The 142498-nt window shown below is 52.4% G+C and overlaps 1 protein-coding gene across 7 annotated transcripts; it reads right to left on the bottom strand.

Moving 5' to 3' along the window:
• Positions 1 to 40094: 40094 nt before the first annotated feature.
• Positions 40095 to 126315, bottom strand: MGAT5B (alpha-1,6-mannosylglycoprotein 6-beta-N-acetylglucosaminyltransferase B). 7 transcript variants are annotated; one of them, XM_054256531.2, is made up of 17 exons: positions 125626 to 126315; positions 121859 to 121971; positions 111518 to 111665; positions 89823 to 89938; positions 89132 to 89205; positions 88099 to 88269; positions 87189 to 87353; positions 86308 to 86477; positions 64990 to 65121; positions 63387 to 63520; positions 57834 to 57964; positions 52630 to 52785; positions 50313 to 50459; positions 50010 to 50126; positions 44143 to 44217; positions 42271 to 42527; positions 40095 to 41807 (listed from the first exon to the last, which is right to left on the bottom strand). In XM_054256531.2, exons 1-17 carry the CDS (start codon positions 125691 to 125693, stop codon positions 41609 to 41611), a joined length of 2373 nt encoding a protein of 790 aa, XP_054112506.1. In that variant the 5' UTR covers positions 125694 to 126315; the 3' UTR covers positions 40095 to 41608. The 7 variants fall into 7 exon arrangements, with proteins under 7 accessions (XP_054112506.1, XP_054112503.1, XP_054112505.1 ...); XM_054256528.2 differs by having other exon boundaries at positions 57834 to 58093; positions 125626 to 126130; XM_054256530.2 differs by lacking the exon at positions 125626 to 126315 and adding an exon at positions 124798 to 124942 and having other exon boundaries at positions 57834 to 58093.
• Between the last annotated feature and the right edge of the window lie 16183 nt (positions 126316 to 142498).

Here is a 142498-nt window from a genome sequence, read left to right as displayed (position 1 = left end):
CCCACATGCTTCTACCAAGTAGCCAGTTGTTCCCTGGACCTGAGGGCTTAAGGGATAGCAAAGCCCCACAGAAGCACAAATAAAGTCCCCCGCGGTACTGCCTGGAGCGCTGGGGCATTTGGCTGGGCCACAGCTCACTGGAACTTCCCAGGGATTTTTCTCCTGCCTGGATTCCAGACACTCTTCCCAGCCCTGAGCACAGAGAAAAATTGAAAATGAGATTTACCAAGAAAGGCTAGAGGAGAAAGCTGATTTGCATTATAATGATTTCTTCTTTTTGCTACAGCTAAAATTTCCCTTTTAAATAGCAAGCACCCCTGGGGGCAGTGGAAATGGAATTCAGCTTACAAATTCATGGCTCACACTCCTATTTTAGGGACCCCTTTACTGCACTGGGTAAAGCCAACCTGGCCTCTGAAGATCATATTGTGGAAGGGAGGGTGGAAGAGGAAGCCGCTTGCATGTTACCCATCAGACAGCGACTCTGAGGCAGCGCCTGTAGGAAGAGGGACATCCTTCTTCCCAGGTCTCCTAAACCCTTGTGATTTTGGCTATTAGAGTAACAGATAAATATTTTTTCAGGAGATTCTATTTGTGTTCATGCGATTGTATTCTTTTTAATAAAGGATTGTTGCTCAACGCCTAAGAGAAAGTGACCATGTTTACGGCTGTTTTGGTGACGCTCCTGGGATGCACTGTGGTGGTCTCAGTCGTGGTGGCGGGAGGGGGAGTTCTAGTTATTAGGAGGAATCTTGTGTCTGCAGAGGAACCAGGAAAGCTGAAGCCCCAGGCTGGGGTGGCTGCAGTGAGGCGGGCCATGCGGTGCAGACCTGACTCTTACCATCTTTTTCTTTTTTCTTTTCTTTTTTGTTTTGAGACGGAGTCTCACTCTGTTGCCCAGGCTGGAGTACAATGGCACGATCCTGGCTCACTGCCACCTCCACCTCCTGGGTTCAAGCGATTCTCCTGCCTCAGCCTCCCGAGTAGCTGGGATTACAGGCACACACCACCACGTCTGGCTCATTTTGGCATTTTTAGCAGAGACGGGGTTTTGCCATGTTGGCCAGGCTGGGCTTGAACTCCTGACCTCAGATGATCTTCCCACCTCAGCCTCCCAAAGTGCTAGGATTATAATTTTCTGAGCCAAAAAATTATGGCCCTGGATTCCCTCCTTCACCTTGAGAATGCATTTAGGTAAAAAAGATGACAAGAGGCTGGGCTACCGCAGTTTTACCTAAATGCATTCTCAAGGTGAAGGAGGGAAGCCAGGGCTATACTTTTTGGCTCCCGTAGTTTTTCCTTTAGCTTTCTTTTTCCCTGCCTTCCCCAAGAGGAACTGGACTTCTCTTCATAGCTGCTGCAGCAGGAATTAAGTCATTCCTCTACACCTGGGGATCCCAGTTGCTATTGCCCCTCAATATGCCCTTGAGGGCTCAGATGCTCTCCTCCAGCTACCTGGTCACTGCAGGGACCCGCTCTCCTCACCGGTACCTACCCTACCGACTGTGGCAGGGTGGGCTTCGGGCCTCTTTCTCTACCTCTACAGGAAAGTCTTGGCTATTTGCAAAAGCTTGCCTGTGGCTTCTTTAACAAGAGGTGGGGCAGATGCTTGAGCCCAGGAGTTCAAGTTTGAGGCTGCAGTGGACCCAGATCCCAGCACTACCCTGCATCCTGGGTGTGACGGATTGGGACCCTGTCTAAAACAAAACAAAACAAAACAGCAATAACAAAAAACAAGAAACTGTTAAAGAAAAAAACCTTTTCTGGCATTTGAGCTGTGAGCGCATGTCAAAGTTGAGCACACACCCAAGTTAAGAATCCTCTCTGGAGAGGGTGGGGGTCCTAGGCCATCTGAGAGTGTGGTGCGGACACGGCTGAGCTCAGGCCGGAGCTGTCACTCCTAATTTGGGCTGGGTCTTTGAGCTGATGTGGGCGGGAGTTTGTCTCTGAGGCTTTTGAGACACAGGGCTGAGTGAGAGTGTGACATGAGGTGGGGGCCAGCAAGTGAGGAGTGGCAGCCACCCCAGGCAGCATCTCCAGGCAGCGCCTGTGGCCTGTGGGCACCCACATGTGTGTATGCTCAGGCACCCACCCAACCTGTGAGCATGAGCGCCACAGCCCACACACACGTCCCCTGTGGAGGCTACGTGGAGGAGCACACTCACATCGTTGTGTGCACTATGCCACATGTTCTAGGGACAATGGGCAGACTGTTTCGATGGAGTCCCACCTGGTGTGTCTTCTCAGCAGCCCCTGGGTGCCCACAACAGAGATGCAGGCCAAGCCCTTCACCCCAGCCCTGCCTCCCTCCATCATTCTTCATCAGAGAGTGGCCCCACATGGACTCCTGCAGGCTGACCGGCGGGTCAGTTTACGGGGCCTTAAGTGCTGATTCCTGTGAGTGTCTGTCGGCCGGCTCAGGGGCTCTGCCATTCTTGTGGCAGCAGGGGTGGGGTCTGCCCTCCCAGCCAGGAGGGTGCATTAAGAAGACTCATGGGCTCGAGGTGGCCATGTGCCCCTGGAGCTACAGTCCCTGGGAAGAGAAGCTGGCAGACTAGACACTCTCCTCAGCCTGCTGGGGAAGGGTTATCACAGGGTCTTCTGTGCAAAGGAATTAGAGGTCCTAGAGTCCTCCAAGCTGTGGTCAGTGGATAGAAAAGTGCAGAATAAAAGCTGCCTGTGAACTCCGTCCCAGGGTGTGGATGAAGCAGTCCCAACACACTCTTTGTTCCTCGTCGAGACTCAGGGTAAGGGACGGGGATGTATCTGAACCTGGGGCCCCAGACAGAATCTCAAAGCCCAGCTTCTGATGCCCAGAGGTGGAGACCAGATAGGCAGCCCTTCCTTGCCTCAGAATTCTGCCCTAACAGAGCTCGTATTTATCTGGGGACGCTCAGTGCCAACAACAATAATAATGCCTGTCTGCTGGGGAGTCCAGCAAAGGAGCTGTCACTGGCTCCTTGGGGCAGGTTCAGGAGCAGATCAATGTGTGTGGCTTCCCCAGGGAAGCCTCCAACCCTTTGTCCCCTGCCAAGGGTCCTGGAAGGCTTTGGGGCAGGATTGCTGTCAGCCACTGGGCTCCCAGGAAGCTCTCTGGCCTGCAGCCTACAACAGGCTGGGCAAGTATCGGAGGGAGCCCAGGCTCTGATAACCTCTCAGGCTGGCAGCAAGCAGTCGGGGGCAGGGGACCTTGTGATACACTGCAGATGGAGGAGTGCCTCAGTAGCGGGGCCTGGAAGTGTCCCTGGGACTTGCAGCAGCCCTTGAGCTGGATTCTCAGAGTTGTTTGAGGTTCCACATCGCCTTCCCTCCTCTCTTCTAGGGGCTTGGGCCAGAGGAGGGGACAGTAAAGGGCTCTGCCTGCTGGGGGCCAAGCAGAATGGAAGGTCTAGTCCAGTGACCACAGGAGACACTGTGACCAGGAGCGTCCCTGCACCCAAGCCCTGCTTGGGCCCCACACTGGAGAGGGCCCTATCTGACTAGGCCTCACCTTAAGGGCAAGGGTCTGGGGGCCACAAAGGCCCTACAGCCTTTCCTATACTCAGATGGAATTGTTTTCTAGGAACTTTGTTGACATTTTTTGTGGTTGTTGTTGTCTTTGAGACAGAGTCTCACTCTGTCACCCAGGCTGGAGCGCAGTGGCTCGATCTCAGCTCACTGCAACCTCTGCCTCCTGGGTCCAAACAATTCTCCTGCCTCAGCCTCCCAAGTAGCTGGAACCACAGGCACTCACCACCACTCCCGGCTAATTTTTCCATTTTTAGTAAAGATGTGGTCTCACCGTATTGGACAGGCTGGTCTCGAACTCCTGACCTCAGCTGATCTACCCACCTCAGCCTTCCAAAGTGCTGGAATTGCAGGTGTGAATCACTGCGCCCTGCCATTTTTTTTTTAAACTGTGGTAAAAAACACTTAACATAAAATCACCATCTTACCCATTTTTAAGCATCCTCTTCAGTAGCGTTAAGTACACTCACGTTGTGATGCAGCCTGGCTCCAGGACCCTTTATCTTGCAAAACCGAAACTCTGTCCCCATTAAATAACTCCCCATCCTTTTCCCTCCAGCTCCTGGCAACCACCATTCTACTTTTTGTCTCTGATTTTGACTGCTCTAAGTGTCTCATATAAGTGGAATCACACAGTATTTGTCCTTTTGTGACTAGCTTAATTTATTTAGCATAATGTCTTCAAGGATCACTAGTGTTATAGCATGTATCAAAAGTTCCTTCCTTGGGGCTGGGCATGGTGGCTCACACCTGTAATCCCAGCACTTGGGGAGGCCAAGGCAGGTGGATGGATCACTTGAAGTCAGGAGTTTTACTGACCAACATGGTAAAACCCTGTCTCTACTAAAAATACAAAAATTAGATGGGTGTGGTGGCGCATGCCTGTAATCCCAGCTACTCGGGAGGCTGAGGCATGAGAATCAGGCTTGGGAGGCAGAGATTGCAGTGAGCCAAGATAGTACCATTGTACTCCAGCCTGGGTGACAGAGGGAAACCGTCTCAAGAAAAAAAAAATTCCTTCTTTGGCCAGGCTCAGTGGCTCATGCCTATAATCCCAGCACTTGGGGAGGCTGAGGTGGGAAGATTGCTTATCTCTACAAATAATAAAAAAATATTAGCAGGGTGTGGTGGCTCATACCTGTTGTCCTTGCTACTCAGGAGGCTGAGGTGGGAGGATCTCTTGAGCCTAGGAGGATGAGGCTGTAGTGAGCCATGATGGTGCCACTGCACTCCAGCCTGGGTGACAAACTGTCTCAAACTGTCTGTTTGAGACAAACAGATCAAAACTGTCTCAAAAAAAAAATTCCAGACTGGGTGCAGTGACTCACGTCTAATCCCAGCACTTTGGAATGCTGAGGTGGGCAGATCACCTGAGGTCAGGAGTTCAAGACCAGCCTGGCCAACGTGATGAAACCCCACCTTTACTAAAAATACAAAAATTAGCTGGGTGTGGTGGCATGCACTTGTAATCCCAGCTTCTTGAGAGACTGAGGCAAGAGAATCGCTTGAATCGGGGAGGCGGAGGGAGGTTGCAGCAAGCTGAGATAGTGCTACTGCACTCTCAGCCTGGACAATAGAGTGAACTCTGCCTCAAAGAAAAATTCCTTTCTTTGTGAGGCTGAATATTTCGTTGCATGGATGAGCCGCATCTTGTTTATCCATTCATCCATAGATAGATGCTTGGATTTCTTCCTCCAGGCTGGAGTGCAGTGGCACAATCTCAGCTCACTGCAACCTCTGCCTCCCGGATTCAAGCAATTCTCCCGCTTCACCCCCCTGAGTAGCTGGGGTTGCAAGCATGCACCACCACACCTGGGTAATTTTTGCATTTGTTTTTCAGTAGAGATGGGGTTTTGCCATGTTGGCCAGGCTGGTCTCCAGCTCTTGACCTCAAGTGATCTGCCCGCTTCGGCCTCCCAAAGCACTGAGATTACAGATGCGATCCACTGTACCCATCCAGGAACTTTCATTTGGTAATATTTTCACACTCATTTTTAAAAGTTGGAAGAACAGTACCAAAAAAACTCCTGTGTATCATTTACCCAGACTCATTTTTTAAAAAATAAATTTTAATTTTTAGTAATTTTAGATTTGCTGAAAGTGCGAAGTAATTACCGTTCCCATCTCCATTTCACTCAGCTTCCCCTGACTTTAACATCCTACCTAACCAGGGTGCACTCATTTGTCAGAACTAAGAAATGGGCATTTGTTCCAGGCTATGAACTAAACTACAGACTTGATTAGAACCTCGCCAGTTTCTCCTCCGTGGTCTTTCTCCTGCTGCAGGATCTGACCAGGGCCCCACGCTGCCTCTAGTCAGACGCCAGTCAGAATTGGTGAGATGACAAAACCAGCTGGGCCCGAAACGCCTTCAAATGTTCAAGTTCAAGGTGAAATCTCTCCCAGTTGCCAGGAGGTGTGAGCAGGGCTCTAAGGACGATTAGAGATTGGAAAGGAGGCTGCAGAGAGGTGATGTGAGCACCTTGACCGCCTGAAGGGAAGACTTGGCCCAGGGCCTCTACAAACCCCATAGCTGGCAGGATCTGCGGGAGGCATGCATGGCTCAAGGGTCCAGGTGGGGAGCTACACCTGAGCAGCCTCTTCCAGACTGGAGGAGAAGGGAGGAAGGCAGCAGGTGCAGGGCTGGGGCGATGGGCAGGAAGCCGAGGGAAGCAAGCCTGGAAGCCTCCGCTCTTCCCCAGGAAGCAGGTTCCTCCGTCATCTGCTAAGAGGAAGGGGAGCGGGGTGGGATTTGGGAGCCTTGCTGTGGCCAAGCAGCACTGAGAATGCCCCAGAGTGTGGGGCAGGCATGTGGCTGCCTCCAGGGAGGTGCGCTCCAGGGGCTCTGCAGACTAAAGTGACACAAGGAGGTGGCCACAGGCTGACACAGGGCAGGGTGGACAGGCAGCTAGGACTGAGGGTACAAGGAGTGGCAGTTAAGTGAGCAGTCCTCAAAACTGCAAACCCCTGCTTCTCTGATCCCCAGTATCCCGGGCTGTGGGTTTCTTTTTCCATAGCACCTTCACACTACTTATCATGCGTGCCCTATGTCTACTGTCCACTCTCTGCTTCCCCTGCCAGAATGTAAGCTCCTTGAGGGCAGGATCCTTCTCGGACATGTCCACTTCTGCATCTCCAGAATAGCGCCTGGCAGAGGAGCAGCTGTTTGTGGATGCTGATCCAAGAAGGCTGTGCTCCTCGGCCCGGTGATCCCAGGGAGTCAGCCTCGGGCCTCTCTCTGTAGATTCGGAGTCTCCCAGGACAGGGAACAGATGCTCACATTACACCAAGCTGCCCTTCGCCATCCTCCCTCCCACCCTTCAGCTGTCTCTCTGTCAAGCATGAGCCACAATTCCCCAAATTTGCTAGCAAATGGTGGATTATTCCCTCTAGTACCTCCCTACTGAGCCCAGGAGAGACTGTGAGGTCTAAAGCTGTTTCTATGGCAATGGGATCAGGGATCAGGAATTTGATGCTACAGGAGCTGGTTAAGAGGCGGCTGCCACCCTGCTCCTGGCCAGGGTCTTGTCTGAATTGGGTGTGGGTAGAGTAGTATTGTCACAAGACTGCGTCATGATATGGAAACCATCCAGACATCGATGGACCTTTATTCCAAATTCATCACCTTCTTTACTTCTCTAAGCCTCAGTTTCCACATCCCTAGAATGGGATTAAAAGGCTGTTTTAGCAGTCACTGGGAAAGCTGCTGTAAGGTACCGAGCACGGCCTGGGCAGAGCAGGGCTCGTGGATGTCAAACTGCCTGGCAGTGAGAGCCCTGCCGGGGCAGGGGCAGGGGGTAGGTGACACGTGGGCAGGCTGTGGGCCCATGCCACTCAGGGCATGGGAGACCAGGGCTGGTGGGAGAGCAGCCTTTGGTTGTGGGCAGCTTCCCCATTTCTCTTTCTGAATTCTCTGCCCAGTCTGCCAGCTGGCAAGCCCCTCTCCCAGCTCCGGAACACTTTCTTTTCCCAATCTCATCCCCGCAGCTAAATTTCAAGGAGACACTTTGTGCTCATTCAAACGCTCCTCCCCCCTCAGCCTCCCAAAGTGCTAGGATTACAGGCGTGAGCCACCACATCTGGCCAGGGATCCATTCTTCTAGGGGCCGGCTCTCAGCTGGAGAAAATGCATGTGGGGGCTGGTTAAGGCACCTCGCTCCCTGCTAGGGTGATCCCTAAATGGCATGGTTTTAATCCATTAGAGTGGTACGTGTCCCCAGATGGCTCCAAAGGGTGACTCAGGCCTGGGGTGCCAGCTCCTGGACAGGCTCCAGCAGCAGACTTCTACACAGCTAGAGTCTAGCCCGTGGGCTCAGCTGGCCAGATTCACAAATGTGAGTAAGATGAGCCTAATAGGGCTGTCTTCCCAGCCCTATCAAGTGGTGTGATTAGCCACAGAAAAGATGAGTACTTGGTAGGGTGTGGTGGCTCACGCCTGCAATCCCAGCACTTTGGGAGGCCAAGGTGGATGGATCAGCTGAGGTCAAGAGTTTGAGACCAGCCTGGTCAACATGGTGAAACCCTGTCTTTGCTAAAAAATACAAAAATTCACTGGGTATGGTGGTGTGCACGCCTGTGATCCCAGCTACTTGGGAGGCTGAGGCAGGAGAATTGCTTGAACCCGGGAGGTGGAGGTTGCAGTGAGCTGAGATCATGCCACAGCACTCCAGCTTGGACGACATAGCAAGACTCCATCTCAAAAAAAAACTGTGAGTACTAGAAAGGCCTGGAGAAACCACTAAACCCTGGCTGCACACATCCAGCTACAGGCCATGTAGGTGATGGCAGTGGGGGGGAGGAACCACAGGGCATGGTGGAGCCTGTGGCAACTGGAGAGCGTGTGACCCTTCTCAATGGGGCAGCCACTACCCAGTTCCCATGGGCTGTTACCATGTGGGCATGTGACCCTTGTAGATGGATGATTTGCTCACAATTCTTCTTCCCTCCCTACCTTGACCATGGCTTCTTAGGAGAGGCATGAACTTCCCCACCCAAGAGATGTCAGCCTCAGCTGACTGGCTTCAGCCAATGAGATATGAGTGTCTGGGATGTGTGCACAGGCATTAAATGCCCGCCTGGTAAGCCTTTGATCACAGTGAGGCACACCTGTCCTAGGCAGCCTCTGCCCATCTGGCCTGCTGTCCCCTTGCCCAGAAGTTCTGTCCCCTTCTGTCCACCTAAAAGAGGGGAAATTAGATGGTTCAGGGTGCCTCGGTTTGGGGTCTGGCTGAAGCCCCCAATCCTAGCTGGGCAATCCTGGGCAAGTTACTTAACCTCTCTGAGCCCTAGTATCCTCATCTGTAAAATGGGGCGGGTGAGAGAACCTACTGTGTCTCAGGGGATCCATTGGGGAAATCCGTGCAAACTGACCATCAGGTGTCAACAACCGTTACATCTCTGGACGCCTGTCCCATCCTTACTCCTTGTTCAGTTCCCCTACTGTGTTCCACTCAGTACTCTGACAAATAATCATTGAGTTTCTGTGTGCTGGGTGTCATAGCCATACAAATTCTGTCCAGGACTGAAGGACTTAGAACCCCAGCTGCTGAAGGTGCGCTGACACTCACTGTCAAGTGTCAGCCCCTTCGGGGACTGCTTCAACTGAGACAGCTGCCTTTCTGGACAATGTCCCCTTCCCAGGATGGTCCCTCATCAAGGACTGCCCAAAGCAGGGATATGGAGTCCCGGCCCTCTCCTCCCAGCTCAGGATAGCCCAGAAGGGCTACATCTTCAGAACGCCCTGCATGGGCCACCGAGGCCTCTGCTGAGGTTGCATTGCAGCTCAGCTTCTCCGTAGGCCCCATCTGCTCTTTTCCACCCCTCCCATAGCCACGACCCCTAAGAATGCTCCCTAATCAGCCTTGTGACGTGGGTCTCCCGCTCAGTCGATGGGCATTTGAGTTGTTTCCAGCTTTGGGTGATTATGGACAAAGGCTGCTATAAACATTCTCACACAGGTCTCTGTGTGAACACAGGTTTTCACTGTTCATAGATAAATAACTGAGGGAGATGTACTAGTCAGTCCTCACGCTACTATAAGGAACTACCCGAGACTGGGTAATTTCTAAAGATAAGAGGTTTAATTGGCTCGCAGTTCCACAGGCTACACAGGAAGCATGGCGGCATCAGCTTCTGGGAGGCCTCAGGGAGCTTAGGGAGCTTTTACTCGTGGTGGAGGGCAGAGGGGGAGCAGGTGTCTTACGTGGCAGGAACAGGATGGAGACAGAGAATGGGAGGTGCCACACACTTTACACAACCAGATCTCACTATCACAGGAACAGCACCCAGGGGGATGGTGCTAACCCACACATGAGAATCCAGCCCCAGCATCCAACTACCTCCAACACGGGATTACAATTCGACAGGAGATTTGGGTGGGGACACAGATCCAAACCATATCAGGTGGGACTGCTGAGTTGGATGGTAAATATAGGCTTAACCTCATAAGAAACTCAGTCAGGTGCAATGGCTCATGCCTATAATCCCAGCACTTTGGGAAGCCAGGGTAGGTGGATCACCTGAGGTTGGGAGTTTGAGACCAGCCTGGCTAACATGGTGAAACCCGATCTCTACTAAAAAAAACAAAAATTCATTTTTAAAGTATGGCTTTAAAAATCTCATAATGTTTTAAGATATAATTGTGTTGGGCTGCATTCAAAGCCATCCTGGGCCGCGTGTGTCGTGTGGGCCACAGGTTGGACAAGCTTGTGTTTCAGGTCTATTTTCACATTACCCATCTTCCTTTGAGTGCAGAAGGCTGACTCCGAGATGGAGATTAGCATGCAACAGGCTTACAGGGAGTGCTCTTGGACCAACAGCTGTGGAAGAGAAAGGAAAGAAGCAGAACTGAGCAAAAAGAGTTGAGCTGGCACTACAGTCTCAACAGAGGCCTCAGCCTACCCTACAGGCATTCTGAAAAATCAGATGACCCTTCTGAGCTGCTCAGGTTGGAGTGAGAAGGCCAGGCCTCTGGACCCTGCATCAGTCAGTCGGTCTAGTCCGAGCAGAGCCAACGAGAGCAGCAAAGGACTAACAAAGCTCCAGGTTCTGCAGAGTTTGAGGGAGAAGCCCCAGGCTCTTCCCAAAGGGATTCTCCTACTAGCATTCAAGGTCACATAATCTATGGACTCCAGACAACTGGCACCACGTATTCGCACCTAGCAAGGCTGAAACCACAAATGTTTTCTCTCCGCTGTGCTTGCTTTCTGTACCCTTCCTCCAGGTGATTTAACTGGCAAGGCCCATGTGGGAATGCTGCTTCTCTTAGGCTAAATTTTGGAGAGGGAGAGGGATAACAGGTGTTTCAGGATGATGAGTTATCCTGAAAACCCTCCCTCTCAACCACACCTAAAACTGCAGGTAAAACATTTTAAACACTCTTTGACATACAAAGGTGAACTCATGAGAAAGTGAAGGAATTCCTCAGAGGCCCCAGTGAACAAGGAGCACAAATCCATGGGGCTGTCTCAGAGACTCATTAGAACTTTGGGGAAGCGTGACATTGGAGACATTTGAAATTGGTTTATCATGGAAACCAAATCCGGTTCTAGTGAAAGGCAGCTTGGACTCTAATGGCTAAAGAAGGAACACAGCTGTTTGGAACTTGTTACTTTGGGAATTCCATTTCCATAAGGAGAGGACGATTTTGTTTGGCATTCTAATTCTTGGTGGAAACTTGGTCAGGGGAAGGTGTTTGTATCCACACTTTGGATACTGGGTATCTGGGCTTTCTGAGCTCATGCTGTGCGGTGTAAACCCTTCCTTACTGACCTAAGTGCCCATATTAGTCTGATCTCATGCTGCTGATAAAGACATACCCAAGACTGGGCAATTTACAAAAGAAAGAGGTTTAATGAACTCACAGTTCCATGTGGCTGGAGAAGCCTCACAATCATGGCGGAAGGCAAAGGAGGAGCAAAGGCTATCTTACATGGATGGCAGTGGGCAAAGAGAGAGCTTGTGCAGGAAAACTCCCATTTTTAAAACCATCAGATCTCATGAGACTCATTCACTATAAGGAGAACAATGTAGGAAAGACCCACCCCCATGATTCAATTATTTCCCACCAGGTCCCTCCCACAACATGTGGGAATTATGGGAGCTACAAGATGAGATTTGGGCAGATACACAGAGCCAAACCATATCAATCTGCCCCAGCCCCTTCCAAATCTCATGTCTCCACATTTCAAGACCAATTATGCATTCCCAAAAGTCCCCCAAAGTCTTAACCCATTTCAGCATTAACTCAAAAGTCCACAGTCCAAAGTCTCATCTGAGACAAGGCAAGTCCCTTCCGCTTATGAGCCTGTAACATCAAAAGCAACTTAGTTACTTCCTCGATACAACAGGAGTACAGGCATTGGGTAAATACAGTCATTCCAAATGGGAGAAATTGGCCAAAACAAAGGGGCTACAGGGCCCATGTAAGTTCAAAATCCAGTGGGGCAGTCAAATATTAAAATGCCAAAATAATCTCCTTTGACTCCTTGTCTGACATCCAGGTCATGCTGATGCAAGAGGTAGGTTCCATGGTCTTTGGCAGCTCTGCCCCTGTGGCTTTGCAGGGTACAGCCTCCTTCCTGGCTGCCTTCACGGGCTGGTGTTGAACTGTCTGCAGCTTTTCCAGGTGCATGGTGCAAGCTCTCAGTGGATCTACAATTCTAGGGCGTGGAGGACAGTGGCCTGCTTCTCCCAGCTCCACTAAGCAGTACCCCAGTAGGGGCTCTGTGTGGGGGCTCCGACCCCACATTTTCCTTCTGCACTTCCCTAGCATAGGTTCTCACAAGGGCCCCATCCCTCAGCAGGCTTCTGCCTGGACATCTAGGTGTTTCCACACATCCTCTGAAATCTAGGCAGAGGTTCCCAAACCCCAGTTCTTGACTTCTGTGCACCCCCAGGCTCAACACAACATGGAAGCTGCTGAGACCTGGGGCTTGCACCCTCTGAATCCACAGACCGAGCTGTACCTTGACTCCTTTCAGCCATGACTGGAGCAGCTGGGACACAATGCATCAATTCTCTAGGCTGCACACAGCATGGGGACCCTGGGCCCAGCCCATGAAACCACTTTTTCCCCCAGGCTTCCAGGCCTGTGGTGGGAGGTTCTGCTGTGAAGACCTCTGACATGCCCTGGAGACATTTCCCCCATTGTCTTAAGGATTAACATTCAGTTCCTCCTTACTTATGCAAATTTCTGCAGCCAGCTTGAATTTCTCCTCAGAAAATGAGATTTTCTATCGCATTGTCAGGCTTCAAATGTTCTGAACTTTTATGGTCTTCTTCCCTTACAAAACTGAACGGCTATAACAGCACCCAAGTCACCTCTTGAATGCTTTGCTGCTTAGAAATTTCTTCTGCCAGACACCCTAAATCATCTCTCTCAGATTCAAAGTTCCACAGATCTCTAGGGCAGGGGAAAAATGCTGCTAGTCTCTTTGCTAAAACATAACAAGAGTCACCTTTGCTCCAGTTCCCAACAAGTTCCTCATCACCATCCGAGACCACCTCAGCCTGGATGTTATTGTCCATATTACTATCAGCATTTTGGTCAAAGCCATTCAACAAGTCTCTGGGAAGTTCCCAATTTTCTCACATTTTCCCATCTTTTCCTGAGCCCTCCAAACTGTTCCAACCTCTGCCTATTACCCAGTTCCAAAGTAGCTTCCACATTTTCAAGCATCTACAGCAGTGCCCCACTCTACTGGTACCAATTTACTGTATTAGTCTGTTCTCATGCTGCTGATGAAGACATACACAAGACTGGGCAATTTACAAAAGAAAGAGGTTTAGTGGACTCACAGTTCCATGTGGCTGGAGAAGCCTCACAGTCATGGCGGAAGGCAAAGGAGGAGCAAAGACACATCTTACACAGATGGCAGCAGGCAAAGAGAGAGCTGTGCAGGGAAACTCCTGTTTTTAAAACCACCAGATCTCATGAGACTCATTTACTATCATGAGAACAGCACAGAAAAGACCTGCCCCCATAATTCAATTATCTCCTACCAGGTCCCTCCCACAACACGTGGGAATTGTAGGAGCTACAAGATGAGATTTGAGTAGGGATACAGAGCCATATCAGTTTCCAAAACAACTCAATATAATTTGAGATGGAAATAGCCTTGAGTGCAGGAATTACTCCATGCTTTGTCTGTCACTGGAGAGCAGGAGCTTCAAGAAGTCTTTTTGTTTTTCGTTTGTTTAAAATGGGAGTCTCACTAGCTTGCCCAGGCTGGACTCAAACTCCTGGGCTCACTTCTACTTCAGCCTCCCAAATAGCTGAGACTACAGGCATGAGCCACCACACCTGGTTCAAGAGGACTTTGAAGGGTCTTCTCATTGGTCCTAACAAGACACGCAGGTGTGAGGGCAATTACTGGGGAAACAGTCATATGGAAGTAAGGGCAGGGCTTTCTTAATATTTAATTATTACACTCCCTGGAACGAGTGGCTATAACTTGAAGTGGCCATAGGTTTGGCTGTTGATATGGTTTGGATATTTTGTTCCCTCCAAATCTCATGTCAAAATGTGACCTCCAATATTGGAAGTGGGGCCTAGAGGGAGGTATCTGGGTCAAGGCAGTGGATCCTTCATGAATGGTCTGGTGCACTCCCTGCAGTAATGAGTGGTAACGAGTTCACCAAGGGCTGGTTGTTTAAAGGAGCCTGGCTCCTCTCTCTCCTCTCTCTCTCTCTCTCTCTCTCTCTCTCTCTCTATCTCTCCCTCCCCTACTCTCTCCATGTGATGCATCTGCTACCCTTTTGCCTTCCACCATGACTGGAAGCTTCCGGAGGCCTCACCAGAAGCAGATGCTGGCACCACACTTCCTGTACAGCCTGCAGAACTGTGAGCCAAATAATCTCCTTTCTTTATAAATCACCCAGTATCAGGTATTCCTTTACAGCAATGAAAACAGACTAATATAGTTGTTAAGGCCAACAGAATGAAAACAGAGAATAGGATGGAGAGAAAATCTTCATTCCCTCCTCTCAGCCTCTTAGTCAGCATTCAGGGCTGTTGTGTCCTGAACTGTTCCCCCAAAACTCATATGCTGAAGCCCCAACTCCCTCTCCCCTTCCATGTGACTATATCTGGAGATAGAGTCTTTAATGAGGTCATAAGGGTGAGGCCCTCATAGGACTGGGGCTTTATAAGAAGAGGAGATTCTCTGTTTCTCTCTCTCCTTCTGCCATGGGAGGACACAGCAAGAAGGTGGCCTTCTGTAAGCCATAGAGAGAGCTCTCACCAGAACCCACACATGCTGGCACCCTGATCTCTGACTTCTAGCCTCCAGAATATCATGAGAGAATACATTTCTTTTGTGTAAATTATATGTACACTCCATTTATATAATTTGGTTATGACAGCCCAAGTTCAGCCAACTAATACGAGGACATTGATGAAACACACTATTCAGCACAGAGAACCTGGAGGAAAATGATATACTCTTCAAGCCTCTGTTTCTTCTCTGGTGACCTCCATGCCCTGGGACGGAAGGGCTGAACCAGGGCCTCCCAAGTTGCCATCTTGCTCCTTCTTGTCCTTCAAAGCTTACCTAACTGCAGCTTTATTACAGCCCAATTCTCTACAGGGAGCCAGCCAGAGGGTAGTAAAATCCCAAAATCTGTGTTTGTTTTGATTTTGTTTGCTTTTTTTTCAGGCTTTATGAAGATAACATATGCCCATGGTAAAAATCAAACAGTACAGAGATCTTATAATAAAAAGCAACAGTCTCCTGTCTTATCCTTCCTTCCTTCCCTGGTTCACCCTCTGGAGGTATTTTCATCTAAGGTATCCACTTCTGGTTGCTCTCTTTGTGGTGGTTATCTTGAAACTCTAGATAATGTACAAATATTACTATTTCTTGATTTTTTTTAACTTTAACCAAAAGCCACTGGATTCCCAGTGTGAAACATGAAGATACAGCTCTCTTCCTTCTCTTCTCCCTCTGCCTCTCCTAGTTTGACATTTGTTGTTGTTATTTGGGTTCCATTGTGCACTTTTCAACTCTAGTAGATGAATCTCTTTCGTGTGGCATCGACTTTTGACAGTATCTCTTTCTGAGGCATCTCTTTTCCCAGCAATGGTTTCCACTCCTGACAACCATTTTGATTTTTACATTGTCAGAGTTCTTCACACTTATCATCTGTCCCTGAACTTCAATCAGATCTTCTCTGTGTTATCCATAGCTTGATTCTAAAAGTTGAAAAGAATAACTTGTTTGTATCTGTGTGTCCATGCAAATATTTGTTGCTGTTGAATCAAGCAATATACTGAAATATATACTTTGCGTCCAGTGTCCAACCTTGGATCACTCATGGATTATTTCTAATACCAAAGTCCAATAGATTCTCTTTTCTCACAGTGAATCAATAGCTTACAATCATGTCACATTTAATGTTTTGAGTTGGGTCATCATTTTCTCATGTGACTGTTTGTTTTTCCTGGAGTTTCTAATTGCCTTTTTTTTTTTTTTTTTGTATTGTGTACTTTAATCATATCTCCATCATACTCTTAATTCTATGGCACTCCTCTCTCCCCAGGAAACCTCCCTCTTAGAATATACTCCTCTTGCTACAATTTTCACTGGTTGGTCTCTAGGCCTAGGGTTATGGGATCTTTTGGGTGTCAATTTTCTTCCCAGAAACGTCTGTGGCCAGTGGCACCTTTGCCTGAGTTTTTGTCCTGTGTCCAGGAAGAAAGAGGTATACAGACAAGTGAAGGGTGAGCAAGACGAAGAGGAGCTTTATTCAGTGTTACGACAGTTCAATAAGACCCACAGCAGGTAGGTGCTCTCTTTAGGCAGGTTTTCCCATCTCAGCTCTCAGCAGAGAGGAGGTCCTGGAAAGGGGGGCTCCCCTCTGCAGGCAGGTCACTGGGATGTCTCTGTAGGTCTCTGAAGCTCTCAACAGAGAGGGTAGCTCCTTTCTGCAGCCGGTCGTTCCATCATCTGTGCAGCTCTGGCTGACCTTGGGGCTTTTATGGGCCACAGAGGTGGGGAAGTGAATGAGTAGCCATGGGTGGATCCAGAAAAGGCACCAGTTCCCAATTCACTCAGTGGGACTGGCAGCCTAGCCCCCAGCCTTCCAGACCTCCCTGGCTAGAAGGTGGTGTCTCACCAGGGACCTGCCCACTTCTGCTGAGAGTATGCCTCCTGCTGCTGTTCATGGCACCTGGGCTCAGCCCAACTTTGCTCTGAGATCGGAGCAGGCACCAACAGCAGAAAGAAGCCAGATAGTGGGGACAGGCACTTCTAAGCCTGCGAGGGCACGAGGGGCCTTCCTGGGACCCCAAGACTGCAGGGATGCCTGAGTCTGCAGCACACTGCGGCACCCGGGAGAGCAGGGCTCCTGCCTGCTCCTGGCCCCCCAAGAGTACAAGGAAGCTCTGCTCTGCAGCCACAACTTAGGTGGCTGCAACCCCACCCAGGAGCGCAGGACTCCTGCCTGCTCTGTGGAGCATGCAGCCCTGGCCATACCTCCCTGCTGCAGCCGGTGTGATGGCAGCACCAGGCCATCTGCAGCAGCTGCTGCCATCACTAGGGTCACCAATTACCTTGGTTTTGCCCAGGACAGCAAGGTTCCCCAGGAGACAAGACTTTGTCTTAGTTTTAGTTTTAGTACTGAAACTAAAAAGTCAGCCAACCGGGATGAGCTGGTCACCCTGTCTAGACCTGAGATCAAACCTCAGAACTTCCCTTGACTCTCTTCTAGGTTGGATTCAGTTTTCTGGATCTTCCTCTTTCTTTGTTTATTCCCTAATTTCTCTGGGGAACATTATCAAGCAACTTTTAAAGAAAGGATGTGTTTGTATATGTATACCAAATCATCACGTTGTACACCTTAAATATGTACATTTCTATTTGTCAATGGTACTTCAATAAAGCTGGCGAAACATTTTTTTTTCTTTTTTTTTTCTGAGACGGAGTTTTGCTCTTGTTGCCCGAGGTGCAGCGCAATGGTGCAATCTCGGCTCACTGCAACCTCCACCTCCCAAGTTCAAGCGATTCTCCTGTCTCGGCCTCCTGAATAGCTGGGATTACAGGCACATGGCACCACGCCTGGCTAATTCTGTACTTTTTGTAGAGATGGGGTTTCATCATGTTGGTCAGGCTGGTCTCGAACTCCCAACCTCAGGTAATCCACCTGCCTTGGCCTCCCAAAGGGCTGGGATTAGAGGTGTGAGCCACAGCACCCGGCCGGGAAAAATCTTTAAGTGGTCATGTTGAAGATAATCTGTGTCCTTCCATGTTTGACACGTCTTTATTCTGCCATAAGGTTTTTGGTAGATAATGTAGCTAGATATATAATTCCAGGTTGAAAATAATTTCCCTTCTAACATGAAGCCGTACTGCATCCATTCCCTTCCAGCACCCCGTGTTACTGGCAGGCAATGTGGCCCTAGTCTGCTCTCCTTTGTACAGAGCCCGCATCTCTTTTTCCGAGGTTCCCCAGCTGTTTCCTTTAGCTTTTGCATGTTGAGATTGCGTGTTTTCCAGTCCTCCTACTGAACTTCTCATTTCAGCAAGCATATTTGCTCATCTCAAGAGCTCTTTGATGGTTCTCTGGGTATTTTCTAAGAAAACTGAGCTCTCTTATAGATGCTATTTATTCTGCAGTTCTCCCTGAATATATTCATTAGAGGGTTTAAATGCTATCTTCTGTTCAGGAATTATTTCTGTTTCCTCTGGGCCAGTGTTATTGTTCCTTTCCTGCTTTTTCTCCTTCACACGGATGGTCTTCTTCAAATGACTGGGGATCCTTCCGGGCTCATTCATGTGTAAGAGGGAAGGACGGGGTGGCAGGTTGGTGTTTCCTCTGCCGTGGAGTAAATCGGCCTCCCCATTCCCTCCTGTGTAGGCTGGGGTGGGGGCCTCTAGGTGGGATGGGCAGGGATTTTCTGTGGGGCATCAATATCTTCACAGGTGCACAGTCATATTTGGCAGCCTTGCAGTTCAGAGGCCTTAGCTTCCCCAGCAGTTGAACTCCTTTGGCGAGGTGCCTTCTAGGGTGTTGCTGAGTGACACGCACAGAGGCTGGGAGAGGGTGAGCCGCTACTTATGCAGGTGTTTCATAAACAGACCGTCAGTGATGCCCCGTCCTCAGGAAACACGTTTTGCTGTACAGACTCTCTTGCCCCTGAGCCCCAAGTCCTGGGGGCTGTGTCTGTGGCTGGACACTGCCTCTTCTCTCTGCAGTTCTGTCCTGAGCTGCGGCACCCTCCCCACCTGTGTAGCAGGCAACACCTTCCGTGCACTGTCTCCCAGGAATCGGTGACTCCCCCACCCCTGTCTCAGTGTTGTGGGTTTATTCCTTTTAGTCTCTTACATTTGCATTTTGGGGCCAGGGTGCAGAGGGGAGCTTGGAAGATACTCATATGCACAACCTTCAAAATGGAAGCTTCGCCGGGCACAGCAGTTCACACCTATAATCCCAGCACTTTGGGAGACCGAGGCCGGTGGATCATGAGGTCAAGAGATTGAGACCATCCTGGCCAACATGGTGAAACCCCGACTCTACTAAAAATACAAAAATTAGCTAGGTGTGGTGGCACGCACCTGTAATCCCAGCTACTCGGAGGCTGAGGCAGGAGAATCACTTGGACCCGGGAGGCAGAGGTTGCAGTGAGCCAAGATTGCGCCACTGCACCCCACGCCAGGTGACAGAGCTAGACTCCGTCTGGGAAAAAAAAAAAAAAAAAAAAAAGGAAGCTTCATCTCTAGATTGAATTGGGGCTTGCCATGAAATAGAGGCTCCCATAACACAAATAAAATTGGACATTCATGGATGCTTGTAACACGTGAGGCTCTGTAGTTCACATGCTTTACCTCATTTACTTCTCGTAGTTTTTATCCCCATTTTACAACTTAAAACCTCAGGTAAAAAGTGGAGGCAGGATTCTAACCCCCACCCACTCAAAGTGAAATTAGCCAAGTACCTGCCAAGCAGCTGGGGAAATGTTTCCATGGGGTGGCTTCCAGAATTTCCACCCACATTTATGTTACAGGAAGATTGCACACACCAGGTTTCCTACAGGAGGCTCCCCCAAGAGAGGCAGCCTTGGGAGCCCTCTGACCCAGCCTGGGCAGGCAGGGGGCTGCATCCTGCCCCTTCCTCTCTTCCTTGTCATTAATGGACCTCAGCTAGAGCCTGGCCTTGGGGCCACCTCCTGCTCTGACAGCTACAGGGAGGAGGAGGGAGATGAGACTTCCTTCAAGCTAAGCCTAAGGCAGAGCTGTTCCAGGCATTCCTCCCCCTGGGCTGCAGGTAGCAGGAATGAATACAGGGTGGGTCACAGGAGAATTAAAACATTCCAGGCAGAAGTTTTGTCAGAGGCATTGGAACAAGAGCAATTCCATCTTGAATAGGGGCTTGGTAAAAACAGGCTGAGACCTACTGGATATAGTCACAGGATGAAACAGGAGGTCGGCACAAGATACAGGTCATAAAGACCTTGCTCATAAAACAGGTCACAGTAAAGAAGCCAGCCAAAACCCACCAAAGCCACGATGGCAACAAGAGTGACCTCTGGCCATCCTCACTGCTACGCTCCCACCAGCACCATGACAGTTTACAAACACATGGCAACATCGGAAGTCACCCTGTATGGCCTAAAAAGGGGAGGCATGAATAATCCACCCCTTGTTTAACATATATAATCAAGAAATAACCATAAAAATGGGCGGGGCTGCTCTGCCTCCAGAGTAACCATTCTATTATTCCTTTACTTTCACAATAAACTTGCTTTCACTTTACAGACTCACCCTGAATTCTTTCTTGCCTGAGAACCTTCTCTTGGAGTCTAGGTTGGGACCCTTTGCTATAACAGTTTCACATGACTAAAGGTTATAGGCTGATAAAACCCTGAAAACCAGGGTGTGGACCAAGCTGCCTGAGACCAACTGGACCCAACAGAGTGCTGGATTTGACCCAGGCTCCACCTAGGACCTTATTATACACTCATTAACATCCTAAATCACACACCCGCCAGCGACAGGACAGTTCCAAGACCACCCATATTTGGTGTAAAAATTAGTGGCACCACAATTCTGAGGAATGCCCACCTTTTTCCAGAAATTGTCATGAATATCCCACCCGTTGGTTAAATAAACCCATAAAGATGAAACCGCAAACCCCACTGTGCGATCCTCTCTTGAGAACGCTGAATTCCCCTTTCTTGAATGTGTACTTTTCACTTTGCAATATATCTCCATGCTTTCAGTATTTCCTGACTCATCCTTGAATTCCTTCTCAAGATGCTGTCAAGACCTGGGTCGAGGCATTCGGGGACCTCCCCCAGCCCATCAATATCATGAAGAGTATTTGAAGTGACAGCCACTTCGTACTTAAGGCCTACCATGGTCAAATATATCAGCTCCAATTCTCCATAACCCTTAAAGAGAGGGACTTTCATCCCCATTCTTCTGATAAGAAAACTGAGGCTCAGTGGTTAAGGAACTTGCCCAAACCACCCAGCTGGTCAGCAGCAGAGCCAGACTTTAACTGGGTCTGAAACATGCTCATGGCAGCGTGCCCTAGAGACAGCGATAAAATTTCCATTTCCGCTACAGTCTGGCATGGCCCTAAGGGACAGCCAGGCCCCAAAGGCTGGGCTCTGGCTCAAGAGGCCCCTAGCCAAGGCACTCCTAACGCCACTGGGTTGCCACCCTTGGGAATTTTCAAGGGTAACCTTGGGCACTACCCCCTTCAGACCCCCTGTCTGGGAAAAACAGCCACCCGATTGTTGGTCAAGACTCTGGATTAATCCTTCACCAGCCTGGCCCGAGCTGGCCACTTGACCCAGAGCTGTACTGCAGCCAGGGATGCGTCCTTGTGGCCAGCAGGGCTTCCTTCAGCATTACCAATTGACAACTGGCTCACAGAGCTGACAGCCTGGTCGATGCAGCTGCAGAGAATGTGGGGGATGGTGGTAAAAAAAAAAAAAAAACTTGGGGAGTCCAGAGAAGGGGGATGAGAATGACAGGAAAGGAACAGGATGTAAGGTCCAACTTTTAAGGATAATTGCCACAAAGATTGGAGATTGTAGAGAAAACATTTGGAGAAGCATCAAACCCAATGTCTCCCCTTTCCCAGAAGAAGTCAGCATCAGAGATCAAGAAGGTAGGGAGGGGGTCTTGGTGCAGTGGCGGGGGGTGGGGGGGGCAGACACCAGGAGGGCCTGGAAGGGGGCAGTAGGTCCTGGGTGGGGGGGCGGGGGCTGCCCAGAGCCATTAGGTGGAGTGGCTGGAACCCTAGAGGAGCTCCCGCTGCCTGCTAGGCTCTCAGCAGGCTCAGCTCTCGCAATTGGCCTTAAGACTCCGGATGGAGATGCACAGTCTCCCCCTTACCGATGAGTCTCACTCCACTTTATGAGCCTTGGGGCAAGAAATTTCTATTTTCACCACCAAGGGTTGGTGTTGAGCTTCAGATCCTGCCCTCTGGGGACCCCTCTCCTCCTTCCCGACTTGGGAGCAGGAGAAGGCAAGCAAGGCTGGGGCGGGTGCGCAGCCGAGGGTCCCCAGGCCGAGCTCCTCATGTATAAAACAGGGGGGCTTTTCCTCCGCAGCTCATTAGAACCTCTGGGCGGAAAGACTGGCCCCGTCATTTCCCTTGCAAATGAAGCTCCCGCTCCGCCGCCTTTTCCACTTTAATACCTCATCAACCCAGCAGGCGACCCGGAGCCCGCTGCTTGACTCCGCCCGTCGCCGGGCAGCTGTTTGGCACATTTCAATTAGCGCGACGCGTCCCTGGTAAACAGCCGAGGCCGGCTGCGGGCACCTGCAGACCCTGACCCCCGACGCCGCCCCGAGACCCTGAAGACGCGGCTGCGACCCCACCGGTAATTAGGAGGTTTTCAAGGCCGGTGTCCCCCAAGCCCAGACCAGCTGGAGAGCTCAGCCCCGCGGTCCCGCCGCGGTCTCCACCGCCAACCTCTCAGAAGTCAGGGAATCCGCTGTCAGGGTGTAAGTGGGGCTGGGGGCCTCGGGAGAGGAAGGGTGGTGTTTGGGGAGTCCTGGCCAGTTCTTAAGGCGTCTAGATGGCTACGGGCCACGCCTGCCGGCAGAGCTCAGCTCCAGATAAACCCAGAGAAGGAAAGCCGCTCACCCTCTGGGTGCCTCAAAGTCTTTCTATCTGTAACAAGCTAATGAAATTATGTACCTGGTAGGGAATTAGGAGCAAATTAGACGATCTGGGTATAGCCACAGTATCTGGAAATGAGAAAGTGCTAATTAGCGGCCAGGTGCGATGGCTCACGCCTGTAATTCCAGAACGTCGGGAGTCCGAGGTGGGCAGATCACCTTAGGTCAGGAGTTCAAGACCAGCCTGACCAACATGGCGAAACCCCGTCTCTGCTAAAAATACAAAATGAGCCTGACCTGGTGATGCTTACCTGTAGTCCCAACTATTCGGGAGGCTGAGGCAGGAGAATCACTTGAACCCGGGAGGCAGAGGTTGCGGTGAGCTGAGATCGCGCCATTGCACTCCAGCCTGGGCGACAAGAGCGAAATTCTCTCTCAAAAAACAAAAACAGAAAGAAAGTGCTCAACAGATGCTAGCCACGATTTCTGTTAATATTCTATCACACTGCTTTGCCCTGTGTAGACATCAAACCCACCACACTGTGTACAGTGATCCTGCTGTAGAAACAGCCACTTACTAACTGTGAGAGTGTGGATTGATTACTTAACCTCTCTGTGCTGCAGTTCTTGACTGTAAATAATGTATCTATTTTGTCTGGTGGGGTGACTCATGCCTGTAATCCCAGCACTTTGGGAGGCAAAGGCAGGAGGGTCACTTGAGGCCAGGAGTTTGAGAGCAGCCTGGGCAATATAGCAAGATCCCGACTCTACAAAAAGTAAAAAAAAAAAAAATTAGCTGGGCCTAGTAGTGCACACCTGTAGTCCCAGCTGCTCAGGAGGCTGAAATGGTGGTGGTGGGGGTGGTCACTTGAGCTCCTAAACCTCCTTGTTGAGGCTGCAGTGAGCTGTGATTGGGCTACTGTACTCCAGCCAGGGCAACAGAGTGAGATCCTGTCTTTAAAAATAAATAGGCCGGGTGTGGTAGCTCACGCCTATAATCCCAGCACTTTGGGTGGCCGAGGCGGGTGGATCACGAGGTCAAGAGATCGAGACCATCCTGGTCAACAAGGTGAAACCCTGTCTCTACTAAAAATACAAAAATTAGCTGGGCATGGTGGTGCGTGTCTGTAGTCCCAGCTACTCTGGAGGCTGAAGTAGGAGAATTGCTTGAACCCAGAAGGCAGAGGTTGTGGTGAGCCGAGATAGTGCCATTGCACTCCAGTCTGGGTAACAACAGTGAAACTCCGTCTCGAAAATAAATACATACATACATACATAAAGTACCCATTTTGTGGGGTTACTTGGGGGACTGGCAGATAACAGAGCTCAAGTGCTCCTCAGGGACTTTGAACCAGAGCGCTGCATCCAAATCCTCACCCCACCCCACCTAGCTGTGTGACCTTGGGCAAACAACTTAATGTCTCTGTTCTTCCTCTTAGCTTGAGGGTGTATAGTAGTTCTCACCATAGAGTATAAGGCATTGCTAGAGAATAACTTCTATAAAGGAATATCATGGCTCGATCAAACATAACAAACAAATGTCCATGCTTCTATTTAACTCATTAATTCATGAGGGAGCCTGCAAGATGCTACAACCAAGTTCAAAAAAGAATTCAAGGAACATATATAAGTAGGCAGTCAGGAATGAGGAAATGGATTGACAGATACAACACTGGCCACGAGGCAGGAATCAATTGCATCCCATCACAGCCTCCTCCTTGGCACTGAGCTTGGGTTCGGGGACTCCTTGCCAGGGCTGCTGAGGCCAGAGCTCCTGGGGTCATCATGGCCTCTGCAGCCATCCCTTTCGAGGACCTGTCACCTTGTAGGGAGCCTCCTAGGACTGGGACACAGGTTCCCCCACCTTCCGAATCATCTGCCCTCAAAGCTCCAATCCTCTTCCTTTCTGAGGAAGTGACATTTAGTGACACTGTCTCCCATTCTCCAAGCCTCAGAGCTGTCCCACGCTCAGACTTTTATCTTCTGGGCTCAAAGCCTCCACCCTCCTAGCCCTTAGGGGTGGACCAAAAAGAGAGAGAAAGAGAAAGTGCTCTGAATTCACATTCTTTTATGGTGAGGACAAATGACACGTAACCATGCAGGGACATTATCCTGTCCCAAATGGCCACCACCATTGTAAAATGTTGCTTTGCCTCTGTTCAGAGGGGGGCTTCTTAGTTCACCCAGGAGGGAGAGACCCTCGGAATGCTGCCAGTCATCTTCTCAGGCAAGCCTTTCCTGTCCTCACCTCCCACCTCTTCCCAGCAGCCCGGCTCCACATGGCCAGAACTCCCGGGCTTAGCTCAGGTCCTCCAGGTGTGGTCTGTCCCCCTGCAATGGCCCAGGAGCTCCCTGAGGGCAGGGCTGGGTCTTCATCTCTCCACTGTCTGGCCTCATCCTAGCAGGGATGGAATTCAACACATGCCCCAGCCCCAGTACCCCAAATGAATGAGCAAACACCGAGTCTTGGTTCCTGCAGCAGGCTCGTGCCTTCGCCCGGGGGGAAAGCTCCCAGATGAGCAGGGCTGGGCAGAGGGGCAGCACCCTTGGCCTCTGGCTCATCCCACTCCACTCCACTCCACGCCACACCACTCCATGCCACTCTCCTCTCCTGGGTCCACCCCACCCCTGCTGATGAGAGAGACTCCTTGGAGATTCCTCTTGAATTTTCATTAATTCCTATTGAATAATTAAAACCAGGAAATTAATACTTTCATCCTAAATCTGAATTGCAGTGTGTGTTTTTCATAATTATAATTCCACTGGAGCATTAAACATTCAAGTGAGCCATCCCTCTCAAGGGGCAGAGGGGACGAAGGGCTATGTCCTGGGGGCTTAAATCCAGGGTTTGGCTCAGGATACGTACGCAGTAATTACTTTTTAATGGATGGATGGATACATGGGTGGGTGGAAACAAAGACCTTTTTAGGACCCAGAAACTGCTACTTCGAAGCATGGTGATTTGATATGAGGTGGCCTCAAGGTCTCTCTGGCCGCCCCTCAGTCCTCTGTCTCTCTCAGAGCATAGAATGAAGCTATTCTCTGAAGATCCCTTATCAACCCAGAAACCAGACCTGTCAGAGAAGAATGCAATTGCCTTCCCCGATTATTATTATTATTACTATTGAGACAGAGTCTCACTCTGTCGCCCAAGCTGGACTGCAGTGGCTCAATCTTGGCTCACTGCAACCTCCTCCTCCTGGGTTCAAGCAATTCTCCTGCCTCAGCCTCCCAAGTAGCTGGGATTGCCCGCTGCCGTGCCTGGCTAATTTTTGTATTTTTAGTAGAGATGGGGTTTCACCATATTGGCCAGGCTGGTCTTGAACTCCTGACCTCGTGATCCAGCTGCCTCAGCCACTCAAAGTGCTGAGATTATAGGCATGAGCCACTTCACCCAGACTCTTTTTCTTTCTTTCTTTCTTTCTTTTTTTTATTTTTTGAGACACAATCTCACTCTGTTGCCTATAGGCTGGAGTGCAGTAGCATGATCTCAGCTCACTGCAACCTCTGCCTCCCAGGTTCTAGCAATTCTCCTGCCTCAGCTTCCCGAGTAGCTGGGATTACAGGCACATGCCACCACACCCAGCTTTTTTTGTGTGTATTTTTAGTAGAGATGGGGTTTCACCGTGTTGGTCGGGCTGGTCTCAAACACCTAACCTCAAATGATCTGCCTGCCTTGGCCTCCCAAAGTGCTGGGATTACAGGGGTGTGCCACCACACCTAGCTAATTTTATTTTTTTTTAAAGTAGAGATGGGATTTCACCATGTCGCCAGGCTGGTCTCAATCTCCTGACCTCAAGCAATCTGCCCGCCTTGGCCTCCCAAGTGCTGGGATTACAGGTGTGAGCCACCATGCCTGGCCTTTGCTTTTTCTGTATTCCTACCCAGTGTCAGGCCACCTCACGTCCTGGTATTGTGTGCCCTGCATCCAGTCTTGCCCGAAAGGTGGGATTCCTCAAACATGGCATCTGTTCCGGGCCTGAAACAGGTATGGTCTGCAGCCTACAGCCTGGCCTCTTGGGACGGCCAGGAGGTTGCTCTCATAGGTGTGGATACCCTTCCAATCCTGATTACTGCCTCTCTTGCTCCTGGCAGGAATTGGGGTTCCACCGTGTCACCCTCATGGAGCTTTCATTTTCCTTATTTGGGATACAAAGGGATAAGTGTCCCCTGATTTTAGGAAAGTTCAAGAGCCAGGGAGCAGGATTTCCCAGCAAGGGACGTGGAGCCAGGCACCTGCTGATGGCAGTCTGCCTCTGGGAGGGGTCCACACACTTTTCCCCCAGAAGGAGGGAAGGACTCAATCATTATCCAGAGTCAACAGTGAGTTGGAGGCAACAGTGGTCCCTAAGAGAGTCTCCACAGGAAGAGGGTAAAGCTGACTCAGCCAGGGCAGCAGGGAGAGAACCTGGTGGGAGGAAGATGGGAAGTGAGTGGGATACGGCCTCTAAGGGGAAACTGCCTCCCTGGCCCACCCTGGGGAGAGGTGGGAGATGCGGAGGGAGGGCTCTCCAGACTCCACCTGCTCTTGTGTAAGTCGGGATGCCCAGGCTTTACAGGACAGTGCTCCCACTGGACCAATCAGAAGCCCCCAGCAGCCTCGCCCCTCACCACCAGCCATCTACATGCCTCTCCACGGTGGGGCCCTCCCCATAAACACTGAGCTCTTTGAGGATAAGGATGGATATGTTTACCACTGTCCCTCGAGGGTAGGGTCGAGTCCAGGGCCACCCACAGAGCTGCAGTTCAGCAACTCTTAGAGAGAACAGCTCTGATCCCCAGTCTCCCCTTCCTGCTCTGCTCCACCCACTCATTCCTCCTTCCTCCATCTTGCACCTGCCTCACGGCCTTTGCGCACACTGCTCCCTCTGCCTGGATGCTCGTCCCTTTAGTGCACTCCCTCATTTCCTGCCCAAATATCATCTCTGTGAGATCTCCCTGGAAACCCAGAAATACCTTCTCACCTTCCACACTCCCTCGCCCTCTTGCTGTAATTTTCTCTACAGCATGTATTAAATATTTGCTTGTCTGTCTGCTGCCAACTGCACTGTAAGCTCCCTGAGAGCAGGTGCTTTCTTTCATGCACAGCTGTATCCCCTGAATGGTGCTTGCACGCAGCGGGTTCTCAATAAACACTTGATGAATGAATAAATGAATGGATGGATCACCATCCCTGGCCAGGGAAGGAGCATAGGGCATTGGGCCTAACAGGGGAACCTGTTTCCTTTAGACTCAGCTGGCAAGCAGGGGCCAAGTGGCCTGAGTTTGGCACCAGGGGTTTCATCCTTTCCCTCTGTAGCAAATGGTCACCTGCTTCCAGGTCCTCCTGTCCCCTCCCTGCTGGTGGCCATGGCAGCACCAGCCCTCCCAAATGGAAGGCCCACTCTGATCTTGGGGACCGAACTCCTCCGGGTCCTCCCCAGGCTTTCCGGCTGTACCCTCACCCTCAGGAAGAACCTCCCCTCCTCCTCCCATCTCAGGCCCCATTTGCAAAGTTCGAATCAGAGAGAGGCCCAGACTGCAATGGGCAACCGAGCCAGTTTTCCGTTTCAAATCAAAGTTTCAAAGATGCCACTTTTAATTATGCTTGAGTGCAATGTGCCCTAAGGCCTTTTGTGGTAAATGGCTTTCAATAAACCCAGTTTATTCATTAATTATTATTAATTATTTTATTAAGCAGTGGCAAGGGGAGGCAGGGCCCAGCTCAGACAGCAAGTCGCACGTTGACTCTGATGAGCTGCCTGGGCTGGGCTGGGGCACAGGAGCATTCTGGACAGAGGAGGGGGCAAAGCAGGGGGAGGGTCTGGAAGGAGCCAAGGGCACCAGACAAAAATAACTCCTTCCACCAGGTGGCACTTCACCTTCGAGAAGTTCCTTCACTGGATAATGAAGACTTTTGTCTTCAGCGAAGTAGGGAAGAGAAGAGAATTACCATTACCACCAGCCAAGGCACAAAACACTTTCAGTCAGTGGTGAACTGGTGACTGGATCTCCAGAAAAAAAAAAAATCATCTAACATTTCTCTCTTTTTTTTTTTTTGAGACAGGGTCTCGCTCTGTCACTCAGGCTGGAGTGCAGTGGCGTGATCATGGCTCATTGCAACCTCCACCTCAGCCCCCCAAGTACCTGGGACTACAGGTGCACGCCACCATACCTGCCTAATTTTTGTATTTTTATGTAGAGGGGATGTAGAGATGGGGTTTCTCTATGTTGCCCAAGCTGACCTTGAACTTCTGAACTCAACTGATCCTCCCACCTTGGTCTCCCAAAGTGCTGGGATTACAGATATGAGCCACTGCACCTGGCCTACCATTTCATTTTTTACGGTTCTGTAATATTCCACTGTTGGGGCATACAGGTCCCTTAACTTATCAGTCCCTTACTACTGAGCATTATTGGGGCCATTTCCATTATTCTAAACAAGTGTGATGAACAGCCTTCTGCACAGCTATCAACCCATATCCTCATTCACTTACCTAGGTGACATTTCCAAAGGTGAAATCACCTGCTCAAAGGACATGTGTTTTTAAGGCTTTGATGCACATTACTTAATTAACAACATCAGGAAGAATGGTGATAATTTATACCCCAAGGCCAGCGCTTTGGGAGGCCAAGGTGGGTGGATCACTTGAGGTCAGGAGTTGGAGACCAGCCTGGCCAACACGGTGAAACCCCATCTCTATTAAAAATACAAAAATTAGCGAGTATGGTGGTGGGTGCCTGTAATTCCAACTACTAGGGAGGCTGAGGCAGGAGAATCTCTTGAACCCAGAAGGCAGAGGCTACAGTGAGCCAAGATTGCACCACTGTACTACAGCCTGGGCAACAGAGCAAGACTTAGTCTTAAAAAAAAAAAATTATACTCCAAGGATAGATATTTATAGGGGATCACACTGATTTTTATAATCAAAGTCTAGAACAAAGCAAAATGCAAATAAATCAAAAGTCCTGAATTTTAGTCCTTGCCAATTTCCATGGTGTAATCCTCCCACCATGCCCAGTTTCAACACTAACAATTTAACAACTGGCCTGCAGAATTCCTAAAAATCTAACAACCATCTCTGGGAGCTCATGGGGGCTGAGCCCAGCACCTCAGTGTGTGTGATGGGATCTACTCCTTCTCTGAAAGGAGGTCATGGTGGTAATTTTATCTGTCACCCTGACTGGGCCACGGGGTGCTCAGGTATTGGTCAAACATTCTGGGTGTTTCTGAGAGTATTTCTGGGTGAGATTAACATTTGAAGGCCTGGTGCGGTGGCTCATGGCTGCAATCCCAGCACTTTGTGGGGGCCGAGGCAGCCAGAAGGCTTTGAGCTCAGGAGTTTGAGACCAGCCTGGGCAACACGATGAAACCCCATCTCTACTAAAAATACAAAAATTAGGCAGACATGGAGGTGCATACCTGTAGTCCAATCTACCTGGGAGGCTGAGGTGGGAGGATCACCTGAGCCTGGGAAGTTGAGGCTGCAGTAAGCTGTGCTCAGACCGGTGCCCTCCAGCCTGGGTGACAGATTACCTGATCAAAGGACATGTGTTTTTAAGGCTTTGATGCAGAAAGAGTGAGGCAGGAGAGTCAGGGTCAAAGGGATGAGACACAGGAAGGACTCGATGGGCTATAAAGATGGCTCTAAAGATGCAGGAAGGGGCCAAGAACCAGGGAGTACAGGCAGCCTCTAGGAAACAGAAGAGCAAGAAAATGTATTCTCCCCTACAGCCTCCGGGAGGGACGCAGGCAGCCCTGCTGACACACTGATTTTAGCCCAGTGAGGGCCGTTCCGGACTCTGCTGTTCAGGACTGTAAGATATATTGTTTAATTTTAGCCACTAAATTTATGGCCGCTTGTTTCCAAAACAGTGGTATTGTCCCCATTTAACCAGGCAATGGAACAAAATTTCAGAGCTGTAAACTCTGAGTCATAGCTAGTGATGGGGACTCAAAACAGGGTTTGACCCCGGGCTGTCCGACTCCATTAGCCATGTTCTTTGTCCTTCCCCAGGAGAGAAGCCACTCTACATGAAAGCACCTCTGGGAGGGTTAACAACGTCATTCTATTTCAGGCACAGGAACTGCGGAGCCTTTCTCTATGAAACACCAGAAAAACAAAGAAACCGCTCTGTCACCCCAGCACTTTGGGAAGCCAAGGCAGTGGATCACTTGAGGTCAGGAGTTCAAGACCAGCCTGGCCAACATGGTGAAACCCTGTCTCTACTAAAAATACAAAAAAATAGCTAGGAATGGTGGTGCATGCCTGTAACCCCAGCTATTTGAGAGGCTGAGGCAGGAGAATGGCTTGAACTCGGGAGGTGGAGATTGCAGTGAGTCAGGATTGCATCACTGCACTCCAGCCTGGTGACAGAGAGACTCAGTAGGAAAGGAGAGGAGAGGGGAGAGGGGAGAAGGGGAGAAGAAGGGGGGAGGGAGAGAGGGAGGAAAAGGGGGAGGAGGGGGAGGGGAAGGGAAGGGACCACCACAAAAACCATATCCAGCTGAAGGCAGGGCTGAGTTTGCAGGAAGGAGGGGAAGCCCAAGGAACCCAGTGCAGCAGGACGCTGGAAACTGGCTGGTGGCCACGGAAGTGTGGCCCACGCAGGCTGAGGCTCCCTGACTCTGGGGTCTGGGGCTTGGACTTTGACTCTTCCATGGAAACGAGGTGTGGCCTCGGGGATGGACATGCAGAATCGAGATCCCTGCATAAAGCCAGGCCCCTCAGGACTTTGGCCTCTGTGGAGGGACAGAGCAAAATGCCCATCCCCAGCATGGGGAGATGGGGAGGGTGGTCTGTCACTGTGGAAGAAGGGAGATCAGAGATATTAGCAGAGTGGTCTCCAGAACTGATGAAAACCAGGCACCATCAGATTCAGAAGCCCCACTGAGTCCCCAGCAGACACTGGCCCTGGACATGGGGGCTTAGGACACAGTCACCAGACAGGAGACTGTACCCTCCGGGCCTGGTGCCTCACCCAGCACTGCTGCAGGGGGAATGTTTGCTGAATGGATGGTGATGGGGTGAGGGAAAAGAGATGGGAAAGTGAGGGTGTCTAAATCCAGCTTGAGACAAGACCGAGGAATTCCCAATCTCCACCCACCTTCCACCTCTACCAGGGCCACAGGACAGGGTGGACACCGGCATGGGGCTGGGGGAGCCACGGGGTCCAGGGGTATCTCCTGTGGGCCCAAGGAGCCCTCCCACAGCTAAGCCCCTAGCCTGAAACTCTCCCAGCACTCTGAAAGTCCAATCCCACCCAGCCCTGGGCTGCTCCACAGGGCCCCAGACTGGAGAAGACCCCCCAAAAGGGTCTCTAAAGAAGAGGCGGCTGGTGGTCAGGCCTGGGCAGCCAGGGCCAGCTGTGGGAGCTGAGAGTTGATGGGGAGAACGTGCTCTGTTGGCTTCATGCCCCAACATCAAGGGGAACCAGCTGCACCGTTCCCCTGAATCACAGTCTCTTGAGCCCAATATTCAAATCTATGCAGACGTTGGAGCCTGGACATTTTTAGCAGAAACTCAGAGGGAGATGATCTCAGGCTGACTCGGAGCGGGAGGGGCTGGTCCCAGAGGAGCACAGAACCCACCTGAAAAGTCGGGGTTGGGGACCACCCCCTTACCCTGCTGTAATTGCCTGGATTCTGCACCCCAGGTGCCCTGAAGGTCTGCGTTGTGGGTGTTTATTTGGGGCAAGGGGACTGATCTTTTTTCTTTGAGGCTTTTCTTTTTTTAGCAAACACTTTACTTTTCTGTGAAATGATAACTCGGGCTGCACGCTGGAGCCAGCGACCTAGCCGGGGAGCTGTTTGACTCCTGACTCAGGATGCATGGCCCAGCCTCTGCTATTATCTTGAAAGGTGGCAGAAGTCTGACCCCTTCTGAATGCGTTTCCTGTGGCTGTTAGAAAGTTACCACAAGCTGCAGCTTAAACCCACAGAAGCTATTTTCTCACAGTTCTGGGGGCCGGAAGTCCGACATCAGGGTGCCAGTGGGGCGTGCTCCCTCTGAAGGCGCTGGAGAAGGGCCCTTCTTTGCCCTCCCAGCTTCTGGCGGTCACCAGCAGTCCTTAGTGTGTGTTGGGCAGCTGCATGGCTCTGACCTCTGCCTCTGTCTTCACAGGGATTTCCTCCCTGTGTGTCTGTGTCTCTGGTCCTCTCCTCATAAGGACACCTGTCATTGGACTTAGGGCCCATGCTGACCCAGTGTGACCCCTTCTCAAATTGATGAGCATCTGCAAACACCCTGTTTCCAGGTGAAGTCCTACTCACAGGCACCAGGGGTGCCTTCAGTACATCTTTGGGGGTAAACATAACCCACAGCATCTTCTTTTTCTTTCTTTTTTTTTTTTTTGAGACAGAGTCTCGCACTGTCGCCCAGTCTGGAGTGCCGTGGCGTGATCTCAGCTCATTACAACCTCCACCTCCTGGGTTCAAGGGATTCTCCTGCCTCAGCCTTCAGAGTAGCTGGAATTACAGGCACACACCACCACACCTGGCTAATTTTTTGTATTTTTAGTAGAGACAGGGTTTCTCCATGTTGGCCAGGCTGGTCTCAAACTCCCAGCCTCAGGTGATCTGTCTGCCTCGGCCTCCCAAAGTGCTGGGATTACAGGTGTGAGCCACCTCGCCCAGCCTACCCACAGCATCTTCTATGTTATTCTACCCAAGGACAGCCACTCCCAGAAGCTGCAGTGAGGAGAAGGCCTCCCACGTTTGGGGTTTCCTATCTTGGGTGGCAGCAGGCTGGGAGCCGAGGCCCACTTGAGTCTTACTGTGCCTTCCTGCCAGGAGGGCGGCAGTTCCTGGCCCCTGGAGACAGCGAGGCTCCTGAGAGCAGCTGAGTGTCCCAAAGTCATCAACACCCACCTCTTCTCAGGGGCAGCAACTGGAGGCTCACCTACCTTGCCCCTTTACTCCTCAAAACACCTGTGACCCAGGACAATGCCCCTTATTTTACAGAGGAGGAAGCGGAAGTGCAAACTAAGAGGAAGTCTCACAGCGGCAGGTGGGGTGCTGGGGGCCGGCTCGGCCAGGAACTCGGTGCTCTTGCAAGAACCCTGACAGGGCTTTGATCCTGTCTTCCCGTCCAAGCCCGGCTTGTCGGGATGGGGCGGCGGGGACTGCGCCTGCACAGCCACGGAGGAGCAGGGCAGCCTCTCCCAGCACAGTCCTGAAAGGAGGACTCCCCATTTGAAGGGAATATGTCGATTCCCTTTTAGAGAGCACTAGAGAGGACATGGTGGAACCAGTGTGGCAGAAAGGGGTGAGTAAACCTCTTTTATGAGACCCCAAATTGCCCCAGGCTCTTTCCCCCTGGAGATCAGATCTTCCCCAGGGGAGGGTGTGAGAAGGTGGAAAGTGGGGTTAGGGAACACATGGGGTTTCTGGGATCCCCCTTTTTTTTAGATGGAGTTTCGCCCTTGTTGCCCAGGCTGAAGTACAATGGTAAGATCTCGGCTCACGACAACCTCCGCCTCCTGGATTTAAGTGATTCTCCTGCCTTAGCCTCCCCAGTAGCTGGGATTACAGGCATGTGCCACCACACTCAGCTAATTTTTGTATTTTTAGTAAAGATGGGGTTTCTCCATGTTGGTCAGACTGGTCTCAAACTCCTGACCTCAAGTGATCTGCCTACCTTGGCCTCCCAAAGTGCTGGGATTACAGGTGTGAGCCATTTTACCTGGCCCTGCCTAGATATTTTGGTTTTGGGTTTAATTGGCTCCTCAGCTGAGTCCACGGGCTGAGGAGCTTCATCACACCTGTTTCCTCACCTGTGAGTGGGGAGGGGTGCTCATCTGGCAGGGCAGTGGCAAGGCCAGCCGTGCCTGCCCTTCCATCTACGGTTCAGGGCTGGACCAGGGCTGAAGGAGGCATGGCCAGCTTTGGAGGAAGGCCTGGGAGTTGCAGCTCTGCCTGGCACTGACATCTGGTTGCATCTGGGCTGCAAATTCTTTCTAATCCTCAACTTCTCTCACCCTGCTGCCAGCCAGCCTGCCCCTCTAGCTTCATTTAAAAGTTCAGGCCCGGCGCAGTGGCTCATGCCTATAATCCCAGCACTTTAGGAGGCTGAGGTGGGTGAATCACAAGATCTGGAGTTCAAGACCAGCCTGACCAATATGGTGAAACCCCATCTCTACTAAAAATACAAAACGTAGCCAGGCGTGGTGGTGTGCCCCTGTAATCCCAACTACTCAGGAGGCTGAGACAGGAGAATCACTTGAATCCAGGAGGCGCAGGTTGTAGTGCACTGAGATTGCACTACTGTACTCCAGCCTGGGTGACAGAGCGAGACTCCAACTCAAAAAAAAAAAAAAGTTCAGACTGGATTCAAAAGTAGGCTGATACATAAAGACCTATTAAAACTCAACAGTAAGAAAACAACTCAATTAAAAAATGGGCAAAAGACCTGAACAGACACTTCACCAAAGACAATATACAGATGGCAAATAAATATATATGTCACATCATATGTCATGAGGGAAATGCAAATTAAAACAGCAATGATATACCGCTGCACATCTATCAGAATGGCCCAAATCCAAAACACCACCAGCTGCAAGTGCTGGTGAGACCGCAGAGCAGCAGGGATTCTCATTCAGGGCTGGTAATTCAAAATGCTACAGCCAACAGCTTGGCAGCTTCTTACAAAGCTAAATATACTTTTACCATATGATCCAGCAATCATACTCCTTGGCATTTACCTGAATCAGCTGGAAACTGTGTCCAGGAACTTCAGGGTAGCGGAACATGTGGAGGTTCCTGGAAGGTGGTCATCCAGGGAGGGCACAGAAGTTCTGTGTCCCCTCCTCCGTACCTCGCCCTGTGCATTTCTTCATCTGTATCCTTAGCAAAGACCTTTACAATAAATGGGTAAACCTTGGTATGCCCACGTGACTAAGCACTGGCCAATGGAGCATGATCAGAAGCGGTACAAGATGACTCTCTCTCTCCTTTTTCTCTTTCATTGGATGGAACGAGGCCTTAGAACGGAGCCATCTTGGGCCAGATGAGGGCACCCATCCTGAAATGCTGGAAAACCAAGATGCATCTTTGGCAGATTATATTTTCCAAAGATAGAGGCCACACTATGTCCCATTCCACAAGCACTTCTTCTGTGACTTTGACACTCCTCCTGTTGAGAGGTGGCATCTATGTCCCCTCCCCATGAGCTGTAGCAGGAGGGCCTTTGTGACTCTCTTGACCAATAGAGTATGCCAGCCTTGACAGTGTGTGGCTGCCAAGGCCAGTTTTTTTAAAAAAATGCCTTTCACTTCCACCTTGTTCCCTGGGATCCACTCTTGGAACCTAGCCGCCGTGCTGGGAGGAAGCACAACCAGGCCTTGGAAAGGCCCACATGGAGGGGAACCACAGTCCCTAGCCCAAATACCCTGCTGAGCTCCCAGCTGACAGACAGCACCAACTTACCAGCCACGAGTGAGCTTTCCTGGAAGTGATTCTACAGCCTCTGGGCGAGCCACGTCAGCTGATGCCACATGAAGCGGAGATGAACTACCTCCACCAAGCCCTGCCCAAATTGCGGCTCTTCGAGCAAAACAAATGACTGTGATTGTTAGAAGCAAAAAAGAAAATGGATTCCACTCAAAAACTTGGCTGTGAACGTTTAGAACAGCTTTATTCATAACTGCCAAAACTTGGAGGCGACCAAGATGTCCTTTGGTAGGTGAATTTGTAAACAAACTGTGATACATCCAGACAATGGAATATTATTCAGTGCTAAATAGAAATGAGGCATCAAGCCATGAGATGCGGAGGAATCTCAGATGCATGTTACCAGGGAAAAGGAGCCAATCGGAGAGCCTACAAACTTAAAGCTCCAACTCCGCGATGATCTGGAAAAGGTAAAACTATGAAGACAGTCATAAGATCAGTGGTTTTCCAGGGTGAGGAGGGAGGGATGTTTAGGAGGAGCACAGAGGACTTTTTGGGCAATGGAACCACTCTATGGTGCGGTAATAGTGGATACATCTTATTAAAGATTTGTGAAAACATGTAGAATACACGGCGCCAGGAGGGAACCCTAATGTGAACTGTGTTTGGCTGACGACACGTCAGTGTAGGCTCATGGATTGGAACACACGGCCCACTCTGGTAGGGGATGTGGATGACTGGGCGGCTGGCCTGTGGATGTGGGTGAGGTGGCACACGGGAAATCTCCGTATCTTCCACCCAACGTTGCTATGAACGTAAAACTGCTCACAAAATAGTCTGTTTGTTTGTGTGTTTTTGAAGACAGGGTATGACTCTTTCACTCGGGCTAGAGTGCAGTGGTGTGGTATCATGGCTCACTGCAGCCTGGGACTCCTGGGCACCTCAGCCTCCCGAGTAGCTGGGACCACAGGCACCTGCCACCACACTCTGCTAATTTTAAAATAATTTTTGTAGGCTGGGCGTGGTAGCTCACACCTGTAATCCCAGCACTTTGGGAGGCCAAAGCAGGTGTATCACCTAAGGTCGGGAGTTTGAAACCAGGCTGGTCAACATGGTAAAACCCTGTCTCTACTAAAAATACAAAAATTAGCCAGGCGTGGTAGTAGGTGCCTGTAATTCTAGCTACTTGGGAAGCTGAGACAGGAGAATCACTTGAACCCGGGAGGCAGAGGTTGCAGTGAGCTGAGATCATACCACTGCACTGCAGCCTGGGCAACAGAGTAAGACTCCATCTCAAAAAATAGAAATAATTTGTGTAGAGATGGGATCTTGCCATGTTGCTTGAACTCCTGGGCTTAAGTGATCCTTTTACCTCAGATTCTCCCACCTTGGCCCACCAAAAACATTGAGACAACCAGTGTGAGGCACCACACCTGGCCTTTTTTACTTTTTTTAAACTAGTTTCAGTTTCTGAAGGAAGGCCTTGGCCAGGTTTCTGAGCCCCACCCACCCTCCTGCTGCACAAGACCATGGAAAATGCCTCGTTCAGCTATTTCTCAGCCTCTTTTAAGCAGCACAGCAGAGAGGGACTGAGATCAGAGCTCTGGCCGGGCGTGGTGGCGCATGTCTGAAATCCCAGCTACTCGGGAGGCTGAGGCAGGAGAATCGCTTGAACCCAGGAGGCGGAGGTTGCAGTGAGCTGAGATCGCACCACTGCACTCTAGCCTGGGAGGACAGAGCAAGACCCAGTCTCGGGGTAGGGGGAAGGAAAAAAAACGGAGATCTAGGCTCTTCCTCCAGCTACACGATATGGATCAGGCCCCTGGACTCTTCCGGCCTCCATCTGTAAAATGAAGGAACAGGAGGAATTCTGATGGCCTGTGCCTTTGATCTCTGTGAGCAGATTTGGTTTTATAAGGTCTCTCATCTGGCATGACATGCTGGAACAGAAGAAAATGGCCACAGTCACTGTTACCTGTGAACGTAATCAATTAAAAACTGGTACCGTGTTATTGGTACTCTCATGTTTGAAATACCTGCTAGTATCTGCTTGGTCTAGACCAGCTGTTCTCAAAGTGTGGGCCCAGGCCCCCCCGTAGCAGCAGCAGCACCTGAAGTTGTTGTTTTTTCCTTTTTTTACGAGATGAGGTCTATGTTACCCAGGCTGGTCTACACCTCAAGCCTCGGCCTCCTAAATGCTGGGATTACAGCTGTGAGCCACCATTTCTGGTGTTTTTTTTTGAGACAAGGTCTTGCTCTGTTGCCCAGGCTGCAGGGCAATGGCATAATTATGGCTCACTGCAGCCTCAAACTCCTAGGTTCAAGCCATCCTCTCCCCTCAGGCTCCCACCAACCTTGGCTCTCTTTTCTTTTCTTTTCTTAAGACAGAGTCTTGCACTGTTGCCTGGGCTGGAGTGCAATGGCATGATCTCGGCTCACCAAAATCTCTGTCTCCCAGGTTCAAGCAATTCTCCTATCTCAGCATCCCGAGTAGCTTGGGATTACAGGCATGCGCCACCATGCCCAGCTAATTTTGCATTTTTAGTAGAGATGGGATTTCTCCACGTTAGTCAGGGTGGTTTTGAATTCCCTACCTCAGGTGATCTGCCCACCTTGGCCTTCCAAACTGCTGGGATCACAGGCATGAGCCACCGGGCCCGGCCTCTTTTTCTTTTGTAGAGACAAGGTCTCATCATGCTGCCCAGACTGGTCTCAAACTCCTGGGCTCAAGCAATCCTCCTGCCCACCTGGAGCTTATTAAAGACTCAAATCCCAGGGCCCAACCCCAGACCTGCTGAATCAGGAACTCTAGGGGTGGGGCCCAGCAACCTGCGTTTTAGTAAGCTCACGAATCAGGTGATTCTGATGCATGCCAAAATTTGAGAACCACTGTCCTGGAAAAGGGTGTGTTAAGCTTGTCGCTGCTGACGCTTCAGGCCAGATCATCCTGATCTGGCCCGGGGCGGGGGGGGGCTGTCCTGTGCACTGGAGGATGCTGCCAGACTCCTCGGACCCTACCCCAATGGCATGCCACCCGTGCCTCAAGTCACGATGATCCAACACAACACAGTGCCAGCTGTCCTCCAGGGAACAAAACTGTCCAGCAGAGAACCCCTGGCTGGAAGGAAAGCCCTGATTTTGCAGTGACTGAAGTACAGGATCACATAAAACCTGGAGCACAGACGGTGCAGGCACAGTCATCATGCCAGGCTGTCACTCTGGCCAGTCATCTGCTCCTCACTGCAACTTGAAAATGATCCCTCCGACTTTTTTTTCTTTTTTCAAGACGAAGTCTCACTCTGTCACCAGGCTGGAGTGCAGTAGGTGATCTCGGCTCACTGCAACCTCTGCCTCCTGGGTTCAAGCCATTCTCCAGCCTCAGCCTCCTGGGTAGCTGTAATCACAGGTGCCCACCACCACACCCAGCTAATTTTTTTGTATTTTTAGTAGAGACGAGGTTTCACCGTGTTAGCCAGGATGGTCTCAATCTCTTGACCTCATGATCTGCCTGCCTTGGCCTCCCAAAATGCTGGGATTACAGGTGTGAGCCTTTGTGCCTGGCTGTGATCCCCATTTTATAGCAAATCCCACCTCCCTGCTTACAAGCTGTGTGACCTTGGGCAAGTTATTTGAACTCTCTGTGCCTCTCGATGTAAAATGGAAAGATTCATATAATAGTACTTACCTGCTAGGGCAGCTGAGTGCATGAAATGACTACTGAAGCAAGCGACAAACTCAGCCCAGTGCCCGAGGTGGTAAACACTGGCTCATTTTCTCATTATCTGGCTCAGGCTCTTATCAAAATGGATTTGTGTTCCCTGACCCCACACTGCCACTGTCACAGCCAGCTGGAGGCGGGCAGAGACCAGCCCAACGTGGACATGACTGAGTATGCCACTGCTTGTCAGGGTGCCTGCAGTCACAGCTTGGGAACAGCCAGGAGATGACCCTGGGTCTCTGCCACCAGCAGGGACTTCTTTTGGGTGGCTTGAAGTAGACAGCACCCAGCTCTGCAGACCTGAGCACCCCGTGTGCCCCACATGACATGGAGCAGAACCTGGAGACATCAGCTATCTGCCCCTCCACCCTGGGTGAGCTCTGGATGCCGCAGGAAAAGAGAACCAGCATAGTTCCTCTTCTGCATCTCACATCCCAATAAAATATTTATTATTTCAAGAAATAAATCTTTAAAAAAAGAGAAAAAAAGAGTGTCTCTATTGCTTTCCCCCACAGGTCAGTCCTTGGGAACCAATGAGTTTCTTGCCATCGTGGTTTCTGCGGCTGCAGGGGCCAGCCAGGTCTGGAGGGGACTCCTGTGGGAAGTGTCCAGCCTGGCCCCTCCACCAACTCTCAGCGTCCTGGGGCTGCCTCCTGGGAAGGGTGGAGGAGCAGGCCTAGGTTGGTGGGTGGGGTTGCTGGGAGAGGGAGCAGGATTATAAAACTGGGTGGTGGCAGTGTTCTGAAGGCCTGACCCGCTGAGGCAGTCGGGGCTCTGGGCGGGGGGAGAGGGGAAGGGGGCGTCCTGTGGCAGGCATGCCACTCAGGGAAGGACGGCTGGATCTCAAGGCGGTTTGAGGCTGGAGGTAGGGACAAGGACTTGACATGGGTGGGGTTGAGGGCTGCCTGGGTAAGTGGACAGGGCAACTGGAAACTAGGCATGGAGTGCCATGGGGCTGAGGCTCCATCCCAAGCCCCTGTCTGCAAAAGATGCTGGGGGGTAAGGAGTCAGTATCTGTGGGAGTGCCTGGTGCACAAAGGCCACCCCCGGGCAGGGGTCCCAGAGCCTGTTCTCTGAGCCTGGGGTGGAAACCTCCCCTTGGAGGGGGCAGGGCTTGAGGCTTTGGAACAAATCCACCATCTGGAGTGGCAGGTCATGCCAGGATGGGTTTTGGGAGAAGCCCGGAGTGAAAAGGGTTGGAACAAGCAGGAGAAAGAAACAACTCAACCAGGGCCTAGGTGGTCCCTGCAGCCCAAACTGTGGTCCCCAAGTGTAGCGGGAAGGTGGTGGGATCGGGAAACCGAGAGGAAAGGGGCTAAGGGGAGGCACGAACAGGGCCCCTTGGCTTAGCCTTCCACCCACCCTCTGCCCCTGCATCCACAACCCAAATGCCAGCGGGCCCTGTGTTCCTGGCTCCCCTCACAGGAGGAGGGTAAGCCCCCAATTCCCCTGCCGGGAGCAGGTACCATCCAGGCCCATGGGGAGGGGCCCTCCTTGAACCCTTCAGGGACCATGGGGCAGCCTGGTCCCTGCTACCCTCTCTTGCAGGTCTAGAAGCCCCATCCTGGGCCCAAGAATGACTGGCCCCCTTCATCTGGCCCAGATCCAGCCTTGCACAAAGCAAGGGGCCTTGACCACCTGCTCCTGGGCCCTGCAGACTCTCCGAGCAGCCCGACATCTGCTTGGCCTTGATGCTGCCATGAATTCCCAGGAGAGAACCAGGAGCCTGCCTGGGAGGTCCCAGGGGCTCGGTGTGCCGCCGCCTCCTATTCCTCTGCACGGCTCTCCTCTGGACACTTCCAGGCGAAGGAAGTAAGCTCCAGCCTGGGGGAGCTGCGAGGAGGACAAGCAGCCGGAGCCCAGGACCTGCTGGTACTCTCTCCTGTGTCAGGGGAGAGCCAGCCGTGGGTGCCAGGCAGGGCGGCAGAGGTGGCCTCACAGACAGCCCTGGCACAAGGCCACCTGGCCTTTGCGGAAGTCACGGCAGGGGCAGAGCCGGCGGTACTTGGTGTTGGAGCCGGCACAGCTGAAGAGCAGGGGCTCCTTCTGCAGATAGCACTCCTGGCCAGGCTGGGCGAAGGCCGGGTACAGGTGGTTCATCTCCGACTCGGTGCTGTCACAGGGCACCTGCAATCTGGCATGCATAGCACCATCACTCAGCATTGGTTGCTTGGGCTGAAGGGCTGGGCCAGGGTAGGGGTTCCCCACAGCCCAGCACTGCCTGCTCCCCTTCTCTGGCCCATCCCCATCCCAGAATGGATAAGGAAATGTGTTACAGCTCCCTACTGTTACACCCAGGACAGCTTTCATGGTTTGGGCTAGACAACGCCCAAACAGGCTGGGTAGGGGGCTGAGTGGGTGAAGGAGAGCAGGGACTGAAAGGAGCCTCTCCTCTAGTTTAAGGCTTGGCCAAGAGTGGGGCAGCAGTGACCTGGATGTTGGCCTGGAGGGTCCCTTCTGGGTCCTTCCTGACTCGTTGGAAAGCATTAAATCCCCCACCGCTGAAAGGGCTGAGGGCCAGTTCTGGGTATGAGAGCTCATGGTGAGCCTGCTGGGCCAGCAAGGATGGGGGCTGGGGGGTGGGGGCCCATACTCACTTGAGGAAGGCGTCCTGGCTGTTGAGGAAGGGGAAGAAGGAGGGCTCGCAGATCAGCCCGTGGTCCAGGCAGGTGTCGGTGCACGCCCTCCCAGGCACAGCCAGCCAGGCCCGCAGGGAGTTCACGGGGGGCCAGGCCCCCAGGGTCAAGCTGGCATTCTGAGCCCATTCGAGGTGGGTGGCATTTGGGGCCAGGACAAAAGGGCTCTGCGGGGCATGGGCCCCTGGTTGGGCAGGGCCTGGAGATGTGCAGAAGTCCTGCAAGGAGGGGGGAGCAGCGTTAGGTAGGGAAATGCCAGCCAGGTACACCCGGGGGACACCTGAAGGTGTGGCCCTGCCAGTACAAGCCACAGTACCAGCCACCACTAATGGGCACTTACTGAATACCAGGTAGCTTTACCTGCATTATTTTATTGACTTCCAATGGACACTTGTGTCTCCAGGTCACTTACAGGGAGAATGGAAGCTGAGAGGTCACGGCGCCTGCCCAAGGCTTTGGGGTTGGACAACAGAACAGGACTTGGATTCAGGGCTCTCTGCATCCTGTCTGCCCTGGAGCTGTCCTGATGCTCAAGTCAAGCTCTGGTTTCTACCCTGGGGCCTGCGAGCCCTGCCCACCGTGGGGACAGGGACCCAGGCTGGCTGTGAGCCCCTCCCTCCAGGGGCTGGAGGGCCCCACGGATGCTTTTCTGAGCTTCCTGCAGGATGCCGCCACAGATGTCTGGATACAGTCCTGGGTTCTGGCCACAGTCCTGGACCCTCACCCCGTCACCTCAGCATGCCCTCCCTTCTAGGGGACTCAGTATTCCCATCTCTAAAGGGACAAGGGAGAACTAGACTCTCTCAGCCCCTAATACTGGTGGGACCAAGGACAAGATGGAGAGGCCACACGCCCACGGAAATTTTTTTTTCTTTTTTTTTCTTTTGAGATGGACTCTCACTCTGTCACCCAAGCTGGAGTGTAATGGCACAATCTTGGCTCACTGCAACCACCACCTCTCGGGTTCAAGAGATTCTCCTGCCTCAGCCTCCCAAGTAGCTGGGACTATAGGCATGTGCCACCATGCCCAGCTAATGTGTGGGGTGTGTGTGTGTGTATGTGTATATGTGTGTGTGTGTGTATGTGTGTGTGTGTATGTAGCCACCACGCCCAGCCTATTTGTGGAAATTTCTAATGGCCATACAGCCACCTGCCTGAGGGCCCTGAGCCCAAGGCCCACTCCAAGCATCACCCTGGAGACCCAGAGCCTGCAGAGCCATGCTGTCTGGGATATCTGCAGCCCTCGTGGTGGCTTAGATCCACTGGCACGCAGCAGGGGCCAAAGTAGGGCACGCCCTCCTCCTCACCCACGACTTCCAAGCACTCTGCGCACCGTGGGAGGAGAAGGGAGTGTCCTCCTGGGACAGCTGCCTGCCTGGACGCTCCTTTGGGGGCTGGGGGTGGCCGAGCTTTTGACATAGTGGGGCTCTCTGCTTTCTCAGGGCAGAGATCTTCACCTCCCATTTTAGTCTCACTGTCATCCTTAGCGGGTGGGAGGGGGATCTTCACTTCCCATTCAGTTACTAAATCCCAATCAGTTACCAGACTTTGGAACCACTGTTTTCTAAGAATGGAAGTCTTTGTGTTTCTGAGTGCCTTGGAGTTGGGCTCTAGAGCTGGGCCCAGGGCAGGGGCGCTTAACACGCCCACCCTCGGTCAGGCCTGCCTGTCTCCAGCCCTGAGGGAACTCTGGGAAAAGAGCCTGGACAGGCTGGAGTAGGGAGCAGGGAGCTGGATGGTCTCAGGGTGCAGGGCCCTGAGCAGATCATGAAGCTCGCTCAGCCCCCTCCTCTGGTCTGAGGGATCTGGGGCAAAGACAGAGGGCTCACCGACCTGGTGCTGGATGTAGGCGTGGATCCGCTCCAGCATCCCCTCGCAGGTGTACTCGTAAGGTAGGTAGGGGTCTACCTGTGGGAGGGACGAAGACACATAGGGTGGGAGGAGGCCCAGCTGCCAGGGGCCCTGCCACACTTAGCACTGGGGGTGCAGGTCTGGTGGGCTCTCACATTCTGTACCATGCCTAGGGAGCCAACCACCCCGTCCACCTGGCCCTTCCACCCAGCTCAGAGTCCCTGGTTACCCGGCATGCCCTCCAGAGGCCCTCAGGGACTTAGGCTCAGGACCCATGAGGCCCAGCCTCATCCCTCCCCTCTCCCTCCCAGGTCGTGGTCCCAACGCCACTGAGCATAAAGCTCATCGCTCTGTCCCCTCCTGGGCTATGAAACCTCCTCTTCCCACAGCCCACCCACCCTCTTAGGCATCACCTACTCCAGGGAGCTGTCCCTGAGCCCCACCCCACTCCTGTTACAGACCCATTTCCCTTGATGGCTCCAGCACCCCACACTTCCCGCAGCACAGAATGGCAGCTGTGTTACCATCTCCTGTTCATTCCTCATCTCTCTCATGAACTCATCAACCACCTGAGAATGGGGACTATGGCTTGTTCACATTGTATCCCCAGTGCCTGGCATAGTGCCTGGCATACAGTAGATGCTCAGGAAATAGCCATGAATGAAAAGGCACCCCAGCTCTGCCTGTATCCTGCCCAAGACATGCAACATTCACGCAGAGGAACACAGGAGCATCTCCCAGTCGGCGACAATTAGGGTACTTTTGTAAAGCACCCTGCCCCTACCAGGCACAAACCTCCGAACGGAGGCCACAGGCTGTCAGCTAAATATCTAATAGTTGGCTGGGCGTGGTGGCTCATGCCTGTAATCCCAGCACTTTGGGAGGCGGAGGTGGACGGATCACCTGAGGTCAGGAGTTCCAGACCAGCCTGGCCAACATGGTAAAACCTTGTTTCTACTAAAAATACAAAAAAATTAGCTAGGCATGGTGGCAGGTGCCTGTAATCCCAGCTACTTGGGAGGCTGAGGCAGGAGAATCGGTGGATCCTGGGAGGTGGAGGTTGCGGGGGGCCAAGACCGCGCCACTGGACTCCAGCCTGGCAACAGAGTGAGACTCTGTCTCAAAAATAAATAAATACATAAATATCTAATAGTCACACAGCAACCTGCCCTGTGGGCAGATGCATGGAGTAGCTGGGGTCCAGGAAGCCAGGGGAATGGAGAGAAGAGGTGATGGAGGAGTAAGGGAGCACCCCCGCCTCCTCCCCACTTCTTAACCATTCCCTTCTTGTTCCATTAACTTTCTCAGGCCCAGTGCGGGGCCACTGTAGAGGAAACCACTGACCTGGACGAGCAGCGGCAGCAGTGAGGATCCGGGGAGGAGCCATCTCAGACTCAGAGAAAGGTCTGTTTCAGCCTTCAACCTCCCCACCCAGCACACCTGGTGGCACCTGCCTTGGCCCCACCCACCTCCTAGCAACAACAGTGCTTTCCGGTCTTTAGCCAGCCGGTAAAATCTAACTGTTTGGCTCAAGCCTGCAACCACCTCCTTTCTTCCTCATCAGAGCTGGGTAGTATGAGAAGGTCCAATTGCACCACACTTGGTCCTGCTTCCAGCGTACCCACTTCTTAGACCTGTCCTGGGGCCTCTGGCCAAGGGGACATCCTGACACTCAAGGGTCCCAGGGAAGCAGCCACCACTGATACCCTTGAAGTCGGACCTTCCCCCAGCACTGACTTCCCCCGGCACTCTGCATGGATACTCTTCACGCTGGGGCAACTTCGAAGTCCCAGAGAATCCGCAGTTCCCATCCTCTGCACAGCCCTGTCCTGACCTGCCCTCGTTCCCAAGATGATAGCCCAAGCAGCCCCTGGCTGCTGCCCCAGCTGGTTCCCCAGACACTCATGACAAAGTCCCGAAAGCCTCTGAGCCCCACACGCCCCTGGGGGTCTTGCAGGGACAAGGCTTCACTCCCAAGGTTATAAATAAAACTCCCCAGAGAAGAGCTTTCCCCTCTGAACACCGCCTCCCCACTCCGTGACAGCAAATCTCTGAGTTATTCTCACTCCTGTGTCTAAAGCCCTCAACACAAGGTAATTCAAAGGTCCCCGTGTGAAGTGAACACTCACAGCCAGGGATGACGTTCTGCCTGCCACGAATCTCCTGCCTGAGGAACCAGCATGCCTGGCCTGGAAATTACCCCCATTAGGTCTAATTACAGGTGTGCGCCCTAATCAGTCTTGACAGAGTGACAGGTGCTGGTCCTGCCTGGGAACTGCTGGCCTGCGGGAGTGACAGCAGGGAAGCATTGGCATCACCTTGAATGGCCTTGCTCTGGACCCAGAGATGCCCACAGGCAAACCTGGGGAGATGCAGAGACCCAGACGGGGGGCCGAGCCCTTGTTTTCCTCGCTGTCAGGTCGGGGCCGGCTGGGCTGTGTCTTAGGCCTCCCTCTTCTCACCTCCTCTCCTCACCTCCTCTTCTCATCTCTTACTCCCCCTCCTGGCCTCTCCTCCCTCCCTCGCCCTGTAAAAGGCCATGTGACTTGCAGAACATGCCACTCCCCCTGATGGTGGCCCTCATTTGCTATCAACCTTCACCAGCTGTCCCTAAATCTGTTTTCTAAAATAGAAATATTAGGCTGGTGGCTCATGCTTGTAATCACAGCACTTTTGGAGGTTGAGGTAGAAGGATTGCTTGTGCCCAGGAGTTCAAGACCAGCCTGAGCAACAAAATGAGATGCCCCCCTCCATCTCTATTCAAATAATATAAAAAGAAAATTAAAATAAATAATAAAATAGGATTATTAGAATTACTCAGAGTTCTTGTTTAAAATGATTCCCAGGTGAAGCTGGGTCCTGTTAAATGGGAAGGGGCGGGATGGGCTGGAAAATCTGCATTTAAGCTCCTCCCCCAGCTGATTCTTGGGCACAATAATTTTTTTTTGAGACGAAGTCCTGCTCTGTTGCCAGGCTGGAGTGCAGTGGTGCCACCTGGCTCACTGCAACCTCCAACTTCCTGGTTCAAGTGATTCTCCTGCCTCAGTCTCCCAAGTAGCTGGGATTACAGGCGCCTGCCACCAAGCCCAGCTCATTTTTGTATTTTTAGTAGAGAGAGGGTTTCACCATGTTGGCCAGGATGGTCTCAAACTCCTGACCTCGTGATCCACCTGCCTCAGCCTCCCAAAGTGCTAGGATTATAGGCATGAGCCACCATGCCCAGCCTGGGCACATGAATGTTTCTGAGCTGCTGTGAGCTAAGAAGGGATAACTATTATGAGGAGGGGCGGGCCCACAGAAGGGAGGGGCCTGAGGGCAGAGGGCCCTCAGCTGGTTTGAGGCCCAGCACAAGTCTCAGCTGGTCGGATTGGCAATACCTTGGTTCCTTAATCCTTTTGTAATTGTTATTTTTTAATTAACTCATTAACAAAATTAAATAGATGTTCATGTAAAAAGAAAAAAAATCAAACAGGAAAGCAGTGTAAAGGACGTGTCCTCCTACCCCAGACACTCGGTCCTTCCCCCGTTACCAATTTCTTGTGCGTCCAACCAGAAATCCTGGAGACTAACCCAGCACCTTCACACACACAGCCCTCCCCCGACCCTGGTTTCTGGTCCTCTGCGGGGAACCACAGGCTGGAATTATCCACAGGGTGGAGTGTCTCACTCATTCAATGTGTCCTGGAGGTTGGGTCAAACCCTGCTCCCCACACTGGAAAAGTCCATGCAGTCTCCCTCCCCAGCCCCTCTGCAGGAGAAGCCTTGGGGGACTGCTTTGCAAGGCAGGAAGAGGGAGGAGAGCAGAGGGAGGTGGGTGGAGAAGTGGAGAGGAGCCAGAGGAGACCATGGGGTGGGAGGAGCTCCCTTCCCTAGCTGTGTGCCTTGCTGCCAGCATCCCCATGCAGTGGGCTGGGAGTGGTCAGTTTCCAGCAGTGAAATTAATCAGTTAACCCCCTTCACTCTTCTTTTCTATGCATTGAGGCCCCTAAGGCCTCCTTCCTGGCATTGGTGCTTCTAGCCCAATTTAAGCCTGTAAACTGGCACCAAACACCTGGCCCTCTTCTTAGGGCGTGGCCAGGGGGCCAAGTTCCTATTTGGTTTTCGTTTTGGTTTTTTTAAAATTTTTTGAGACAGTGTCTCAATCTGTTCCAGGCTGGAGTGCGGTGGCACCATCTTGGCTCACTGTAACCTTCGACTCCTGGGTTCAAGCGATTCTCCTGCCTTAGCCTCCTGAGTAGTTGGGATCACAGGCCAACCACACCTGGCTATTTTTTTTATTATTATTTTTATTTTTAGTAGAGATGGGGTTTCGCCAAGTTGGCCAGGCTTGTCTCGAACTCCCAGCCTCAAGTGATCCGCCCACTTCAGCCTCCCAAAGTGCGGGGATTACAGGTGTGAGCCATTGTGCCTGGCCTCTATTTGTTTTTGCTCTACAAGGTCTTGCCAGAACTGAAGCCACCAGCTCAGGACAGGGACAACACTGGGTTGAGAGCTGGCAAGGGAGCTTTTTATCCCCCACCCTCCCCGCTCTGTCTAGGCCGCTGCTTTGCTAGGACCCAGGATTACCAGGTCACACAGCCTCTCCCTGCATGCAGCGGGGATGTCGGCACCCCACCCCCAGTCACCTGTGACTCCACCTCAGGGCTCTCTGGCCTGCTGAGCCCATCTGTGTACAGGACAAAAGTGTCAGGAATTGGCATCCCAGGCGCTGCCCTCAGCCACAGACAGATGGGAGAAGGATACCTACCCTAGCCTTCTTCTGCTCATTCAGGACAACTCTGGAATGTGACCCACCTCATCTCCCAGAGGCCCCGTGGTGACAAGCTCCAGATGCCACCTGCTGATACACACCCTGACTCACCTGGCACCTCAGTGCCTGCTTCCTGGGGTTGCTTCCCAAATAAACTACTGCTGAAATCCCTGTTTTCATGATACTTCCTGGAGGAATCCAATCTCAGGCAGTCCATGGCCTTGAGAAACCTGCCGTGTTGGCCAGGCTGGCCTCAAACTCCTGGCCTCAAACGATCCGCCTGCCTTGGCCTCCAAAAGTGCTGAATTACCGGCATGAGCCACTACACTCGGCCTGCAGTGATTGTTTTTGCTCAGCCTGTTACCTGAACTACAGTAAGAAGGAGATTCGGGAGGACCACAGTGAGAGGAACATCGTTCACCAGGTTGGAACCTCCCCAGAGTGAAGCAACCAGCCAAGCACAAGGAACGATCAAAAGCCACAAAGGTGCCCGCCATGGAGATAAGCATCAGGCACAGCCCCTCCTCCTCTCACCCAGCCCACACAGGTGCCCCTACACACGCCAGCACCCACGCCCACTACTCAAAACATTGCCCCAGGGCAGCACCATCAGCACCACCCCTGTCCTAGAAAGGCAGGAACTTAGTCCCACCCGGACTTGCTGAGTCAGAACCTGCATTTAACAGATGGTCTGTGTGCGCATTATATTTTGAAATGTGCTGTGGGAAGGCTACAAACCCACACCTGCAGCAGTGTTTTAAGAACCTCCGCACATTCATCGCAAAAACATTCCCTTAGCACCTGGCCCTCAAAAGTGCTCCATAAACAGTTTGAGATCCAGGGCTGCCATGGAAGGTTGTGCAGGTTGCTCACTGCACAAAGGCATTCCCCACTCATCACACCTGAGTAGATACATGGGGGCCCCCATTCCACTCTCTAATCCACATACCCTGGCTCAGGGCTATGTCTGACCAGGGAAGGGATGGACAGGTTCACCAACCCCGGCCTGAATTCACCCAGAGGGGCACCGTTTTCTAATCAGAGTGAAGACAAACAGTGTGGGCTAGAGGTGGTCCTGACTGTATGTGGCTGCTCTCACCTGAGTTGTCATGATGGCCTTGATGGCTGCTTCAAACTCCTCTGAGTTGTTGTAGTCGACTGTCCACACGTGGGGCTTGCCGATGAAGTTCTCCGCATAGGGATGCTGTGAGAACACCTGGCCAGGGCAGAGACCGCATGCAGCTGCCCCCTGCGCCCGCCAACGGGGCAAAGACAAAGGAAGGTGCCCCATCCAACTGTCCCCTCTCTCCCTTTGCCCTACATCTCATCTACCTCTTCCAGGACCTGCTGGGGTCTCTGTCCCAGCCCCTCCTGATCGGGGACCACGGTGCTTTCCACTCACCTCTCTGGAGGTGGGCTTGCCTCGGAAGAACTCGTGGTTGAGGGAGCTGTGGGGCGGGCTGAAGCGGGACTGCAGGAAGATGCAGCCATTGGCAATGGCCTCCAGCGGGGCGGGGCCCTCGTAGGGGAAGCCAAACCCGATGAAGAGCTGCAGAGTCAAGGGGCACAGTGATCAGGGAGGGCTGGGCTGCCACAACCCAGGAGCCCCAGGATGCCGGGACAAGGTTAGGCTTTGGGATATTCACAGGAGGCAGCTGGGCCAGAAAAGCCAGCCCAGGTCATCTTGTGCCACGGGCAAGTACTTCCCCTCTCTGGGCCTCAGCTTCCCCATTTGTGAAACAAGGGGGTCCAATTAAGTGTTATCAATGGTCTCTTCTTGCTCTGTCAGGCTATGATTTATGATTCTGAAGGTGGGGAAGAGAAGAGTAAGGGTCTCAAGCCAAGAAAGCTCCAGGCTCGTACCTGTAAGAGACCTCCAAGAACCTTCACTCATCCCCAAAACATTTATTCAGCGCCTAACCTGTGCGAGGCGGTTCACAATAGCAAGGACATGGAACCAACAGAGGTGCCCGTCACGGGTGGATTGGATAAAGAAACTATGGCACATCAACACCATAAAATCCTATGCAGATATAAAAACGAACAGAACCATGTCCCTTTCAGCAACGTGGCTACAGCTGGAGGCCGATGTCCTCAGTGAATTAAAGCAGGAACAGAAACCAAATACTGCATATTTTCACTTAAAAGTGGGAGCTAAACATTGGCTACTCATGGGCATAAAGATGGCAACAGTAGACCCTGGGGACCACTGCAGTGGGAGGAGGGAGGGACAAAGACTGAAGAGCTAACTGTTGGGTGCTATGCTCACTACCTGGGTGACCAGAGCCTTCATATCCCAAACCTGAGCATTATGCAACAGACCCAGTAACACGCCTGCCTGCGTATGTACCCCTTGAACCGAAAATAAAAGTTGAATTTTTTAAAATTTTTCTTTCCTTTTTTTTTTTGAGACAAAGTCTCACTCTGTCGCCCAGGCTGGAGTGAGGTGGTGCAATCTCAGCTCCCTGCAACCTCCGCCTCCGGGGATTCAAGCAATTTTCCTGCCTCAGCCTCCCGAGTAGCTACGACTATAGGCACCCACCACGGCACCCAGCTAATTTTTGCATTTTAGTAGAGACCAGGCCTCCATGTTGACCAGGCTGGTCTCGAACTCCTGACCTCAGGTGATTCACCCACCTTGGCCTCCCAAAGTGCTGGGATTACAGGTGTGAACCACCTTGCCCAGCCAAAATTACTATTTTTTTTCAAGTAACTTATGCTAGGAGTGCACAGGGCTGGCCTGGAAGGCAGTTAATAAATGACTCTGAATCCAGGGCTGTTCTGTGAGGTTGTTCAGGTTATTCACTGCATGTGAGCATCTCCACTGCCCCCAACACACACAGACACACAGACACACACACACACACACACACACACACACACATGCAAGATCCCTTGGGAAAGAAGCTATGAGGCGATCAAGAGAGGGCCTGGGGCCAGGTGCAGTGGCTCAGGTCTGTACTCCCAACACTTTGAGAGGCCGAGGTGGTAGGGTCGCTTGAGCCCAGGAGCTCAACACTAGCCTGGGCAGAGTAGGAAGACACCATCTCTACAAAAAAGTTAAAAACTAGCCAGGTGTGGCGGTGTATGCCAATGGCTCCAGCTGAGGGGACTGCGTGAGCCTAGGAGTACAAGGTTGCAGTGAGCCCTGATTGCACCACTGCATTCCAGCGTGGGTGAAACAGCAAGACCCTGTCTCATAAAAAAGAGGGTGGGGGGTGCCTAGAAGCTGGCTGGAGACTCTCCAGGGCCCAGTCAGGGTTTTGCCCACTGTGCCAATTGCTGCTCCAGGAGGCCCATGAAGTAGTCACTCAGGAATAGCGGCTCAAGGGCACTCTAGCCAGGACCCCTTTCTCCACCCACCCAATCACCCTGGCTCAGTGTCTCCAAAAGCTAGGCCTGACCCAGGAGTCCATTTGGCTGGACTGGTACTGCAAGGGGGTGGGTGGGAGCCCAACTCCACTTCCCCCACCCCTGAGCCATGGCTCTGCTGCTCTGCTGGGCCTGCCCAGGCCCCCTTCTCTATAGGGCCTCTGTTGCCTGGTGGGCACCCTCATCTCTGCCCCTGGGCTCTGGCCAGATGTGGGGCTCAGGGCAGCAGAGCATGCTGGGGTATGTCCACATGTGGAAGGGGCCTGAGTGGGGGTGGCAGGCATGGGTGGTGACCTCAGTGTCTGCAGGCAGCATGTGTGAGAACGGTGCGGAGGATGGGAGCTCACCTTGGCCTTGCGCAGCAGCTGCTGAAATTCGGGCTGCGGTAAGAGGCCGTGGTTCTTCACGAAGGCTGGCACCTCGGGGGGCCGCTGGCTCTCGTAGTACACGGTGCCATGAATCTCCATGTATTTGTTCAAGATGCCCAGGAACTTCTCCTTCCCCTAGAAAAAGAAGAGGGGAAGATGGGAGCCTCATGCGAACCACAGGAGGCAAAGTCAGTGGAGGAGACGCCTTGGTCTGGAAGTCAAAAGATGTGGGCCCAGTCTCAGGTTGGCCCTTAACTGGCTATGGGACCCTGGAAAAGGCCCCTCCCCTCTCTGGCTCTCAAAATCTGTGAGTTGCAGAGATCAGACTAGAGCAGAGGCTTCCAGATTACTTTTAGCCACAAAACTTTTTTCTTTCCAAAGGAACCCTATGGAGACCAATACTTAAATGGATTCACGTGGGGCCACTTGGCCTCCCGTGAACCCCTGATGACCTCCAAGCTCCAGAGAGGAGCTGTGGAGCTCTCTGTAGTCCAGATCATTCACCCTTCTCTCTCACACATACATCCTATCCATCCATCCATCCACCCACCATCCATTCATCCATCTGCCTATCACTCCATTTGTCCACCCACCCATCCATCCATTCACCCATCCATCCCTCTCACACATCCCTCCACTCACCCATTCATTCATCCATTCATCCATCTACCCATCATCTACCATCCATCCATTCACCCATCCATCCTTCTCACACATCCCTCCACTCACCCATCATCTACCCATCCATCCATTCACCCACCTATCCCTCTCATACATCCCTCCACCCATCCATTCACCCACCTATCCCTCTCATACATCCCTCCACCCATCCATTCACCCATCCATTCATCCATCTGCCCATCAGCTACCCATCCATCCATTCACCCATCTATCCCTCTCACACATCCCTCCATTCACCCACTCAAGCATTCATTCATCCATCTACCCATCATCTGCTCACCCATCCATTCACCCATCTATACCTCTCACACATCCCTCCACTCACCCATTCACCCATCCATTCATCCATCTACCCATTCATATACTTTATCTCCATCCCTTCTTTCATCAAAGGTGGGGGACCTCTGATGGAAGCTCCATATTTGGGATTAGAACTCAGGGGAATTCTACCCTGGAAAAGAGGAGGAAACAGAACTAGACCAGTCCTTACAGGGGTTAAATCCATTTTGTCTCAATCACTATATGGATTAAGGTGATCTGAGATTGCTAGGGATCCCAGCTACAAGCCGAAAGTAAAAGTAAATTCTGTCTGGAATAAAATTGGATCATCCTGGACCTTAAATTATCCTGTGATTTTTCATATTCATTTTCCAGAACTCAAAAAAAAAAAAAACCATTGAAATCCCAATCAAACCCCCAGTAGACTGTTTTGGTTTTTTTTTTTGGTAGAAATTGACAAGCTGATTCCAAAACTCATTTGGAAATGCGAAGGAGCTAGAATAGACAAACAACTTTGAGAAAGAACACAGTTAGCAGACTTTTATTACCGATGTCAAGACTTATTATAAAGCTACAGTAGACCAGACAGTGTGGTATTGGCATCAAGATAGATACGCGGATCAATGGAACAGAATAGTGACTCCAGAAATAGACCCACACACACTACGGTCAATTGATTTTTGACAAAGGTGCAAAACATTTCAGTGGAGGAAGGATAGTTTCATCAATAAATGGCCATGAAACACGATATCCATACACAAAAAGTGAAAGAACTTTACACTTATTATATGTAGAAGTTAATGCAAAATGGATCACAGACCTAAATACAAAACCTAAAACGATAAAACTTATACAAAAAAAATAGGAAAAAATATTTGTGACCTTGTGTTAGACAGATTTCTTGAATGCAATACCAAAAGCACAATCCATAAAAGAAAACACTGGACTTCATTAAAATGAAGAACTTTTGCTCTTTGAAAGACACTGTTAAGAGAAAGACAAGGCCGGGTGCAGTGGCTCATGCCTGTAATCCCAGCACTTTGAGAGGCTGAGGTGGGAGGACCGCTTAAGCCCAGGAGTTTGTGACCAGAGTATGCAACATAGGGAGACCATCTCTCTCTCTCTCTCTCTCTCTCTCTCTCTCTCTCTCTCTCTCTCTCTCTCTCTCACACACACACACACACACACGTGTGTGTTTATGTATATAGAGGAGAGAGACAAGCCACAGACTGGAAGAAAATATTTATAAAGCATATATTTGATTGAAGACTTGGATCCAGAATATGTAAAGAACTCTAAAAACTCCATAGTAAGAAAATAAACAACCTAATATTTCCAATAGGCAAAAGTTTTTAAAAAAACATATCACCAAAGAAGATATATGGAAGGAAGACAGAGAAACACACAAAAATGTCTTCATCATTAGTCATTAGGAAAATGTCAACTGAAACCACAAGAAGACACCATTCTATGCCTGTTAGAATGGCTGAAATTTACAGGACTGACCATGCCAAGCACTGATGAATTTGTGAAAGAATTTAAAGCCTCCTACATTGCTGGTAGGACTATAAAATGGCATGACAACTTAAAAAAAAAGTTAAACATACTTCTACAGTATTAAACAGCCATTATATTCTTAGGCATTTACCCAAGGAGAAATGAAAGCATATGCTTCTACAAAAAATTGTACGTGAACCAAAAAGGCTAGTCAAGACTCCCTGAGTTGCTTTCACAACTTTTCCATGGGTTGCCACCTACAGATTGAAAAGTTCCACCCCAGCTCACCCAGATGACTCTCTGAGAGTCTGGAACATTTCCTCCAGGCATGAGGGTGGGTTTGCCCTGGGCCTGAACCAGCTGCCTTTCCCTCCTTCCTGCTTCATTCCCTTGGTCCCTCACCCCCGCCTCCCCTCCCCACTTCCTGGGACTACAATCTACTAAAATAACACCCAAGCCTTAGCCTCAGGCTCCACTTTCTGGGGAATGTAGAATAAGACAGACCTGCTTAGCACAAAAATCACCCAAAGCCTCACCCTGGGTCCCCAGCTCCCTCTCCCCGTAAGGATGATAAATGACCTCCCATCTTCCCTCCTTCCTCCTCTGCTTCTCGGCCACCTGGTCCCCTGAACTCTGGACGGCATCTCTCCCAGGATGCTACTTTCATTTTTCTCTTCATCCAGCCACCTCTGACTTCCTCTGATTACAAATACCAGAGCAAAGACGTCTTTTTTTTTTGGAAGCAGCTTCTTTGAGGTCTCTAGCTGAACAGGTTGCCTCGGGCTATCACAGAAGTTCCAGCGCTAGAGATAAAACCTTTCTCTTCCCAGACTTCATAACCTCTCATTCTCTTGGGCCAGTTTCTTAATAGCATTTTCTGATATAATATATTCCGTGCGTTCCGCGACCCTCTGACTCTGCCCTCTTCCCCAGCACCCAGTGCCCACATCCTCCCAGGCTTCTCTGCAGCTGTGGCGATCAGCATGGGGAGCCTCACCTTCCAGCACCCCCCTCACACCCCACAGTGAGCTCTGATATCTCAGCAGAGGTCTTGGACCTTGATTCCTGCTTCCAAGCCTTCTCTCTGCTATTCGCCAAGGCTTCATAATGCTGGGGAGAGTGTAGTTAAGGTCAAGCACTCTGGCTCTGGACTTAGATTGATGCAGGCTGGAACATGAGCTCTGCGCTTACTAGCTATGGGTCACCTTCCAACTCACTGTGCCCTGGGGTCCTCATGTGCAGAATGGGCGTGATCACATTCAGTACCTACCTCATGGTGTGAAGGTTAAATACGAGACGCATGTGAGCCCTTCCCGCAGAGCCTGGCACATAGCAAGCTCTCAGCAAACACAGCCCAGACTGTGAGATCCCCCCGAGTCCTCCTTCTCTCCTCCCTCCTCAGTCATAGACAGAACTGGGGTGGGCACACTGAACTGAGCTGCCTGGAAATAAAGCCATCCAGCGTCCCCTGGAAGTCGGCATGGCCCTGTGACCACGATGGAGCTGACCAGCAGCATGGGAAAGAATGACCGTAAACGTGGCGCCCTGCTCTGCCCCTTCCTTCTCCTTGCTGGCTGGGATGAAGAGGGAATGACTTGAATGGCTGTGGCCCACTTGAACCCTGAGGCAAGGCCAGGGTGGAAACTAAACACAGCGGGTCAAGGTAAGAAGACCCCCGGGAACACCACACCAGCCTTCCCCACCTCTGGAATTTGCAATCAGGAAAGAAAATATACTTCCATCTTGTTTATATCACAATGACTTTTGGAGTTTTCCTGCGACAGCTGGATCTAATCCTGACCAGTGCAGTTGTGACAGTGGTTAAATCCAGTGATCATGTAACAGGCCTGATGTAGGGTGAAGGGGCTTCCCCTGACCAGTCTCCTCATTATTAACCTTGACCTCATGCCACCTGCCTGATGCAATGACCCATCCAACGCTGGTCCCTCTCACTCCCCAGGAGCCGCCCAGTGGCCATGCCAAGCAGGACCTTGACCTCCAGGGACCTGCCTCCCCTCACAGAGGAGCCAGGAAAGACGGCTCCTAGACCCTGCTGTCCCCATCAGCCTCCTCCCCACCTTGGTCCCTCCACAGAAGCCACAGCTCCAGAGAGCCTGAGTCAGGGGAATATCTCCAGGAGAGACCGCTGGAGCGGCTGCTGGAGAGGGGAAGGGAGCAGAAGGCAGAGGGGGCAGGCGGCAAGCGGTTTCCATACCTGGAGCTGCCTCATGGCCAGGGAGAGCACAGGGAACAGAAAGAGAGAGAGAGAGTTAATGATGATTCGCAGACAACACCCCATGCAGGTAGCTCCTCTCTGGGGACCCCCAACCCTGAAGTTGGGGTTCTAGTCTCTAAGCCTCTCCTCCTTCTCTCTGCCTCTCATCCCACAGAACCCCCAAGTCTAGCCTGACCTCCGAAGCCCCCTGCCAACCGACCACGCCCTTGCTGGGTTTACATTGTTTATTGATCTGTTCCTTGGGAGGGTGGAAGATTTAGTCACAGTCCTCAATGAAGGAATCATTTATCACAGGACAAGCCGTCAGCTTCCAGGCTGGGTGTCTTTAAACGGCAGTTAGGAACGTTTTGTCATGAGCTGTTCCTGGGAGACATTTCCAGCATGCAGGGGTGGGAGGTGGGCACTGCATCCTGGAAGGGGGAGATGAGGGACCCAGGCGGGGCCTGTGCTGGGTGGGCGGGTGCTTCCTACGAGCAGGGGCGGGGCTCACCTTCCAGATGTTCGCCTCCTTGCCGTACACCACGGCCATGTTGCTGGCTTTGCCGCCTTTGATGAGCTGCTTCTCCGTCTCGTTGAGCTCCTCGGACACGAAGCCCATGAAGGAGTTGTCAGGGGTGTGAGCTAAGCCCAACCGCGCAAAAGGAATTGGATCACCAAACAAGCAGTGGCTGCCCCTGGCCTCCCTGGACTGCGCTGCCCAAGAGGTCCTCTTCTGGCAAGGGTGGGAAAGGGGGCGGGCCTTAGGAGTACCTGGGGAGAGTGTAATCAATGCCCGGGTCTGGGTGGCCCCTTCCAAGAGACTGCCACAAAGCTCAGAGCAGAAGGAAACCTAGGCCTGGAAGGTGACTTACGCCTATAACTCCAGCACTGGGAGGCTGAGGTGGGAGGATCCCTTGAGCCCAGGAGTTTGAGGCCAGCCTGGGCAACATAGTGAGACCCTGTCTCTATTTAAAAATGCAAAAATTAGCCAGGTATGGTGGCATGCGCCTGTAGTCCCAGACACTTGAGAGGTCCAGGTAGGAGAATCACCTAAGCCCACTAGTTCAAGGCTGCAGTGAGCTATGACTGCACCACTTCACTCCAGCCTGGGCACAGAGCGAGACCCTGTGCAAGAAGAAAGAAGAAGAAGGAATAATAATAATAAGATGATGATGATCATGAAGAAGAGGAAAAGGAATAAGAGGAGGAGGAAGATGGGGGAGGGGAAGGAGAGGGGGAGGAGGAGAGAAAGAAGAGGAGGAGGGATAAGAAGAAGGAAAAAGAGGGAGAAGGAGAAGAAGACAAAGAAGATGAAAAAGAAGAGGAGGAAGAGGAAAAGGAGGAGGAAGAAGAAGAAAGAAGGAAGGAGCAGCAGCTACCTAAGAGGTCATCAAGTCCCCCTGTTTGTTTTCAGCTAAGGAAACTGAGGCCAAGGCTCTGGGAGACCCAGCAGAGACTCTGCCCTCCTCAGTCCCTGGAGCCCCAAGCTTTGGCTGCACCTGACTCCTCTTTTCCCTCCACCTGCGCCCATCGGCAGCATCCGTCATCCCAGGAGGAACTTTCTCTGCCTTCTCCATGACTGCACCCCGGCCCGGGCCACATCAGCTCTCACTGGGACCACCCTGACAGCTGCCTCCCCATTCCTGTGGCTCTCTCAGGACAGCCTTTTCTCTGAAATGATCCTTTTGAATCTAGGCCCTATCAATTTCCTCTCCACACAAAACCCCACATGCCAAAGTCCACCCGACAATCTCTAGGCTCTGCCTTCTTTCCCCTCCCACTGCACCTGTGGCCATCCAGCCCGCCCAGAGCCCTGCTGGACGCAGCCCCTCCCCAGACAGACCTGTTCTCGCGGGCCGGTGAGAGGTCTCTCCTGACCCTGGTCACTCGCTGCCTCCTCAACAGCTTTATTTTTCGTCACAGCACTTACCGGCCAGACATTAGATTATACACTTATCTGTTCATGTATAATTGTCAGAATAGGCTGGGCATGGTGGCTCACACCTGTAATCCCAGCACTTCGGGAGGCGGAGGTGGGTGGATCACCTGAGGTCAGTAGTTCGAGACCAGCCTGGCCAACATGGCGAAAACCCGTCTCTACTAAAAATACAAAAATTAGCCAGGTGTGGCGGAGCACGGCTGAGTAGCTCCTCAGCTACTCAGGAGACTGAGGCACAAGAATCACTTGAACCCGGGAGGTGGAGGTTTCAGTTAGCTGAGAACACGTCACTACACTCCAGTCTGGGCTACAGAGCAAGACTCCATCTCCAAAAATAATAATAATAATAATTATCAGAAAATAAGCCCTCTGTGGGCAGTGGTTCTGTTTTGTTCACTTGTGTGCTCCCAGCACCTGAAACAGAGCCTGGGCTGGTTGAATGAATGCTGGACAAAGACGGATGAGATGGAGGAGGCAGCCTCTGTCTCCCAGCTCCGAGCCTCAGCCTGCACTGCCCTCCTCCCTTGTCTTGGATGAGGAAATCCTACTCAGCCTTCGGGGCCCCTCTCACATGACAACTCCTCCCAGAAGCCTTCTCTGGGGTGCACTGTGCCTCCCTTTCTGGCCCCATCTGCGGCAGTTAGGTCTCTGTTAAAGCAGGGATCACTCTGGGACTTCCTTGCCATTTGACTTCTTTGTCCCCAGGACCCCACCCACCAGGGCCAGGGAACCTGTTTGATCTTGTGTTCCAATGCCATGACCATCTGAGGAGCGCAGTCACTGCTAAGCTCCGTCCGCCAGGGAGGGGAGGGGAGGGGAGGAGCATGAGAGCTGAGAACCTGCAAAGCACAGGAGCTCTGCCTTCTGTGCACCAGGATCCGGAATAAGCCATTTATTGGATCCAATTATATTTAATCTACCTTCCTGCATGGGAGGGGCTGTGACAAGTGAGGAGGCTGGGAGCAGCCGCCCAGCCTTGATTCCCGCAACAGCCTTGATTCTAAATACCCTATTTCTTCATTTCAAATGCACATTTCCCACGTTTGAATGTTTCTCCAATTGGGATGCATGTTTTAATCAAATGTGTAGATCTAATGTAGTATTTCCACCCACCCCTCAAGGCCCACAAGACGTAGTAATCAACATCTGGTACAGCTTAGAAGAGATGACGGTTTTCTGTGTAAGTGCCCCCAAAGCTCACAGATTCTTGGGCCTGAAAATCCAGCTACAGAACAAAACGATCTCTCTAGAGCTTCAGGAGGGTCAGGAGGAGCCCCAGAGGCCTGGATGGAGTTCTTTCTGTGGGTGGTCAGGGCCAGGACAGCTCCCCCGCCTCAGAAGGCTCTGCCCACATCAGGCAAAGCAGCCCCTGGCCGACCTGTTTACCCGTCTCGCATCCATCCTCCCCCTCCCCTCCGGCTCCACTGAGGCTGCCTCCCAGCCCTCTCTCCTGTCTCCACTATGCTTTGCAGCTGAAGAATCCTTCACTAAACTGCCTTCATTCCACCAACTCCACCAGAAGGGACAGATTTAGAACACAATTAGCTAAACCAGTGGGAGGGGACAGGGAAATATTGCAACCAATTAAAATAACAGGACCATTAAGCCAAGAGCTCCTGGGGGCAGAGAGAGGGTAAGGCCAGGAGAGGCAGCAGCCCCCCAAGTACACTCCCTGGGGAAATCAGCCAGCTAGATGGGAACCGGCTGGCTGGTGACTTCCTTCCTGCACTCAGTGTCATTAAAACCGGCCAGCCGCCCTCTTCCCTTTTGTCCTCACTTTCTTTGATTTATTCAATCAATTTAATGTTCTCTGAGGACCTAGGTTGGCTCCAGAGAGATTAAGATAAACCAATTAGCAGCCCCTTTTTAAGTGGTTCGTAATCTGTCAGGGGAAATAAATGTATAAGCAAATAACTGTAGCACACTTCAACATATGCTTTAACAGAGTTAAGTTTAAGAATCATAAAAATAGAGGCAAAGAGGCAATACATTCTGCCTGGACTAGGAGATGAGGGGATCAGTGAAAGTGATGGCAAAAAGAGGAGACATTTGACTTGGGGTTTTGGAGGATGAGTAGGAGTTTGCCAGGTCTGGAAATCCACATCCAGTGGGCTGCACCCTGGGACAAGTCCTAATTTTCTCAGAGCAGGTTACTGCAGAAACCTCTTTTTTTTTTTTTTTAAGACAGAGCCTTGCTCTGTAGCCAGGCGCCAGGCTGGAGTGCAGTGGCTCAATCTCAGCTCTCTGCAACCTCCACCTCCTGGATTCAAGCTATTGTCCTGCCTCAGTCTCCCAAGTAGCTGAGATTACGGTGCGCACCACCATGTCCGGCTAAATTTTGTATTTTTAGTAGAGATGGGGGTTTCACCATGTTGGCCAGGCTGGTCTCGAACTCCTGACCTCGTGATCTGCTTGCCTCAGCCTCCCAAAGTGTTGGGATTACAGGTGTGAACCACTGTGCCTGGCCTGACTGCTTCCCTTCTAAGTGAACTAATTACCCAAGCCTCTCAACTCCGTAGCTTTTCCTCTTCCACAGCTTCGAGCACCACCATTTCCTCCCCACCTCTATTTCCCTCTCCATTTCCTTTCTTTCCAGAAATCTCTCTCTCCAGAAATCCCTGTGCTTGCTCCACCCCAAGCTGAGAAGTCTCATGCAATCTTGAAAGGGGCCCTGCGGGAGTCTGGTCCCCACTGAGCTGTGTGACCTCAGGCTGCATGCTCTCCCTCTCTGGGCCTCAGTTTTCTCATCTGGACTGCATGAGCCCCAGGAGCCTTCCCACTTTCCCAACCTTCTAGGATTCAATGAAGCCAATCCTTATTTATTCAAAAATCACATCTGCCCCTAATACATCCCAGAGTCTGGAGAATCAGAAAAAAGAATACGCCAAGCACCCAAAAGAGATGCCACGAATTTGACAGGCCAAATAAAAACCGTACGCTTTACTCACAAGCAAGTCCCTGAGGACTCCGCTCAGAGTCTAGTTGCTCTTAATTTAATAGACGCAATCCTAACAAGGGTGCTTCTCTAGCTTTCTGGCCCGGAGCCTTCAAAGAGCCACCCTCGAGATGCTGCTGGAGGCGGATGTGCTGACAATTAAGAGTGACAGCTGGGAGCCTCCTGACAAGGTGGAAGAGCACAGCGTGGCCAGGCACGAGAAGTGGGCACAGCTCTGCACACCTCTGCATCGGGAAGAGCAGGCCCACACGCCCGGGAGGCAGAGAACTGACCCCGGATTGTCAAGAAGAGGTGAAATTGTTTTCAGGAAGCTGCGTTTCATAGGGTAGGTCGGTGTGTGTGTACATTTTAGTTTCATTAAAAACAGCTGAAGCCCTGGGCGCAGTGGTAATCCCAGCACTTTGGGAGGCCTACGAGGGCAGATCACTTGAGCTCAGGAATTCGAGGCCAGCCCAGGCAACATGGTGAAACCCCGTCTCTACAAAAAAAATGTAAAAATTAGCCAGGTGCGGTGGTGGATGGCTGTAATGCCAGCTACTCAGGAGGCTGAGGCAGGAGGATCACTTGAGCCCAGGAGGTCGAGGCTGCAGTGAGCTGAGGGGATCACACCACTGCACTCCAACCTGGGCAACAGAGCGAGAGCTCATCTCAGATAAACAGCTGAAGCCCAGCTTCACTCACATTCCTTGCCTGAAGCCCTGGGAGCCAGGCCGGCTCCTGCATTTCCAGAACCTTCCAGTTCTTTCTGCATCCCTCTTACTGCATCTGTTCCCTCTGCCTGCCTGTTCCTTTTCACCCAGGGAAGTTCTCCAGCCAAATCTGGAATGCCTGTCTTTCTGGAAGGCTGCAGACCCCCCTGCGTTCTGGAACTGTGTGCTCAACTGCCCTCCTGAAGGGTAAAGACTACACCCACTGGAGTTGGGGAGGTCACCCCACCCCAGACACCCGCTCCATGCTTCTTGCTCCCCAAATAGCACCAGAGGCTTCCTTCCTGGTTCACACGCTTGCAGAGAGGGAGAAGGCGATGCTTGGTGGGTCACACCAACCCCACTGGCCAGAAAAGGAAAGAGAGGGAGATGCAAGACCCTGGCCACCTGCTGTGTCACCTCTGAGAATCACGAGGAGGACCCCTTGACCCCGACCCCACCCCTGCCCTGTGGAGCACTCACGGAACATGGTCATGAACTGCTTGGGGTTGAGGTTCCAGTAGCCCCAGTTGGTCCGGTAGCCGTGCAGCGTGGCGTACTCCTCATGGTTGTAAGCAGGTTCTGTCCCGAAGGTATCGATGACCCTGATTCGGCACCTGCCCCACCCCAGGGACCGAGAACCAGGGTCAGCAACCTCCCTGCATGTCCCTGGGTTGGAGCTGCCCCAGCCACGAGCGCTGCCACCAGCCAGTGGCTGGGTCAGAGTAGTGCAGTGTGTATTAGCACTTGGGCTCAGACACTGCCTCGCTGTGTGACCGACCACAGGCAAGTGTCTTCTCCTCTCTGTGCTGCCCCATTTGTCAAGTGGGAAAAACAATAGCCCAGTTGTCTCAGGGTTATAGGGAAGCTCCTGGCCCATGGTCTGCAGTTAGTACTCAGGAACTATAGCCATTACTGCCACCCAGAAGGGAGGGACTGCTTGGAGAGGGGGGGTCCCTCTCTGCAGTCCCCAAGGTCATCTATACAATTTGCCCCTGCTTGGGCAGGGAGTCCATAGCCCTTCTCCTCGGGAGCCTGGCAGCCCTGGATGTGCCCAGCCTAGAGGGCCAGGATGCAACAGGCAGGGTCCCCCTACTGTCCACAAGGTGTCTTTGGGAGGGCGGCGCCCCTGAGCCTCCTCCACAAGGCTGGTGCAGGGGTAGACTATGCAGCTGGGCAGAGGCTCTGCTCCACAGGGTCCTTCTCCCTCTGCTGCCTCCAGGGGTGGAGGCCCAAGTTGAAAACCAAGAGAGGCCTTGTCCCTGTGGATCAGCCAATCACAGGGCCAGAGGAACTCCAAGACCACTCTTAATGGACCACAGCCCCAGAGCCACCTGCTTCTGCCCACCCTACGCCCTGCAAGAGGGACCTGGAAAAAGGCACTGAGACTCAGAGGCACTGCAAGGAGCTTCTGGCCCCAGCATCCTTCCTGGTGATCCAGAAGTGCCTGCAGAGTGCTGAGGTCCGCACTGTTCCCCCAGGGGAAGGGCCTGGGGTGGGAGAGAGAGCGCCGAGTGCATAGAGAACTCACATTAATAATAAAAGCAATAACACTGCCTGTCACTTTTTTCCCTAATAAAATAATGTGGGATCGTCAGTGGGACTGGAGCACACATAATAAATAGCAGGGCTCTCTGTGCCAAATTAAGCCCCACATCCCACTGGCTGCAGCAAGACAGAGAGCAATGGCCTTGGCCTTCCTCCACACGGAGATGGGGTGGGATGGAGGAGGGGAGGGGAGTCCTGAGCAACCCTCCCCACCGCACGGTCCCCACAGCAGGGTCACAGCCCTGGTTACTGTCCCGTTCCCTTATACCCCTCTCTCCAATTCCTCGGCCCCACTCCATGTGGATTACCCTGTACCCCTGCCCCCCGCCTCCATGCAACAGAGGGGCAATGGAGCCCTCCCTGGGCTGGGAGGCAGACATGGAAGTGGCAGGGGAGGGGAAGGGCAGAGGGCAGAATGCAGGATAGTATGTTCTCCCACTTGGGCCCATCTGGCAGAGTGGGGACGTGGGGGCAGGCATGAAGGAGGAGCTTTCTCCCTGGCATGCAGACCATGACCACCCTCCGGCCGCGCTCTCACCGGTACTTCTTGAAGGAGAGTCCCATGTGCTGCTTCATCTGCTGCAGGCCATGGTAGTCGGTGTAGATGAGGTCAAAGGGCAGGGGTATAGTGAGCGGGCAGCTCCCCCGGCCTGGCGGCACCCCTAAGTTACTGAGAGAAGAGCCCTTCAGAGTCTGGGCTCCAAGAAACCCACCTGCCCAACCAGCTGCCCAGTTCCTTATAGCCCAGGATGAACTGTAAAAGTACAGAGAGCTTAGCACAGACTCTCAGAAAGGACGTGAACAGGATGGCCCTGGACAGTGGTGTAGGTTTCTCACTGCACAAGGCAATCCAGCAAGGGGCAGGTGGGACTGAGGTCAGTGTAGGCTCCCATGAACCCAGACTGGGCTACCTGCCAGGAGGAAGGGGCAGCTTTTGTCATGTAGCCACAGATGTGCTCCCACAGGGCTGTGGCTGCCCAGAGAAGGAGCTTTTCTCTAACTTTCACAAATGCCGTGGATGCTGCTGCAGTCCTCAGTGCGACTCCATGTTTGCCTGGACCTAAGGGCCCCACACCTCCTGCCTCAGAAGAGCGCAGTCTTACAGTGCTGACTGAGCTCCTGCCTCAGAAGAGCGCAGTCTTACAGTACTGACTGAGCTCCTGCCTCAGAAGAGCGCAGTCTTACAGTGCTGACAGCTCCTGGCGCCCTGGGCTGGCTGAGGCCACGAGCTCCTCCAAGCCACGGATCGCCTGTTCCCCACTCCGGGGACCGCACAGGCTCGGAGTCTTGGACTGGACCAGGGTACCTGCCTGCCCCTGCCTGCCAGGTCCCTTACACATAGGTTCTCATCTGAGACAAGGTTGCCTCTGGTAACTGGAAGCAGCAGCTCAGCCAGAGGAGGGGTGGTGCCCTTCTGCCATCTGGCATCCTGTCTGGCTGGAGCTGCTGGGTCATCTCCCCCTGCTGGACCTCGCCAGGCCCCCGGTTCCAGGGGCATGGACAGGACGACATGGAAGGGCATGACCACACCCCATGGCTTCCTCTAGAATCCCCACATCTGCTCAGCCCGCCTCCCTGGAGAAGGGCTCGAAGCCCCCGTCCCAGCAACCACAGCTGCCAATTTAAACTCCTCTCCCCACAAACCCCCTGCCAGCGTCCATACAAGCCAGTTCCTCCCACCAGGAGCCCCTGTTTATTTCAACTCCACAACCTCGGTTTCTCCCCTGCAGGGGATGACAAGGCATTTGCTCTCTTGTTCGTTCAGTTAGGTCTGTGCTGAGCCCCTGAGTCAGGGGGGACATGCTGTCCTCTGCAGAGATGGCCCCTCCACATTCCCTTCCCCACTCCACCAGAGGATGACACCCGGGGGCTCAGTATGCTTGCAGAATCCGGCCAGGTGCCAGCTCCCCAAACACCCCCTCCCCACTGTGTCCTCAGGATAATTCTCTTTAACAAATGTTTCTTGAGTGTATGGTGCCAGGCCCTATGCCCACATCAGAGACAATGTGGGACGTGGCCCCAGCCCCAGGAGCATGAGCCATGGGAGGCGTGTGCACCTGGGGGTGCTGGAGCAGAGATCTAAACAGCATGTGCTGAGGCCCAGGGGAGGCGTCCTGAGGAGGGGCCCATTGGTGGAGGGGCAGGCAGAGGGGGTTGCCCAAGCAGAGAAGGCCACGTGCCCCATCTTCCTCTTCCTCTCTCAACAGCTCTTGGTGGGCACGACACCTCATGGGACTTGATGTGACCATCCTTTGCTCCCGACCCAGATGGTGAAGCAGCCAGGCTGTGGGGCCCCATCTCCTGGGGATACCCACCTCCCCAGGATTTGGGGTTCAGCTGCCAGCTCTGAAAGAGGCCCAAGACACCTCCTACTAGGGAGCACCTTCGGGGACCCACGTGATAAGCAGAGACAGGCCGAGGAGGTGATGAGCTCTGACAAGGTCACCTGCTCATTAACGGCAAGGGGCCAGGATTGATCAGTTTCCTAGGCTGTGTCTGGGCTCCTTGAAACCATTCAGGCCAGGTGGAAAAGTACCGGCCCAAAAGGCTCATGCTCACTTCGTGCCTGCTCAGAAGCTCAGGGAGGGGACTGTGCACCCCACCCCGTTAGCACACCGTCCAAAGTGGTGTCCTGTCAGTGGTGTTTCTGGTCACCTGCCGGCAGCGCTGTGATGGAAAGAGGTGGGGGAAAAGCAGCCGGCACAGGGACTAAGCCATCAGTGGCCGGCCTTGCCCTGCAGAGAAGGGCGGCAAGAGGGGAGGGGCTTTCTCTGGGCCTTGCCCCCACTCCAGTTGCTGCCCCCACCAGCCTCCTGAGCTGTTCCCCTACTAGCTTCCCTGCCATGACAGAACCTTTGCTGCTAAGTGTGAGGGGGCGTTCAAAAACCTAATAACGGTTTCCTCCCCATTTCTTGTTTACAAACTTAAAAATGGCCAATGGCTCCTCCCCCATCCCTCTAACCTTCCTTTCCAACCCAGACAGCACACCACACAGGACTCTCTGATCCAGGGCTTCTAAAGCAGAGCCTGCCTCTTCAGCTTTTTTGTGGAAATACCCAAAAAGCAAAGGAGAAGCACAGACCCCAGGAGAGTGGAGCCTTCCCAGGGAGCAGCTCCCACAACCTGGAGACTTCATGAAATATTTGGTGGTACATTTAAGTGTCCAACAAATTCTGCATTCTACCCCGTTGTTTTCTTTGAAGCATGGACTTTCTCACTCCCAAAATGCCTCCAGTAAAACTGATGCCCCAGAAAGAAGCTTCGCTTTTTTGCCCTGGGGCTCCAGAAGTCCTCTCTTCCTCACCTCCCCGACCCAATTGAGAACCACACACAAAAGGACACAAAGATGCTCCCTCTATCCCCTTCCTTGCAGAAACCAGGATGGGGGTGGCTGCTCCTCCCACATGGAATCTGGGTCTAATAAAATCAAGACAATCCTGAGAATACAAACCATAGGTGGGTCTAGAAGCCACTACCTGCGCTAGGAAGCTGGCTGCCTTCCCTATGGACCTCGGGTTGTCTCTAGGCAGCATCTTCTCTCTCTGTCCCGGGAGCTTCCTTTTGTCACCCCATCACTGACCACAACCTGACCCTAGCCCCAGACACCAGGGCCACTGAGAGGAACGGAGGGGTTATAGCACATCACAGCCCTCTCCTGGGAGACCTCCATGCTGCTGTTCTAAGGTGAATCCATCATCCTCACCATCTTCAAGGCTACCATTTTGGACACAGGTATCATTTTATGTGCTTTCAACTTATTAATTCATCAACTCCTTTCATCTTGGCAACTACCCTACCAGATCAGACCCATTCTCATCCTGTTCCCATCTTTATAGATTAGGAAACAGAGAGGCTGAGTAACTTATCCAAGGTCACACAGCCAGGAAGGAGCAGAGCTGGGATCAGAGTCTTTCTACAGTGAAAACTTGGTCACGTCTCCCCGGGGTCTTTCCGAGGCTTCCCACTGCCAGGACTTCGAGGGCGCTTCCCCACCTAACCCCTGTGGGAGCAACTGCTGCAGCCCCTGTGCCACAACCCGTGCCCCTCAGGGTCTGCAGCAGCCTCTCCAGCACAGGCTCACTGGGTGTGCATGGAGGGAGCGGGGGAGTGGGCAGAAGGTGGACCCCCGCTGAGTCCCGCCTTGTGCAGGGACCACATGGGCAGTTAGGCCTCACCCCATGAAGCACCAACCCTAAACTTTGGCACCCAGATCCAGAGCTGGGCAGGAGCAGGGCACCTTTCTGGGCAGTGGCATCCCCTGTACACACCCCTGCTCAATGAAGTCAAAGTCTTGACTAAACCAGAACAAAAGGAGGAATGCAGAGGGGTGGGGGAGAAGGAATCTACAGCAAGACAGTGGCTGGCGCCTGCACGCCGCTAAGTGAGACCAGACACTTCCTGTACCCGCCACACGTGAGGCCAAAGTGGTCCCGGCCAAACCCTCCCCTCTGATCTGACCCAGGTTCTCTTGCGACGGTGCCCTGCCTTCACAGAAACTGTTTCCTGGGCCTAGAAGACTCTTCTCACCTCCACACGCTTAACTCAAACATCACCTCCTCCAGGAAGCCTTGCCTGAGACACCCCTCCCGCTATGTTCCCTCCACACCTGGGACATACCCAGTGAATGTCCCAAGTCACCTCTTCCCACCTGGAGGCCCCTTTGAGGGCAGGGTCAGGTCTTCTTTAAAATTCAGGACCAGAGCTGGACATGGTGGTTCATGCCTGTCATCCCAGAACTTTGGGAGACCGAGGCGGGTGGATCACGATGTCAGGAGTTCAAGACCAGCCTGGCCAAGATGGTGAAAACATCTCTACTAAAAATACAAAAATTAGCCAGGTGTGGTGGTGCGTGCCTGTAATCCCAGTTACTCAGGAGGCTAAGGCAGGAGAATTGCTTGAACCCAGGAGGTGGAGGTTGCAGTGAGCCAAGATCACACCACTGCACTCCAGTCCTGGCAAGAAAGTGAGACTCTATCTAAAAAAAAAAAAAAAAAAAAATCAGGACCAGGGACAGGACCTGACCCAATTAAGGTGTGCTGTGCTCATGAAGGAATACATAAAGTGGTAAATGAGATGAGCCCCTCAGGAGGAATTGGTTTAAATGTTTAACAGCTAGCCAAGAAAAGCCTCTCTGGAGAGAGAAGGTGGGTGAGTGAGGGACTCAAGGGTGAAGGTGCCTTGGTGACTGGCCTACAGGTCTGGACCTGAACCCAGTGGCCCTCCACACGGCTCAAAGGACATCACAGTGGGAAGGAGAGGAGGGAGACAAATTGGCTCAGCAGCAGTAGCATCCCTTACCAGGAGGAGTTAAGGAGAAGCCCACCTGTCCCCAGCCCTGGAAAACAAGGATTTTCCACTGAAGGGTGGGACGTCCCTGGAGGTGTCTGCAGCAGCCTCCTCACTGTTGTCAGAAGAAACCTGGGCTTTGCCCCATGGAGAGCAGAGAGGTCAGCTGCGGGGAGAGGAGGCTGTAGTTTTATCACTTGTAATTTAAGTTTACTTTTATGGGCAATTTTACGCTAAGTGATTGGCTGGAGCAGTGACATGAATTGAAAACGCTGTCCCCTGACAACCTTCAACTAAATGTGCCCGGGAGGCTGGGCTGTACATTTCCACCTCTCCTACTGAGTCCACAAAACACTCCTTCCTGTCCAGATGCTTCTGTACCTCTGAGGCCAAGTCCTCATTCCTCTTGGACTCTCAGTCCAGGGCTGGGTCCAGAGGATGGTTTGGCAGACCCCACAGATGGGGGGGTGCTGGGGGAGGGCCTCAGGGGCAGAAGGAACTTGAAACGTATCTGCTGTGTACCCCTCTGTCTGCCCACAGCCAGTAGCCAGTGCTTGGGAAGGACGGGGAAGATTGCGTGGAACTGCCAAACTGGCTGGTTAGAATGTATTACTGAGTGTCCCCAGGCCAGGAGAATAGGAGTCTAAATCCCAAGATGAAAGGGTAGGGGTAGGGTGGTCCAGGGGATGGAGCATTTCTGCAGGTCGCCTGGTTAGAGTAGGCCCTTGCACTGTGCACAAATTAATCCATCCAGAAAAGCTACCCTCTCCCAGGAGGAAGGAATAGATAATTAGTGTTTCATGGGTACAGAGCTTCAGTTTTGCAGGAAGAGATCTGGAGGTGGATGGCAGTGATGGTTGCACAATCATGTGAATGTGCTTTGCCACTGAACTGTGTACTTAAAAGTGGTTACGGCAGCACATTTTACGTTATGTGCATCTTACTATGATTTTGTAAAAAGCCAGCCCAGCACAGTGGCTCACGCCTCACATCCCAGCACTTTGGGTGGCCTAGATGGGAGGACTGCTTTGAGTCCAGCAGTTTGAGACCAGCCTGGACGACATGGAAAAACTCCTTCTCTACCAAAAATACAAAAAATTAGCCAGGCGTGCTAGCATGCACCTGTCATCCCAGCTACTCAGGAGGCTGGGGTGGGAGAATCGTTTGAACCCGGGATGTTCGAGGCTGTAATGAGCCGTGATCACACCATTGCATTCTAGTCTGGGCAACAGAGTGAGTGAGACCCAGTCTTAAAAATAAGAATCATTTAAAAATAATTTTTAAAAGTCAACCCATCCGCATTCCTGGCTCCTGTGCCAAGCACTCTGCCTCCCAGTGGGGCTGAGGCCCCATCTTCTCCAGCTGTCACGTACCCCACCTGCCTGGGACTCCCAGCTGGCCACCAACAACATAGGGGCTTAGTAAATACTCAGGGAAGGACTGGCTCAGGCACCCTTTGCTAAAAGATCAAAGAGGAGGACAGGGAGATGGGCTGAGGGAGGAGAAAAATAAACCTTCACTCAACAGAAGAAACCCTTGGCTAGGAATTCAAATGCTGGATTCTGGGGCAATGAAAGATATTCCTGGGCAGGAGCTCCAGCAGGCATTTGCTGGGTAGCCTTGCGAAAGCCACCACATCACTCTGGTGTCCGCCTCCACATGTGGGACACGTGCTCGGGCGAATCTCCACGGTCTCCTCTAAGCTAAAAATTCTCCGGTTTTATTTCTCTCTGTGCCTTTGGTCTGTGGCTAGAAATAATCTCTCCAGGTAGTGCTCACATTCTGGAACAAACTATTCTCTTTCTCTTCTCTGTGTGGGAGGGACCTAATTAAAAAGAATCCTTGCAAAGTGTTCAGAGATCTTTGGCTCCAGGAGCTGAAGTGCAGGCAGGATCCACAACCTCGCTGGGTGCCTCTCAAGGGGAACACACAGTCAGGGCAGCCTGGGACCTTCTGTCTCCCCAGAGCCCTGAAATCCTCCAAGCCTGACTAGTGCCTGTTTCCTGAGCATCATGGGCAGCCCCCCACCCCACGATGGCCCATTACCAGAGCAGGATACTGTCGGGTCCCTAGAGTGCCAGGGGGCAGAAAGAAGCCCAGAGGCTGAACTGGCATCTAATGAGCTTCTTTAGGAAGCAGGGGTTCCTAAAGAATTACACCATCCTATAGCATTTTCTTCCTCTCCAGGATGGACTGACCTCCCTGTACCCTTAGAAGCAGCCCAGAGTTGCTTTATGGAGCCATTGGGGTGGGCCTGCCCTCAGCTCTCACCTCCTGAAAAGGCAAATGCCCTTGAACCTCCCCAGCACATACCCTGTGCCTTCAGGGGTTCAGGGCCACAGCTGAGAACTGCCAAGCCCCCTCAGGGTCCGTGGCTCAGAGGAAAAGGCAGATGGGGGCACAGTCCGGATGCTCCTTAGCTGAAACCACCAAAAAGCATGGGGGCAGGGGATGGGGTGCAAGGCGTTGGGCGGGGGGCCTCTGAAAAGGAAACAGTGTATCCTCGACACTGCAAACCCAATGTGGGGCTGGCATCCAAAGCTGGCACTTTCTCCCCTGGCTTTCCTTCCTAGTAAGCAAACTCCTTTGGGAGACTGAGGCGGGTGGATCACGAGGTCAAGAGATCCAGACCATCCTGGTGAACATGGTGAAACCCAGTCTCTACTAAAAATACAAAAAAAAAAAAAATTAGCTGGGCATGGTGCCTGTAATCCCAGCTACTCAGGAGGCTGAGGCAGGAGAATTGCCTGAACCCCGGAGGCGGAGGTTGTGGTGAGCCGAGATTGCGCCATTGCACTCCAGCCTGGGTAACAAGAGTGAAACTCCGTCTCAAAAAAAAACAAATTAAAATGAATTAAAAAGTAAGCAAATTCGGGGCTAAGAATAGGGCCGCGCTCCCAGGAGAGCTGGTGGAAGCTGCCCGCCCGGCTTTGGGAAGAGGAACGGGCACGGGAATTCGGCCCTCTGGCCATTCCCAGTCCTCTTCCTTACAGACAGGCCTCAGTTTATACAACAAATGCCTGTAAATGCTGAGCCTGAACCCAGGTCTTCTCATCCAGGCTTTAGCTCCCGGTGCCCAGGCCACCCCGAGGGTCCCTCTATTTGTCCTAGGTTGGGGCCTGGGCGTCGGGGATTATTTTCAGTTCCTCCGGTGATTCTTGTGTGCCAGCAGCTCTTGCTACTCTACCCGGTTCCACCAGCCTTTGCTGAGAACCAACCTGTGCAGGGGCCTTGGGGTAAGAATCTGCTGTCAATCCCACTAATGCGATCCCTGTGGGAGGTGAGGGCCAAAAGCTAAGATGCAGCCGCTGTGTCCTGGATTTGGATATCGATACCGAGGGCCCCGGCTCCGCTCCAGAGCTGCTGAGGAAAAAGCAGTCTGGCTCCCAGGAAAATGTATTCCTGTGACCACAGCCACTCTGGTTTGAGGGGCAGGCGGTGATATAGCATAGTGTTTACACATTCCTAAATACCTCTAAATGGAGTTACTTATGACAAGTGACTCAGCCCACAGTGAAACTGCTGACCCTTCAAAGTGATAAACAGATGTATGCTGGATGGGGGTGACAGGATGACGCCTGCTGTGATAAACAGATGTATGCTGGATGGGGGTGACAGGATGACGCCTGCTGTGGGAAGGCACCCCCAAGACCCAACAGGAAGGTAAAGCCAGAGGCAGCTGAGAAATGACCATGGATGGCCCTGCGGAGGCCAGAGACATGGCAAAGGAACTGACTTCGAGGGACTTCCGGACGTGCCTGGCTCGTCAGTCAGCGCATTCGACTCCTGGGCCACTCGCCCGTGTGTGCTCAGTGTACTTGCAATGATGGCTGGTGTGCGAAATCCTTGCACTAAACCCGGACTGGAGGCATTTAATTGGCCCCTGAGTCATAGTGCAACCTCCCACCTGGCACTGGACTCGGAGTCACTAGGCTGACTCAAACCTGACCCTGCAGTCGGGAGGAGCCCTGGGGGGTTATCCGTAGCATCCTATGCTTCTGCCTGCTTCACCCAGAGTAAAAAGGCCCAGACCAGCCCTGATCCCCGTTTCCAAGGGGTGGGAGCACTTGAGTTTGACCCTTCCTGTGGGTGGCTCCTCCCAGTCTTCCTGACAGACAGTTCCCAAAGCCTGCCCACTGCCACCTTCCTCCTCTCCAGCCCCCATCTGACAAGATGCTCTCTCGGTCTGTCGTTGGTGGAGGGAGGACACTGGCCCCGTCTTCCTTCCCCTGAGATTCACAGAGGCCCTGGTGCCTCCTCCCCCGGATGAATCCTGCCTCCTTCAAGAGCACTCAGACGCCAGCCCTTCTCCTCCTTTGTTTCTCTTTTGAATTTTTTCTTGTAAAGATGAGGTTTCACTTGCCCAGGTGGGTCTTGAACTCCTAGGCTCAAGGGATCCACCTGTAATCCCAGCCTCCCAAAGTGCTGGGGTTACAGGTATGAGCAGAGGGCCCGGCCTTCCTCATTTCTTATCTCCCCAGGTTCTCCGCACTCCACTTGGGTTGCATGGACCTCTCATGAGAGCCAGCGCCGTCCTTCCCATGAGTGTTCCCTTGCAGCCCTCCCAACACGGGCCGGGCCAGAGCTGGGAAAGGCGACATGGCACTGCCTCCACTAGTCCTGCTTATTGTCAATGTCAGACCTGGTTGGGGGCGTTGACTTGCAAGAAACAGACTCCCTGTGGCACCAGCCAGCATGGAAAGTGAGGGGAGAGGAGGCCCTTGCAAGAAGGGGCTCTCCTGGATCCCGAGGAGGGATGAAGGGCAGGGATCAGGGCAGCCCGGACCCCAGCAGCAGAAGCCCCCGACCTTCCATGACCTCTGGCGGCACTGAACATGACCCCACCACAGTCAGCATGCCCACGCCTGCTCCCTCTCTGTCCCCAACCTTCCATGACCTCTGGCTGCACTGAACATGACCCCACCACAGTCAGCATGCCCACACCTGCTCCCTCTCTGTCCCCAACTTTCCATGACCTCTGGCCGCACTGAACATGACCCCACCACAGTCAGCATGCCCACGCCTGCTCCCTCTCTGTCCCCAACCTTCCATGACCTCTGGCGGCACTGAACATGACCCCACCACAGTCAGCATGCCCACGCCTGCTCCCTCTCTGTCCCCAACTTTCCATGACCTCTGGCTGCACTGAACGCGACCCCAGCACAGCAGCATGCCGGCGCCTGCTCCCTCTCTGTCTCCTTGCCTGCTGTCCAGGTCTCCTGCCACCCAGGTCTGAATTTCCCGGGGAAAGGTTCTGACCACCTTTGGGTTGGGTGTCCAGCTGCCAGTGTCTCAGCTGGGATGTGTGGTTCCTGCACTCACTCCCTGCTCAGCCAGATGAAAATGCCTCTTTGAAACTGAAGGAAGGCGAAGGAAAACGGAGACCTGAGAGGGGCCAGGGGATTTTTTGTCACGTCATCACTGGCCTCTCGTGCCTCCTCTTGGAACGGGGAAGAGGATGCAGGAGAGCCACCGTTCACAACAAGTCTAGGTGTCGACGCGCGGTTCTTCCCATCCTTTGTCTAAGCTGTGTGCTTGCAAGTTATAAAATATTTCGAGCATCCAGAAAAGTATAGAAAATAATATAATGCTCCAATGCTCCCACTTCCCAGCCTTGTCAAGCCTTAACATTTGGCCATATTTGCTTGAAATCCTTTTTGTCTTGAGGAATAACATGTTACAACCCTGGTGGAGCCTGAGGGTTGTTTTTCAGTCTTGTCTCCCGCTCTCCTCGAGTCTCCCGCTGACTTGTGGCAATGCTCTGACTTGACTTGTGGCAAATGTTCTCCCCTCCCAAATCAAAGATAAAATAGAAAGCATCAGAGGAGAGTGCCTGTCCCCAACCCCGCTCCCCCCTCCCCACCCCAAGAATTTATAGCATACCCTGGTCTCTTCTCCTTCCCTCCTCTCAGGGCAGAGGAGCTGTCCCTGTCCCTCCTCCTGGGACCCTCCCCTGGAGCCGTAGCCAGCGATGCTCTCTCCCTCCTGTGTCTGCACCCTCCCTACTGTTCTGGCCCCTTCACATCCGCATTTAAACACCAGTGCACTCTCTTACTTTGAAAAATAAACAAGCACACCTTTCATCATGGGCTGAACTGTGACCCGCCCCCCACCAAAGGCAAGTGAAGTCCTAACCCCCTTGCCCGTGACTGTGACCCTATTTGGAAATAGAGTGTTTGCAGAGGTCATCAAGTTCAGATGAGGGCACTAGTGTGGGCCTTAATCCAATATGACTGGTGTCCTTTATAAGAAGAAATGTGGCCAGGCACAGTGGCTCACACCTGTAAAACCAGCTCTTTGGGAGGCTAAGGTGGGTGGATCACCTGAGGTCAGGAGTTCGAGACCAGCCTGGCCAACATGGCGAAACCCCGTCTCTACTAAAAATACAAAAATGAGCTGGGCGTGGTGGTGCATGCCTGTAGTCCCAGCTACATGGGAGGCTGAGGTGGGAGAATCACTTGAACCCAGGAGGCGGACGTTGCAGTGAGTAGAGATTGTGCCACTGCACTCCAGCCTGGGTAACAGAACAAGACAGTGTCGCAAAAAGGAGAAGAGGAAGAAAGAGGAAGAAGAAGGAGGAAGAAGAAGAAATGTGGACACAGACATGTGCGGAGGGAGGAAGAGATGTGGACGCAGGGAGAACACCATCTACCTCTCCAGGAACACCAGCTCCCAGAAGACAGGTAGCGGCTTGGGCCGGACTCTCCCCAGCATCTTCGGAGGGAGCCTTGATTTCAGATTTCCAGCCTCCAGGACTGTGAGAGGACACATTTGTGCAGTTTATAGCCCCCAGGATGTGGTCCTTTAACTAGTCCCCCCAGGAGCTGGCGCACCTGTCTGCGATTCTCTAACCCCCGCTCCTGTGCTCTCTCTCTCCCCTCCCAACTCCTGGTCAAGCTCCTTGGAGAAGTGCAGACACTCACCACCACTGTGTCCTCCCCACTCCTTCCACACTCCCACAGCTCACTGGGTCAGGACCTTCCTCCCAACGACTGTACCACAATGCTCTTTCCAGGGTCGGCAGTGACATCTATGTGGCGAAATTCTCTTTCTTTCTCTCTCTTTCTTTCTTTCTTTCCTTTCTCTTTCTTTCTTTCTTTCTTTCTTTCCTTTCTCTTTCTTTCTTTCTTTCCTTTCTCTTTCTTTCTTTCTTTCCTTCTTCTCTTTCTTTCTCCCTTCGTCCCTCTTTTTCTTTCCTTCCTTCTTTCTTTCTTCTTTTTTTTTTGAGTCAGAGTCTTACTTTGACACCCAGGCTGGAGCACATTAGCACAGTCATGGCTGACTGCAGCCTCGAAATCCCAGGCTCAAGTGATGCTCCTGCCTCAGTCGCCTGAGTAGCTGGGACCACAGGCACACTCAGCGAGTTTTCTTGCTTTTGGTTAAGACCAGGTCTCACTATCTTGCCCAGGCTGGTCTCAAACCCCTCCCGCCACGGCCTCCCGCCATGCTGGGATTACAGGAGGAGCTGCCCCATGCAGCCCCATGTGACCAAATTCTTTGGACATTTTCAGTCTCCTTCTTACTCGGCTTTTCAATGAGCCATGTATTGTTGGCCACACCATCCTTCTAGAAGCATCTTCTCAGGGGCACCCGTGACTACACATCTGGCCTGCTCTTGGCTACTCCTTCTCAGTCTCCTTGCCTGTAAGACGCCTTTCTGTGCTGAGATTTCCCAAGTCTGTGCCCTCAAGCCTGTTTTCCCTTCCCTTGGCAACTTCATCCACACTGTGTTGAACTACTCTGGACGGCCAAGACTGACTCCATGCCACAGCTCCCCTGGGCCTGCCACCCAGTGGCCTCCATGGGGCACCTCTGTTTCAACGTGTGTGCCCCAAACCCAGTGCTTTTCTCCTGCCCCCTCAGAGGAGGGCAGCATCCTCCCACTGGAGCTGGTTTGAGCTGCCCAGCTCAGCTGGTTCTGGTGACTTCAAGCTGGTCTCCAGCAGCTGGGCCCAGTTTGCATTGGTTCAGACCAGTCTGTGCCAGTCATATCCAGATCTAAGACCTGCCACAGTCAAGTGGACTGTGCAGGAGGAAGCACCTTCGTCCCCACCTTCGTCATTCTCTGGGGACCCTCCCCAGCCTTCCCTGGGGCACCAGGCCCCAGCAGGAGGCGGCTCTCCAGCCTGGCTGCGGTCTCTCCTAGTCCTCCTTATTTAAACATTCTCCTCTCAAGCTTTCATCATTTGCCAGTTAAGTCAACTAATTTTCTACTAAACCCAATTTCACTCATGGATGGAGGAAGAGCTCAGTAATTTTTCCTCATGCCATGTACTATTAATGATGCTTGAAATTATGCAAATAAAATTGATGAGCACAGCTGATTCTGGGAAAGCAGGAAGGGAAAAGCTTAACTTTCAGACGCCCACCCTGGACCTGCGCACATACCAGGTTGTCTCAGGAAGCAGCAGCTGGGCGGGCGCCGGGGTCTGATATCCCCTTCCCTCCGCCACTTCGGGGGCATGGGCGGGGACCGCTGACATTGCCTGGCTGCAATCTCATCACAGAGCCCACGGCCCTCTCGTGCCACCTCCCTCAACTTGCAGCAGCAAAGCCAGATGTGGATCCTGCCCTGGCCCGAAACATCACTCCAGTGAGCTGGTTAATTAAAACACTGAAACCCGTGGCACAGAGCGGGGCCGGCTCATCCGTCCAGCCCTGTGCTCCGTCAGTGGCCAGGACATCTGCCGCGAACATCTGTGAATAAACTATAACAAATGTACAAGCCGCGTCTTTGTCCTGCCGCCTCCCACACAGGTCATTTTGCCAGCCAAGGGAGACGTTTGTATCTCCCTTGAAGCCAAGCCAAGACACTCGGAATTCAGATTACCTTCACGTCCTATTGACCTGTTTTCAAATTAACCTGACACTGCTCCCACAGAACAGCTCCCAGCTCTGAGAAGGACCTGGGTGCTTCTGCCTCTCCCTGAGGGGCTCTCAGCTACTCAGTGGGAATTCTGCCCAGGGCCCTGTCCAGGCTCCAATGCTTGCATCTTATTATGGGTTTACATTGTGTCCCCAACCCCAAATTGACCTATTGATGTCCTAACCCCCAATTCTTCAGGCTATGACCTTATTTGGAGTTGGGGTCCTTATAGAGGTAACTGAGTTAATATGAGGGCATCAGGGTGGACCCTAATCCAATAGATCCTTATAGGAGGGGGAGATTCGGACACAGACACACTCCCAGGGAGGCCACCAGGCAAAGGCAGAGATGATAGTACAGATGCAGCTACGGGACAAGGGCCACCAAGTTCCTCACCAGGAAACCACCAGGAGACCAGAGAGAAGCCTGGGGCAGAGACTCCCCAACAGCCTCGGGAGGCCCCAGCCCTGCCAACATCTCACTCCCGGGGATTCATTTCATTCATTCCTGCTCTGTAAGCCCCGCAGCTCAGGAGGCTCATCCGCATCTCAAGCTGTATGACATCTCTGCTGTGAGGAAAGGCCTGCATCTACATATCAGAGAGGCCCTGGCAGAGAATGTGCTTAGTAGCTCACAGCTCTGCGTCCACCCTGGCCTCACATCTGCCACTGACCCCTCCAACTATGGGGACCAATGCAATGCCCCCACTTTACAAAGGAAGAAAGAAGAAAGTATATCCAAGAAAGGGTGTGGCACAAAGGACAATCCAGGCCAGCAGGCTCCCCCGCAATGCCCTTCGCAGGATGCCAGAGGCCCCACCATCTGGGCCACCTCCACGGGGTGCCTCTGTGGCCTGACCCCCGCCCCAACTAGGCCACACTCTGGCAACCAAGGGTATCCTTGGTTCTGAGGGGTACAGAGGGTCCTTCCATTCTTTCTACATCTCTTTGAGGGCCCTGAGCCTGGGCCCTAATCCCATGCCCCATGACTGCAGTGGGGACACAGGCGAGGCCTTTTGAAGGAGCCATGCATTCCACAGTGTCCCAGCCCCACCACCACCCATTCTGTGTACCGGGGTGAGGGGCTTAGAAAAGCCACAGCCTCAAGTTTTTCCACTTCTCGGCCTTTGGTGCCTATTGGAGTCACCGGGAGCTGAAACTTGTTACCTGGGCCCCCATCCCAGATGGATAAAGTCAGAGATGCCTAGAGCAGGGTCCAAACACTGGTAAGTTTCCAAAGCACTTCGGGTGGTTTTGCTGTAGCCAGGGTTAAGAACCCCCACCCTGAATGTACTTTAACCACAGCAGAGGCTGTGAATTTTGTAGGCATAACTGGGGAATTCTCCTGGGGAAGGTGGTTTTGTTTTTATTTTTATTCTTTCAGTTGTTTTTAAATTGTATTTGGTAACAGATTTAGAAATCACCTTCCTAAGGAGATCCCCTGAGGTAGCTGAGCTGTTTACACCATTCTTCCCTGTTTAAGCAAGATGGTTAATTCACACATACACCCCACAGGGGAACAAGGGCCATGGCATCTAAGCACAGCACGGGGCCTGACCATTTAACTGCAAACCAGAGATGGGGCACCCTCTCCCTGGAGCACCTTCAGGTCTGCAAGAGCCTGACAGGAAGTGGCGCCTTGCTTGGTAGAAGACAGTGAATCTCTGTGGTGTGTGGATGTGCATGTGTGAGCATGTGTGTGCAAGCGGGTGTGCATGTGTGTATGTATAGGCTCACCATGTCTGCACATGCAGGAGCATGCATTTTCATGTGTATATGTGGGGTGTGTGCAGATTCAGGTGTGTGAGTGGGTGTGCATGTGAGGGTGCAGAGGCTGAATATGTGTGCATTTGGGTCTCTATGTGTGCATGTCTGAGGGCATATGAATAGTAAAGGACAAGGCAGCAGAGGGGCATTTCCTGATCTTGTCACTTTTTACCAGGGCCTCACTTTCAGGGCCTCCCAAGTGCAGCCACCCCCATTGTCCCTGCTCTGGCCCCAAGATGGGTGTTGGCAGCTCTGCTGACCACAGGCTCAGTGCCGGGCCTAGGGGAGAGACCAGAGGAGGAAACAGCTCTGGGCAGGAGAGCTCCAGGTAAGGTGAGAGAGCAGAAACCCACATGCGCAGAGATGCAAAACAATTGAGTTTCATTCCCACCTCTCAAGACTTGTCAGACATCTGCCTTTCTTATGAAAAGATGATTCTGTATGCGTGGTGTTGGGCTGTCGTGAATGCATAGGAGACACCTTCCCATTCCTTGAGGGAGCAGTAAGGGAAGGATGTCTCACCTCTCCCCAGATCTTGCACAGTCAGAAGGAAGGACCTGGGCTGAATGCTTGTGGTAAACATGACTTCATCTAACCTTGAGGTGAGGCGAGGTGTCAGTGATCCCGACACATACATGCACACATGTGATGGATATGCACATGTATGCGTGTGTGCATGCAGAGACTGCATGAGTGCATACACACACATGTGCAGGCATGTATGTGCCAAGCTCACAAGGGACTCTGTGTGACAGAGCCTAAGATGCAAGGCTGCAGACAGCCCCCACCCCAGAACTCTTCCCACTACATCCTGGGGTCCCTGGCAAACCATGCATCAAGGGCCACTAGACCCTTGTTTGCTGCTCTGCTGAGGCAGGTCTGGCCCATAGTCAGCCACCATCACTGGCTGTACCACTCACAAGTTGCTCAAGATCTCCTTAGTTTCCCCCAACCCAGGTCCCTTCTATTCTCCCTCCTCCTCAGCCCTGCCCCTTCTAACTTCCCTGTGGGAAGCTTCCAAGCCAGGGAAAGATCACCTTTCTTCATAATTTGCAAATGTGAGCTGCCTCTGCAGCCTTCTGCTCCACAGACAGCCATCGATGCATCTTCAGGCTCTCTGTTCAGAGGGAGCCGGGGGTGGACAGTTTCATGTGCAGCAGTGGGTGTGAGAGGGCAAGTGGGCTCCACACCTTGGCTCTGAAGTGGCCTGCACAGTGCAAACAGCTAGATCTGACAACAAGATGTCACCGGGGTGAGAGCCAGCGTGAGGGACATGCTGTTTCCCTCTCGCAGCACTGGGAGTCTCTATGTGGGTTCAGCACTAACACTCAGGGACAGCTCCCAGCCGGGTTCCTTGCAGCTCCAGGTCCTGCTGTTTCAAGATGGGTACTTCCTGCTCCAGAGCCCGCCCCCAACCTGGACTGTGCAGCTGCCTCTTCAGTCCCTAGCACCAACCTGCCTCTGCCCCATATCCTCACTTACATGTGCTGTTCCTTTCTGGAGACACTCTGCACCTCCCAAATGCAGCCACCCTATTGCCCCTGCCCTGGCCTTGAGATGGGTGTTGGCAGCTGGGCCGACTTCAAGGCTCAGTGCTGGTCCCAGGGGAGAGATCAGAGGAGGAAGCAGAGCTCTGGGCAAGTAAGAGCTCAGGGTAAGCAGAGTTCTGGGCAGGTAAGAGCTCAGGGTAAGCAGAGCTCTGGGCAGGTAAGAGCTCAGGGTAAGCAGAGCTCTGGGCAGGTAAGAGCTCAGGTTTCAGACACCAGAAACCCAGCATGGGCTGAGATGCAATGGAGTTCAATTTGCACCTCTCAAGGGGACTTATCAGATATCTGCCTTTCTTATGGAAAGATGATTTTATGCACGTGGTGTTGGGCTGTCATGAATGCACAGGAGACGCCTTCCCATTCCTTGAGGGAGCAGAAAGGGAAGGCTCATCTTTACTGAGCCTGTTGGAAATACATGCATTCACCTAAGAGGATGATTCCAGTGCTGTGAATTTCAGGCCATGGGAATGAAAACCTTCCAAGCCCTGGGTCATTTAGCGGCCTCCTACACAACACAACCCAGACCCAGCTTCCTTCTTCCACTACTCAATATAACTGGTCCAGAATCCTCCCTCTGATAGGAGCCACGGACATCCTACCTGAGTTACTGGCAGACTCTGAGTTTCAGGGAAGTAGTGCAGAAACTGAGTAGCTGCCCAAGACTGGCACTTGCTGGGTCCTAGTGACCTGAGATTGTCATGGCTCCGTTCTCATCAGCATGCTCTGCTCGCCAACACTCCTGGGCTACAGAGCATCAGCATTAGCAGAGAGAAGGCCAATTAGACCAGCAAGAGAGTAGGCAGGCTCTGGCGGGAACTCACAAGGAAACCACTTGAAAAACCACCTGAGTATAAGTTAATGGGCTAATGAAGAAAAGTTGATTCACATGCAAACAATTCTGGGGCCTTTAAGGAAGGCCCTGAGGAGTAATCTCATCAAATGTGGTTGGGAGGGGGGATGAAGAGAGGTTGGTTTGGTTAATGAGTACAAACATATAATTAGACAGAAGGAATAGGTTTTATGTTATGATGGCAGAGTAGGCTGGACATGTGGCTTATGCCTGTAATCTCAGCACTTTGGGAGGCTGAGGCAGGCAGATTACTCGAGCCCAGGAGTTTGAGACCAGCCTAGGCAACATGGTGAAAACCCATCTCTATTTTAAAATAAATAAAATTTTTTGAAAAAGATAGCAGAGGCTAGGTGTGGTGGCTTATGCCTATAATCCCAGCATTTTGGGGGGCCGAGGCAGGTGGATCACCAGAGGTCAGGAGTTCAAGACCAGACTGACTAATACAGTGAAACCCCATTTCTACTAAAAATACAAAAATTAGCCAGGCATGGTGGCATGCGACTGTAGTCCCAGCTACTCAGGAGGCTGAGGCAGGAGAATTGCTTGAACCTGGGAGGCGGATGTTGCAGTGAGCCGAGATCGTGCCACTACACTCCAGCCTGGGCAACAGAGTAAGACTCTGTCCCCCAAAAAAAGAAAAAATAGCAGAGTAGGGTGACTGTAGTTAACAACAATTATTGTAGATTTCAAAGGACTTGAAATGTTCCCAACATATAAAAATAATAAATATTAAAGGTGATAGACACCCCAGTACCCTGACTTGATCATTACACATTCGACGCATGTAACAAAATATCACACATACCCCATAAATATGTACACATGTTACGTACAGATAGAAAAATGTTTAAGTCAATGAAAGGGAGGAATAAAGCCAAGCATGGTGGCTCATGCCTGTAATCCTAGCACTTTGGGAGGCTGAGGCAGGTGAATCTCTTGAGCCTAGGAGTTGGAGACCAGCCTAGGCAACATAGTCAAACTCTGTCTCCACTAAAAATACAGAAATTAGCCAGGCGTGGTGGCGCACACCTGTAATCCCAGCTACTCAGGAGGCTGAGGTGGGAGGGTTGCTTGAGGTGGAGGCTGCAGTGAGCCATGATTGTTCCCCTGCACTCCAGCCTCGACAACAGAGCAAGGCCCTGAGGGAGGGAGGGAGGGAGGGAGGGAGGGAAGGAAGGAAGGAAGGAAGGAAGGAAGGAAGGAAGGAAGGAGGGAGAATTGTATCAAACACAAAATCACTATAAAAAAAAGATGAATAACTTTGATTACATTAAAATTAACAACTTCTTTTACCCGCCAAAACACCATAAAGAAATTTAAAAGGCAAGCCACAAATTAGGAGATTTTTAGCACATGTGACTCACACAGAATTTACATCCATAATATATAAAGAGCTCTTACAACTCAATATGGAAATGATAACCCATATCATACGATGCCCATATCAATGAGCATCTCATCAAGATGAAAGAACCACAAATAAACAGGACAGGATGCTCAGCCCATTACATTTCAGGAAATGCAAGTTGCAACTGTAACAAGACATCATCATGCCATGCTTGACGTTCACCCTCAATCAGAACGTCTAACGGCCCTAAGTATAGGTGAGAATATGACCTCATGGAAACTCAGGCACTGGTGAGCCTCTGAACTGTACCAATCACCTTGGAAGATAATTCAGCATTATCTCATAAAGCTGAATTTTCACTATGCCAAGACCCATCTTGTGAGTGCGCCCATCATTATGTGCCTCTAAGTCTGTACCCAACGTGACATGTCCAAGAGTGTCCACCAGGGCAACGTTCAAAACCATTTTAGAAACAGGAAATGATATCCACAGTCAGGAAAAACTGATACGTAATTATGGCACATTCACACAATGGAATATTAGATAGAAGTGAAAATGGATGAAATCAAGCTGCATGCAAGGACATGGATGAGTCTTTGAAACGGAGTTTGAAGGAAGCAAGTTTGGAGACCGTGTGTAGCAGATGCCATTTTCCCAAAGCTTGAAACCAGAACAAAACAAAAGCAAACCATAAATTGTTTATGGATACACTAACACACACAGAAAAAAAACAACCAAACACTTTTTATGAAAAAAAGCAGGCTAGGTGCAGTGGCTCACGCCTGTGATTCTAGCACTTTGGGAGGCCGAGGTGGGTGGATCACCTAAGGCTAGGAGTTGAAGACCAGCCTGGCCAACATGGTGAAACCCTGTCTCTAGTAAAAATACAAAAATGAGCTGGGCATGGTGGCGCACACCTGTAATCCCAGCTACTCAGGAGGCTGAGGCAGGAGAATCACTTGAACCCAGGAGGTGGAAGTTGCAGTGAGCCGAGATCATACCACTGCACTCCAGCCTGAAATGGAGAGAAATTCCATTAAAAAAAAAAAAAAAAAAAAGCAGCCGGGTGCGGCGGCTCACACCTATAATCGCAGCACTTTGGGAGGCCGAGGCGGGTGGATCACGAGGTCAAGAGATCGAGACCATCCTGGTCAACAAGGTGAAACCCCATCTCTAAGGAAAATACAAAAATTAGCTGGGCATGGTGGTGTTTGCCTGTAGTCCCAGCCACTCGGGAGACTGAGACAGGAGAATTGCTTGAACCCAGAAGGCGGAGGTTGCGGTGAGCCGAGATCACGCCATTGCACTCCAGTCTGGGTAACAACAGCGAAACTCCATCTCAAAAAAAAAAAAGAAGCAATAATATACACAAAGTTCAATTTAATGCTTCATCTGGGGAGGAGGCAGAGAGATCGGGGGACACTCTCAGGCAGATGCAGAGTCCTTGGTGACACTAAGTGGATGGCCACACGTGGGAGCTGATTTGACTCTTGTGTTTCACAGCATATGTTGCATAGACTTTTGCATGCATCGAGTATCATATAACAACTATTAATAAAGAGAGAAGAATCTCCTGTATTCCTACATTCCACAGAAACAGTGGTTCAAAATAAACTCAGTCACACACATGCACTCACCTCCTTGACATCCCACATTCTCCACCTCACCCCTTCCTGCTCTCAAGCACCCAGGGGAGCCTCTAATCACTGTCCTTCCACCTCCCACAGCATCCGAGGGACCCAGAAAGTCCAGCACTGGGTAAGGGACACGTAGCACCTACCCACCACCCCCCTCACCTGCCACATCTTGCTGGTCTCCAGATCCTAAAATAGACCCAAGAGGAAGCCCAGTTCCAGAAAAGAAACCAAATCTCCCAGGATGGCAGACAGAGGGGACCCCATGTGCAGACATGGCTCAATTCCACAAGCTAATATGTGCCAGCCCCTGAGCAGAAACACCAGAGAAGGAGCCATGCCCTGGCCAGATAGTACTCTGCAAACACACTTCCCTGCTACCTCCCCCAAGACCAGGCAGGAGGAGGGGATCAGGAGTGGTGATGTCCCACAGAACACCAGGAGGCCTCCTAGGGTCTCAGGACCGTGGGACGTGCAGGCAGAGCAGGAGCTTCCAGGGAAGGGTTCCCCTTCATCCCCTCCTGCCCGCTCCATGCCAGTGGCTTTCCCCAGCACTCACCTCTGCAGCTCCTTCAGGGAGACTGTGACCCGCAGGCCATGGCCCAGGACATAGAGCGCAGCCAGAATGTCTGCCCACTGCACCATCTCCCCCAACGGCCCGCCCTTCAGGACCCGAGGGCTGAACACATCCCCAGACTCCTCTGTCAGGAAGCCGATGTGGACCAGGATCTGGGTTGGTGGAACACAGAGGGTCAGCAGGGAGGATCGGCAGCTCTCAGCCCTGCCCCCCAGGGAACCAGCCAGGATACCAGCCGGCAGCAGACCCGGTCTCCAGGCTGGGCCCCAGCAGGTGCTTTCTGGCACCAGAGTGACCAGACCAGGCACTGGGGACACGGGCAAGCAAGATAGTCACGTGCTTGCCCTCACGGAGCTTATGTTCCAGATGGAAGAGGTAGAAAACAGTGAACACAGACAAGAGATAATTTCATGAAATGACAAGGACTCTGAAAGAAATAAAAGGGGAATGTGAGAGTCATGTAAATATCTACTGGGTGGATGAAGGAAGAGAGGCAGGGAAGGAGGGAGGGAGGGAGGAAAGGAGGTGGCAGAGGGAAGGAACAATGGAAGGATGAGCTAACAAAGCTCCCCAGAACATTCCCAACTTTCCAGGCCAATCCCATGACTTTTCTGCCTGACATGAACCAGATGTACACAGAATGCAGGACCCCTTGGGAGCTTGCCATTCTGTCCCAACTTTGAAAAGGGCCAGGGGCCGCCACCACAGACATCTATCCCGACTCTGCCATCCCCACCCCTCTCTCCCTCTGATCAAATTCAGAGGCCCACTGCAGCTTGTTTGAAGACCTATTCTGTGCCCCCCAAGAAGCGGGCACCCTGAGTTTCTCAGCTCCTGCAAGTGAGGGGTCAGGAGCCACACACCTGCTTCTGGTCCCTCCAGGTAGCTCCCAGCTTCTGTGCCAGCCGCTGGGCAGCCAGCACCCACTGGGCTGTGAGCCTCTTGGTCCGCTTCTTCATGAAGATCAGGGACTCCTTCCCGCTGCCCATCAGGTCCAGGAGGTGAGACAGGTTGCTTCGGAAAACTGCCTGGAGGGGTCCAGACCTCAGCTCTCTCTGTCTCTCGACCGGCAGCCACCATCATTCCGACCGGCCAGGGGACAGGGCCTGGAACCCTCCCATGAGCCTGGGGCCTGCTCCAGCTTCTTCTGCAGTTTCTAAGGGGCTCGTCGGCCCCTGAAACCAGGGATTCCTGCCCTCCCTCTCAATACACCCTCCCCAGCCCAGCTCTGACCACAAACCCCAGCCCTTCCAGGGAGGTAGCTGATCACAGCAGTTCCCAGGATCCCGGCCACGACAAGGAGGCAGTGAGGGTAGTGGTCACAGCCAGGACTCTGATGGCAGGGGACAGATATGGCCACCACAGCAACCGTGCACCTTGAACCCATTAATTCAACTCTAAACCCTAGATGCATTGTCTGTCAAATAAGATCACATAAGAATGGCCAGAGCTTTAAGTGCAAATAAAGCGTCTAGACACAGAAAGCCCTCAATAAGTGGCAGCTGCTATTACTACTATTCTAGTCCATTAAGGGGGAACCTCCAGGCCCCCACCTGCCCCACAAAGAGGCCCAGCTTGCTGGCATCTCAAAGGAAGCAGACAAGCCCCAGCAGGCTGTCCTCCCGTCTGCCTAGCAGAGTGGGCTGGGACCTGCCCACACACCTGGCACAGCTGCTCAGTCTCGTTACCCCAGGGCAACGGTTTCTGCCTGCTGTCCCTGAGGATGTCCAGTCACGCCAGCCCCTCACTGGCCCACCCACCTCCCAGGCCCACCTGGACTTTGGGAAGGGGCTTGGATGCCCTCTGGGCAGCCGTCTGGTTCCTCCAGGGCAGTGGGGGGCAGAACCACTCGACCTCACTGAGGTAGATGAGAAAGGAACACTCGGTGCCGTCCACCCCGAAGAAGGCGTAGCAGGGGTCAGAGGTCCAGCGGGCACGCATCCACTGCAGAGAGGGCCAGGCTGGGCAGGGGGCTGTGCCAGCCCCACTGACCCCCAGGGGCTCCCCTGCACATGCACCCCCAGTGGCCCTGAGGTCCCCCAGGATGGGGACCACAAGGCCCGCCCTACTGATGCAACAGGGCAGAGAAGAGACTGAACCAGGACCTGCCTGAAGGACCCCAGAGATGGCAGGGGCAGACCACCAGCCCTCAGGTCTGGAAAGAGGAGGGCCTGGGAGATAAAGCTGGCTTAAAGTTCTGGGGCAAAGAGCCAGGAGGCCTGGCTGTCTCCCTCTCCCTTTGGTCCCTGTCTCCCTGTTACTGGAGCAGGATTGGGCTAGAGGTCAAGGTCAGGGAACAGCCTCCAAGGCGGCCAGGGCTGGGGCCAGGGCAGGATCCACCTGCAGTGATCCCAGATAGTCACCCAGGGAGGGGTCTGCAGCACCACCACCCACCCCTTAGGGGGTTCAGAACCAGGGAGAGCTGGCTTCATGGCTGTGGACAGCTCCTACAGGGACAGACTTCATGCAGCCCACAGTGGCCCCAGAGGCAGGGCAGGAAGACACTGTCCAGCTGTCGGCTGGGCCAGGAGGATCGGGGACAGGGCGGCCAGGGCCCCTCCTCTGAGTCTCTGGGGGAATCCACCTGCTGGTGGTGACACGCGGAGATTTAATCACTTGCTGAGAAAAAGCACTGACCCCTGAGGGCAACGCCTCCTGGGGGATTTGGGATGATGGGTGATGAACTGAGCAGAGAAGCTGTTTCCCTGAAGTTGGCCTCTGCCACCTTGTGCTCGGGTTAGGGGTCAGGGCCGGAAAGAGAGGCCCTCGCTAGTGGACATCCCCGCTCCCTAGCCCCAGGCCTCACCTCCACCTTCCCTGAGCAGTCAGGGAACTTGGGGTCACTCGGCGCCTCACACTGGTCCCGCCGGCCTTCCGACACTGCAGGAAGAGGTCACTTTGCTGAAGCCCTGGGTCCAGGGAGGAGGCCAGGGAGAGAGGCCTAGGTGCGGGAGGCAGCTTCCCACACAACCCACTGCCAGTTTCCCACCTCACCAGCCACACAACCCACCCACAGGGTCACCCCCAGGCCTGGGCTGTCCCAGCCTCCTCGGGGGATTTAGAAGCAGTGAGGAGCTAGTGTGCTCAGCCACCTAGCAGCTGCCTGGATGGGCAGACCTCAGCACCCTCCCGAAAGCATCCCCAGTGTTCCGAGGAGGCAGAAATCAGGTTTGCAGCTGCCAGCTCGCTGATCCCCACATCACAGGGACTGGAGGGGCCACCCAACGACCTTTCCCCAGGTAGCCTCAACTCCTGGAACTGTGGACCCCAGAGGCTGAGACTCCAGGGACCTCCTCTGTCCACTGCGCCCTCCTGCCAGGTTGCGGGGAGTGAACCCCCATTCCTCCTGCTGAAAGCCTAAGCTAGGGCCCCAAAGAGCCAGGAGAGCTGCTGTCAGAAGTCAGCCACACCCCAGGTGTCCCACCCTTCCAGGGCCCACCCAGCACCCAGTTCATTGGCCCCCTAGGGGCAGAGGGCACCCCGCCCCCGGCACCCACCCTTGCTGTGCAGGAGCAGGCTGTGTCGCAGGATCTGGTCCACCTTCACGGCGATGTCAGACACATTCTGGGCAATAGCCTGGATCCGCTCCATGAGGCCAGCCCCAGGGGGCATCCTAGGTGGGAGAAGCCAGAGGTGAGCAGCAGAACTGGCCAGGGAGACCTTCCCAGGAGGGCCTCGCTCGTAAGGCCCACAGGCAAAGGCGGCAGGCTCTACAGTGCCCCAGGCTTCCAAACCCTGACCCCGAGCAGAGCGAACTGTGGGGAGGGGATCTGGCGAGGAGGTGGAGCTGGCAGCCCACTCCATCCAGTTCACACATTAAAGACATAGGGGTAAGTCCATACCTACACCTGTTGGTCACGACTTCGTGTGTGCCCACAACTGCATGCATGATCACATCTGCACACGTGATCATACCTGCACATGTGGTCAGAGCTGCATGTGTGATCCTAGCTGCATGTGTGGTCATATCTGCAGAGAGGCCCTCACAAGTGGAAATCCCCGCTCTCTCAGCCCCAGCCTTCACCTCCACCTTCCCTGAGCAGTCAGGGAACATATCTTCATGTGCCCACAGCTATACATGTGACCACATCTGCACATGTGCCCACAACTGCACACACACCCATAACTGCATGTGTGGTCATATTTGCATGTCTGCCCATATCTGCATGTGTGCCCGTATCTGCACATGTCAGGCAAGTGCAGATACGGGCACACATGCAGATATGGGCAGACATATCTGTGTGTTACTGCCTGTGTGCTGTGTGTTACTGCCTGTGTGCTGAAGGGCAGTGCATGGGACTGAAACAAGCAGAGGAATTCCCTTCAAGAGCCTGGCTAGGTTCTGTCCAGGGACCACACAGGTGACAGAGGCCGTTTCCCAGGCACAGTCGGGCCTCTCCGAGTCTGTCTATTTCCTCCCAAGGGGCCGTATTGTGCCAAAATAAATTCCACCCACAGAAGTCTGGGAACTTGCCAGGTATTAAAACTCCAGTAAATTATCACCGGCTTCCTGAGAACAAATCCTTCCCAGGATCTTAAACGAGGTGACTGCCACCACCGCAGCCTTCCACCTCACCACCAATACTAGTGTCGCTTTTAATTTTAGAGAATTTATTTCCTGTGTGATTACTACTCAGCTCTCAGGGACATTCATTAGCCATCATATGCAGAATTTATCTTGTTGCAAACTTCTATTGAGATGGATTCCCCTCGGCTGGCAGATCTGTTCACACAGGACAGCCCTGGGGTCTTTCTCCAGGAAGCTGCTTGCCTTTTTTTAACATATTAATTTCATTTCCTTTGATTCTCACCTCACCCCATGGCTTTGCAGGCCCAGTTTAAGCTCTGTTTATCCCTATACAAGGTATTGGTCTTTATGGCTGCACATAATAAGAATAAAATGAAGGATGTTTCCAACATCCCCACCCTCCTCCTCTTCTGAGCCCGGTGAGCCACCCGCTAGAGATGGGATGGCGTGAACCCTCAGCAGCCACCTGTCCTCTCAGCCACCCTCCTCTCCCACCCCAACCTTCCCTAAGGAGAGAAAGGGCAATGGCCTTTCATTATCCCCAACGGGGGACTAGTGAGGGTGACAGATGGAGGCAAAGAAGACACATACGTGGAGGGGTGGAGGGGACAAAAGGCAGATGATAGGAATGGGGAACAAGCCCCCCAACTATACACATGCACACATGCACACAGATGCACACACATACACATGGACACACACATGCACACGTGCGTGCACACACGCATGCACAATCCAGTCCATCCTCTCTTTATTCATTTTTTTTTTTGAGACAGAGTTTTGCTCTTGTTGCCCAGGCTGAAGTGCAATGGTGCAATAACAGCTTACCACAACCTCCCGAGTTCAGGCTATTCTCCTGCCTCAGTGCCTCAGCCTTCTGAGTAGCTGGGATTACACGCATGTGCCACCATGCCCTACTAATTTTGTATTTTTAGTAGAGATGGGTTTTCTGCATGTTAGTCAGGCTGGTCTCAAACTCTCGACCTCTGGTGATCTACCCACCCTCGGCTTCTCAAAGTGCTGGGATTACAGACGTGAGCCACCGTGCGCCCGGCCCATACTCTCACTCTTTAGTTTGGTGCCCAAGGCAAACTTTGACAAAAACAAACAAAAATAAAACTCTTAAAAAATACCATCTCTTTTGTGTTAGTTTGCTTGGGCAACTGAAATGAATTTCCACAAACCAGGTAGCTTAAAACCACACCCATTTCTCCTCTGACAGCTCTGGAGGCTGGAAGTCAGACAGCAGGGCGGCAGCAGGGCCAGTGCCTTCAGACTCCGGAGGAGCCTTCTCCAGGCCCCTCCCAGCTTCCGGAGGTAGCCAGCAGCCCTCAGTGTTCCTCAGCCCATGGCTCTTTCACCCTGACCTCCGCCCCTGCCTTCACATGGCCTCCTCCCGTGTGTGTCTGTGTCCATGTTTCCTCTCTTAACAAGAACACCAGCCACCATACCAGGACCCATCTGAACCCAGTAGCACCTCCTTGTAATTTGATTCAATCTGCAAACACCCTATCTCCAAATAAGGTCACATTCACAGGTTCTAGGGAACAGGATTTGGACACAGCTTTTTGGAGCACACAGTGCAACACACAACAGCCTTCGGTGAGATTGCAAAGAAGAAAGAGAAGAGACTTAAAAGCCAGCTGCTTCTTTTGCTCAAAAAGTCCTCAGGCAGAAGGAAGTAGGAGTATTTTTCATCCATCCAAAATTCAGCAAGCTTCATTACCAGTACCGTACAAGGAGCTGAGAGGAAGCTCAGTCCCCTTTGAGCTGTGTGACCCTGGGCAGGTCACTGAGCCTCTCTGTGCTCAGCACTCTCATCTTTCAACACAGAAGAGCAGCTACCATCCTGAGGACTGAATGAGGAGAGAGCAGTAAAGTGGGTGGCCCTCGGCACCTGTGTGACATCAGCATTGTCTGCATTCGTGATCAGCACTGAGACTGATGTGGCTAAAGCAGCAGCAACAGGGACTTGGGTTAGACCAGGGCACATCAACCTTTTCTCATTATTGCCCATCTAGGAGGGTTCTTAGACATTTTTACCACTACTAAGATTGTTTCAAGAACCAGTGTTCGCCCTTTTGGCACTGATGTGCTCCCACCAAGGATGCCCAGGTCCACGCCAGGAAGAAACGTGCCGATGCGATGTCTGCCAGGCTCTGAAATCAGTCCAGATGAAGACCATGGAGCTCCCTTCCATGCTGACCTACAGGGACAGGATGGATGTGCCTTTGACAGGAATGAATATTTTATATATAAGAGAGAGGGAAGGGATCTCACTCTGCCACCCTGGACAGAGGCTGGAGTGCAGTGGTGCGACCACAGCTCACCGCAGCCTCAACCTCCCGGACTCAAACGATCAAGCCACCTGTTTCCCAAGTAGCTCAGACCATAGGCATGAGCCACCACACCCAGCTATTTTTTTTTTTAACTTTCTGTAGAAAAATGTTGCCCAGGCTGGTCTCCAACTCCTGGACTCAAGCTATCTTCCCGCCTCGGTCTCCCAAAGTGCTGGGATTGCAGGTGTGAGCTGAGGCACCCAGCCTGGAACAAATATTTCAAGGACAGAGGGCAGAGGCAGGGTCAGGACTGAAGACCAGCAAGGGCAGGTGAGGGTGGGCCCTAGGGCCCCCATCATGACAGGAGGCATGCAAGGTAGAGAAAACACTAGGTGCCTGTCCTATCTTCTCACCAGAGACCCCAGGGCGCAAACAACCTATGTCGAGACAAGCCGGGGGCTCTGCCAGGTCAGCTAGAGACCTTGGAACAGACCCCAATGCATCTCAGCCCTTCCTGGAGGCACCTCTCCCTGGAGCAAGGCTCTTCTCCATCCACCGTGCAAGAGCTAGGTCACTTTCTGAATCCCCTGCCCTGCCATGGGGTGTGGCTGCGAGTGGCCAGCCTGAAACCCTGAACAGAGTCCTGAGGCCTCCAGGACAGGGACTCAGCTTTCCTGTGTGGAGCCAGGCACTGCCCAGTGTGGGACCCATGCCCAGGGGCTCCATCACTGTAGGCTGAAGAGTGGCCCCAAAATTCATGTCCAGCCAGGAGTTCAGAATACAGCCTTATGTAAGGGATAAAAGACTACATATAGGGTCCAGCGTTTACTGCTCGGGTGATGGGTACACCAAAATCTGACAAATCCTCATTAAAGAACTTACTCATGTAACCAAACACCACCTGTACCCCAATAACCTAGGGAAATTTAAAACATATAGCTATGTGCAATGACATAGACAAATGTCAGAGTCACAATGTTGACAAGCCAAATAAAAAAGATTATAAGCCAGATGTGGTGGCTCACACCTGTAATCCCAGAACTTTGGGAGGCCAAGGCGGGCGGATCACCTGAGGTCAAGAGTTCAAGACCAGCCTGGCCAAAATGGCGAAACCCATCTCTACTAAAAATACAAAAAGAAAAAAGTAGCCAGGCGTGGTGGCATGCACCTATAATCCCAGATACTTGAGAGGCGAGGCAGGAGAATCGAATTGCTTGAACCCAAGAGGCGGAGGTTGCAGTAAGCTGAGATTGCACCACTGCACTCCAGCCTGGGCGACAGAGCAAGACTCAATCTCAAATAAAAAAGATTATGTGCTCTGTGACTCCATTTATATGATGTTCAAGAACAGGCAAAAGTAACGCTGGTAGAAGTCAGAGCAGCAGTTAGGCTTAGGGGCTAAGAATGACTTGTGCCGAAGGAACACAGGAAATCTTCTTGTGTACTAGAATATTCTATGTAACCTAATCTCAGTAGGTGACTCTGTCCATATGTAAAACTCCATCAAGTTCTACCTTTAATATTAGTGTACTTTATGAAAAATATACCTCAATAAACTTTCTTTTTCGGGGACGGAGTTTCGCTGTCATTGCCCAGGCTGGAGTACAATGGCACAATCTCTGCTCACTGCAAACCTCCGCCTCCTGGGTTCAATTGATTCTCTTCCCTCAACCTCCTAAGTAGCTGGGATTATAGGCATGTGCCACCACGCCCAGCTAATTTTTGTATTTTTGGTAGAGATGGGGTTTCGCCATGTTGGCCAGGCTGGTCTCAAACTCCTGACCTCATGTGATCCACCCGCCTCAGCCTTCCAAAGTGCTGGGATTATAGGCATGAGCTACCATGCCTGGCCAATAAACTTATTTTTTAATAAACCAAAAAAAAAAAAAAAAATGCGTTCTTACTTGGGACTAGGGTCTTTCCAGGTATAATTAGTTCAGATGAGGTCATACTGCATCAGGCTGGCCCTAAGCCCAATGACTGGGGTCCTTCTAAGAAGGCCACATGCGGACATTCAGGGGAGAAGGCTACATGCGTGACAAAGGCAGCAGAGAGTAGAGTGAAGCGTCTGCAGGACAAAGGATGCCAGGCATGGCCAGCATCCGCCAGGAGAGCCAGAAAGGGCAGGGAGGAGTCTCCCTTGAGCTTTGGAAGGAACACGGCCCTGCTGACTACCTATTTTCAGACCTCCTGTCTCCAGAACTGGGAAGGAGTAAATTCCTGATGTTTTAAGGCATCTGGTTTGTGGTCATTTTTTACAGCAACCCTAAGAAACGAAGATAATCACCATCTACGGAATTGAGGGGAAATGGTTTTTAATCCATCACAAAAGGGAGTCCAGGACCAGGTCCAGAGGCTCACGCCTGTAGTCCCAGGACTTTGGGAGGGCAAGGCAGGAGGATCACTTGCATCCAGGAGTTTGAGACCAGTCTGAACAATAGAGTGACACTCTATCTCTATAAATAATTCTTTAAATTAGCCGGGCATGGTGGTGTGCGCCGGTGGTCCCAGCTACTCAGACTGAGGCAGGAGGATTGTTTAAGCCCATGAGTTTAAGGCTGCAGTGGGCCATGATCACACCACTGCACTCCAGCCTGGGTGACAGAACAAGACTTTGTTTCAAAAAAAAAAAAAAAAGAGAGAGAGTCTAGGTTCCCCTGAATGCCCCTGCTGTCAGGAAGTTCTTTTCACCAACCATATTCCTCCTGCTGAAGGCCAAGCATTAATTCTCCTGCCGCTCTCATAGGAAAGAGGGAAATCAAGGGATGCCCTGGGTCAGTGACTCTCCATATTATTCAGGGACATTATTCAGGAATATATTGGAAAGGGTGAAAGCCTGGGAGTCAGAGGTCCTGGGTTCAAATCCTGGCTATACTTCACAGTTGCATGATCTTGGGCAACTTACATAACCTCTCCAAACTCAGGCTTTAACTCCTATGAAATCCGAGTAACAGGGTTATTGTGAGGATTGGCTGTGAGGCCAAATGTAAAGTACTTAGCACATAGGAGGTGCTCAATATATGCTCAAATGTAAAGCATTCAGCGCACAGGAGGTGCTCGATACAGGCTCGAATATAAAGTACTCAGCACACAGAAGGTGCTCAATACATGCTCAAATGTAAAGTATTCAGCACACTGGAGGTGCTCAATACATGCTCAAATGTAAAGTACTCAGCACACAGGAAGTGCTCAATATATGTCGAATGTAAAGTACTCAGCACACAGGAGCTACTCAATACATGCTCAAATGTAAAGTATTCAGCACACAGGAAGTGCTCAATATATGCTCGAATGTAAAGTACTTAGCACACAGGAGATACTCAATACATGCTCAAATGTAAAGTACTCAGCACACAGGAAGTGCTCAATATATGCTCGAATGTAAAGTACTTAGCACACAGGAGCTACTCAATACATGCTCGAATGTAAAGTACTCAGCATACTGGAGGTGCTCAATACATGCTCGAATGTAAAGTACTCAGCACACAGAAGGTGCTCAATACATGCTCAAATGTAAAGTACTCAGTACACTGGGGGTGCTCAATACATGCTCAAATGTAAAGTACTCAGCACACAGAAGGTGCTCAATACATGCTCGAATTTAAAGTACTCAGCACACAGAAGGTAATCAATACATGCTCAAATGTAAAGTACTCAGCACACTGGAGGTGCTCAATACATGCTTGAGATGCTTTTGCTCCCCAGGGACAGCAGTCATCCCATTCCTGAGAGGAAGCATCACAAGCCTGACTACAAAGCAAAGCACTTTACTTTTTGGGGGATTCAGCAATTTTCCTACGATAAGCATGTCTGCATAAAACCTATCTCCAGCACAGGCTTTAAATAGTGCAGATGGCATCTGTCTGATTTAACAAGTTCAACTTGTTCAAAACAGAATTACTCGGCGTCACTATTATTATACTGGACTTAGCATTTGTGCAGCCCTTTCTATTTTCAAATAATATATGATTAGGCTTCGCTCCCTGAGAGGTTTTTCTAAAAGTGACAGTAAAAGTAGATGTCGCAAAGCCTCCAACCACAGCAGATCTATGACTGGGAACTGCCTGGTTGGAAGAGAAAAGGAGGGGCTGAACTGGGGAGACGGTGGACAACAGCCTTCAGCCGATGTGGTCTGAGGAACCCAGGGTCTCGGTGTTGTCACCGTGGGGTGGGCAGCACCAGCGCTGACTTCGCCACCGGGGCCAGGAGGTGCAGGCCAGGGCCCACGTTGCTTTTAGGGGCCCTTGAAAATGCTTGAATTTCTTTAAAAATCAGGGGCAACAAAACCCTTGTAGGTCAAGGAAATGTTTTAATAGGTGATATTCATTCTCTACAACATTCTTTGTGTAGGAACAAGAGAAAAAAATGTGATATTCATATATTATAAAATACAATCGGCCGGGCGTGGTGGCTCAAGCCTGTAATCCCAGCACTTTGGGAGGCCGAGGCGGGTGGATCACGAGGTCAAGAGATCAGGACCATCCTGGTCACCATGGAGAAACCCCGTCTCTACTAAAAAAATACAAAAACTTAGCTGGGCATGGTGGCGCACGCCTGTAATCCCAGCTACTCAGGAGGCTGAGTCAGAAGAATTGCCTGAACCCAGGAGGCGGAGGTTGCGGTGAGCCGAGATCGTGCCATTGCACTCCAGCCTGGGTAACAAGAGTGAAACTCCATCTCAAAAAAAAAAAAAAAAAAAAAATACAATCTTTGTGATGGGCTAAATTATGCGCCCCCTCAAATTTACTTGTTGCAGCCCTATCCCCGGATAGCTAAAAATGTGACTTTACTTGAAAACAGGGTCCTCGCAGATGTAATGAGTGATGACGTGAGGTCATCCTGGAGTGAAGTGGGGCTCTCATCCAGTATGACTGGTGTTTTTATCAAAAGGGGAAATTTGATCTGAAACCCGAACACAGAGAGAACACCATTCGAAGACTCGGATTGTGCTGCCATCAGCCAAGGAACTCCCAGAAGCCTGGAGTGGGGCCTGGAACAGATCCTTCCTGAGCACCTGCCTGCTGACGCCTTGATCTCACACTTCCAGCCTCCAGAACCATGAGGCAATCAATTTCTGTCGTTTAATCCAGTGGTCCCAACCTTTTTAGCACCAGCGACCGGTTTTGCGGAAGACAGTTTTTCGATGGACCCGGGGAGAGGGGCCATGGGGATGGTTTCAGGATGATTCAAGTGCATTACATTCACTGTGCACTTTATTTCTATTATTATGAAATAATTTTACTCACCATCATGTAGAATCAGTGGGAGCCCTGAGCTCATATTCCTGCAACTAGATGGTCCCATTTGGGGGTGATGGGCGACAGTGACAGATCATTAGGCGTTAGATTCTCATGAGGAGCGTGCCACCTAGATCCCGCACATGCGCAGTTCACAACAGGTTTTCACGCCTCTGAGAATCTAAAGCCGAAGCTGATCTGACAGGAGGCGGAGCTCAGGCGGAGCTTTGAGTGATGGGGAGCGGCTGTAAATACAGATGCAGCCTCACTTTCTCCCCTGCCGCCACTTCCTCCTGTGGGGCCCACTTCCTAACCCGCCATAGCCCAAAACCGGTCCATGCGGGGGGGGGGGGGTTGGGGACAGCTGGTTTAACACAATCAGTTTGTGCCTCTTTGTTACAGCAGCCCTGCTATAATCTTTTCTATCGAGGAAGGTACCCAATGTCTCAAGGCTGCCCAGGGAGGCGGGACTTTTCCTAAACTTTTAGGAGGACACAAAAAAAACCTTTCCGATAATGATAATGGCAGTTACACGGCCAACAGGCATTGAGCAGGCGCTTGCCACGCTCTCTCTATACTCTGATCTCATTCAATGCCCATGATAACATCTTGGTCCCTTTTAATGCCCCCATTGTACAGATCAGGAAACAAGGCACAGCAAGGCTGAGTGACTTGCTCAGGGTCACACAGTTGTTTTTTTTTTTTTATTTTTTTTTTTTTTTAAAGATGGGGTTTTACCGTGTTGGTCAGGCTGGTCTTGAACTCCTGACCTCAGGTGATCCATCCGCCTTGGCCTCCAAAGTGTTTGGATTACAGGCGTGAGCCACTACGCCTTATTAAATAAGAAAATCAGTCCAACCAGGCAGCCTGGCCCCAAAGCTCACCCCACCCAGCCCAGAACGCTGCTGAACAGGCAACACGGCTGAAGAGCACCAGCTAGAGAGGAGGCTCCGGGGGGAGAACCGGAAGCCGGGTGGCCCTAATGAATCCCTGGGCACAAGTGCGGTGCCTACAAGCTTACAAGGGGCCTCCAGGCCTTGGTCTTCAGCAAGGGAAGCAGGTTGGAGCCTCAAGTGGAACACTGGCTTCAGTACATCAGAAAAGGCTGCCCTGAGACACACTGGGTTGCCGGAAGAAAATCAATTTTCCACTTCTTGCGCCCTGGGAAGGTGGTGCCAACAGGTGGTCTCTGACACAGGCAAGAATGCGCCATTTCGCTTGGAAGGGGTCCATGTACAGGGCGGGGGCAGGATATCAGGATAAAGGCCAACACCCAGCAAAAGGCCAGAACCCCCACTCCCGGTCTAGAGAGTGACATCTGGGGGGATGGGACTTTCAGGGCTGTTTCCACTGGGATAACAGCCAACACTCCCCACAGGAGACAAGGCCGAAACTGCTCTGGCATAAGGGGTTTCCCAGGCAACAACCACCCTAACCCTGCAGGCTCCACCACCAGGGCACAGAACTTGAATTCTATCTACCCCGGCAAGCAGGACAGCAGACAATGCCATGGGCTTACTACCACCACCAAATGCACCCAATCTTCCTACAGCTGCTGCGAATGCCCAAGGGCCCTTTGGTCGGCTCGTAGTACATTTTCCTTTCCTTCCTTTCATGTCCTTGTTACATGCATTTTCAGAGAGGAAGGCTGTTAACCCAGGTGAGCCTGAACCGGTGGCTTCCAGCAGAGCAGCATGAATGTAAGCAGTGAAGGCCCAGCCCGTGTCAGGAAAGGCAGGGAGAAAGGAGGCTGGAGCGCTCAGGAGGGGTGTCCCCGAAGAGGGCCCATCATCCACATGCATCCACACATATTCACCACGAGCCTTTCTGGGCACAGAGAAATCCAACACAGATGTACCAGATGTACCTCTCCCCTCTGCCCCCTCTCCCTGATAACCCCTCTCAGGGTGTCCTTGAGAGGGGTTATCAGGGAGAGGGGGCAGAGGGGAGAGCAATCTGGGGTGTGTCTGTGTGGAGTAACCTTGGGCGTATCACAGGGTATCACTGAGCCACTCAAGGGCAAGAGGGAAGAACACACAGGTACCCAAGAATCCATGCTGTGTGTGCAGTAACAGGTGAGCTGGGCAGCTCTGGGAGGTCCACACCCACACATTCCAAAGAAAAACCTGAGCTGGGCCTACTTCTGGGAGCTCACCCCTAAGCCCTGGAGTGTCCAGCCCCCTGATAAGAGTGTCCTTATCTACCTGGGGCCTTAGGCCATCCCCAATAGTCTCTGCTTCCCTGTGATTGATGGTGGGGGCCTTGGGCCACGCTGCCTCAGCTTGACCTCTGGAAGGGCCAGAGACGGAGCCCAGTCCCTGAGTGGTCAGTCATATCTCTGAGACAGACTCTGGACACCAAGTCTGGCAACACACACATGTGTGGTCCCACGTCATGGCTGGGACAGCAAGTGCTGTCCACAGCTCCACGGGGAGAGGAACGCCAGTGGTCCAGGTGGGTCTCCAGGGCCCTGCCCTGCCCCTGTACCACTCCCCTTGGTTGCTTTTCTTTTCTTTTCTTTTTTTTTTTTTTTTTTTGAGACGGAGTTTCGCTCTTGTTACCCAGGCTGGAGTGCAATGACACAATCTCGGCTCACCGCAACCTCCGCCTCCTGGGTTCAGACAATTCTCCTGCCTCAGCCTCCTGAGTAGCTGGGATTACAGGCACGCGCCACCATGCCCAGCAAATTTTTTTGTATTTTTAGTAGAGACGGGGTTTCACTATGTTGACCAGGATGGTCTCGATATCTTGACCTCGTGATCCACCCGCCTCGGCCTCCCAAAGTGCTAGGATTACAGGCTTGAGCCACCGCACCTGGCCGGCTGCTTTTTATCCATATCTTTTCACAGGACTGAGGTATCACCTAGAGGATCATGGCTGTGCTGAGTTCTGAGGTCCTCCTAGTAAGTCAATGGACCTCAGGGTGGCCTCAGGGACCTGACGTTCCGTGCCAGTGCCCTGTGTCTGGAGTCCCAGGACCAGCCTGAGGTCACCTTCCCCTCTACAGGGTCTGCCAGTTTCCTTCTTGCCCGACACTTGGGGCTTCATGGGGCACAGACCACTGGCTCAGCACAGTCCTGGAGCTTCCTTCTAAAGAATTCCTACCTGGCCAGGAATGGTGGCTCATGCCTATAATCCCAGCTACTCGGGAGGCTGAGGCAAGAGAATTGCTTGAACCTGGGAGGCAGAGGTTGCAGTGAGCCGAGATAGTGCCACTGCACTCCAGCCTAGGTGACAGAGTGAGACTCAGTCTCAAGAAAAAAAAAAAAAGAGGCCCCAGAGAGCTCTCTCAGCCTCTTCCCACCGTGTGATGACACAGCAAGCAGTTGACCACCTATAACCCAAAAGAGGGCCCTCCCCTGAACCTGAGCATGCTGGCACCCTCAGACCTTCAGCCTCCAGAACTGTGAGAAATAAATGTTTGAGGCCAGGCATGGTGGCTCACGCCTGTAATCCAAGTACTTTGGGAGGCCGAGGTGGGCCAATCACTTGAGCTCAAGCGTTCAAGACCAACCTAGGCAACATGGCAAAAGCCTATCTCTAAAAAAATATAAAAATTAACTAGGGATGGTGGTGTGCACCTGTAGTCTCAGCTACTCAGGAGGCTGGGGCAGAAGGATTGCTTGAGCCTGAGAGGCAGAGGCTGCAGGGAGCTGTGATCAAGCCACTGCACTCCAGCCTGGGCAACAGAGGGAGACCCTGTCTCAAAAAAAGAAAATAAAAGAAATGTCTGCTGTCTACGAGCCCCCCAGGCTGTAGGACTTTGCTCTTGGAGCCTGAACTCCTAAGACACCTACACGGAACTACAGGTACACCTAAGGTACACCTGGCGCTCGTACCTACAGGTACACCTAAGGTACACCTGGCGCTCGTACCTACAGGTACACCTAAGGTACACCTGGCACTCATACCTACAGGTACACCTAAGGTACACCTGGCACTCATACCTACAGGTACACCTAAGGTACACCTGGCGCTCATACCCAGCTTTAACGATGATTGGTGGTGTTTTTACTATTATTATCACTGCTCATAATGGACATTCAGTCAAAGTTAGGTCTCATCCGCTTCTGGACGAAGTCCCAGTTAGATCTGCCCAACAACGGAATGGACCATATCAGAAAGCAGTGAGTCTCCCAACTCTGAAATTGCTCCACCAGAGGTTTAAATGGCTCAGAGGGACCGAGGACAGAACTGCAGCCCCTTCTGAGGGAGTGACCCTGCAATCCACCACTCACTGGCCCCCTTCAGACCCAGGACTCTGTGGGGCCGGCGTCCCTGGCAGCAGCGAACCTGGCCCAGGCCTTGGCACACGATCCTGTAGTGACAGGTGATTCCCGAGCCAGACCAGGAGGCCACCCATGGCACAGCCAATGAGAAGCGAGTGAAGGTCTCTGGTCTCACCCTGCCACCAACAGAAAAGCTGGGATATTGGTCATGATTAGGAAGCCCACAGGGCTAACAGGACACCCCTGCAGCCTGAAGAGTCCCACCTCCCTCCCAGCCCGGCAGAGACTTCACTGGGAATCTGGGGACTTTGTCACACCCCATCCCCAATAAACCTGGCTGCCACGTGGCTGGTCCAGCTCTCTGCACCTCAGGGCTGTGAAGACAGTGCAGGCCTGGCTGAGACCTGCACGGGATCCTCCTCACCAAGCTGCTGGGGATGTTCAAAGTTCATAAGTGTCCAATAAAGAGTGGCTGTTACTATGATTTACTATCATCATTCATTATCATGATGATTAATAATGATTACTTCAGCCAGCTCAGCAGCAAAGTCCACTGCGATGCAGAACATGCCCCTGGGGGCTGAGGGCTGCCCTTGTGTGGCACTGGCTGAAAGAGGCCCCTGACCTGCCAACCAGATGCCTCTCTCCCAGTGAAGAGACCCACGGTGGCCCGAGATAGCTTCTAAGACCACAGGGGTTTGCCTACAGCTCTGGGCAGGGATGGGGAGAGGGGACACTGACTTCCCAGGCTAACAGGTGTGCTCCCTGAGAGCCCTTCCCTCCCTGCCTGCTGGAGCCGCCCCTTGGTGGGCCCAAACCCATCACAGTGACCTCCTGTGGCCTCAGTCACCTCCAGTGGCCACTGTGACCTCAAGAGCCTGCCTGGGTCCTAAGGTCCCAGGATGTGTGAGCAGATATATACTGGCTTTCCCAAGGTCACACGGCAAGCCCCCAGGACTGACACTGACCCTGCACCAACCTCGCTGCTTCTCACTGCATCTGCAAAACAGCTCAGTGCACCCGGCATGGGAGACCTGGGCCTGAGTATATTTTCTGCACACCCACTAAGCCCCAGGCTTTCCACCAAAACCATCGTTTCTTACTCAGAAAGTGAAAGAAGGCCAAGCTAGGCCTCTGGTCACCACCCACCCCTCTTCCCAAGGCTGACCCGATGCAGCCAGCCTCCGGGCACTGTCCCAGGGTACAGAAGAGGCAGCCAACACTGCAGGCCACGTGCCAGCCCCAGATGCTCTGTTCCCTCCACCACCTGGGGCCTAGGGCAACAGGCCAGGGCCAGCGGGGAACTCTGGCTCTGCAGGTGGCTGGTGACAGGTCACTACTTCCTCGCAGGCCCCAGTCCTCAACTCCCTTCAGGCTGGTCCCCTAACGAGGCCCCTGAGGCTCAGCCCCTTTCTCCCAGCCCCAAGGTAATCACTGATTCTGGTCCAGTCTGCTTAGCGCTTATCCTGAGAACCAACTTTCCAGGCCACCTCAGGAAGGAGGTTCAATTCCAACTTCCTCTCCTGATTTATGAGAGTTGCATTCAATTAACGGGGTATTGATCTCCCCGCCACTGGCTAAGGTGCTTGCTGGGGTTGTTATTTTATTTGAAACTGATCACTTTCCTTTTAAAACACAGAGACTCATGTACACAGGTGCCCACAGACATGCGTACCGGGAAACCTGAGTGCACACAGCTAGATGAGCTCTGCAGCCAGGGAGACAGAGCCTCTCTTGTCACTGTCTCTGTGTCTACCTCTGCCTCTCTCACACACAGCATACGGGACATGGAGCCCCCACCCCAGCGTCCAGCCTGGCTTGCATTCATACTGCTCTCTTCTGCTTCAGCTCCTCCTTGGCCCATCCAGAGCCCCGCCTCCAATGCTGGGGAGGCCCCCTCCCCAAGTGAGAGCAGAGAGGACTCCTCTCTCCCAAACAAAAAATAAACACGTAAATACACCCATGCACACATGCGCTCCTCTTGTTGAAAGGAGCAGAGCTAGGGTTGGGCTGTGTGCAACAGCATTACCACTTGCCTGGGGGAGCAAAGCCTGAAATCACTGTGCTCCAGGGACAGTGGCAGAACCAGCAGGAAGAGACAGAGGGACACGGGGCCAGGTGTGGTGGGGCCACTGGAAGGACTTGGGCTCTTACCTGAGTCAGCTGGGGGGGGGCCAAGAGGGATGGGGAGCAGAGGAGGGACCTGGTCGTATTGATGATTTAGAAAGACCCCACTGTGCCAGAGATGGTGGTTAACACCTGTAAGCCCAGCACTTTGGGAGGCCAAGGTGGGCAGATCACATGAGGTCAGGAGTTGGAGACTGGCCTAGGCAACATGGCAAAACCCCATCTCTACTGAAAATACAAAAAAATTAACCAGGCGTGGTGATGCACGCCTGTAATCCCAGCTACTAGGGAGGCCAAGACACGAGAATTGCTTGAACCCGGGAGGAGGAGGCTGCAGTGAATCTATATCATGTCACTGCACTCCAGCCTGAGTGACAGAGCAAGATTCTGTCAAAAGAAAGAAAGAAAGAAAAAAGAAAGAAAAGGAAGGGAAGAGAAGGAAGGGAGAGGAGGAGGGAGGGAGGGAAGGAGGAAGGAAGGGAGGGAGGGAGGGAGGGAGGGAGGGAGGGAGGGAGGGAAGGAAGGAAGGGAGGGAAGGAAGGAGAAAGAAAAAGGAAAAGAAAAGAAGGAAGAAAGACTCCAGTGGCCACTGAGTCGGGAACAGCTGGTTAGGGTCCGTCATCAGGGTGAGAAGAGGTGGGCTTCTAGGCATATTCTGAAGGTGGGAGAATTGCTGATGGACTGGGCAAGGGTGTGAAAGAGAAGAGTCAAGGTGACTGCAAGGTTGGGGTCCAAGCCATGGCAATAATGGCGCTGATACAGCCTGAGATGGGGGTTGGGGCAGAAGGGGGTTCTGGGTGCAATCGGGACACCCCACATCTGAGCGTTCCAGGACACCCAGGTGGGTCAGCAGGTGCTTATTCTGAGAGCAGCAGCATCCAGGGCTACGGCCCCAGCTTAAGATGTAAACTGGGGAGTCTAGACGACAAAGGTGCTTTTTTTGTTTTTCTGTTTTGTGAGACAGACTCTCCCTCTGTCACCCAGGCTGGAGCACAGTGGCGTGATCTCAGCTCGCTGTAGTCCCCGCCTCTTGATGTCAAGCGATTCTTCTGTCTCAGCCTTGGGAGTAGCTAAGACTACAGGCATGCGCCACCACGCCTGGCTAACTTTTGTATTTTTAGTAGAGATGGGGTTTCACCATGTTGGCCAGGCTGGTCTTGAACTCCTGACCTCAAGTGATCCGCCCACCTCAGCCTCCCAATGTGCTGGGATTACAGGCATGAGCCACCGCACCTGGGCTAAAGGTGGTTTTTAGAAACATCAAAGTTCAGGGTTCAAGCCCACCACTGCCCCTCACTGACCAGATCCTCCAGCCACACCGCTCCCAGGCATCCCCTCCTCCCTAGTCCTCCTCCCTCGGGCTCAGCCACCTCTGGGTCTGCAGGCCATCTGCTCCTTCCCACTGTCCAGAGCACTGGCTCTTTCTCCCAGTCAAAATGTCCCTTCTTCAAGACTCATCCCAAACATCCCCTGTGTCATGGGGACTTGGTGATCTAAGCCTCCCCCAATGTGGCAAGGTCACCCCCTTCTCTGGACCCTTACAGTACCAGGAAAGCAGGGGATACAAACCGTCCTCCTGAGCACAGGGCACAGGGCCCAGGCCTCCTGTCATCATCGTCTCTAATGCACAAGTGAAGAACCTGAGGCACATAAAAGAGCCCAAGGCTGCCCGTGTCTGCCCCACTCACGGGAGCCACTGGCCAGGCTGGGCACCGGGCACGCAGCGGAATTCTGTCTCTTCTGTGTCCTCCACCTGCTCTCAAACCTCCAGCCGAGACTCTGCACACAGTAGGCATTCAACAAATATGGACTGACCTCCTCAATCCAGACAGCCTCAAATTTCAGTGGTTTCACGGCCTTACGGAAAAATCAAAGATCATTACTATTTGGCTTTAGGATACATAATAGGATGCCATTTGCAACAAATCGGCCTCCCTGATTATGTTTTCCTAGGCTAAAATCACAAATTTACTTTTCCCGAGGACACACCAGCCATGTGGAAGGCGGCAGCCCAGAAGCTTCGGAAACGGCTGGAGAAGAGCAGTGGAGGTGTGTTTTAAGCCACAGGAAATTTCTAAGCGGAGAATCCAAGTGCAGATACCCGAGAGTTTTCTGGAAACACAGCAGCAGGCACTTCCGCAGGATTTTTGCTGGTCTAGCTGCAGGTTGGTAAACCTGGAGTCAGGTTCAGCGTGGGGTGGGGGCAGGAGTGTCTGTGCAGGAGGGGAGTGTGAGCAGGCAGCTTTCACGGGCCCTGGACACAGCCACAGTTTTTCTCCCTAAATCCAGTAACCACAGTGCCCCTGAAATTGACAGCTGTGCCTGTGGGTATGATGGGCTCTGCTGGTTGTGATGGATGGTTGCTATTTCCCAGGAGGGAGCTGGGAGGTGGTACGTGTTCCCCTTCCCCGAACAAGTTCCCTCCTTCCCCAGGAGGAGACAAAGGGCAGGGCAAGGGAGGGAGGGACGGGCCAGGACTGGAAAAAATCAGAGACCTCGGATGTGCCGAAATAGCACCCCCAGCTCAAGAAGCCAGAGCTGGAACCGAGGTCCACCGGCCCCTCAGCTCTGCTGCCTGCGGCCACATCCTCAACAGAGACCAACCAGGCCTGCTCCTGACCTGGGAACAGGCCTGCAGACAGGGGCATCTGACAGAATGAGAGGGGCAAGGGGCTGGACACGAGGGAGAAGGAGCCGGAGGGGCAGGGGCTGGATCTGAGGGTACACACAGTGTCAGAGAAGAGGGATACGTGCACACAGACAGGAAAATGGCCTCATGCCCGGGGGGGTTTCCAGGGAAGCTCAGATCCCTTTGCCGGCACTCCCCATCTCTACCACAGCCTTGATACTTCCCCTCCTGCCACCCTGTTAATCCAATTTTCACACAGCAGTCAGGGCGATCTTTTTAAAAAAATAAATCCAATAGGCCAGACACAGTGGCTCACACCTATAATCCCAGCACTTTGGGAAGCTGAGGCGGGCAGATCACCTGAGGTCAAGAGTTCGAGACCAGCCTGAGCAACAGGGCAAAACCTTGTCTCTACTAAAAATACAAAAATTAGGCCTGGCACGGTGGCTCACACCTATAATCCCAGCACTTCGGGAGGCTGAGGTGGGCATATCATCTGAGGTCGGGAGTTCAGGACCAGCCTGATCAACATGGAGAAACTCCAAAATTCCAAAAAATAAGACAGGTGTGGTGGCACATGCCTGTAATCCCAGAAACTCAGGAGGCTGAGGTAGGAGAATCACTTGAACCCAGGAGGCAGAGGTTGTGGTGAATCAAAATCGCACCATTGCACCCTAGCCTGGGCAACAAGAGCAAAATTCTGTCTCAAAAGAACCAAAAATTAGCTGGGTGTGGTGGCAAACACCTGTAATCCCAGCTACTCAGGAGACTGAGGTAGAATTGCTTGAACCTGGGAGGCAGAAGCTGCAGTGAGCTGAGATCCCGTTACTGCACTCCAGCCTTGGTGGCAGAGCTAGACTCAAAATATAATAATAATAAAAATGAATAAATAAAAAATAAATAAATCCAGTAACTTCCCATGGCTCTCGGAATGGCATCCCGTAGCCGACAAAGCCCATAACCTGGCCCCATGGATCTCTCCCGCCCCTCACCATGCCCGGCCTTCCTGTTGGTTTTTTCCCTCCAACAGAACAATCTCGTTCCTACCCCAGGGTCTTCGCACTTGCTGCTCTCTCCACCTCAGGTTTTCTGCTCCCAGCTCCTCACCTGCAACTGACACCTCCCCTTCCTTCAGATTCAGGCTTAAATATCACAGACTTGGGAGGGCCTTTCTGGCATAGCCAGCCCCTTTCCCAGTCACTCACTCTCCAGTCTCTGGAGCATGGCTCAGGATCTGAAATGATCCTGTTTGCTTCTTCTTCCTGGTTATTCCCTGTCTCCCCCTCCAGAAGAATGAGGACAAGGCGCTCTCAGCTCATCACTGTGCCCCCAGCACCTGCAGCCTGACACTCCCCAGTGCATGGGCAAGTCTCTTTCATCCCGTCTGTTAGGTGTTAAATCCCTGGAAGGTGAAATCGCCTCTGACCAGGGACCCAGCACGATGCAGTGGAGCCCACCAAGGAGGCCTGGCTTCCTGGGGGTGACAAGCCCCACCGTGGGCCAAGCACTGCACTAGACACTTCATGTCGGTGTCACATTCCATCCTCAGTTCCAGGACCGCAATTTTCGAGCTTACATTTTCCAGACCAGAAACGAGAGTGCAAGATCAACAAAGGATGTTTTTTTCTGATTCGTGAAATAATTGATATGAAAACTCGAAAGAAAGAAAGGAAAGAAGAAAGAAAAAAGAAGAAAGGAAGGAGAAAGAAAGAGAAAGAAAGAAAGGAAGAGAGGAAAGAAAGAAAAAAAAAGAAAGAAAGAAAACTCTTAGAGGCCAGGCACAGTGGCTCACACCTGTAATCCCAGCACTTTGGGAGGCCAAGGTGGGCAGATCAGCTGAGGTCAGGAGTTCAAGACCAGCCTGGCCAACACGGTGAAACCCCATCTCTACTAAAAATACAAAAATTAGCTAGGCATAGTGCTAGACGCCTGTTATCCCAGCTACTCAGGAGGGTGAAACAGGAGAATCCTCTGAACCCAGGAGGCGGATGTTGCAGTGACCTGAGACTGCACCACTGCTGGTCTCCAGCTTGGGCAACAGAGCAAGACACCATCTCAAAATAAATAAATTAATAAAACCTCTTAAAAAGGGACAAAAACCATAGCACATATAACCATATGTTTAATAAACCATCAAGAGCACAGTGCTTAGAAACATGGGCTGTGGGGCCAGTCAGCCTGAACCCAAAGCCAGGTCCAGCCACTCACAGCTGTGCAACTTTAGGTGAGTTTCTGAACTTCTCTGTGCCTCAGTTTCCTCCTCTGGGAGATTAAAGTTTCCTCTCCTGGGAGAGTAAAGATTTAATTAAATCATTCATTGAAGATTAAACCATAAGACAGTTGTGAGATGGGTAAGATCACGGAGCTTACGCAGTAGGAACCATGCCAGGTGCTCAGTGCACGTTGAGTAAATGTCAGCTGATGTGAGGGTAATGACGCTCACAGCAGGCTGGCCTGCCAGGCATCCAGGACATTTGCTCAGTCAGCAAGGCCAGTTAGAGATTGGCCCCATAGACAGCAGCCCAGCACCAGCAGGCTACGTGGCAAAGGATCCCACACCAGTCCACATGGGTGCACTGTACTTCAGGCCTGACTCAGGCAGGCATCCCTCCAAGCCTCCCATGGGCACGGTGATCTCCTGTGGGTCATCATTTTCCTCTATTTCTCCCAACTCCGTTGGGAGCTTTGGCTTTTCATCACACACGTTGGCTGAGAAATAGCTTTTCTACAAATTGTCTAAAGTGCATTTCAAGCTTAATTTTTAGCAGCTAGAATACACTTAGCACATCAATCTCACAAAGAACCCCAGTATGTAAAAGATGGAAAGTGGAGCTCATCTCCCTGGAATAGGGTGGGGTCAAAGCCCCCTCCTTCCACACCCACCTCTAGGGACCAGGGCTTCCCAGTCAGGGCAGCCTGACCTCACGCACTCCTGTTCCCTGAGGTCCAGGAGATGCCTATATACACATGACTTGGATGTCAGACTACATACGTCTCTGGAGATGCTGCTGGTATTCATAAGAGAGCAGCAAGACTCTGGGCTCTCAGACATCCTGGCCGAAGTAGAAGAATATTTAGAATAAACAAGCCAGAAAGTTCTACTTGGCAAAAATGGCCAGGGATACATTAGTAACCACACATGCCCCTCAACACAGAGCTCAAAATCGTCATTAAAAAAAAAAAAAGGAAAGTATGGGCCAGGCACGGTGGCTCACGCCTGTAATCCCAGCACTTTGGGAGGCTAAGGCAGGTGGATCACCTGAGGTCGGAGCTCAAGACCAGCCTGGCCAACATGGTGAAGCCCCATCTCTATTGAAAAACAGAAAAATTAACCTGCGTGGTGGTGCACGCCTGTAATCCCAGCTACTCAGGAGGCTGAGACATGAGAATCACTTGAACCTGGGAGGCAGAGGTTGCAGTGAGTCAATATTGTGCCACTGCACTCCAGCCCAGAGTAAGACTGTCTCAAAAAACATTGTTTTAAAAATTTTTTAAAGGCAGTAGATGTAATCTCAGCACCTTGGGAGGCCAAGGTGGGCGGATCACAAGATCAGGAGTTCGAAAACCTGGCCAACATAGTGAAACCCCGTCTCTACTAAAAATATAAAAATTAGCTGGGTGTGGTGGCATATGCCTGTAGTCCCAGCTACTCAGGAGGCTGAGGCAGGAGAATTGCTTAAACCAGGGAGGTGGAGGTTGCAGTGAGCCAAGATCACGCTACCACACTCCAGCCTGGGCGACAAAAAAAAAAAAAAAAAAAAAAAGGCAGTAGAATATGTACTGTGAGATGCCACTTACATGATTTGTTAAAATCACACACTATGCATTTATAATGTGTGTGTGTTAAACATATGTGCAAATGTGCTTGGAATGGACTGGAAAAACATCAATTTCAGGGAGGCACTTGTCTCTAGGGAGGAGTTGTTAAAGGGCCCTTCAGTTTTCATCTGTGATGTTTTATTTAAAGAGGAAAACAGGCCACAAATGCGACAAAATGTTAACGGTTATTAAATTTGGGTGGTAGAAATGCGCTCTGGACTGTATGACCATGTGGCCAAAATTTTCTCCAGATTCACAAAAGGAGATGACGGGCAGCACCCTGGGCAGAGTGGCAGGTGCCACCAATCCCCAGCTCCGTGTGCCTCTTCCCCACATCCCCTCACCTGTCTGCGGGAAAGTGCAGGTCGCCGCCGGCCCGGTGCAGCTCACTGCCATTCTCCAGCCTGGCCAGTGCATCCATGCGCTTCACCATCAGCTCCAGCAGGTCGCTCATCTTGCGCAGGACACCGCGGGACTCAGGGCCCCCCATCACTGTGGGCAGAGTGTGGGTATGGTTAGGGGAGGCCCGAGCAGCCTGGAGGCCACCTGAGGCCACCTGGTGTCCAGGCCGGGGCAGCTCAGACAAAGCTGGCCCCAAAGCCCCAACACCAACACCAACAGCAGACCCCAGCCTCACCCCCATCTTCCCAGGCATTTCTGACCCCTTTGCTGCATTGCTTTGCGGTGCAGAGAACAGCATCATGGTTCTCATCGTGAAGTGCAGAACCCTGGGCAGCCCGGTTCCCCACCAGCCGTGAGACACTGGGATCATTTCCTAAGCCCTTTGGGCCTCAATTCTGTCAACTGTAAACTGGAGCTTTAGATGTCGTCTTTGAGGTGCCCTGGGCCCCAACAACCCTCATGTCCATGAGATGGCAGGGAAAGCCCAGCACTGAGGCAAAAGCCCCAGGGCCCCCCAACACAAGCTCCAGGTGGAACTTCTAGATCGGGGTTCCTAGAAGGGTGGCCAATCGCTCAGCAGCATCTGAATCTTCTGGCCAGGCTGTTAAAATTCAGATTTCTGGGCCTTGGTCTAGATCTGCCAGTTCAACTATCTGGGGCCCAGGGCCCGGGAATCTGCACTTTCCTTGCTCCCCATGGATCCGAGCATGTGGGTCAGTTGGGAGCCTGTGTTCAGGAGCCCAGGACCCTGTGGCTTCCCCAGCCCTCCTCCTGCCCGGTCTCTGGGCCCTGACCCCATCTCTTCCCCATCCCCCTTCCCTGGACCCTCGGGTAGGAAATCATAATGCATGTGTCCTGAATCTCAAGCTGGTCTTTGGGTTCCCAAAGGTCGACTGACAAGGACAGGTTCCCTAGGGCCGAGGCGGCTGCTTTTCCCTCTGCTCCCAGCCTGGGTCGGGGAGACCTTGTGAAGAACAGAATTAAATGGAAAATGAGGCGCTTCGACCAAGATCCCATTAGGCAGCCTGCACTCCTCCACGGCTTCCTTTCTCATCATTTCTGATCATTAGTGCCGCACGTGCCAGTGTGCAGGAGTGAGTTCTCGCCTTCCTTTTTAATTAAACCTGAAGGCGTCACATTGCCCCCCCCAAACAGTCCATAAGGAGCTGGGCTGTAGGCACTAAAATCCCCAACTCAGCTCCTCGAAAACCACCATGGGTCGGGCTTAAAAGCACTCCCCAAAATGAGCCAAGTCACCTGGGGACAGAAACCTTCCACGCTTCCAGGCTGCCAGTCCAGGGGCCCAGTGGAGGATGCCATGGGTTGGGCTCCCCAGAAGCCACACCTGGGACAAGGGTTTGACGGTAAGTAGTTTAACCAAGAGCTGATGGAAACCCCAGCAGGAGAGTGATGAAGAGAGACAGGGAAGCGGGGGAAGCTGTGAAAGTTGCACTGCCTGGCATGTTACCACCCGGGGGCACAAGCTCAGCATTGTGGGGGAGGCCCGAGACCGTGTAGAGCACGCTGCAGTCACCACAACTGGGGAGGGCGAGGGGACTGAGGCATTCAAACACCTTCTCCCACCAGTCTCTGGGTGAGGGCTGCTCTGTTCCAGAGACCATCCTGCTCTGGCACTTTCCCCACTCCCCCTCCCCGCCCCACCATGGGGTGGCTAAAGAAGGCTTCCAGGCAAGGCCACACAGATGCTGGCGGCTGGAGGTCTGGTCCGTGTGCACTGGAATTGTAAGGGCCGAGGGTATGAGCACCACCAGCATCCACTTCTCAGGAAAGAAGGAGCCCGAATACCCCAGCTGGCTCAAAGGGACAGGCAGGGCTGGGAGGCAGGCACTGCGTGAGCTCTCACCAGCCTCCACCCACTGACTCCCGTGTGACCAGCACACAGTCATCCCATGGCTCTGAGCCTCAGCATCCCCAACTCAGGCAAGAATTCCAGGCCCCACCTGCAGACCAATGTCACAGCACCAGGAAGGTGATGAGAGAGGCCACTGAGAAGAGGCAGAACAGGGAGAGGAGAGAGGGAGCAGAGAGGGGCTGGGTAGGGGCAGCGGTAGCCCTGCACCACCACAGCTGCTCTCACACCTCTGCTTAGCTTCAGCTCTTCTTCCCTGGCTGCGGCCAGCCAGGCCACTGCTGCTGCGTTCCCACACTGATATAAGTCACACTGGCTGGGCACCCCTGACAGCTGAGCCTGCCCCAGGTCAGAAGGGAGCCCACAGGAGCTGGGGAGGGACCACTCATGCACCTTGGAAATGCCAGCCAGGCCCAGGCTGCAAAAGAGGAGAAGTTGCCATCTCTTTAAAGACACAGAGTTCCAGCCAGGTGAGGTGGCTCACGCCTATAATCCCAGCACTTTGGGAGGCCGAGGCAGGTAGATCACGAGGTCAGGAGTTCAAGACCAGCCTGACCAACATAGTAAAACCCCATCTCTACTTAAAAAATACAAAAATTAGCCAGGTAAGGTGGCATGAGCCTGTAATCCGAGCTACTTGGGAGGCTGAGGCAGGAGAATTGCTTGAACCTGGGAGGCGGAGGTTGCAGTGAGCCAAGATTGTGCCTCTGCACTCCAGCCTGGGTGACAGACAGAGAGAGAGAGAGAGAGAGAGAGAGAGAGACTCCATATCAAAAAAAAAAAAAAAAAAGACACAGCGTTCCTGGCTCTGAAGAACATGCATGAATGGAAGCGGGGGTCAGTGGGGGGAGGCGGAGATGCCTAGGAAGGCTCACAGGTGGGGTTGGGTATTGGAGAAAATGGGCATATTCCCTCCCCACCCCAAGAGCTGAAGCAGCAAGGGACTTCCCCACAAGTCCCTCTCGTAAAAGAGTGGATTTTCAAAAAATCGGCTAGAAATTTCATTCTAGCGTTAAACGAGACTAACTCAGGTCTCTCCAACCTCTCTGGCCCTCCCCACACACTCACACACTCAGTCGGTTAATCTGGGCAGCCCTGGTGAGCCATCCCTCATAGCTTGGGCTGGAGTCCTTCTCCAAAGGAGTGGGATGAAACAAACAGGATATAGATGGCTCCCTCTCTCTTAGCTTCCCAGAGTTGGGGGCAACAGTTTGCTTTTTCAGATCACTCTTATTTCGGAGATGCCTGCCCAAGTCCATCAGCCAAATTCAACACTGAGCTTGCAACCGGTGCTTGGAGTAAATGAAGAGATCCCCATCATTTTACCTAAAAACAAGGAGGGCATCAGACGACCTGCCTGGCCACTGCTTTGCACAACTCCTCGTAACACCACTGGTACTGTGACCATTAAAAGGGTGTCGTGGAGTTGTGCAGTGCACAGCCTGCCCAGCCTCACTGGGCAGCCCTGGTGGGCTGTCGCTCATAGCCCGGGCTGGAGTAGCCCCTTCTCCAAAGGACTGAGATGAAAAAATGGAATAGCAGGCCACAGCTGGGACGTCGTGGCTGTGCCCTGGCCAGAGCTCTCAGGCCTGACTGACCACAGAGCCTGTTAAGCAGCTCGCTCCTGCAGACGAAGCACCCTGGTGGTGCCGAGCCCACAGCACAGCTTTTGGGTCGGCGCTGTGTTCCCTGAAGTGCCTTAGGCCTGGCGCCCTGCCTGCTGCTCTACTGGTCCCACTCTCCAAGCCCATCCCAAGCTTCCTCTGCCCCTGCCCATTGCCTGAGCCCCTCCCAGACACCTCTCAGTCACAGCTCTCCACCCACACCCCACACCCCACGCTCCCAGCCCCATTCCACAGGCTGGAAAACAGCTGGTGGGCCAAAAACTACGAGGTCTGGCCTCAAGCTGCAGGGGCCCCTGAGAGTCAACAAAGTAGAGCCGCAGCAGCAGCACGGTGGCCTGGGCCCGGCCAAGCGGGGCAGGGCAGAAGCCTGGACTCCAGACCCGCTCTACCACGGACCAGACAGGTGGGCAGGTCACCGTCCTTCTCTTGGCCTCAATTTACCCTCATGTTAAACGAGGGGGCTGGGCTCACTGAGCTCTGAGTCTCTATCGCCCTGACTTCTGTTTCTGGTCTTCCCCTAATTGCCTCCAGAGATTAGGGAAACGAGAAAGGAAAGAATCGCTCCTATAAAAGCTGGCAGCAGGCTGGGTGCAGGGGCTCACACCCGTAATCTCATCACTTAGGGAGGCCAAGGTGAATGGATCGCTTGAGCTCAGGAGTTCAAGACCAGCCTGGGCAACATGAAAAAACCCCTTTTCAATAAAAAATACAAAAATTAGCCAGGCAGGATGGTATGTGCCTGTAATCCCAGCTATTTGGGGGGCTGAGGTGGGAAGATTAATGGGGCCCATGACATTGAGGCTGCAGTGAGCTGTGACTGCACCACTGCACTCCAGCCTGGGCAACAGAGTGAGACCCTCTCTCAAACTAACAAACAAAAGCCCTGAGGACTTACAGAGGCATGGGTCATTGCAGCCTGGGTTTAATGATGGCCATGACCATGGAGACAGATCCCCACCCCATCAGACTGGACCCGAGGCAGTGAGAGTCCCACCCCCCAGTGCCTGGGGATTAGGAGCTGCTCTGATCTTCTGCAGATGGCAAGGAACTCCAGAAACCCCTGAGACCTGGGGAGACAGCCCCCACCCCTTCCCAATGAGTCCTCGGGGCACCAGGCACATTTTCTGCTCCCGAAATGCCCAAAGACAATGGGGGTAGGGTACTCAGGTGGGAAGCAGATCAGGCCGACCATCCCCCAATGACCCACTCCCCCAAAAGCCACCATTGGCCCTGGGACTATCAGCAGAGCAAGCTGACACCGCTTCCCCAGAGTCACTTCACCACTCCTGGCGTCAGCTAAATTGAAATATATTTAATGTGAGGCCCCAGTGATACATCTCAGAACAGGCACATGTTCCCTCCATATTTCCATATAAATAAGGAAAGCTGGGAGCCGGGAGATACAAATAGATCCTCTCATTTACAGACGGGTGTGTTTATTACCCACGGAGGCACATCCCCTCCCCAGATGCTCTTTGTCTCTCTCTGTCCCTCCCGTCCTCCTCTGTCCCCCTTTTCTTGTCCCCATCCCCACCCTTCACCATTGGAAATTGAATGGGCCCCCATCTCTCCAGAAAGCAGAGACCTCCCTGGCACTGAGAAGGGAGCTGTGACCGGGTGTTTGCACAGCTGGGGAAATGCGTACATTGGTCTCTCTGTACTTGGTCACCACAGAAACCAGCTGAGGCCACGGGAGCTCTGGGCTCCGGGCAGCAGAGAAGACAAGGACAGACCCTGGGAGGTCACATGAGACTCTTCCTCAGCCCTCAGGGCCCTGGACCCCATCCATCACCCCTGAGAGAAGAGCCCCGGGGACCCTCTGGCCAGAGCCAGAGCCATCCACGGAGCCAGGAAGCCTTCCCCGGGTTCATTGCTGACAGAGGCCTGGGAGGTCTGGGAGGACGCAGTAGACACACGCAGCTGTGCCATGGACCTCCGGCCTACAGAATCCTCCCAAAAGACAGTTCCCACTACTACTTTTTTGTTTTTTTAACCCAAGACAGTCTCACTCAGTCGCCCAGGCAGTGCCATGATCTCGGCTCACTGCAACCTCCTCCTCCCACGTTCAAGCAATTCTCCTGCCTCAGCCTCCCAAGCAGCTGGGATTACAGGTGTGCGCCACCACACCCAGCTAATTTTTGTATTTTTAGTAGAGATGGGGTTTTGCCATGTTGGCCAGGCTGGTCTCAAACTCCTGACCTCAGGTGATCCACGTGCCTTGGCCTCCCAAAGTGCTGGGATTACAGGCGTGAGCCTCCGCGCCCAGCCTCCTACCACTATTTCTTCAAGGCAAGTCAGAGGGCAGGAAACAGCCCCAGAGCCCTATCTGCAGCCACAGGGGAAAGGAGGCCTCAGATGTCAATTTAGAAGGAGAGAAGGGCTGGAAGGGCAGGAGACAGGAGAAGGCCCTGGGGTGGGAAGTAAGGCAGAGCCGCCTGCGAGGGGTAGTGCTGGAAACCCCTTTCCAGGGCCCAGGCCCGGCCCAAATGCAGCAAGAGGGAATGAAGTCAGATCTCCAAGTTATGATTCCCCATCCAGCCTCCTCTCCTGAATCTTTAAGATGAGTGTGCAGAATACAGAATGAGATGTCAGTCACATTTCATCCCTGAATTAATCAGAGTTTACCATGAAGTATAAACAGGCACAGAGGAGAATTTGGAGGCCCCGCACAGAGACCACCATCCACAATAGGCTGAATGACGCCCTCCTCTCCTTTTCGAGAAAAGCCTTCTCCTCCCTGCCCCTTCGCAGCCGCTGTCTGCTTGGGACCCCACTTCTGTCACTGGTTTGACAGGTGAGGAGAGCCTGTTTTTCCCATTTGTATGCAGATTGTTTTGTTGACCAATCCAGTGATTTTTGTTTTTTAATAGCAGGGCCTTAGAGGATTTCCTTCTCCTGATTCTGCTCTGGGGTTGTCTAGACTCCACAGATTAGTTTTGCGAAACAAAATGTGCGTTATCCAACAACCCAGCCCTGGCCCAGGATTCCAGGATCCCTCCCCAGGCCTGATTCAGTCAAGCATTTGCCACGCACCTCCCTCGCAGCCCCAATCCTTCCCTCAGGCATCTCCTAGGGCTGCCCCAGGCACTGTGTGGGTATGGAGTTTGAGGGGCTTCTCTTGCGGGATCAGGATGTTAAACCCATATTGCAAACTGCTTTCCAGGCCTGAGTTCCTGCCTTGGGTCTGCCCAAGCAAATTAGCTTCATCCAAGGGTATGAAAGAAATTGGCCAGGCCTGTGATCCCAGCACTTTGGGAGGCCAAGGCAGGCGGATCATCTGAGGTCAGGAGTTCGAGACCAGCCTGACCAACATGGAGGAACCCCGTTTCTACTAAAAATATAAAATTAGCCAGGCATGGTGCTGCAGGCCTGTAATCCCAGCTACTCGGGAGGCTGAGGTAGGAGAATCTCTTGAACCTGGAAGGCAGAGGTTGCTGTGAGTCAAGATCGTGCCATTGCACTCCAGCCTGGGCAACAAGAGGGAAACTCTATCTCAAAAAAAAAAAAAAAAAGAAAGAAAAAAGAAATACAGGGGATTCTGTGAATCTGGATCTAAACTGGATCAGGGTCAGCTTTTCCGGGTTCTCTGCAGCCCCTTTTCTTGTCTGTCTTCTCCTTCTCCCAGACTTAGTTCTGTATTCCAGGCACTCAGCTTCTGAGGCCTGGGAAATGTGAAAAGACCGGCTTGGATAAACTTGGTCTGAGAACTAATGTTACAACACACAGAATCTCCACTCCTAGGTATACCCAACAGAAATGACTACATGTAGGTACCAAAAGATGTGCACTAAAATATGAATAGCAGCACTGCTCACAAAAGCCCGAAACTAGAAACAACCAAATGCCCACCAATGGTAGGACGGATAAAAACGTGGTGTACTCACAATGGGAGGCTAACAGCAAAAGAAAACAGAAAGTGCAAATGACTACAACCACATACAAGATCATGAGTCTGAGGGGAAAGCCACACAGAAAAGAACACTCCTGTATTAGTTCATTCTCACGCTGCTACTAAAGACATACCCGAGACTGGTTAATTTACAGAGGTAAAAGGTTTAATTGACTCAGAGTCCAGCATGGCTGGGGAGGCCGTAGGAAACTTACAATCATGGTGGAAGGGGAAGCAAACATGTCCTTCTTCACATGGCAGCAGGAAGGAGAAGTACTGAGCAAAACAGGGAAAGCCCCTTATAAAACCTTCAGATCAGGGCCAGGTGTGGTGGATCACACCTGTAATCCTAGTGTTTTGGGAGGCCAAGGTGGTGGATCACGAGATCAGGAGTTCAAAACCAGCCCATCTCTACTAAAGATACAAAAATTAGCTGGGTATGGTGGCACACACCTGAAATCCCAGCTATTCGGATGGCTGAGGCAGGAGAATTGTTTGAACCAGGACCCAGGAGGTGGAGGCTGCAGTGAGATCGCACCACTGCACTCTGACCTGGGCTACAGAGCGAGACTCCATCTCAGAGAAAGAAAAATAAAATCAGATCTTGTGAGAACTCACTCACTATCACAAGAACAGCATGGAGGTAACCACCCCCATGATTCAATTACCTCCCACAGAGTCCACCCCACCAGACGTGGAGATTATGGTAATTACGATTCAAGATGAGATTTAGGTGGGGACACAGCCAAACCCTATCAGCTCCCAACACAATTTCATTCTCATAAAGTCCAAAAAACAGGCAGAACTCCTCTATGTGATCAGAAGTCAGGTCTCGACCATCCTTGGGTGAGTAATGACTGTGAAGTGGCATGGGGACACTTGGGGGCTGATCATGTTCTGTTCCTTGATCTGGGTTGTTAGTTGTATAGATTGTTCACACACACACACATCTCTAGTCCAGCTACATGACCTTGGGCACGTGCTCTTCCCTCTGTGGTTCCATCCCTCTTTAGACCCAGACCTGCAGCTGGGGTTGGACCCCCACCCTGACACCCAGGCAAAACTGCACAGCACAGAGCACAGCAGAGCACCCACACCCCTTGCAATTCTGGGCCACTGAGCCTGATCCTGCCCAGATGGGGCCAGAGCCATGGGGTAGGAGTGTTGCCTTGACTCTCCAACCTCCTTAGGGAGATGAGCAGAAAAACCTGAGCCCAATCAAAAATCCCTCCTCCCCACCCCGACTCCCACCTCTTAGACCCCTGATGTTTCTGGAGGTTCAGCTTCCTCAAGGCCTCTGTACAGCCCACCCAGATGGGCACACCCCTTTCCAGGGTGGCACCCAGGTAGTTTATGAATCTCTGTCTACAGCCCATCTTCCCATACACCACTTTTCCCACCAGACCTCCCCAAGCCACCCTTCCAGTGCACGTTTGCAACTGCCCCATCCCACCCCCACCCACCTCAATCCTCAGCCTCTCACACATAGATATTCTGGCACCTCCTTGGTCCTCTTTTGTAAACACGCTTTGCTGCAGTGCCCCCGTTTCAGGCTTGACACATCCATTAAGTATTGATGGAGTGCTCATTTGACAGATGCTGCTGAGGCCCCTTCCCATGCTTTATCTTAGCGTATCTTCGAGATGAGCCTGGGAAGTGGGTATTACCATCCCATTTACCAGAGGAAAATTTGGAGCCTCAGAGATTGAGAAATCTCTGCAAGTCAGAGATGGGATAAATTAACTTACACTCAGGCTTGAATGACTAATAAGTGTGAGATTCCTTCTGAGAGCTTTTGCAAGTTTAAAGAAGTGCATGTGAAACCAGAGCAATGAATCTAATGATGAGATGGCAGATGGCATAATAAGAGCCCCTCAGCAACCGCCCCAGATGACAACCTATTCAACTTGGGATGTCTATGATATTCATTGCCAGGAACAGGGGAGCCAGGTAGCCAAGCCCTGCGAATTCAAGAAGGTGGACTTCAAGGAGAGACTTTGCCAAGGGGCAGGGGAATCTCACAGAGCCAGCCCTCAAACAGTTCCAGAAACCCACTCACCTCAGTTTCCCCACTACCCCATGTTCCTCCTTTAGACCAGTGATCAGAAGAATCCCCATGACACAGTGGGCAGGACTCAGTTCTGACCCCCACCCCTCCTTGGGTGAGATGAGGTACGGAGAGGCCCAGCTTCAGGAGGAGGGCTCCCAGCTGGTCACTCTCATGCCACGTGGCTCCAGCCATGCTGGGTGATGTCCACGTGTGAGCTCCTTCAATCCAATCTCTGCAGAAGGTCACTGCTGCCCTTCTCTGTAGGGAAGCCAGGTGACTCGGCCAAAGGCACACAGCTGGTAGGTGATGTCTAGGATGTAAGCCCAGACCCCCCAGACCCCCAAAGCCCATGCTCTGATCTCCATTCCACTGCCTTGCAAATATTGTGTGGGCAAGGAGTGATGGGGCCTGGAAGGGGGAGCTGTGTCCCAAGGACTCATAGATAAAACATTTAAGCCCAGGGCTGGGCCTGTCCCTACTGTGGCCACAGGCTGGGCCAAAGGCGAGGATATGCATGCCTCAAAGAGACAGATGTCATATCCAGAGACCTCTTACCCCCGACACCCAACTAAAGAAGCGACACTGGCAGCCTCTTCTGAGCCCCGGGAGATGCTGGCTTAAAGGCCCCAGCCTGGCCTGAGAATCCAGGCCAGAGGAGGCCTGATCATCACTGCCAGACCAGAGCCAAAGCACACTGAGGGTCATACAGCCCAAGCCCAGGACCCCACCACTCACATCCATCTACAGGGTGGCCAGAAAGCCAGGAACAGGGCTAGGCTCAGAGGCACTTCCTCTTTGACCCACAAACACCCTCACTCATCTCACACTCCCCTTACCCCACCAAGGTACCTTCTGTGCGGATGGTGAATGGCGAGTCCCCCAGGCGCCGGGTGGAGAACTGGCCTCCTAGAGAGGTCATCAGGAAACAGAGAGTGAAGAAGCCGATGCCCAGGACAAAAAGCCTGCAGAGAGGAAGGAAGCATGTCAGAAGGGCAGGCAGCACCATCATGCCCCAGCGCTCCACCAAGTACGCACTGCACAAATGCTTTATGAGTGAGTACATGAGTGAAGGAGGCAAGGGAGAACGAAAGGGTAGGGGCTGAGCTCCCAGGCCCAGGAGGGCTCCCCTCACTATAGGATAAAGAGAGCTCGACTACAGGGAGCTGGCCCACAGCCACACGGAAAACCACGAGGCAGAATGACGCACACTTAGGCGTGAGGCAGGCGGGCTCTAGCCTCCAGGCAGAGCTGGTTCATTAACAGCTGCAGTCCTCAAAGTGTGGTCCCCAGACCAGCCGCTGGCATCACCTGAGAATCCTTGGAAATGCCAGTGCCAAGTCCAGACCCCAAATGACTGAATCAGACACTCTGGGGATGGGGCAAGCAAGCTGTTTAAGCAAAGTCTCCTGAAGATTCCACTGCATGCTGAAGTTTGAGAACCAGTGATGGACACAGCAGGGCCCGATGCCAGCCAGAGGGCAAGGAATTGGTCCAGGCAAGGCCAACCTGGATCCCATCAATCACCCAGGCCACCCTGGGTGCTGTGCAGGGGCCTTGCTGCAGCAGTCATGAGGTCGCTTGGACACCATCATCCATGTCCACTACTAGATGGTAAGATCTCCATGGCAGGGCCACACGGCCCCGTGCCCACGATCCCCCCAACACACATCTCTCCTAGGCAGGTGCACACAGGGTCATCAGCCTGAACCATGGACTGGCCAGGGTGTCCTTACACCTGTGCCCTCACACCTGTGTGACAGGTGTGTGTGCTGTCCTGGCCAGAACAGGACTCTCTTGTTCATGCTTTCAACACGGAGTTGTGGATTATCTACGAGGATCCAGGCTCTGGGGTAACCCCAGGGGTACAGGAGGGAACGAGGCACAGAACCCTCCCTCCCTCAAGCCCAGACCCAGAGTTCTGCTGCTTCCCTCATCAATCCTAGGCCCAAAACAGGAGCACTGAGCTCAGCAGCACAGCCTTGGGGCTCCTCTGGGACCTTGAACCAATCAGAGGACTTGATGAACTGGCAGAGCTGAAAGGGGCACCCTCCCACCAACCCCAGATCAGGGCGAGGAACCCCATCTTGTGTGGAGCCAGGCTACCCGGAAAGAGCCCCACATGTCATGCCAGAGACCCCTGGGCCTCGCCCCTCCACTCCCCGCCCTCCAGTTCCACGCTTGTTTGTATCTTTACACAAGACTTGTTTTATGCATTTTAATATTCATTATTTGAAATTGGCAGAGCAGTATTTAATTAAAATTTGGTCCATTAAAGAAAACACACAATTGCAGAAGAAAATAAAAAGCACAACAAAATCCCAGCCCATATTTAAAGGAAGCTGTTAAGAGATTTGGGCAGGGAGGAAGAGAACCCAAAAGCAGAGAGGGCCTTGGGAGCTTCCCCAAGGAGAGACTCGAAGACCACACCCCCAAGAGGGAGGACAGGAGACGTGATTCAGTAGCCGAGACTGCATAAGGGACACTTCCCTAGGTGCAGAGGGATGCCTTGCTGAATTCCACCAAACCTGGGGCTGTGGCTCAGATCTTGGGGTCCCTTGGAGGAAGTCAGGTGGTTCTGCAGACAGCAGCCACGGCAACGGCGTAAGAGAGGTGCTGTCCTGTGCCCAGGGAGATCCCAGGGGAAATAAGCTATTTGTCCTCCCAGTCTAAGGACAAGGACAGACTTCCCCCACTCCTGTCTCTAGTACCTCACCCCCCCGCCCCGGTCTCTTCCCCAGCCAGGGAGTTGTATTTAGAGCTGGGGACCTGGGCTGCCTGCCAGGGTCCAACAACCCTGCTATGAGAAAGGTGTCTGCCCTCTTCAGCTCAGAACCTGAAGCCCCCAGCACACCTAATCTGCATCTCCCTCTGCCATCATGCCCTCCATCCTGGGGTTCAGTGTCCCCCAAGGCAGCTGGGGACCATTTGGAGTGGATTCAAGTTAAAATGGCTTCAGCCATCCATGTATCCACTCAAGCAATATTCCAGGGGCACCTATGGAATGAAGACGCTGTCAGCAGCCCTGGGAAAACCAGAGGGATCAGGACCCCAGCCTGCCTTTGAGGATGAACAAGCTGGGGTACTGTGACTGGAGCCTGCCCCCCTCAACTGAAGGGACTCACTGATGACTGCGGGTCTCTGGGCAGCCCAGGGACACCCTGGGGTGAAGTTACACAACTCTGGCGACCCGTGCAGCTCCACCCCAATCCTGCCTTCCGATAAGGGCCTGAAAAAAACCAGGGCAAGACCAGACAAGGAAGCCGCTCTGGGGCGCGAGCGCTGTCCGTGGTGCTGGCGTCCCACGGCTGCTTCCAATCGCTCCAGGAACACCCAGCGGTCAGGAGGGCGGGACCGGCAAGGGGTCGGGGGTCGGGGGTGGGGGGAAGAAGGGGCGAAGATCCTCCAGTGTTCCCAGTCAGGCCAGGGATTCAAGGGCTTCCCTGGAGGAGCAAGGCCCTTTCCAGAGACGCCTGCTTCCCGCCCTGCTTCTCATGGGCTCCCAACGCTCCCATCACTGCCCAGGGCCTGCCCCAGCTCTCCCGGCCTCCTGCACCCCCGGACCGCTGCGGTCTAGCCTAACTCCTGCCGTCTCTGAGGGCTGCCTCTTCGGCCCAGCACACAGGCCCGGTGTGCTGGGAGGCGGGCGCCAGGTGAGCCACCGTCTCCCCGCCCCCATCGCCCTCTGGGAAGACTACAGCGGGGCTCGGCGGGCTCCGGCCGCGGCCTGAGGGGTTCAGGCTCCCTGCCAGCTCCACCCTCGCAAGCTCCGTCCCGCACCCGGACCCCACCTGTGGCGGCGTCCCGAGTCCGGCCCCTACGTCGGGGCTGCCACTCCCTCAGCGTCCTGGCTATCCAGCTACCCAGGGCCCCGCCGGGCGCCCACCAGGCAGCGCCCGCTTCCCATCCCGCTACAGGAAGGCTCCGCGGGTGCCTGGGAGGAGAGGGGGCTGCGGTCTCCTCAGCCCCAGCGCCCGCCGCCCCCCCAGCCCCGCAGCACCGCCCCTGCTCCCGCCTCTACAACACCTGCGGTCGGGAGGCGAATCCCGGGATTAGGGGGTCCTCGCCCTCATCTCGGGACCCTCTGGTCAGAGCCAGGCCAGAGCCCCGCGGGGGGAGGGCAGTGCCACCAAAAGTGGGGAAGAGGGTAGCACAGGCAGGGAGGTTGTGGGGGGAGCGACCTAGGGGCGGACGGGCAGGACGGGAGGGACCAGAGGGGGAGCTACGGGGCGCTGCGCACTAACTTTGCCGCCCGGATGGGACAGTCCACCGGGTGAGGACGGACCCCGAGGGGCTGGGAAGAGGTGCGCAGGCTGGGGCGACTTTCTGGGCCCAGGACCACCACCAACACGCAGGTGTTTTCTGCCCCCATTCTCACTTCCGCCCCCGAGTCCTCTCCGACCCTGCCCAACTCAGGACAGGTACCAGAATAACACACCCCTCCCCACCCGCACCCCAAGTCCCAACCCCATTCGTGTCCCCAGCCCAGTCCCACTGGTCATCGCCAAGGGTTGAACCGCCCCCTCTGCCATCGGGGCTTCCACCCTCTCAGGAACCGACCTCGCCCGCCTCCACCCCGCGCCCCCCGGGGGAAAAGATCAACCAGAAGGGAACTTTACCGAAAGGGTCTCAGGGTGACCAGGCATCTTCTGACCATTATCTTCCCATCAGGGTTGACGGTGATCATTGTTCAAACTTGTCTGGGCGAAGAGCCACAGGCGAGGCCGGACGCACCGTCCTGGGCCCGGCTCCCGCCGCGTCCTAGCCGCGAACCCTCTGCTGGCCGAAGCCGCTTCAGAACGAAGCTGGGGGCGCGCGGCCGGGTGGCCTCGCTGTTCGGGCCTGGGCGGGCAGCGGAGGGAGCAGCGCGGCTGCCGGAGGGCGGCGAGGGCGCCCGGCCCGGCCGTCTCTGCGTCTCCGCCCTCCCCGCTTCACATTTTGGGGGCCGGGAGGCGGCGCGCCCCCAGACCACCGGCCGCGCGTCTGCCTGCTCCGGCTCGCTCGTTGGGCGGGACAGTGCCGCGGCGCGCAGACGGGATCCCCGCGGCGGGCGCCCTCATTCCCGGCCCCGCGCCCTACGTGCCGGCTAGAGGCGGCCCCGGGCCCGCGCCCCCGCCCCCCGCGCCTCCGGGCCGCGCGGATCCTCGGCCCCGCGCAGCGCTGCGCCCATGGCTCTCGACGGAGGCAGCCCGCACCCGCCGCCCGCTCGCCCGCCCGCTCCGCTGCCCGCGCTAGGGTGTCCGGCGTCCAGCCCCGCGCCGCGCTACGCCGGGAGGCGCCGCATTGTTCCTCGGAGGAGGCGGCCGAGCGGCGCTGGGGCGGCCCGGGAGCGGCTGCGGCGCTTCTAAGACGCGCCGGCGCCATCTCGTGGCCGCAGCCTCGCTGTGCGCCCTGCCCGGAGCTGTGCAGGGCTGGGGCGCGGAGGACCTGCTTGGGGAACGGCGGGCGGGGGTCCCTGCTCCTCCCCCTGAGCCAAGCAACTTCCCCGGGCGCCATCAGCCCCGAGGGCCAAAAGCCGCTTTGGCTTCCGTAGAGCACAGAGGAGATGCGCGCCCAGCGGAGACCCTTCTCTTCCGCCAGGTGCCCCCACGGGCTTCCGCACCAGCCGCTTCCCACCGATGGGATTTCACTTGGCGACACCCGCCCATCTTCTGTCCCTCCCTGATCAGAAATTCCCGTGGCTCTTCTTTGCTTACTGATCTTCTTTGCTTAACTCGGCCTGTGGCGCCGGGGCCTACTCACAGAGCCAGGCGCAGGGGCGCACTGAGTTCTAGCCCCAGATCCTCCACCAGTCAGTGGGCAATCAAGTGTGCACATCTCAGAGTCTCCACTATGAAATGATTGGACCAGAAGCTCACCAAGGCCCCTTACAACCCTAAACATGTAGGATCTCATGTGGTCTCTTAGCATCTAGGCGTCCTCCCCTCCCCTCTCCTCACCCTTCCTAGATTTGGAATAAGTTTGCAGTTGCAGAGATGGACAGAGGCTCTTGGGAGCTCGCAGGGCCAGTCTGAAGAAAGCTCTCTGGCTTCAAAAGCACTTCCCGAGGCCAGACCTGACCACCCCACCCTGGGAAGTGCCCAAAGCCTCAGTCATGTGTCAAATGACTGAGGCTTTTCCCAGCTCAGGCTCTGATGGGGCAGCCTGGCTTATGAAAGGAGGGGACTTTCTTTTCCTCCACCTGGTCCTGGTCCCCTCCAATCCCCCATGCCCAGTCTCCTTGTCGCCTGCCCCGCCCACCTCCCTGTCCCCTTCCTGGGCCATTTTTTACTGGCGGTGACTCATGCTCTCTGCTTTTCCTGCTCCTTCTTCATCAAAATTGACCTGTGCTGAGTTCCATTATCTCACTGCCTTGCTCCCTGCTAATGTGAAAACGGGTGATAAATTGGTCTTAGCAGAAGGATGTGTTACACCAGCTAGGTAACAAATTTGCATTGAACAAGGACATGCTGACCGTGCCTTTGTGCAGAAGAGTGACGGATGGTGGCAGGAAATTTGGGCATCATGGCAGGTTGGCTAAGGAGATATCGGAGGGCAGAGGTCTCTGCCAGGCCTCTAAATCACACCTCATGCCTGGGTGCCTACATCTGCCACAAACTCTGGCAATAATTTACTCCCTGAATGTCAAGGCCAAAGCTGTATCTACAGGAGGAATGAAATGGCCCTTCTGATTGGGCGCCTCTCTCATGTAAGCTCAGCGGGTTGCATTTATACCCGGTTGCCATTTTAGGCCAAAGGGGAAGCCTCTTCCTGAGTGGTAGAGATGGGGCTCCCTAGAAGTCATGGTCACCTCTGGAGCAGGCCATCTGGGGAGGTAGCCTATCCTCCACAAAAGCCAGAATTCAGGAGATAGGGGAGGATGCTTTCCACTTCCTCTGGGTCACACTGTCTTAGATCTGGACTTTGAGGCTGGAGTGGAGGAGCCCCTCTGCCATTTGATGGACGGCTTGGGTACTGAAAGCGAGGTGAGCAGAGGAAAGCCAGTGACTTTTTTAAAATTTATTTTCTGAGATGGAGTCTTGCTCTGTCACCCAGACGGAAGTGCAATGGCATGATCTTGGCTCACTGCAACCTCCGCCTCCTGGGTTCAAGCGATTCTTCTGCCTCAGCCTCCTGAGTAGCTAGGACTACAGGCACATGCCACCATGCCCAGCTAATTTTTGTATTTTTAGTAGAAACAGGGTTTTGCCATGTTTGGCCAGGCTGGTCTCAAACTCCTGACCTCAAGTAACCCGCCCGCTTCGGCCTCCCAAAGTGCGGGGATTACAGGCAGGAGCCACCACACCAGGCCAGCCAGTGACATTTTATGAGCCAGACTGTTCAGCTGCCTGGCCCTTTTGGAGTTTGTCTCCTTTCCTTGGCCTCTTGTCTGCAGTAAAGTTCCATGTAAACAGTCCTGCTTGCTCCCTGCAGTGCTGTAGGCATTAGGAGAAAAGCTGTGAATGCCATATCATGCAGTCTTGGATACAACCTCTTCACACCTTGGTTTCCTCAACCATAAATCAAGCTCCTTATAACCTGCTTCATAGAGCTGTTCCGAGGATCCAGCCACTTAATGCAGGCAAGTAGCCCATTGCTGGGCCCTCTAGAGCCTTCCAAGCATGGTGGTTCTGCTGATCATTGCTCCCGTCCATCAGGAACAGATGCTGATTGTGCCCCCTGCTGCAGTCACCTCTGCAAGCTAAGAGGCAGATTACTGAGGACACCTTCCACTCTCTGCCTGAGGACTTTTTTAAATGGCTTCCGGAATATGCTAGAACATGAAGGGGTAAGAAAGAAGGACCCTGGGGGGCAGTGGCTCACACCTGTAATCCCAGCACTTTGGGAGGCCAAGGTGGGTGGAGCACCTGAGCTTAGGAGTTTGAGACCAGCCTGACCAACATGGAGAAAGCTCAACTGTATTAAAAAAAAAAAAAAAAAAAAAAAAGCTAGCCAGGCATGGTGGCGCATGCCTGTAATCTCAGCTATTTGGGAGGCTGAGGCAGGAGAATCGCTTGAACCTGGGAGGCGGAAATTGCAGTGAGCCGGGAAATTGCTCTCTAGCCTGGGCAACAAGAGTGAAATTTCATCTCAAAAAAAGAAAGAAAGAAGGATACCCTGGACAGGGCATCAGCACCCTGGAAGCAGCACTCAAGCAGTGGACAGACACCCCTACTTCCTCTCCCTCAAGGGGACCCTCTGCATGGTGTTACCCTGTGGTTCCCCGGGTTCCCAGCAAGTCTGAGCTCCAGTTGCCTGTGGTGTGACCAGCCCTATGATGTACCTGTGTTCACTCACTTCTCTCCCCTGTCTCATTCCACTCCCCGGTCAATGCTCCTGGGGTCACCTCCCAAATAAACCACTTACAGAATCCCATTCTCAGAATCTGTTTTTGGGGTCCCAAGGTCCTGCTTCATCAACTCTTGTTTCTCAGACTGGCTTCCAGCAGAGTCACCTGCAGAATTTAGCAAAATTGTCCTTATTTTGATCTAATAGCTGAGGTACGGCCTGCGCACGTTGGTGCTTTAATGCCACAGGCTATGCCAACACAGGCCCGGGTGGGAAAGCGCTGTTCTGGACGAATACCCGTGGCCTTCTGAGGAGGCCGGGGAGTCTCTGCAAGCAAGCCAGGGGAGAACCGGGGGAGTGGGAACGGCCGCACTGCTGCAGAGCATAGTTGAGGACTGACAGTGGGCCAGTCACGGTGGCTCAAGCCTGTAATCCCAGCACTGCAGGAGGCTAAGGCAGGAGGAATGCTGAGGCCAGCAGCTTGAGACAACCAGCCTGAGCAACACAGTGAGACCCCATTCCTACCAAAAACTTTAAAACTTATCCAGGTGTGGTGACGTGCACCTGTAGTCCCAGCTACTCAGGAAGCTGAGGCAGGAGGATCGCTTGAGCCCGGGAAAACAGAGGCTGCAGAGCTATGCGCTCACTACTACACTGCAGCCCACATGACAGAGCAATGCCCTCTGTCCATTTTTTATTTTTTTTTTGAGATGGAGTCTAGCTCTGTCGCCCAGGTTGGAGTGCAGTGGCGTGATCTCGGCTCACTGCAAACTCTGCCTCCCAGGTTCAAGCAATTCTCCTGCCTCAGCCTCCCAAGTAGCTGGAATTACAGGCTCCTGCACCACAGTTAAAATACCCAATTAACTTTGTATTTTTAGTAGAAATGGGATTTCACTGTTTTGGCCAGACTGGTCTCGAACTCCTGACCTCATGATCTGCCCGCCTCAGCCTCCCAAAGTGCTGGGATTACAAGCATGAGCCACCGTGCCCAGCTGCCCACTCTCTTATAAAATAATAAACAGATAAATAAGGACTGACATCAGGTGAACCCATTCCCAAACCCCATCCCTCTTCATTGTTTCTCTCCTGAAGCTATCAACAGACACACCCCAGCCAAATGCAGGGCCAGAATGTACATTCTCCCAGGTGCCTTAAATATAGCACTTCCAGCTCCTCCCCCTGCCCGTGGGTTCTGCTGGCCTGGCTGAAAGGGTCAGAAGAAGCCCACAGCCAGCAGAAAGCCCTGGCCAGGAAGCGGAGGCCTGTATCCAAAAAGGCAGAGGAATTAGGGAAGGGATTGGGGTGTGGTGGGGTAGTCCTGCCACTCAGAGGTCCAAACTCAAAACATCAAGAGGGTAGGCCAGGAAACAAGGAAAGAGGAGTATGGTGTTTCCCAGGCAATCGTAACAAACCACCACAATCCGCGTGGCTTAAAGCAATTGGAATTTATTTCTTCACATTCACCCTCTCCCAAGGGGAGGGGCTGGAAGTGCTATATTTAGGGCAGCTGGGCGAATATGCTTCTTAGCCCTGCATTTGGCTGGTTGTGGGTCTGTTGATAGCTTCAAGAGAGAAACAGTAAAGAGGGATGGGATTGGAAAACAGGTACACCTAATGTCAGTTTTTATTTATTTATTTTTATTATTATTATTATATGAGACGGAGTTTCGCTCTTGTTGTTCAGGCTGGAGTGCAATGGGGCAATCTCAGCTCACTGCAATCTCTACCTCCCAAGTTCAAGTGATTCTCCTGCCTCAGCCTCCTGCATAGCTGGGATTACAAGTGGGCATCATCATGCCCAGCTAATTTTGTATGTTTACTAGACACGGGGTTTCTCCATATTGGTCAGGCTGGTCTCAAACTCCCGACCTCAGGTGATTCGCCCACCTTGGCCTCCCAAAGTGCTAGGATTACAGGCATGAGCCACCACGCCTGGCCCTATTTATTATTTTATAAGAGACAGGGCATCGCTCTGACACACAGGCTGGAGTCCAGTGGTGCGATCATAGCTCAGTGCGACCTCGATCTCCTGGGCTCAAGCCATCCTCCTGCCTCAGCTTCCTGAAGCCAGAAGTCTGAAGTCAAGATGTTGATAGGGTCCGTTTCTTCCAGAGATAAACCACCCCAGGCTTCCCTCCCAGCTCCTGGCAGCCCAGGCAGCTCTTGGCTTGTAGCTATATCACTCCAGCCTCTGCCTTATCTCCCTCTGCCCTTCTTTGTGTGTATCTCTGTGTGCCTTAATCTCCCACCTCTTGTAAGGATACTACTCATTGATTTAGGGTCCACCCTAATCTGACAGGACCTCATCTTAACAAGTATCAGCAAAGACTCTATTTCCCAGTAAGGTCTCAGTCCGAGGTTCTGGGAGGACATGGATTGGGGAAGACACTGTTTAACCCACTACAGGGACCTAGTTCAAATGACGTGCATGGTTAAAGATGGTCGAGGGCTGCAGCCCCTGCAGCGGACACATCCCCATTGTGATGTGTGACTGTGGACCCAGTTATTTCAAGAGAAGCTAGAAATCTGGGCTTCTCCTGTGAAGTCGCATAATTTTAAAATGTAGGCTCAGTATTTTTAGAACTTCGTGCAAGACCAATAAAATCCATTGGAACGCCTGCCATCTGGGCCCCTGCGGGTGTCACTGGAGGGCAGAGCAGCGAGCCCACCAGCCCGCCCACCCAGCAAGTCCAGCTTCCCTGAACCATCCCCACTCTCAAGCCTCAGTCCAAGCTGTCCAGACAGCTCCCTGCCCCAGGGAGGAAAGTCAACAGTCCTAGGTGCACTCTGGGGGTGGGAAGGCTGGGCTGCTTCCTAGGGACTCCTGGACCCTCTGCAGCCTCACTGGGGCATCAGAGCCTTGACTGCCACTCCTGCCTTCTCAAGCCTTCAAGGTTGTTTTGGGAGCTCACAGATCGGGCCCAGGGTGTGCAGAGGGAGAAGAGAAACAAGCCATTTACCATGTTTGCTATCGCCATTTAATGTCCGCCGACTGCAGTGGCACACAGTGCCTTACGAGGCAATAGGCCATTGTCCCTTGCCGGAGTGTGCAGCATTAATAATGTCATAACAGCATTTACTGACACCCTGTACAAATCAGCAGCAGAGGCCCTGCGCCGCTGGGACAGAGGACAACGGGCTGGCACACGCCAGCAGCCTTGAGCGTGGAGGCCGCGAGGTGGGGAGCACCGCTGCTCTGATGCATATTTTATGCTTTCTGTTTCACAACATTTAGGCTAATCCTCTGATTGAAAAGCAGCATCTAGGGTTTGTTTTTATTTATGATAGAAGGCCATTCTACGTCATAGCTTGTGGGAGCTGGGAGCAGAGCTATTGTACTTGCCCTGTTCCGCAGGAAAGGTAGCCACTGTGCCTGGACTGTGTGTGGCCAGCGAAGCAGGCGCCAACCAACAGGCAGCCCTCCCCTTCCACATAGACCCCATCCCAGTGCTGGCAGCACAGGTGAACGCTTTATCATGATCATGAGATTCCATTCATTGAGCATCTACTATAGCCAGTGATACGTTTCAGCTCTGTGTCCCCCCCCACCACCCGAATCTCATCACGAATTGTAATCCCCATGTGTTGAGGGAGGAACCCCATGGCAGATGATTGGATCCTAGAGGCAGTTTCCCCATGCTGTTTTAGAGATAGTGAGTGCATTCTCACAGGATCTGGGGCTCTTCCCCCTTCATTCCTCACTCTTCTCTCTCTTGCCACCCCTTGAAGGTGCCTGCTTCCCCTTCCACCATGACTGTAAGTTTCCTGAGGCCTCCCCAGCCACATGGAACTGTGAATCAATTAAACCCCTTTCTGAGACCCAGTCTCAGGTGGTATCTTTATACCAGTGTGAAAACAGACTACTGCAGCCAGGAAATGAACCAGGGACTCTAAATGTATTACCATGTTCACACTGTTATTTTATTTAGATTTGCTTTGGCAGAGAAACTTTTTTTTTTAATGATATGGTTTGGATTTGTGTTCCCACTCAAATCTCATGTCGAATTGCAATCCCCACTGTTGGAGGAGGGGCCTGGTGGGAGGTGACTGGACCAGGTGGCAGAGAACCCCCTTGCTGTTCTCCTGATAGTGCGTGAGTTCTCACAACATACAGTTGTTTAAAAGTATATAGCACCTCCCCCCACCTTTCTCCTGCTCCTGCCGTGAATCCAAGCCTGCTTCCACCATGATTGTAAGTTTCCTGAGGTCTCCCCAGCCATACTTCCTATACAGTCTGTGAACTAGTGAGCCAATGAAGCCTCTTTTCTTTACAAATTCACAGTCCTCATGTTTCTTTGTAGCAGTGTGAGAACACACTAATACAGACTCCCTTTTCTTTCTGGATAGTTTCTCTGTTTGCATCACAGATCGCTGCAGAAATATGGGATCAGCAGAATCATGGCCCCCAAAGATGTCAACCTCTTAATCCCCAGAACCTATGAGTATGTTACTTTACATGGCAAAATCAGATTAAAGTCACAAATGAAATTTAGGTTGCTAATCAACTGAGTTTAAAATGCAGAGATTAGGCCAGGCACGGTGGCTCACACCTGTACTCCAGTTTGGGAGGCCAAGGCAGTGGATCAACTGAGGTCAGGAGTTTGAGACCAGCCTGACCAACACGGAGAAACTCCATCTCTACTAAAAATAAAAAATTAACAGTGGTGCATGCCTGTAATCCCAGCTACTTGGGAGGCTGAGGCAGGAGAATCGCTTGACCCTGGGAGGCAGAGGTTGTGGTGAGCCGAGACCATGCGGTTGTACTCCAGCCCAGGCAACAATAGCAAAATTACATCTCAAAAAAAAAAAAAAAAAGCTGGGCGTGGTGGCTCATGCCTGTAATCCCAGCACTATGAAAGGCTGAGGCAGGTGGATCACAAGTTCAGGAGTTTGAGACCAGACTGGCCAATATGGTGAAATCCCGTCTCTACTAAAAATACAAAATTAGCTGGGCATGCTGGTGTGCACCTGTAATCCCAGCTACTCAGGGAGGTTGAGGCAGGAGAATCTCTTGAACCCAGGAGGCAGAGGTTGCAGCAAGCCAAGATCATGCCACTGCACTCCAGCATGGGCGACAGAGCAACCGAACCTAGCTTCAGCTGCTCAACACCCAAAAGCCAGACATGAGCAGTAAGCTTGAGGGAGGAAAAGCAGGTTTATTCAGGAAGCCAGCAAAGCCAGGAAGATGGTGAACTAGTGTTCTAAAGTAACAGCTCCAATATTTTAGGCTAGCCAGAAGCTTGGTTTATTTTATTTTATATTTTATATTTTCTTTTTCTTTTTTTTTTTTTTTGAGATGAAGTCTCGCTCTGTCACCAGGCTGGAGCACAGTGGTGCATTCTCAGCTCCTCCTCAGACTCCCAAAGTGTGAGCCACCACACCTGGCCAACAGAGGGTTTTTGTGGGAGGGGGATACGGGGAAGGGGTGGGTATTGGGATCTAGAGGTGATAAGGGACAGCAGACATCTGTACATCAGTGAGGGTCAGAAGAGGTTGGGAACTTCTCTGCTCTTGGTCAGGTGACAGTGCACCTGTAAATCTTCAACAAACATAGCTAGATGTTTACAGACTGCCCCTTTCATCCCAGAGTTAGTTTAAAAAACTACATGATTGCTGTTTTGCATTTTGTCTCTGCTCTAAAATTATCCCAGCAGATGAGCAGGAACGAGGAAAGCCTCTTAAACAAAAATGGAGGGAGTGATATTCATTCTTTGCTTTTTCACTGTTCCAGACCTAATGTAACCCCAAGTGCTGGAACTCAGAAAATGACACCCTCAGAAATATGGCGCTTTGATGTGATAAGTACAGTCATCCCTCAGTATCCACACAGGATTGGTTCCAGCACCCGTGCAGGTACCAAAATCCAAAGATGCTCAATTTCTTTACATCATATTTGCATGTTATCTGCACACATCCTCCCATATACTTTACAGTATCTCTGGGTTACTTCTAATACCTAACACAAATAAATGCTATGTAAATAGTTATACTGTATTTTTAAATTTATATTTTTTTCTTTTTCTTTTTCTTTCTTTTGTGTGTGTGTGTGTGTTTCAGAGATTAAGGTTCATTATATTATTATTATTTTTTATTTAAGAGACCAAGTCTTGTTCTGTCACCCAGCTCCCTGCAACCTCTGCCTCCCAAGTTCAAGTGATTCTCCTGCCTCAGCTTCCCAAGTAGCTGGGATTACAGATGGGCACCACCCGGCCCGGCTAATTTTTGTATTTTTAGTAGAGACAGAGTTTCCACCATGTTGGCCAGGCTGGTCTTGAACTCGTGACTTCAAGTGATCCACTCACCTCAGCCTCCCAAAGTCCTGGAATTACAGGCATGAGCCACCAGGCCTGGCCCGTATTATTGTTAAATATTGTATTTTTAGCATTGTTTTTTCATGGTTTCCATTCTCGGTTGAATCTGCAGATGTGGAATGCACCAATATGGAAGGCTGTATTTTGAACAAAAGAAGCATCCTCAGAACCAAGGTCTTTCTGCCCTTCTCCGGTTTCCATCCTGTGTCTCCATCCTTTCTTTCCTGAAGCACAGGGAGGAGCTTTCCTGAAGCTTTCCTTATCTAAGGGAAGTTCCTCCAGAAGGAATGCAATTGTCTTGTCCCCGGAAACCAAACTAACTGGAGAAGAGACTAAAGGTTTCCATGCCCAGGACACCATACCTAGACAGACTTTTCACCTGTCTTTCTGAGAGCTCCTGTGTGACTTCGTCTGCATAATAATGCCTTTGTTCCCAGGGCAGCTCCTGCCCCACCCTCCATGGCTGGTCGCCACCACCCTTCAGGAGCCTGTAAGCCCCTCATTCTTTCTGTTTAAGCTTCAACCATCTGGCCCTTCTTGGAGGCGCCTACCCTGCACGACCCACGTGCACATGCGCCTTGTAAATGTGTGTGTCTTTCCTCCTGCTCATCTGTCTCCTGCTGAGTGCATTTTTCAGGCTTTAATATCGAACCTCCAGGGAAGAGAGAGAAGGTTCTGTTACTGCTACACAAGGATCCTTAAATACAGAAGAGGGAGCAAAACAAGAGAGTCAGAGTGCCACAGCACCAGAAAGACTCCAGCAGCCAGTGCTGACTTTGAAGGTGGAGGAAGGGGCCACAAGCCAGGGGATCCAGGCGGCCTCCAACAGCTGGAAAAGGAAAGGAGGTGGGTTCTCCCCTAGAGCCTCCGGAAGGAACACAGCCCAGTGGACACCTTGACTTTAGCCTCTTGGAACCCAAAAGGATCCAAGACAGGTCTCAATCCATTTAGGAAGTTCACGTTCCCAAGGTTAAGGATGTGCTCATCATGCAGCCTCAAGAAGTCCTGAAGACATGTGCCCAAGGAGGTCAGGGCACAGCGTGTTTTTAAACATTTTAGGGAGACATGAGCCATCAATCAGATACACTTAAGATATACATTGGATCAGTTCAGAAAGGCGGGACAACTCGATGCAGTGGAAGAGGAGGGCTCCCAGGACATAGATAGATTTAAATTTTTTCTAGGCTGGGCACCGTGGCTCACGCCTGTAATTCCAGCACTTTGGGAAGCTGAGACGGGCGGACCGCCTGAGGTCAGGAGTTCAAGACCAGCCTGACCAACATGGTGAATCCACATCCCTACTAAAAATACAAAAAAAAAGCCAGGTGTGGTGGTGCACACCTGTAATCCCAGCTCCTCAGGAGGCTGAAACAGGAGAATTGCTTGAACCCAGAAAGTGGAGGTTGCAGTGAGCTGAGATCACACCACTGCACTCCAGCCTGAGTGACAGACTGAGACTCCCTCTCAAATAATAATAACAACAATAGTAATAATAATACATTTAAAAATAAAATTTTTCTGATTGGCAGTTTTGAGTTATTGTAAATAGAAAGGAGTGTCTATTGATTGTTATTGTCTATAAGAAGTTGTGGAGACCAAACTCTTCTCATGTAGATGAAGCCTCCAGGTAGCAGGCTTCACAGAGAGTAGGTTTCTTATCAGATGAAGTGTTTGTTGATGGTAAATGTGAGTCACCTTTTCCTGAATTCCAAAAGGGAGGAGGCATAATGGGGCATGTCGGACCCCCTCTTCCCTCATGGTCTGAACAGTTTTTCACGTCAATTTTGGAGTGCCCTGGTCAAGAGGAGGAAGTCCATTCAGATGGCTAGTGGGGACCTCAGAATTTTATTTTTGGTTTATATCTCCAAGAGACCATTTTGGACCTCCAATGTCCAGAACTGTAAGATGCTAAATCCGTGTTGTTTTAAGCCGTGAAGCGTGTGGTTACAGCAATCATAGGAAACTGACATGCCATCCTTTCAGAGCTGCCATGGCCAGGCACTGTGATGCTCAATGCTCCCCATGTGTGAGCTCATATCCCTATTAACAGATGAGAGAGACTCGGAGAGGTGAAACATCTTGTACAAGGGCTCACTACTTATCCAGTTGCAAACTCAGGCCCAGGAGACCTCAGAGTCCATGAGCTTACCCTCTGTCCCTCATAGGACCCAAAACCCTGGGCCAGGAGTCTAAGGGGCAGGCATGAGCAGGTATGGCCCTGGGAAGTTCAGGCCCCAGGAAAAGGGCTCCCTCCCAGAGCTGCAGGTGCCACATGAGGAGGGGCTGACATGGCAGGCCACCAAGCACTGAGGTACTTCTCCACCTGGCTGCCTTAGTTTCCTCCTTCTGCTCCCTGAACGCACCTGGATTATCTCAAAAGAGCAGCTACACAAAGACACCCCCTGCTCTGGTTGTGGCCCAGACGCAGGACTTCAGGCCATGGTGGAGGTGCCTCCCAAGACCACCTGTCCCTGTTTAGCAAGAACTTATGGTGTCCAGGTCCAACTGGGAGCTTGCCACCCTGAGACAGCCATGACCTTCCCATCTCCAACAGAAGGGAAGTAGATGGGGAGTGTGGCAGATGGACCCCTTTTCGGTCCATCTCTGCTCCAGCCTCCGTGGCAGTACAGAGGATGCTGTGGGACAGCCATGGCCCCTGCCTGGTCCTCTGAGAATTTTGAGAAGAGGGTGGTGATGAACACACATTCAAGCTAGGAGGAGGAGTTTGTTGCCCATTGAGCCCTCCGAAGTGTCCTGAACAGCATCTGACACGAGCCACATTCAACAAAGGTGTTTTCAGTGAATGGATGAATGAGTGTGGGGACGAGGCAGCGAAAGGTGAGGGTTCGAAGGACCCCAGTCCCTAAGCCCAGCCGACACAGTGGTCAGTCAGATCTGTTTCCACCTTGCCCTCTGTGCCCAGTGTACTGCACAGACCCCCTCTTCTCGTGAACCATTCATCCCATGCCTCCAGCCCATGCCAAGCAAAGAGCACCTGCTCCACACCACCTCCTGCTCTCCGTGTTCCTTCACCGGCTCCTTGTGCATCTCCCTGACTCTGGGCATTGCCGTGGAGGCAGCTTCCCGAAACTGTTCCTGATTCATCTCAGACTCTTCTTGGCCTGCATTTCCTCATCCACTGGGTGTTCATCCACACAGCTACCCCCGGGGCCGGCTCAGCCCCATCCCTGCCTGTCAGGGACAGGCAGTCCATGGGGTGAGGGTCTTGCCTGGGCATCCCTGGAAGCACAGCGGGCCTACAGGATGGGCCAGGCTCTTCTCAGCTTCCTTGTTGACTGTGATGGGCCTTGGGTCCTGTCTCTCCTTCTCTACCCAGACCTTGGCACATCACTCTCTGAGCCTCAGTTTCCTCACCTCTAAATTGAAGATCGCACCTGTGGACTTCTCGTGGGGCCTGACACAGAGCTGGCTTTTGTTTGTGGCTTATTTGTCTACTAAATTATAAGCCTCTGAGGATGAGAATCAGACACAGAGAAACAAAATCATTTTAGTATTAGCTTCCGTTTCTTTAACACCCACCTGTACCAGGCATACATCTCATCAGTTCATGCAAATAACCATGTGAGAGCCCGATCCTGTCTCACAGGCAAACACTGAGGCCCAAAAAATGAAGTAGCTTCACGGCTCAGTGCACATCCAAGAGAAGTGAAAACGCACATCCACATAGCAGCTTGTACATGAATGTTCAAGCAGCACGACTCTTAACCAAAGGGTGGAAGCAATTCAGGTTGTTCATCAGTGGATGCATGAATAAACGATTCACCCATGTGATAAAACATTACTCAGCCACAAAAAGGAATTATTCTCAAAAAGACTAAAATGGAATTACCATACGATTCAACAATTCTGCTTCTAGGTATAAACCCAAAAGAGGTGCAACTAGAGTCTCAAAGAGATATCTCTTCACGCATGTGCATACAGCATTATTCACAACAGCCGAAGGTGGAAACGACCCAACTGTCCGTCAACAAACAAATAAATAAGCAAACTGTGCTATGTCCATACAGTGGAGTATTATTCACCCTTAAAAAGGAAGAAATTTGGCTGGGTACAGTGGCTCACGCCTGTGATCCCAGCACTTTGGGAGGCTGAGGCGGGCAGATCATGAGGTCAGGAGTTGGAGACCATCCTGGCTAACATAGTGAAACCCCATCTCTACTAAAAATACAAAAAAATCAGCCAGGCATGGAAGCACACACCTGTAGTCCCACTACTCAGGAGGTTAAGGCAGAAGAATCACTTGAACCCAGGAGGTGGAGGTTGCAGTGAGCTGAAATCACACCACTGCACTCCAGCCTAGGCGACAGAGTGAGACTCCATCTCAAAAAAAAAAAAAAAAAAAAAGGAATTCATGGCTGGGTGTGATGGCTCACACCTGTAATCCCAGCACTTTGGGAGGCCAAGGCAGGTGGATCACCTGAGGTCAGTAGTTCAAGACTAGCCCGACCAATATGGTGAAACCCTGTCTCTATTAAAAATACAAACATTAGTCATGCATGGTAGCATGCACCTGTAGTCCCAGCTACTCAGGAGGCTGAGACAAGAGAATTGCTTGAATCAGGGAGACAGAGGTTGCAGTTGAGCCCAGATTGCACCACTGTACTCCAGCCTGGGTGACAGAGTAAGACTCTGTCTCTGCCTCAAAAAAAAAAAGGAAGGGATTTCTGACACATGCTACAACATAGATGAACCTTGAAGACATTATGCTGAGTGAAATAAGTCACCCAAGAAAGGACAAATAGTATAGGATTCCACTTACATGAGGTCCCAAAAGAGTCAAACTCAGGGAGACAGAAAGTAGAAAGAGGGTTGCCAAAGGCTGGAGGGAGGAGAGAATGTGGAGGGGTTTCTTGGGTATAGAGTTTTGGGTTTTTTTTTCATTTTATTTTGTTTTGGTACAGGGTCTCTCTCTGTTGCCCAGGCTGGAGTGCAATGGCACAATCACAACACACTGTAGCCTTGATCTTCTGGGCTCAAGCTATCCTCCTTCCTCAGCCTCTCAGGTAGCCGGGACCACAGGCATGCACCATCATGCTCAGCTAATTTTTTTTTTATTTTTTGTAGAGGGGTCTCTCTATGTTGCCCAGGCTGCTCTCTGACTCCTGGGCTCAAGTGATTCTCTTACTTCAGGTTCCCAAAATGTTGGGATTAAAAGCATGAGCTACAGTGCGGAGCCCAGTTTTTTATTTTTTGTTTTGGGTTTCTTATTTTGTTTTGTTTTGTTTTGAGACAGTCTCACTCTATTGCCCAGGCTGGAGTGCAGTGGTGTGATCTCAGCTCACTGCAACCTCCGCCTCCCGGGTTCAAACAATTCTCCCACCTCAGCCTCCAGAGTAGCTGGGATTACAGGCACCCACCACAACGCCTGGCTAATTTTTTTGTGTTTTTAGTAGAGATGGGGTTTCACCATGTTGGCCAGGCTGGTCTCAGACTCCTGACCTCAGGTGATCCGCCCGCCTCAGCCTCCCAAAGTGCCGGGATTATAGGCGTGAGCCACCGCGCCCATCTGGTCTGATGGTTTTAAAAGGAGGAATTTCCTTGCACAAGCCCTCTCTTTGCCTGCTGCCATGCATGTAAGACGTGACTTACTCCTGTTTGCCTTCTACCATGACTGTGAGGCCTCCCCAACCATGCAGAACTGTAAGTCCAATAAACCCCTTTCTTTTGTAAACTGCCCAGCCTCAGATACATCCTTATCAGCAGGGTGAAAACGGACTAACAGAGGGATGATGGAAATGTTTTAACTGGACAATGACGTTTGTGCAATCATGAATATACCAATAATTTATAAATATACTAAAAGCCACCGAATTGTATACTTTCAAGGGGTGAATTTCATGTGAATCATATCCCAGTTTTTTTTTTTAATGAAGTAACTTGGCCATGATTACACAATTAGTAAGAAGGAGAGTCGGGATTTGAAACCAGATTTTATCTCGGAGCCTGGGCTCCCTGGCTGCCCTGTGTTCTGACATCTTTACGGACACCGTGTTGGGTGGGGGGCCCGAGGACCAGGCACTGAATAAATGTCGAATCTCTGGTGAGAGCTTAATAAAGAGAAGACACTTAAGGAAGGAAGACTCGGATCAGTCCTCGGATTCCCACGGCGAAGACGCTCTTCATTACTGCCAGCCACCAAACCCTCACAAGGGCCTCTGGCATATTATTTTGGGCACTTAAACCTTTCCTCCTAGAATATGGGTCATAAGCCCTTTCTCTCCCCCATCTTCTCTCCTCCGACTGATGACAAAGAATCTTAATTAAGTGTCCCCTGGCTGCTGGTTTAATTTGATGTATATAAAATTGAAGCATGTTAATAAAGCCATCCATCATCCCAGCTCAGCAGTTCTCTGAGCTGAAGGCTCTACTTTTTTTTCCCCTAAATCAATTTTTAGGATGATAAAGAATTGGATCTTATTCAGGAATATTGGAGTACACAGGGACTCAGTGAGATAACAGTGGGGGCTGCCGGAGATCCAGGAAGAGGAGACACCTCCAGTGGCCTCTGCCCTCATTCTCTTCAACATTCTCTCTCTCTCTCTCTTTTTTTTTTTTTTTTGAGGTGGAGTCTCACTCTGTTGCATAGGCTGGAGTGCAATGGTACAATCTCAGCTCACTGCAACCTCTGCCTCCTGGATTCAAGCAATTCTCTGCCTCAGTCTCCCAAGTAGCTAGGATTACAGGCGCCCACCACCATGCCTGGCTAATTTTTGTATTTTTAGTAGAAACAGGGTTTCACTATCTTGGCCAGATTGTTCTTGAACTCCTGACCTCGTGATCCACCCACCTTGACCTCCCAAAGTGCTGGGATTACAGGCATGCCACCGCACCCGGCCTAATTTTTGTATTTTTAATAAAGATGGGGCTTCACCATGTTGGCCAGGCTGGTCTT

Source organism: Callithrix jacchus, chromosome 5, assembly GCF_049354715.1.
Source record: "Callithrix jacchus isolate 240 chromosome 5, calJac240_pri, whole genome shotgun sequence".
Taxonomy (NCBI): Eukaryota; Metazoa; Chordata; class Mammalia; order Primates; family Cebidae; genus Callithrix; species Callithrix jacchus.
The sequence above is the reverse complement of the archived record's forward strand: the minus strand, read 5'-3'. Positions and strand labels throughout refer to the sequence as shown.

What these genes read in the sequence shown, in the direction of transcription:
- MGAT5B (XM_054256528.2), bottom strand. Translation starts at nt 125,693, where the DNA reads ATGATCACCGTCAACCCTGATGGGAAGATAATGGTCAGAAGATGCCTG. An exon ending in AGCCCCTTCCCAAAGTCCAG is followed by an intron (nt 87,354 to 88,098) that starts GTGGGCCTGGGA and finishes GGACCCCTCCAG; the next exon opens with GCAGTTTTCCGAAGCAACCT. An exon ending in GCAAGCCCACCTCCAGAGAG is followed by an intron (nt 50,127 to 50,312) that starts GTGAGTGGAAAG and finishes TGCCCTGGCCAG; the next exon opens with GTGTTCTCACAGCATCCCTA.